At 43.0% G+C, this 121896-nt stretch overlaps 1 protein-coding gene and 1 non-coding gene across 2 annotated transcripts; one reads left to right on the forward strand and one right to left on the reverse strand.

The window, feature by feature from the left end:
- The first annotated feature begins 8687 nt into the window (after nt 1-8687).
- LOC126481382 (trypsin-1-like) lies at nt 8688-121643 on the forward strand. The gene is made up of 7 exons (XM_050105096.1): nt 8688-8865; nt 68744-68858; nt 82078-82240; nt 92650-92858; nt 105200-105399; nt 113534-113591; nt 120456-121643. Exons 1-7 carry the CDS (start codon nt 8761-8763, stop codon nt 120578-120580), a joined length of 975 nt encoding a protein of 324 aa, XP_049961053.1. The 5' UTR covers nt 8688-8760; the 3' UTR covers nt 120581-121643.
- Trnat-ugu (transfer RNA threonine (anticodon UGU)) lies at nt 19012-19085 on the reverse strand. The gene has a single exon. It is a non-coding gene; the product is annotated as a tRNA-Thr (tRNA).
- Nucleotides 121644-121896: the final 253 nt, after the last annotated feature.

Here is a 121896-nt window from a genome sequence, read left to right on the forward strand (position 1 = left end):
GTAGTGCTGTGAAACGTTTCTAGCAAAGAGCAGATTCGAAACAAGGATATCTCAACAATGTCTTCATTTCTGAGGTGGATGTTCATCATCAAAAGGAAAGTCGCATACTGTGTATGTGCGAAATTTGCAATCACATTTGTCGGGAGAGAACATCTTACCTAGAATGATAGCAAAATTAGTAACTGCAAACACTACATTTAGGAACAACGTACACTAATGAACTTAAACACTCCATCGGTTAATAACATCTTTTTACGTTCTAAAAAGACTTTCTAGAAACCAACATACAGGACCTCATCCCAATAAAAATAGCCAAATATTTGCATGTATGTTTATATTCCGAAAGCAGCCAAATGAAGTACGGAAATATAAATGTTTGATTATGAAGTGTGGTATCTATGAACATCGACGTACTCAACTGGCAGATAAAAACATGAAGTTTAAGTTGACGTTACGATGAAGCCAGAGGGAAAATTCGCTTATGGTGGCCTAAAATTTTGCTTATTAGCTGGCATATTATCCCACAGAGACATCAGGAAAATCCTCCAATTCAGAAGTACAGATTTCAATAAAGGCCCTAGTACCAAATGAGGATCTAGCAATGCGCAAGAATATTTTCCGTTAGCATTCAAGACGTTCGCACTCTGTAAACCCGAGACTTTCCCGCAGTATATCACACACACATATGGAAAACCCTCAGCAGCTGTGCATTCCAATTTCATACAAACTAAGAGTGTTTGATTACGTAATAAATATGTTTCTTAATATAAATTACTACAATATACTTAACTACCATCCCAACGCAAGTAATCATGGACCTGTCGATAAACTTCGCAGATTTATACGGTAATACCAGTTTTACTCAGCTATCTGGATCTTGTTCCTCGATACATGACCGTCGAATGTTGTGGGGAAGGGGGGATCCTTTTTTTATCAGTCGATCAGTTAAATTAAGAAAGCCACAAGATGGTGTAAATCAGTAAGGATCTCAACCGTTGTGCTTAAATTTAGGCTGTAGGCACGCCGTCGCGAACGGAGATGCATCTCTCGTGCGCTTGTTGTCCAGGCGCCACGTCACGTTACCCAGCCTTAACGCCATGAGGTCTTGACATCACGAGGGCCAAAAGCTGCAGGAACCGACTACTTCTTGCCGTCTCCATCCCCGCCGGTTAGCATCAAAGCCCAATACAGTACGCAGGGAAATACAACTAATCAAAGAAACTGTATCTAGAAAATAAAAAAAGATACGTATCAACTGCTTCTATGAGTCCACTCTCGGAGAAAATTAAAGCATTATTCAGATCTACAAATATACAGCTAACTTTCCCGACCACTAACAGCCTCGAACCGAAAACCACCCATCTACACTAGCACTATCATATAAAAAGTCTCATGTAACAGCTGCATAATTTCTACACGGGCTAGACAGGAAGAAACTTTCGCACAGAGTTTATGAACACATTCGAAATAGCGATAACAACCAATCAATTTTTTTTCTTCCAGCTGTTTGTATTGTCGTGGATAATGTAAAGCTTGCCGAGGAAACGTAAAGCATGTGTCAAGACTGACGTTTCACTATAATTTTAGAGGTTTAAGAAGCTACTGTTGCGCAGGAACCGCTACAGTCAGTCTCGTGTTTGTGTGTGATCTACCGTTAGCCTGTATCTCAAGTTTGTATGTTTCAGGAAACGGACTGCATTGTGTTCGGCCGGAATTCAGCAGCCCCAATGGTCGTTAAGAGATTTTCGGCATGTGTGGAATGTATGACGTAAACTTTCCTGTAATTTTGACAGACAAAATTGCCTTCCAGCCGACATGTTATTTGTAAGCTCCATCATTGTTTTACGGAATGGTTTTGTATTGTGTTGATCAAGCTTCACCTAATGTTCCTGCAGTTTTACGTTATGCGTTATGCTTCTTGTCTAAAAACTTGTTTTGGAACTCTATGGCAGGTAAGACTTTAGGAAACTGTTTTAAAGTTGTTGAGACATTGTATGAGTTTTTCTGAGTTTTGGCAAGATATAAGTGTTAAAGATATTGGCGAGTATCTCTGAACTGTACTGTTATATATTCTTAGAGTGATGTTAAGAACTTCTTGATTTGACATTTTTTCACTAACGATTTTCAGTTTTGAATAATGTAGAGATGTGTGTTAATTTTGATGAGTATTTGTATTTTGAATGAATAAACTATCCTATACCCGCGTTAAATGAAACTGATGCTATGTGCTAACCTTTGGTTATATCACTGTCTTAACGTCCGAGACAGCTTGCTTAGCTTCGGGTAGCGTGCTTAAATCAACTAACCACACGTCAGTGACGAGAAAACGACGAAATTCATCTAAGCTCCATTCCATATATTCCTTTGTCAACCTTCTTCACGCGCCAACAGTGCTGAGGAGCTCGTAAAGTCTGTCTGCCTCTTTGTTTGTTTGTAATTGATACAAATCTATAGTTTTCTTCTGGTCTTGATGAAATTTTTCAGACTTTATCTTCAAGAAAGAGGAAGATCATTGTCTGCATAAGATTTAGTAATTTCACTTGAAACATATATGTATGTAATATATAAAGAGGAAAAGTCATTACTCAAAATCTCTAAAAGGTCTTGTCCGATTTACTTCAGATTTTTACACGGTCCCCCTAATCAACATCTGGGCGGACATCAGCTATATTTTTTATTATACACAATACATAAATATATACATATAAAGTATATAATTGAGAAACGTCGTTACTAAACATCTCAAAAATACGTTATACATTACAGATACATTACTGTAATTTGCAACTTAATAAGGAAACAAATTGTAATCTATGGTGTAATTGTTATTACTGAACTTTTGGTTTGAAATTGGTCTATGTTTGTGAAAGTCAGATGCGGGAGCCTAGAACCCGATATTTATGAATGTCGCAGGTGAAGATGTATTCATTTGTCACATTCAGTTGACATCCAGTGACTCAAATATGCCTTTCTATTTAAAGCGATTACAGTTCCCCATGCGTCTAGCATTCGCTATGAGTATTAACAAGGCACAGGGCCAGTCACTTTGTGTGGTTGATATTTAATACACCGGGTAGCGCCAGGCACTGCACCTAGTTGTTCATATTCGACGCCTATAGGTCGGTTGATGGTATGGACACGGTTGCTGTCTGTCTGGATTAAGATAGCCCAGCAGTTGCTCCCGAAAGGCAGCGCACATCTTTATTCCAGTCTGCTTGAAGTAGCTACGAGCCATTATTTGCAGATAGCGGTCTTCAGCTGATGTTGCTGTCCGTGGGCGAAAATTACGAGGCAATTCCTCGATGTTTTATGTCTCACTATAGTGGCTAATGTTTCAGTGCCTCGGCGTGATTTACGGTAGGTAAGTTCCCGTGCTACCAAGTCTTCCGCAAAGTGACAATGCGTGAACGGCTTACACTTGAAAAAATCCTTGGCCATGTTGACAGACTGGATCGTATTCACAGGCTGCTTTGTACCTTTGACAATTGGAGACTCTGCTGAATGAGAAAGCCGGTTTATTTTTGGCCACTGCGCACAAGCTTATGCATCTGCTGATTTCCTTTGGTCAAAATAATATTGAGAAAGTGGTACGGCATCTATTAAAAAGTATGCAGATTGTTAGGGTGGTACAAAACCTTTTCCTGGTCAGTTTAGGATATGTTAATTATGTTGGTTGTTTACTAGGCTTAGAAGGAGAAACAGTGAAACGAAAACACCACCAGAAAAGACGGTAAGGCGGTATACTGTCTACCCTCGCCGTAATCACCAGCAGAAGTTGGTGTTATTCTAAGCACCAGCGTTGCTCTGCCACCACGCATTATCTGCCGTTCCCACCTTGACTAGAGAGGGGCCCACAGTTTTATTGTCAGGAGAATGATTCTTCAGGTGAATTCGTGGCATGCAAAACCCGCCACCGTAGCCGAGGTCGCTGACGCACGCATGTGCAGTAACGCACGGCTCGGAGGTAAGCCAGTTTCAATCCTGGTGGCCGATGGAACTTACAACACCAGTATTAGGCCGGTAAGGGCAGGAGAGGTGGTGGAGGTTGTGCATAATAACAACCAACACCAGTAACGCACAGTATTGCAAATAAAAGCAAAGTACACAAAAAGTTTTAAAGGTATGTCATAATACAGAAACTCTAAACGACAACCTAACATATAATTAAATAACTGTTTTTAATTAGCACTAATACGCACCAGCAGAAACAAAAGATTTTACTACAGTATCCATTCTTTTCTTTTGCACTGAGGTGACAAAAGTCATGGGACACCGATACGCCTGTATACAGATGGTGGTAGTACCGCATGCACAAGGTACAAAAGGGCAGGGCATTGGCGGAGCTGTCATTTTGACTTAGGTCATTGATGTGAAAAAGTTTCCTGCGTGATTATGAACTTCTTATGGGAATTAACAGACTTCGATGCGGAATGGTACTTGGCGCTACACGCTTGGGCATTCCATATCGGAAATCGTTGGGGAATTCAGTATTCGGAGATTTACAGTGTCAAGAGTGTGCCGAGAATACCAAATTTCAGGCTTTACCTCTCACCATGGACAACGCAGTGGCCGACGGCCTTCACTTAACGATCGAGAGCAGCGGCTTCTGCATAGATTTGTCAGTGCTAATGTAAGTAGGCTGTTTAGGTTTTTTTATTGGTAACGCCACTGAAAATCACTGGCTGTGCTGTGTGCAGTCTGTGGCTGCTTTGCATTGTTGTAATACTCGCCATTGTAGTGTTGGGCAGCGGCAGCTGGATGTGAACAGCGCGTAGCGTTGCGCAGTTCGAGGTGAGCCGCCAGCAGTGGTGGATGTGGGGAGAGAGATGGCGGAGTTTTGAAATTTGTCTGAACTGCTATATTTGTATATGATGATATCAAGGTAAATACATTGTTTGTTCTCTATTAATATCTTTCATTTGCTAACTATCCCTATCAGTAGTTAGTGCCTTCCATAGTTTGAATCTTTTATTTAGCTGGCAGTAGTGGCGCTCGCTGTATTGCAGTAGCTTGAGCAGCGAAGATTTTTGTGAGGTAAGTGATTTGTGAAAGGTATAGTTTAATGTTAGTCAGGGCCATTCTTTTGTAGGGAATTTTGAAAGTCAGATTGCGTTGTGCTAACAAAATATTGTGTGTCAGTTTAAGTACAGTCATGTATAATTGATCAAAGGGGACGTTTCACTAACAGACATGCAACACTAAGTGAAATAACCACAGAAATCAATGCGGGACGTACGACGAACGTACCCGTTAGGGCAGTGCGGCAAAATTTGACCCTAATGGGCCATGGGAGAAGACGAACGACGCGAGTGCGTTGGATAACAACACGACATCAGCTGCAGCACCTCTCCTTGGCTTGTGACCGTGTCACTTGCACCCAAGGTGACTGGAAGACCGTGGACTGGTCAGATGAGGCCCGATTTCAGTTGGTAAGAACTGATGGTAGGGTTCGAGTGTGGCACAGACATCACAAAACTACGGCTCAAGTTGTCAAGAAGGCACTGTGCAAGTTCGTGGTGGCTCAGTAACAGTGTGGGCTGTGTTCTCATGGAATGGACTGGGTTCTCTGTTTCAACTAAGCCGATCATTGACGGGAAATGGCTTTTTTCGGCTACTTCGAGACCATTTGCAGCCATTCATGGCCGTCACGTTCCCAAACAACGATGGAATTTTTATGGATGGCGATGAGCCATGTCACCGGGCCACAATTGTTCACGATTAGTTTAAAGAATATTCTGAACAGTCCCGCGAATGATTCGGCCACATACATCGCCGACATCAATTCCAACGAATATTTATGAGACGTAGTGGAAAGGTCAGTTCGTGCGCAAAATCCTGGACGGCTATAGAGACAGCATGGCTCAATATTTTTGGGGCGGGACTTCCAACGACTTGTTGAGACTACGCCACGTCGAGGCGCATACCGGGAAAAAGGAGGTCCGACACGATATTAGGAGGTATCACATGACTTTTCTCATCTCAGTGTATATCCTCTGAATGTCCACCAGTTATCCTTTTTGTACTACTGAAGATATTGGTTTCCATACGTACATAAACAAAAAGAAAAATAGCAGAAAATGTTCACACAAAAACAAAAAGTGCATAAGTAGTTGCTTGCTATGGTTTATGTACCTTATTATTTTATTCTGAAGGCTTAATGTCTAGTTTCTATTGGATGTGTGAGCGGTTGGTGCATCTTGCTTGAATACTACACTACTGGCCATTAAAATTGCTACACCAAGAAGAAATGCAGATGATAAACGGGTATTCATTGTACAAATATATTATACTAGTACTGACATGTGATTACACTTTCACGCAATTTGGGTGCATAGATCCTGAGAAATCAGTACCCAGAACAACCACCGCTGGCCGTAATAACGGCCCTGATACACCTGGGCATTGAGTCAAACAGAGCCTGGATGGCGTGTACAGGTACAGCTGCCCATGCAACTTCAACACGATACCACAGTTCAACAAGAGTAGTGTCTCGCGTATTGTGACGAGCCAGTTGCTCGGCCACCATTGACCAGACGTTTTCAATTGGTGAGAGATCTGGAGAGTGTGCTGGCCAGGGCAGCAGTCGGATATTTTCTGTATCCAGAAAGGTCCATACAGGACCTGCAACATGCGGTTGTGCATTATCCTGCTGAAATGTAGGGTTTCGCAGGAATCGAATGAAGGGTAGAGCCACGGGTCGTAACACATCTGAAATGTAGCGTCCACTGTTCAAAGTGCCGTCAATGCTAACAAGAGGTGACCGAGACGTGTAACCAATGGCACCCCATACCATCACGCAGGGTGATACGCCAGTATGTCGATGACGAAAACACGCCTCCAATGAGCGTTCACCGCGATGTCGCCAAACACTAATGCGACCATCATGTTGCTGCAAACAGAACCTGGATTCATCCGAAAAAATGATGTTTTGCTACTCTTGCATCCAGGTTCGTCGTTGAGTACACCATCACAGGCGCTCCTGTCCGTGAAGCAGCGTCAAGGGTAACCACAGCCACGGTCTCCGAGCTGATAATCCATCCTGCTGCAAACGTCGTCGAACTGTTCGTGCAAATGCTTGTTGTCTTGCAAACGTCCCCATCTGTTGACTCAGGGATCGAGACGTGGCTGCACGATCCGTTACGGCCATGCGGATAAGATGCCTGTCATCTCGACTGCTAGTGAGACGAGGCTGTTGGGATCCAGCACGGCGTTCCGTATTACCCTCCTGAACCCACCGATTCAATATTCTGCTAACAGTCATTGGATCTGGACCAACGCGAGCAACAATGTCGCGATACGATAAACCGCAATCGCAATAGGCTACAATCCTACCTTTATCAAAGTCGCAAACGTGACGTTACACATTTCTCTCCCTTACTCGAGGCATCACGAAAACGTTTCACCAGGCAACGCCGGTCAACTGCTGTTTGTGCATGAGAAATCGGTGGGAAAGTTTCCTCATGTCAGCACTTTGTAGGTGTCACCACCGGCGCCAACCTTCTGTGAATGCTCTGAAAAGCTAATCATTTGCATATCACAGCATCTTCTTCCTATCGGATAAATTTCCCGTCTGTAGCACGTCATCTTCGTGGTGTAGCAATTTTAATGGCCAGTAGTGTATAAACAGCTTCTCTGCATCAGTTGACTGTGCATAGGAAGACTCAGAGATTTTTATGTATCTGGCACTGTTTAAGGTGTAATTGAATAACATGGGGCCAATAATGCGCATGATGGACAACGCATACCAATCACCAATACCGGTTTTATGTGAGACGTCTTATTATAATCTGATAGTGTGGCTATGGAGTTATGTAATATATTGCGGTCTTTAATGTGTTTATCCTCTGTGCACCTCACAGGTCTCATCTCTTTGACAATAATTAGTGTTTTCCAAAGGAAACACGCTTGATGCTATGAGTTCACGTCTCTCAACAATTAACAACATTTAACGCTTTAATGTTTGAATATCGGAATATGGTTGTTCAAAATGTTCAAATATGTTTGAAATCTTATGGAACTTAACTGCTAAGGGCATCAGTCCTTAAGCTTACACACTACTTAACCTAAATTATCCTAAGGACAAACACACACAACCATGCCCGAGGGAGGATTCGAACCTCCGCCGGGACCAGCCGCACGGAATACGGTCGTTCAAATGATTACTTTCACAATAAATGTGCAATAGTATCACTTACGTTGCCCCAGTCAAAATCACGCAATTGGCCTATTAGGTGCGCCAGTGAACTCCAACAGTGAATTTGGAAACGAAACTGAAGTACGAAAATGGTCGTGATTTAAATAAACAGCCTTCAGACTGGTGGCAGACATTATTCAACAGTATCCTTTAAAGTAACAGTGGCAGAGTTCAAGAGCATCCAATACGGAAAAAAATCGCAAAAATTTCCCGAATTTTTTCTTTCGCTGGCCTTTCGACTCGTGTGGTAAAGAGCATCGCTTGTTTCTTGTCGCTTCCCGCCTACGAGGAAGACGGTATGGCTGCGACATGGCAAGTAACGTGGCAGTTATGCAAGGATCAGATAGGTGTAGAAAGGCCGACCCGGCACGGCGGCGCGGTAGTGACCTCCTCCACGGCCGCGACCGAGAAGGTGCGGACGGCGCGCGGGGTGGGGGCGGGCGCCGGCAGCGGCAGGTTTCCCTCTCCGGCGGAGAAAGCGCTGGCCTCCAGCCGCGGAGCCTCCAGTCGCCCGACAGCCGCTCCGGCAACGGCCGACGACTCCAGCTCCAGCGACATGTAGCGAGATGCGACGCCGCGCACTACTGTTGCCGCTGCTGCTACTGCTGCTGCAGGCTCTCCCTGCCAGCTGCGCCACCGACCACCAACACCAGGACTCAGCTCCAGACAACGTGAGTATACCGGTGAACAGCTTCTGCCGCTGTCGTACAACATCGATCGTTATCACGGATACTGATCCCGTTTTTCCAAATTCCCTAGGAAGCAGCTGTCAATTACTACACTGTACGTATTATTGTTTATTGTTTTCCTTCTTCTGCTACTACTATTAGTGGAAATACCACCATCATCAAGCGCTCACAGTCGGCGAGACATCTCCGCTCGTGAGATTGAAAGATTGCGTATGTTAAACAAAAAAAAAAAAAAAAAAAAAACAATTTCCAATGGTCTGCTCTTATGTAAATGTACTTTTGAGAAAATCTGTATTCTGCAGTTGCTCACAGAAAACCAGTTTTAGGCAAGTGATCATCTTCAAGTCACGAATTACAATCACATCAGTTTAAAGAAAGGTTCCTGTCGTCAAATAGATTAACTACTTTTAGTTGCAGCATCTGTCACATAGAGGTGCATCGATTATCTCATACAATTTTCATCAATCACCATACGCAGAAACTGGCAGTCCATAGCAGTATTCAGCATACTGTCTGTGCAAAGCAGTCTCATGAATAAGGACTGAAAACAATTATGTACTTGACGCCATGGAACCTTCCTTTAACCTTGTATAATGTTAACCCGTGACTAGAAGATGACCTCTTGACGGAAAATTGTCATATGTAAATAAATATAAAGTACAGCACTTTATAGTGGTGCCAAAAAGCAGTTCTTTAAACATAGATACATCGAAGCTGAGCAGCACTTTGTCCGACATTTTTTCAGTGAGTAAACACTATCCTTAGCAGGACTGCAAAAATCTCGTATACTTGTCATTGGGCTCAAAAGGTTTCCAAGTCATATACTTCCTTAACTGTTGGTCGAGGGCAATCAGAAGGAGGCCAAATCTGTTCAATACCTCAACCAAAAGTATGTGGACACTTATTAGTCGACATTAATACAGAGCGTGTCCACTGTTCATCTTTATGGCTGCTTGAACTCTGCTGGGGAGACTTTTAATGAAGTGCTTCATTATGCGTCGAGTCTTCCTTAAGAGCAGAAACCAGAACAGGCAGTGCTGTTGAACGCTGGGATATGGAGACAATTCAACGTTCTAACTGACCCCAAAGCTGTTCTGTTGGATTTAGCTTGAGACTCTGTCTACGCTAGTCCATATCAGGAACGTTATTGTCCACAAACCATTGCCTCACAGATGCTGTTTCTTGACAAAGTGCGTTGTCACGCTGGTAAAACAATTATCGTCTCCGAGCTGTTCCCCTACTTTACGCAGTACACAATTCTGTAAAATGTGTTCATATCCTTCGACATTTAGCGTTTTCTTAAGGGCTATAAGAAGATAGCACACTAACCACGTATGACAGCCCTGTACTGTAACACCACCTCCCACATACTTCACTGTTTGTACTACACATAATGGTAGGTCACGCCGACGGGCTTTCGCCAAACCCAAACTCTTTCATCGGGTTGCCACTAGGTATAGCGGCATACATATCTCCAAATCACTCGTTGGTTGGTTGGGTGACTGGTTGATTTGGGGAGGGGACCAAACAGTGAGGACATTGGTCCCAGTGGGTTAGGGAAGGATGGGAAGGAAGTTGGCCATACCCTTTCAGATCACTCGTTTCCAATCCTCCACTGTCCAATAGTCTCGCTCTTCATACCACCTCCAGCGTCGCTTAGCATTGATTACAGAAATGTATGGTCACCAAATGTATCCCATTGTTTCAACTCCCTAGGCAAAGACACTATGATAGCTGGGCTGCTGGTAGTACTTTGCAACTCAGGAGTCATTTGTTCCGCTGATTTCATGTAATTTTATACAATCACCTTCCACAAAGCTCGACGCTTCTTGTCTGTCAGTGCATAAGGTCTCCTTAGTCACGGTAAAGCTGTGGTTATTGCTTCGTGGTTGTTCTTCCGCATTCCGTTTCACAGTCACACCATCAGCGCAGACTTGGCAAATTAGATTGGTTGAAATGATCCTGATGGATTTGTTACTCAGGTGGCATCAAACGACTAGTCCACATTCGAAGTCGCTGAGCTCTCCTGACGGATCCGTTCCGCTGTTAATGCTTTTCTACTGTTGGTACAAGTCTCCCCGCCCCCTTTTATGTTGGCGGTTTCGCCTCTCGTGGCATCCAGGGGTCAGTTCCGAATTACAAAGGGGTGCCCGGCCGGTGTGGCCGACCGGTTCTAGGCGCTACAGTCTGGAACCGTGCGGCCGCTACGGTCGCAGGTTCGAATCCTGCCTCAGGCATGGATGTGTGTGATGTCCTTAGGTTAGTCAGGTTTAAGTAGTTCTAAGTTCTAGGGGACTGATGACCTCAGAAGTTAAGTCTCATAGTGCTCAGAGCCATTTGAACCATTTGAACAAAGGGGTGTCCGAACACTTTTGATCAGATAGTGTAGGTCGAGCAGTCGGTATTTTAAATATGTCAGTTTTCCCGTAGCCAAAGCACCGTTGAGGAGAATCGTACTGTCCTGATAAAAGGTGACTTCTTTCTTTTTTTTTTTTTAATGTAAGCATTTTCCCAGGCTTGTTTTCAACAGTTTGACCCAAGGGATTTCTATAGCTGTTGTCAGGTACTGTTTTACAAGACAACCAATAGGAAGAAGCCCATTTTGCATTCCACAAACCATCAACCGTGATCTTTAATCTTCGCAGCAGTTGAATATTCTGCCTTTTTGGAATGAAGACCACAGTCTTCACCAACAGTTTAGACTGACAGCGTGAAATTATGGGCCCATGTCTCATTCACAGTAACAAATCGTTACATTTACCTTTGGCTAGGTGGCATCCCTATTTCTCATTGTTAATTCTTCTTGTTAAAAATGTATCGCACTCTTTTTACTGAGATCCCTATGACGTCAGGTATTTTATACAGCTTATGAGCCGAAAACCGTTATTATACCATCTGTAGTTGAAGTTTCGGGAAGTACTTCTTGTTTATCATCTCCAAGAGAAGTACAGCTGCAGTTACACAGCCCAGTCACATTAATGTGACCATCTCCTATGTTCGACGTAGACATGCAGTAACAGCTCACAGGCGGCAGGTCATCGCTCTAGCAGAGGAGGGTGTATAAAGCGTGTCGGGATGACGCAGACAACAGTGCAGTCGTTGTAGTGCGGAAATGAAATGATTTATCTGACGTCGAAAAGGGTATGAACATTGACTTTCAGGTCAAGGATGGTTGTAAACTGTGTCTTCTCAACGAGCGTTCAGCGAACCTCGCTGAGCCCGCCGCGGTGGTCTAGCGGTTCTAGGCGCTCAGTCCGGAACTGCGCGACTGCTACGGTCGCAGGTTCGAATCCTGCCTCGGGCATGGATGTGTGTGATGTAATTAGGTTAGTTAGTTTTAAGTAGTTCTAAGTTCTAGGGGACTGATGACCACAGATGTTAAGTCCCATAGTGCTCAGAGCCATTTTTTGAACCTCGCTGCGTATGGGCCTCCGCAGCATGCATCCATGCTGACTGCTATTCATCGGTGACGAAGACTGGAATTTGCACGCCAGTAACGCAACTGGTCGTCCATTGAGTGGTGACAGGTAGGCTTGGATGACGTTTTATGCTCTACCTGACAGACGGCCGTTGGTGTGTTTGAATGAAACATCTAAAACACTGTGCAAACAGGAGGGAACGTTTTCGTGAGTGATCTCATCATTCTGGAAGGCACAATGGATCAAGAATGCATATCTTCTTGAGGACCATGTTCACCCTAAGTGTTTTTCCTTTCCACGATGACGTCTATCAGCAGGACAATGCAACGGGTCACGCAGCTTGCTGTGTACTTGCGTGGTTCGTAGAGCACCAGGATTGGTTTACCGTACTGCTCTGGCCACCAGACATCCCAGAATTTAAAACCAATTGAGAATCTGGGAGACCACCTCGGCAGGGCAGTTCGCGCCATGGATCCTCAAACGCTGGCCACAGCACTTCCGTCGGCATGGCTCCACATCCCTACCAGTACCTATAGAATCTAGTTCACTCTATTCCTTCACGTCCTGCGCTACCAAAGGCGATTATTCTAGCTTTTGACGGTTGGTGGCGTTAATATGACTGTCCAGTGTATTAGAGAAATCTCTTCACGTCTAGTACAGTCCGCTAATTTCGGCTTCTACGTCTATCTTTTGCTTATCAATACACAAAGATTACTCAAAAGAGGAAAATTACAGCAGCGTACGTGCGAAAATGTATCGGTTGCAGAGGAAGAACTCAGTGAGTTCGGATACATTTGAATTTAGCCAATAAAGCATAGTGACATGATATTAACTGCTTATAAAACTTCACCAATATTTAATATTTTTCTGTTGGTGATATATCGTCTGAAGCAATTCATTATGCTGGGTGTTTCAAAGTCTCTGCGACAAACATCTATGGGTAATAGACCACGTCATGGAAAACAACTTTTGTTACAGTCAAAATGTTCGCTGACGGTTCCCAGCGACACTGGCTATCGTTTTGTTATTCCCCTGACAGGCGGCAGGACGTAGGCACTCTGCGACGTTTGTAAGCAACGTGTTTTTCCTGTCATCCAGTCATGTGAAATATCTTTCTCCGCTTAAGATACTCATTTTTATATATATATTTATTTATTTATTTAGTAAATCACTATCAGTTTACTGTAGTAGGTAGCGAGGAGCACACCCGGTTAGTAGACCCAGCTAGTTCGGTGAAATCTTGTCGCCCCAGGCTCTACGAATACTAAAGGATGACTTGCGTCGCTGGAAAGCGCCAGAGAACATTTTGTTTCAAACAAAAGTTGTTCCCCATGACATGGCCTTTCACCCCTTAATGTTTGTCGGAAACACTTTGAAACTCCCTGCATAGTGCACCACTTCCTCCATTTGCACAAAACACACAAAATGACAACTTTAAGAGAAATATATGAACAAGACTATTCGTCACAATTACTTAAGACCTCGCCATCTACACAACGTTAAACTGCACACTTCGTTCTGTTCTCAGATCAGTTTTTCCACTTGATATACGTTACTGAACCTGCCACCACAACCTAGGTCGCTCATCATCATCGTCATTATTCGTATAGCACACAAATGCAGTACATTTATAATATGTAAAACAAAAATAAATAGACTAAATATTAGTATCTAGGTTTCTAACCCATTCCAACACTGTGACATTGGCGTATATAAAATCATTCCACATGCCCTTATAGCATCGTAGGAAGCACTGCTCTCTTATATGTCTGACAGATTGTTTCAGCGCACCACGGTAACAATGCGGAGATTCCACAATACCCCATTTATAGAGTGAGTCAAAGCATCGAGCACGTTCCGTGCGAATTCTATTCAGTTTGACTCACAGTTTCCTGTCAAGCCCGACACCCACAGAATCAGAATTATATCTCTCGAACTATTTCAGTTCTCGGTCATTTCCGATGTACTGGCAGTTCTTGTTCCAGAGATCTCTTACTTTGGTGTTACTTGTAGTTAGCTGTTCAGCGTACAACAGCGGGGGGTGTCTCTAACGAAGCCTATTTCTTTGGGAGACGGGTATGTCGTGATGACTGGGTAGTTCATTATTCTCTTGTATATCGTGGTAATCTCTAAGCAGGGTTTCAGTCCTGCGAATGCATGGCGCGTAGATATTGCTTAGCAGGGGAAGCCAGTAGACAGGAGTTGGTGTGATTGTACCAGAAATCATAGGCATCGTGTTGTTGAACTGTGTATTGTGTCTCCATCGAAATCCTCCAGATCGTGCCACACAACCTCTCAATGATGCCGTTGCGAGTCTTTATCTTGGCTGTTGTGTTTCCCATATATACAGGATGTTACAAAAAGGTACGGCCAACCTTTCAGGAAACATTCCTCACACTCAAATAAAGAAAAGATGTTATGTGGACACGTGTCTGGAAACGCTTAATTTCCATGTTAGAGCTCATTTTAGTTTCTTCAGTATGTACTGTACTTCCTCGATTCACCGCCAGTTGGCCCAATTGAAGGAAGGTAATGTTGACTTCGGTGCTTGTGTTGACATGCGACTCATTGCTCTACAGTACTAGCATCAAGCACATCAGTACGTAGCATCGACAGGTTAGTGTTCATCACGAACGTGGTTTTGCAGTCAGTGCAATGTTTACAAATGCGGAGTTGGGAGATGCTCATTTGATGTATGTATTAGCACGGGGCAATAGCCGTGGCGCGGTACGTTTGTATCGAGACAGATTTCCAGAACGAAGGTGTCCCGACAGGACGACGTTCGAAGCAATTGATCGGCGTCTTAGGGAGCACGGAAAATTCCAGCCTATGACTCGCGACTGGGGAAGACCTAGAACGACGAGGACACCTACAATGAACGAGGCAATTCTTCGTGCAGTTGACGATAACCCTAGTGTCAGCGTCAGAGAAGTTGCTGCTATACAAGGTAACGTTGACCATGCCACTGTATGGAGAGTGCTACGGAAGAACCAGTTGTTTCCGTACCATATACAGCGTGTGCAGGCACTATCAACAGCTGATTCGCCTCCACGGGTACACTTCTGCGAATGGTTCATCCAACAATGTGTCAATCCTCATTTCAGTGCAAATGTTCTCTTTACGGATGAGGCTTCATTCCAACGTGATCAAATTGTAAATTTTTACAATCAACATGTGTGGGCTGACGAGAATCCGCACGCAATTGTGCAATCACGTCATCAACACAGATTTTCTGTGAACGTTTGGGCAGGCATTGTTGGTGATGTCTTGATTGGGCCCCATGTTCTTCCACCTACGCTCAATGGAGTACGTTATCATGATTTCGCACGGGATACTCTACCTGTGCTGCTCGAACATGTGCCTTTACAAGTACGACACAACATGTGATTCATGCACGATGGAGCTCCTGCACATTTCAGTCGAAGTGTTCGTACGCTTCTCAACAACAGATTCGGTGACCGATGGATTGGTAGAGGCGGACCAATTCCATGGCCTCCACGCTCTCCTGACCACAATCCTCTTGACTTGCATTTATGAGGGCATTTGAAAGCTCTTGTCTACGCAACCCCGGTACCAAATGTAGAGACTCTTCGTGCTTGTATTGTGGACGGCTGTGATACAATACGCCATTCTCCAAGGCTGCATCAGCGCATCAGGGATTCCATGCGACGGAGGGTGGATGCATGTATCCTCGTTAACGGAGGACATTTTGAACATTTCATGTAACAAAGTGTTTGAAGTCACGCTGGTACGTTCTGTTGCTGTGTGTTTCCATTCCATGATCGATGTGATTTGAAGAGAAGTAATAAAATGAGCTCTAACATGGAAAGTAACCGTTTCTGTACACATGTCCACATAACATATTTTCTTTCTTTGTGTGTGAGGAATGTTTCCTGAAAGTTTGGCCGTACCTTTATGTAACACCCTTATATTAAGGTCGAGTGTTATATCAAGATTCTTGGAGTACTTGTTGTGTCGGAGAATACTGCCATCAAACTGCACTTTGCCGAGGTCGTAACGCATGTCTGTGCGGTGACGATCGACTAGGAGGTAACGGATTTGAATCTAGGTGGTGGTTGGAATTTTCACTGCCAGTGTTTGGTCGGCTAGAAGAGGAGGATTCACAAAGGTACCACAAAGCATATGCACGGCCAGACAGTTTATCTGGCGTATACACAAATCTTACTTGTGAATCTGTTTGTCTATTATTCTAAATCGCATCAAAATCTCTGTAGTAATTTCTGAGACCAACTTTCACATACAGAAACAAAAATTAATTTAGTAATATGTACTGAGAGATAAGCAATATATTAATCGACAATAACAGTATACCATTGAGCCATTGGCGCTCAAAATTACTTCGTGTTGTTTCACGCCAAGAATTCATTATCTACCTCGTTAATGTTTCTGAAAATTCATTAGACGTTTTCGCTGCTATAACAAAGAAACACTATAAGGAGTACACGCCACGCTAAATTCACTTTATAAAAACTGACTGGCCCGAACGCACTACAAACAACAAGAATTATTTGAATATGTTGCAATCATAATTTTGAACTACGTTTCATCTTGGCATCCGGCTTGCTAGAACGTATCACAAAGGGAATTTTCCTCGTACTTCTGTCGAGTGATTTGCAATAAATTCGACATCCTCCGCGACCAGACGTTACGAGCCCAGCGAAAAACTTTTACCCACTCAACAACCCAAGATTTTGCAGTTGGTGATGGACGAGTCAAAAGTCTGCCACATGTAAGTCTGGTTAATCTTGCTTTCTGAAACTTCATCTATTAACACCAGCGGCTCACCCCGACCTCACATTGGTAGAACTAAGTGCCGGACGGGTATGATGAAAGTACAGCAGTGTGAGCAGTAATTTTCGTATGGCAAAAAAACTTGGTAAATATTATAATGCGTTAATGTGAACCGATTTACGCTGAAAAAAAAAAATCCGATTGTACCCTCTAGCTGCAAATCTGGCGCTGTGAATGGAAGAAAGACGTATAGAAATGTTCCCATATGCAAAGCATGAGGAACGGGTCGTGAGCAGAAAAGATAGGAAAAGTGAGAAAGGCACAATGCTGATTTTATTCTTACCCGCTACTTACACAATTTGTTCAATATGAACACCCGAAACGGCGGCGAGATGCTGTATTTGTAAAATGACTTGATCAACAATCTGCAATCTGAGAAACGTCTTCCTCTATACTGGCAGTGAGATCAGGTAGAGACAGAACATTTTCCTAGTAAACGCTTTCTTTTAGATATCCCCAAGAGTCAAAAGTCACACTGATTCACATTAGGTCATCTTGCTGTCGAAGCATCTGGAAAACCTATGTAAATAACACGGTCTTGCACAGCAGCTTTAACCAGATCTTTCACTGGGCGAGCGACATGAGGTGTTCTCCCGTATTGCAAGGAAAACATTGGTTTGCGCACAGTTGTGCTCTTCCAAAGCACCAATCACCTGCTGTACAAAGTGGTCTCGAAACATACAGACTTCACGGTACACCTTCCAGACTCTCTGGTTGCGCCGGCAGGGGTGGCCGAGCGGTTCTAGGCGCTACAGTCTGGAACCGCGCGACAGCTACGGTCGCAGGTTCGAATCCTGCCTCGGGCATGGATGTGTGTGATGTCCTTAGGTTAGTTAGGTTTAAGTAGTTCTAAGTTCTAGGGGACTGATGACCTCAGAAGTTAGGTCCCATAATGCTCAGAGCCATTTTGAACCCTCTGGTTGCGTTTTCTTCAAAGAAGAACGGACCGAGAGTAAAAGTGCTTTGGCATCCCGCCAAAAATGTTCAAATGGCTCCGAGCACTATGGGACTTAACTTCTGAGGTCATCAGTCCCTAGAACTTAGAACTACTTAAACCTAACTAACCTAAGGACATCACACACATTCATGCCCGAGGCAGGATCGAACCTGCGACCGTAGCGGTCGCGCGGTTCCAGACTGTAGCGCCTAGAACCGGTCGGCCACCCAGGCCGGCACCCGCCAAAAAGTCACATACGGCGATTAGAATGACAATGCCTAACTCGCCGTTTAACTGTACCTCATATTTCGCTTTTCTGTGAATTCGCGGCACCCTTTAGTGTAAATTGTGCCTCCTCACTCCACAGAACACTGCCCGATCACATATCATAAACTTCAATACGTACCAGAAACCGAAGAGCAATAATGCAGAATGTTGCTGCGGATAACGTGGTGTCAGTTGCTGCACCGTCTGGTTCTTGTTCGGGTACCAGTGGAAAATAAATCGAAAAACTTCCCGTACTATTGACCATGGGATGGACAATTCTCGTAACATGCGCAAGTCGTAACATACGCAGGCACTATGACAACCCGGAGCACGTGCTGTACGGTCAGTTACAGCAACTGCAACCTCTTCAGTAACTTCCAAAGGGAGAGGACCCGATCCTCTTACAGGCGCCACACCGAGATCACCTTTGTTTTCGAATTTCATTATCATCTGCTTTCATCGATTTAGTGACATCGGCCCTTTTCTCAGGCCTTTCAGTCGACGATACTATGTCAGTGCAGCACTGAAACCGCTGCCGGTCACATTAAACAGTTTCACTACAGCGCACGTCTCTCTTTTCAATAGCCATACTGTGCACTCACGTCACGGCTTGTCGAACAACGGCATGGATATATATACTAAGATAGTATCTGTTTTTTCGGACATACGTCAACGGGGACAGTTGAAAATGTGTGCCCCGACCGGGACTCGAACCCGGGATCTCCTGCTTACATGGCAGACGCTCTATCCATCTGAGCCACCGAGGACACAGAGCATAGCGCGACTGCAGGGATTTATCTCTGGCACGCCTCCCGCGAAACCCACATTCACAACGTATTGTCCCGCACTACATTCGTAGTGCCCCCGCCCATTATACTCATTACTCGCGGTGCGTTGCCGATTCCCGTAAGAGTTCGGGCACTGTTTGTGCTTTCGCACAGAAGAAGAAGATGGTCAAGTGGCCGGGGAGCCTTAATTATATACATACTAAGATGGTTCAAAAATGGTTCAAATGGCTCTGAGCACTATGGGACTGAACATCTGAGGTCATCAGTCCCCTAGAACTTACAACTACTTAAACCTAACTAACCTAAGGACATCACACACATCCATGCCCGAGGCAGGATTCGAACCTGCGACCGTAGCGGTCGCGCGGTTCCAGACTGAAGCGCCTAGAACCGCTCGACCACTTGGGCCGGCTACTAAGATGGTATCTGTTCTTTCGGACATGTGCCAGAGATAAATCCCTGCAGTCGCGCTATCCTCTGTGTCCTCGGTGGCTCAGATGGATTTCGGTCAGAGGGTTAGCTGCTCTCTGTAATAAAAAAATAAAAAATAAAAAAAACTGAGTACACGGAACAACAACCAACCTGAACGTGTGTCATCGGACGTCCGCCACGAACAAATTCAACGAACAGTATAGAACAAAATGAGATTAAAAAAAAAGAAGAAGAAGATGGATAGAGCGTCTGCCATTTAAGCAGGAGATCCCGGGGTCGAGTCCCGGTCGGGGCACACATTTTCATCTGTCCCCGTTGACGTATGTCAACGCCTGTAAGCAGCTAAGGGTGTTCATTTCATTGTATTAGCATGGATGTCATACTGTCGTACAAACGGTGTACAGCGCCACCAGATTTACACTTGGTGTCCAGAAGTGGAACAATTTTTCTTTCGGCGTAAATCGCTTTTGCATGAACGAAGTAGCATATCTCACAATTTTCTCAGCCAGATGCGTCAGTAGCTGCACTTTAATTATAGCCAATCAGTACTTATAGCCGTAAGATTTATTTATAATGCAAACAAACATTCCTCGTGAATTAGTCCGTCTAATAGAAAAACCTAACACTAACCTTCACATAAAGACACAAAAACGCGGCGGGGTATCAATTTAAAATATGCGGCGACCTGTGGTTCAAGCAGCGGAAAGTTGCGGTTAGCATCGCTGATTGGCGTGCTGCGGAGTTCAAACCTAAATCTCAGGCATAGGGCTTTGTAATGCGGGCAGCCACAGCCGTTAAACTTCATAATGAATGGAAGTAAAATGAACCTCAAGGTAGCTGTACTTGGTGTTTATTCCGACAACTGGTTTCGCTGCATTAAAGCAGCATCCTCAGGTGAAAACAGTGCCACATTAACGCACCACAGATGCCCCCGACGGTCATAGTCGAAAATCAAACCCCTGAAGAGGGGTAGTCGTCAAAATAGACACGACATCGGGGTGAATAGTGCGGTGGCAAACCTTTGGCAGTTGCAAGGGTGCTGAAATCGCTTTAGAAGTGATTTGAAACAGCCACTTAGTCCTATTTTGGAATTTCATTTAATACTACAACACAGTTTTCTTGGATGTCATTAACTGCGTCGAAGCGGTGTCCATTCATTGCCAACTTCACTTTGCGGAACCACTACAAATCGGCAAGGGCCAAATCCTGCGAATACGGCGGATGATCGTGGACTGTGATCCGTTTGTTGGCCAAAATCTCGCGCAAGGTCTTGGCTTTATGGGCGGGAGCTACCAGGAACCTGCCCATCGGTATTCCGGTCGAATTCGATGAATTCTCGCTTACAAGCCACCAGAATTTACTGTCTGCCCTTCTCATACAGACTCCCTGTGATCGACGAAAACTGTTAGCATTGACTTCACACTGTTCTTCTGCAAGCGGACTGGCTTTGGTTTCGGCTTCTGTGGACTCAACTGCCACTTTTTAAGAGGCTCGTACTGGAAACAGCATTCTCGTCGCCAGTTAATATCTATTTTGTGTAATCAGTATCAGTCTGGGCTCGTTGTAACAGGTCTTTGCAGTATTGGATCCTGCCCTGGTTTTCATCACCTGAAAGTGCGTGCAACACAAACCACGCACAGCCTTTCTTTTTACCCAAGTCCTCGGCCAGAATTGTGTGCACAATAGTTTTCCATATTCCTGACAGCTCTTCGAAGAGTCGTGCAGAAACACATGTATCTGATGTAATGATGTCGGCTATTTCTTGCACATTTTCGTCTGTGCGACTTGTTAGCGGCTTTGATGCTCGTAGCACGTCCTTAATGTCCTTCATCCCGTCATTAAATAGAGCATACCACCGAAAAACAGTTGAACAACTTAAACAGTCATAAGCATAAACACATTTCGTCATATCAGATGTTCCCTGGCGTGATTTGACTAACTTAACATGATGTTGCCTCGCTGCTCCACCACCACTTTCCAACGAGTACCAGACAGGTACTGCTACATTCTCAGTCAGGTTGCCGATCACCTTCTATACGGCTGTTCTTGAAACCCAAGGATCGCAATGCCGCAACTCTCCACGAGATAGCATTGGAGTTTGGAATTTCATACAACCAGTCCTAGCGGAGCTGGGACGCATTGCGTACATCCTCTCTACTTCGGTCCTCATCAGTTATTTTTGTTGCCCAAACAGCTAAACTCATCTACTACTTTTATTGTCTCATTTCCCGATCTCATTCTCTTCGCATTGCTGATTTAATTCGACTACATTCCATTGCCATTCATTTGTTAATATTCATCTCATATCCTCCTTTCAAGATATTATCCTGTCCGTTTAACTGCATTTCCAAATCGTTTGCCTTCTCAGACAGAATCGCAATGTCACAGACAAAACTAAGAGTTTTTATTTCCTCGCCCTGAACTTTAATTCATTCTCCAAATTTTCTTCTGGCTTCCTTTATTTCTCGCTCAAAAGTACAGATTGAATAACACCGGCGATAGGCTACAACTCTGTCTCACTACATTGTCAACTACCGCTTCCCTTCATTCTCAACCATCGCTTCCCTTCGAGTCCCATAACTGCTCTCTGGTTTCTCTACAAGTTGTACACTACTGGCCATTAAAATTCCTACACCACGAAGATGACATGCTACAGACGCGAAATTTAACCGACAGGAAGAAGATACTGTGATATGCAAATGATTAGCTTTCCAGAGCATTCACACAAGGTTGGCGCCGGTGGTGACACCTACAACGTACTGACATGAGGAAAGTTTCCAACCGATTTCTCATACACAAACAGCATTTGACCGGCGATGCCTGTTGAAACATTGTTGTGATGCCTCCTGTAAGGAGGAGAAATGCGTACCATTACGTTTCCGACTTTGATAAAGGTCGGATTGTAGCCTATCGCGATTGCGGTTTATTGTATGGCGACATTGCTGCTCGCGTTCGTCGAGATCCAATTTCTCTTAGCAGAATATGGAATCGGTAGGTTCAGAAGGGTAATACGGAACGCCGTGCTGGATCCCAACGGCCTCGTATCACTAGCAGTCGACATGACAGGCATCTTATCCGCATGCTGTAACGGATCGTGCAGCCATGTCTCGATCCCCGAGTCAACAGATGGGGACGTTTGCAAGACAACAACCATCTGCACGAACAGTTCGACGACGTTTGCAGCAGCATGGACTATCAGCTCGGAGACCATGGCTGCGGTTACTCTTGACGCTGCATCACAGACAGGAGCGCCTGCGATGGTGTACTCAACGACGAACATGGGTGCACGAATGGCAAAACGTCATTTTTTCGGATGAATCTAGGTTCTGTTTACAGTATCATGATGGTCGCATCCGTCTTTGGCGACATCGCGGTGAGCTCACATTGGAAGCGTGTATTCGTCATCGCCATACTGGCGTATCACCCGGCGTGATGGTATGGGGTGCCATCGGTTACACGTCTCGGTCACCTCTTGTTCGCATTGACGGCACTTTGAACAGTGGACGTTACATTTCAAATGTGTTACGACCCTTCATTCGATCCCTGCGAAACCCTACATTTCAGGAGGATAATGCACGACCGCATGTTGCAGGTCCTGAACGGGCCTTTCTGGATACAGAAAATGTTGGACTGCTGCCCTGGCCAGCACATTCTCCAGATCTCTCACCAACTGAAAACGTCTGGTCAATGGTGGGAGAGCAACTGGCTCGTCACAATGCGCCAGTAACTACTCTTGATGAACTGTGGTATCGTGTTGAAGCTGCATGGACAGCTGTACCTGTACACGCCATCCAAGCTCTGTTTGACTCAATGCCCTGGCGTATCAAGGCCATTATTACGGCCAGAGGTGGTTGTTCTGGGTACTGATTTCTCTGTATCTATGCACCCAAATTGCGTGAAAATGTAATCACATGTGAGTTCTAGTACAATATATTTGTCAATGAATACCCGTTTATCATCTGCATTTCTTCTTGGTGTAGCAATTTTAATGGCCAGTAGTGTATACAACCTTTCGCTCCCTGTATTTTACCGCTGCAGTCTTTAAAATGTATTCCAGGCAGCGTTGACAAAACCTTTATCTAAGTCCACAACTTAGCTTTGCCTTTCTTTAATCTAGCTTATTATATAAGTCGTAGGGTCAGAACAGCCTCTTGTGTTCCAAAATGTATCCTGGAACCAAACTTATCTCCCCCAATGTCGGTTTCTAGCAGTTTTTCAGTTCTTCTGTAACGATTTCGTGTCAATATTTTGCAAATATGAAAGTTCTGTAATATTCGCACCTATCGGCACCTGCTTTTTTCTGATCTTTAGTTACTACAATCTTCTTGAAGTCTGAAGGTATTTCCCCTTCCTCGTGTAGATTTCACACTGGGTGGAATAGTTTTGTCATGGCTGGGTCTCCCAAAGCTATCACCAGCTCTGGGGGAATGTCGTCGACTCCTGGGCCTTGTTTGGGATTAGGATTTACAGTGCTCTGTCAAATTCTTCTCGCAGTATAATGTATCCCATCTCATCATCTACTTCCGCTTCCCCATTCTGCAATTCTGCCTTGAAATTAATGTCCCTTGCGCAGCCCCTCTATACATTCCTTCCACCTTTCAGCATTCTCTTTCATGTTTAGTGCTGAAAGAAAATGTTATTTCCTATTAACTTGACTGTCTGCATACTGCCTTTGAAAGTCCTTGGAAGAAACCCTTCATTCAGAGACATTGTCGATTGCCACTCGATACCGAGTATCCCTTCTTCTTCTGTATTTTCGTGTGAAAATTGTTGATGTTGGTGAATCTGACAGTTTAAGAAACAAATCAGGCACAATCTTGCACCCACAGATTTTACACCTAACTTTACGTGGGGGTAGTGTTTGGATTTGCTCCATATTCCGCATTCGCCGAGCTTCAGCTTCCTATCTTTTAAGATGCTAAGGACGAAGGTATCAATACTGCTTATTCGTGTTGTCTCAGGATTACCCCGACTTGTCATCCATATTTAGACTTTTCATAAATTTCCTGAATCTTTTTAAGGCGAAAACCGGGGATGGTTTCATTAAACGGACATTGATGATTTCCTTCCCAAAAGCTTCTGCAACCGACTGCGTTTCGTTTGCATCTCACCGGGTCACCTTCATTTTAGTGCTTTATTGAGAAGGGCCTACCGAGAGTAGTGTCCAAAGCAAGTGGAGGAAACAAGGTTTCTGTTTTCCACTTCTCTTTCAGATGTGCAATGTTCCGAAGAAATACTTTCATCGAAGGATAAGTGATTTACCTCCTACGGTGGCGATTTTGTATTCTTAAAGAGGGGTTCATGGAGAGGTTGTACGACACTGTTTTTCTGAAAGTTCATAGTCAGGCCAAATTGCTTGTGAACACTCTTGAAACAGTTGACTGCAGTTTTTCACGTATTTGGGCTGCAGAATCATTGAAATCATCTCTGTTATCTGTACGAGTTTGACCGATCTATTTAAGTGAAGTCTAGCTAGTTTAAGAAGTCTTCTGTCAGCACATTATTTAATTTCAACATTAACGTTGTTTGTAGATTATGTCTCTTATAGCATGGCCAATAAAAATGGGGCCGTGAACGGGGGTATGAGTACGCAGTCTGTATGAGACCTAACTCTTGACCAGAATATTCTCGGAGATGTCTATTTGATTCGGAATTTGACCAATAATACTGCAAGGAGTTCTTATATCAGTCTTACAAAATACGCAGGGCACACAATAAGCCTACAAACCATCCCTGTCTCATCTCTAAGTACGATGGCAAAGGCCTTTTCTAGATCATATTGCACTAAGAAGAGAGGCTTGCGTTATCGTTAACATTTCTATTACATGACACTTTGTGTGTAGGCCATCCACAGTCTAAATATTCCGTTTCGAATAAAAAAGGATCGCTGTGACTGCTAAAAATTTTTATTCAAGGACAAGAACGGTTTCACATACTATATATGCATTATCAGGTGTTTGTTGTTATTCCATAGAAGCAATCTGCTTAAAAGAGGAAATAGTGCTTTCTCCGGTTTTAAACAGATCGCTTCTCTGAACTGACTACAGGTAGCTGACAATGCAAATATAGTTCACGAAACCGGTCGTGTATTTGAATAAAGACTTTTGTAGTCGCAGGGGTCCTTCTTATTCAACATTTTGGTGCAGTTGTCTGGCACAGACTATCATGCCAATGGTAACTCTGGAGTAGCGGAAGCCACGGTGAGAGGCAGGGAATAGATTTTAGAAACTATTCCGAAACCTGTTTAGCAAAATTCTTGCAAAGATATTTCCCGTTATGGAGAGCAAATTTATATTCACAAATGTTCAAATAGTGAATCACTACCTATGTCTCTCTTTTCTTTGTCTATGTTGTGATATCTTTGAGCGAGAACAAATCCCACCTCTGGTTTAAGGGATGTACAAAGTTTCGTATATTATAATTTCCCCTGCGTTTCTGTCTTACAATAATGATGAACTATGAATAATTAGGATACCTGTCGCAACGAATAGATACGGAATCAGAGTTGGTGTTTGACTTCTGTAACTGAGCACTGAACACTGTTTACTAGGCACTGATTGCCAGTTTAACGAACAGAGAGAACATTGGTCATTACCTGCACATTTCCAGGGTGTACTCGTGCTCAATCGAGGAAAAGTACGTTTTTAATTTTGGTGTACGTGCCTTTAGATTGTCCTCCATTTTTAGTTTATGACATGAGCGACTGTGGGTATCCATTGTGCTGGCAATGGGTTACCCATATAAAGGTATACGTTACCACGTTTTCGGTCCACAGGAGTCATCGATGGGTGACGTAATGGGAGCAAACAGTAAACATTTCCAGTTTTGTCAACAGTGAAGTCGCTGTCCATTGTTTTGAATGGATTTCTTCTAAGAATTTTGAGTCTGTCGTTTTGCAGTTTCGCTTAACCAAAGTTTTACTGGATATGGCACTAATAGTCTATGAAGGTGGAATGGCAAAGCTTCTCAAAATTATGAATCACACGAGGGCACATTGTCTTAGGAGCAAATAAGCTTCCAGTTGGGAATGAAACGTGAGGCTTTTCATTTCTGCCACTCCTACTAGAAACAAAAACGCAAAACTGAAAGTCAGAACTGTATGGCGTGGCTTTACTTTCACTTTTGACCCCATTCACTACTTTCCCTGCGAAACGTGCTTATGCCTAGATTGTCAAACGATTAAGATCGATTATTTGCTCGTGTGTTGTAACTTGTCAATCCCATTTGTATCTATATCAACATAATATGTAAAGATACAAATACTAAAGTAACTGTAACAAGAGGATGAAAAGACACGAAGTGTGAAATAGACGCAGTGTGATGCAAATTAGAAACACGTGACTGTTTTCCGTTCGGTCAAGCTCTCACCTTGTCGGTTGCTTTCTTGACGTTGCTATTCACCAAGGCACTCGTTCCTGTTGACACTTGTGAAGAACGTATAGAATGAAAGCAACAGTAGTTTCTCTCAAGCTACCAATTCTCCCGACAGATCTAAAAATAGGCAAATATTTTCTCTTTATAAACAATATTTATTTCTCAGTTCAGAGTTTCTAACTTGGAATGTTCAGAGCATTTATATCTTCACTGAGATTTCTTTGTTGTGTTGTGGTCTGTTTCCAGTTATGGCAGAAGGTGGAAGACGCACAAGATCACGATGTAAAAACTAAGATGAAAAAATCCTTCACTTGTGCACATTAAATACAGTCACATTGCCGAGATTATTCTTGTGAACAATATTCAAATAGACTTGAACAGGTGCTGTACGCTCTCCTCGTTTTCTAAGATGATAGATGATGGACTTATCTGCTTAAAATTGGTTCACAACACTTTTTTATTAATGGAAAAAATGGAAATAAGCGTATGGAAACGTTGGCCGGGAGGCCGCTATTCGAGGAAGTTCGTTCGCCAAGTGCAAGTCGTATTTCATTCGACACCACATTGGGCGACTTGCGCGCCGCCGATGAGGATGAAATGATGATGAGGACAACACAACACCCACTCCCCAAGCGGAGAAAATTTCCAAGCTGGCCGAGAATCGAACCCGGGCCCGATTGCAAGCACGTTACCAGCGAGCTAAGCATTTTACTTTCTTAGGGGTATGATGTAGGTGTCCTCTATGATCAGTCTATGTCTCACCGGCTGAGGCTGCCTACTCTGCATTTCGAAAACAATTTTATCATTAACATATACAAGCTGCGTTTTATTGGATTAATTTGTGCCAAACAAGAAACACTTGTTAGATTAACGGTAGTACTAGTATCGTTGGTACGCAAAGAAACATAAATGAATGCGTGTGACAGCAATCACAGCTATGAGTAATCACCTTGGGTGTTAACAAACCATTTCAGCTGTATTTAATCCTTTATTTTTACATCACTGCGGGCTTCGTGGCACAAAAAACCAAACTTGACATTAGAAATTTTGAAAGCAAAGTTCCTCATTAACTTAATCTTATTGCGTCACTGACTTTACAACGGAAACGGGGTAGTGCTTATACATGAACAAAGATGACACGTAACTCTAAAATATCAGAACTAATTTGTTTAGAACTATTTTTACTGCCTTATCGGTACTTGAAAAGCATCTCTTATCCAGTATCATAGCTGAGAAAATTTCCGTTTCAGATTTTAAAGTATTCTTCCACCGTTTCTTGATAGAAGAAGTCCATCTTTATAAATATTGTCTTTGACCAACAGTATTAATTTATTTTGTAAACAAGTTTCGGCTTACAAGTCCATAATCAGACTTTAAAGTACGATGATGCCTTTGTAAGTTTGGATCCGCTAAACAAGATAAATTAAAACTTCGTGTTAGATTAAATCTGTGTGTTGTATGTGGATCCGAAACAGCGACCTTCGCCTTTCGCTGGCAAATGCTCTGACGACTGAGCTCTCCAAGTGTGACTCTCGAACCGCCCTCACAGCTTTACTTCCGCCAGTACCTCATCTCCTGCCTTCCATGGTTCAAATGGCTCTGAGCACTACGGGACTTAACATCTGAGGTCATCAGTCCCCTAGAACTTAAAACTACTTAAACCTAACCAATCTAAGGACATCACACACATCCATGCCCGAGGCAGGTTTCGAACCTGCGACCGTAGTTGTCGCGCAGTTCCAGACTGAAGCGCCTAGAACCGCTCGGCCACACCGGCCGGCTCCTGCCTTCCATACTTCGCAGAAGTTCTGCATACCCAGCGGGACTAGTCCTCCTGGAAGAAAGCATACTGCGGAGACTTGGCTTAGCCACAGCCTGCCGGGAAGTTTCAGATCAGCACGCACTCCGCTGCAAAGCGAAAATTCGTTCTGGAAAATAAGTTAACACACACAACATTGTGAGGTGCAAATGGCTCTGAGCACTATGGGACTTAACTTCTGAGGTCATCAGTCCCCTAGAACTTAGAACTACTTAAACCTAACTAACCTAAGGACATCACACACATCCATGCCCGAGGCAGGATTCGAACCTGCGACCGAAGCGGTCGCGCGGTGCCAGGCTGTAGCGCCTAGAACCGCTCGGCCACTCGAGCCGGCCTCACACACAACATTGTGCTTGTCATTTATAAGCGGTATTTTTTATTATGAACTGTAGTACATCTGGAATAGAAAAATGTTTGCCCCTATCCAACAGCAACGGAGTTTACCAGTCTGTTAAATATTCTGTGAGGCTGACGTGATGATTTTTAACTTCAAGATTCATTTCTATTAGCGACAGATATTTGTCTTTGGCCAGTAATTATTTCGTCTGAAACTATAAGAGTACAAACAATACCTTGTCTCAACAGAACTGAAACGTGTCGTTTATTATTCACAATTCAATTTTCACCTCGTTTCTTCTCTAAGAATCCCGTAGAGAATCTTACTATCACACGAATTAAATGAGAGTATCTGATAGCCTCACATTTTCGGCGTCGGGAAGCGCAAACAGAGCCCCATACTGAAACGCGGGCTTGGATGTGCAGTCGGCCCCCTGAAACAGAAAGTAAACACGTGCCCGCTAGTTTCACCGAGTCCAGCCCTCGACTCCTAAAAAGCAATCACAGCCGCGTAACGCAACTTTCTCCGCACGCGACGGCCGTCCCTGCGACCGCAAGTGGGTCAGGGAACGAGTCCGAGCCCACTCTTTTCCTTTTACCTCCGTCAACACTTTTCGTCAGCTTACACCAGGTTTTTCTATTTTGATCCTCCATCAAACTCAGAGCGCGTGGTAGGACCTGTTATGTGTTACTGTCACATTCCTGGTCTAAATGACTACAGACACTTCAGTATGCAATCTTTGTGAAATTACTTGTTACTTGCTAAACATCTAACCACAGATTTGTGTCGCATTATTATATCAATAAATTAGTCATTTTTTCGCCTTGATAAGAAAGTTGACGGAACGAAATTCCATTACTGTATTTGATTACTGCGAGTGTCAATACAACATGGACCATTAGGTGCAATATGCTTGCACAGACTAAAAAATTAAAGCAACATACAGGGTGCTTCATAATAGGAATTTTACTCCGTAACTTACAAAATAATAAGTGCAAGGAATATTTATTTAGATAAGTGAGTGTAAGAAGCTACACTCTTTTGTAGATTTATGAACATAGTTTTCTCAGTTATTTTCCAGAGAGCTCCAACAGCGAACTATATCTTTCTAATATTATCTTCCTATCATGTAGCTGATGTATTTAAAGCAATAGATAACAAATAAATTTAAACCCAGTTTTAAGTACAGAGATAGAAACGTTCAAAGTTTTAGTGCTGCATGGAACATGCCGTACATAGCTCTCTGTGTTCAGACGGATGTTATGGTGGCGGAATGTTCTTTTAAGTGAGGTGTTCAAACGAGTGATTTTCATGACTTCACATCTTAATGTGCCTTATGAACGACGTGTGGGCCATATGAAAATATCTCTGGTGTCAAACTTTCTTAATGCGCCGTTTGCAGTTATGATCGTTTAGATCGTAGAGTGAATCCTTACGCTGCAGTAACCAAGGCAGTTAGGAATGCTCAACTGAACGACCTTCGGTCCGCAATGGATATTTGTGTTGTTGTTGTGGTCTTCAGACCTGAGACTGGTTTGATGCAGCTCTCCATGCTACTCTATCCTATGCAAGCTTCTTCATCTCCCAGTACCTACTGCAGCCTACATCCTTCTGAATCTGCTTAGTGTATTCATCTCTTGGTCTCCCTCTACGATTTTTACCCTCCACGCTGCCCTCCAATGCTAAATTTGTGATACCTTGATGCCTCAAAACATGTCCTACCAACCGATCCCTTCTTCTAGTCAAGTTGTGCCACAAACTTCTCTTCTCCCCAATCCTATTCAATACCTCCTCATTAGTTACGTGATCTACCCACCTTATCTTCAGCATTCTTCTGTAGCACCACATTTCGAAAGCTTCTATTCTCTTCTTGTCCAAACTAGTTATCGTCCATGTTTCACTTCCATACATGGCTACACTCCATACAAATACTTTCAGAAACGACTTCCTGACACTTAAATCTATACTCGATGTTAACAAATTTCTCTTCTTGAGAAACGCTTTCCTTGCCATTGCCAGTCTACATTTTATATCCTCTCTACTTCGACCATCATCAGTTATTTTACTCCCTAAATAGCAAAACTTCTTTACTACTTTAAGTGTCTCATTTCCTAATCTAATTCCCTCAGCATCACCCGACTTAATTCGACTACATTTCATTATCCTCGTTTTGCTTTTGTTGATGTTCATCTTATATCCCCCTTTCAAGACACTGTCCATTCCGTTCAACTGCTCTTCCAAGACCTTTGCTGTATCTGACAGAATTACAATGTCATCGGCGAACCTCAAAGTTTTTACTTCTTGTCCATGAATTTTAATACCTACTCCGAATTTTTCTTTTGTTTCCTTTACTGCTTGCTCAATATACAGATTGAATAACATCGGGGAGAGGCTACAACCCTGTCTCACTCCTTTCCCAACGACTGCTTCCCTTTCATGCCCCACGACTCTTATAACTGTCATCTGGTTTCTGTACAAATTGTAAATAGCCTTTCGCTCCCTGCATTTTACCCCTGCCACCTTCAGAATTTGAAAGAGAGTATTCCAGTTAACATTGTCAAAAGCTTTCTGTAAGGCTACAAATGCTAGAAACGTAGGTTTGCCTTTTCTTAATCTTTCTTCTAAGATAAGTCGTAAGGTCAGTATTGCCTCACGTGTTCCAACATTTCTACGGAATCCAAACTGATCTTCCCCGAGGTCGGCCTCTACCAGTTTTTCCATTCGTCTGTAAAAAATTCGCGTTAGTATTTTGCAGCTGTGACTTATTAAACTGATAGTTCGGTAATTTTCACATCTGTCAATACCTGCTTTCTTTGGGATTGGAATTATTATATTCTTCTTGAAGTCTGAGGGTATTTCGCCTGTCTCATACATCGTGCTCACCAGATGGTAGAGTTTTGTCATGACTGGCTCTCCCGAGGCCATCAGTAGTTCTAATGGAATGGTGTCTACTCCCGGGGCCTTGTTTCGACTCAGGTCTTTCAGTGCTCTGTCAAACTCTTCACGCAGTATCTTATCTCCCATTTCGTCTTCATCTACATCCTCTTCCATTTCCATAACATTGTCCTCAAGTACATCGCCCTTGTATAAACCCTCTATATACTCCTTCCACCTTTCTGCCTTCCCTTCTTTGCTTAGAACTGGGTTGCCATCTAAGCTCTTGATATTCATACAAGTGGTTCTCTTCTCTCCAAAGGTCTCTTTAATTTTCCTGTAGGCAGTATCTATCTTACCCCTAGTGAGACAAGCCTCTACATCCTTACATTTGTCCTCTAGCCATCCCTGCTTAGCCATTTTGCACTTCCTGTCGATGTCATTTTTGAGACGTTTGTATTCCATTTTGCCTGCTTCATTTACTGCATTTTTATATTTTCTCCTTTCATCAATTAAATTCAATATTTCTTCTGTTACCCAAGGATTTCTATTAGCCCTCTTCTTTTTACCTACTTGATCGTCTGCTGCCTTCACTACTTCATCCCCCAGAGCTACCCATTCTTCTTCTACTGTATTTCTTTCCCCCATTCCTGTCAATTGTTCCCTTATGCTCTCCCTGAAACTCTCTACAACCTCTGGTTCTTTCAGTTTATCCAGGTCCCATCTCCTTAAATTCCCACCTTTTTGCAGTTTCTTCAGTTTCAATCTGCAGTTCATAAACAATAGATTGTGGTCAGAATCCACATCTGCCCCAGGAAATGTTTTACAATTTAAAACCTGGTTCCTAAATCTCTGTCTTACCATTATATAATCTATCCGATACCTTTTAGTATCCCCAGGATTCTTCCAGGTATACAACCTTCTTTTATGATTCTTGAACCAAGTGTTAGCTATGATTAAGTTATGCTCTGTGCAAAATTCTACAAGGCGGCTTCCTCTTTCATTTCTTCCCCCCAATCCATATTCACCTACTATGTTTCCTTCTCTCCCTTTTCCTACTGACGAATTCCAGTCACCCATGACTATTAAATTTTCGTCTCCCTTCACTACCTGAATAATTTCTTTTATCTCGTCATACATTTCATCTATTTCTTCATCATCTGAAGAGCTAGTTGGCTTATAAACTTGTACTACTGTCGTAGGCATGGGCTTTGTGTCTATCTTGGCCACAATAATGCGTTCACTATGCTGTTTGTAGTAGCTAACACGCACTCCTGTTTTTTTATTCATTATTAAACCTACTCCTGCATTACCCCTATTTGATTTTGTATTTATAACCCTGTAATCACCTGACCAAAAGTCTTGTTCCTCCTGCCACCGAACTTCACTAATTCCCACTATATCTAACTTTAACCTATCCATTTCCCTTTTTAAATTTTCTAACCTACCTGCCCGATTAAGGGATCTGACATTCCACGCTCCGATCCGTAGAACGCCAGTTTTCTTTCTCCTGATAACGACGTCCTCCTGAGTAGTCCCCGCCCGGAGATCCGAACGGGGGACTTTTTTACCTCCGGAATATTTTACCCAAGAGGACGCCATCATCATTTAATCATACAGTAAAGCTGCATGTCCTCGGGAAAAATTACGGCTGTAGTTTCCCCTTGCTTTCAGCCGTTCGCAGTACCAGCATAGCAAGGCCGTTTTGGTTAATGTTACAAGGCCAGATCGGTCAATCATCCAGACTGTTGCCCCTGCAACTACTGAAAAGGCTGCAGTCCCTCTTCAGGAACCACATGTTTGTCTGGCCTCTCAACAGATACCCCTCCGTTGTGGTTGCACCTACGGTACGGCCATCTGTATCGCTGAGGCACGCAAGCCTCCCCACCAACGGCAAGGTCCATGGTTCATGGGGGGCATGGATACTTATATGGAATAAATATGGTATACACGTGAATGAGTTTGTTGACATATTGCTGATGCTCGATGACTGCCGACACGGTGCTAATGAAGCAGCCATGGCCTATGCCACAATATGTCATGGTCATAGAGCTCCAACAGCCATTACGTTCTTACGTGCTGAACAACAGCTTCGATGTCAGATTAGAAGTCTCTGTATGTCCATCTTTTTAGAGATGGTTGCGGGACCCGGCTGTTCGACACAGGATGTCGGCAGACGATGGTTGAAGTGATCTCTATAGCAAAAATCTACTAATAACTGTAAACTGGCCCCTGTTTTAATCACAACAGAGATAGAATCTTTCTACACGTCGGCCAGCGGCCTGAAGATGGCGCAGTAAAGCGCAGAAACTGGTTGCCAAATAAGATAATGTTTAAAACTAGACGACTGAAAGGTGTTTCTTTTGTCGTCCTGTCAGGTTAGAATGTTGCTGCAGTCACTGGTATGAGCCTTATATTCATGTAGCATGTAATACACGGTCACCAGTTTCACCAGTACCAAGGGTCTCTGACAAATGAACTGCAATGCATCGATTTCAATAAATTGAAGAGTTACTTTCTAGGAATAAACCGTGATTACTTTCATTCTGGACGCCTTTCAAAGTGTTTGTCCCCTGAAGAACTCATGTTAACTAACCATGGTGTTGTATATCACCATATTGATAACTGGACTACAAAAAATTCTAGGTGGGTACGTCATATCAATCATCAATGGATGTGATCCATTAATGTGTCGTAAGCAATCCCTTGAGACGAGACTATCGGTACATATTACTTCGCCGGTACACTTACAAGTAACATACGAAGTTACATTTGTTGACAACCGAAGTGCTCTCGTCGGGAAAGTTGGTCTAGACATTAGAGACCGTATGTTTATGCTAGACGATCGTCACATAGCCCATTCTGCGCGTGGGTGGTACAAGAACTGAGCAACAGATTTCCCAGAAGATGGTTAGGTCGCCTTGGCCCTCAGAAATGGCCCGCACAGTCGCCCAATTTTAGTACCTGTAGATTTCGTTTTGCGGTTCTCTCTAAAACAAATCGTGTTTACGTCATCGAACCCACAAGTCCAAATAGCGCATAGAAGGAGCTTGTTCCGTGACTCCAGCATCAGCAGCAGACTGTTTAGGAGCAGCACTGAGTCGTGTACTGAAGAAAATGAGCTTTCGTTTGAATTCCCCACTTAAATGAATATCCAGCCAACATAACATCCATCCGAATCCAGCCAGTTCATTGCGCCTGTTGCATTCACCCTCAGACTTTGAATTTCTGTAGCGCTCTGACTAAAATTGGTAGAAATTTGATTTCATTTAATTTCTATACGGTTGGCTTAAATATGTCAGCTACATGATAGAATAAATCTCCTGTTTAACAGATTATAGCTCCTTGCTGTAATTCTCTAGAATATAGCAACATAAACTATGTCCATATCTTCGCAGAAAGATATTAACAAAGGAAATAAATTTTCTCGGTGAGTCCGGGATCATTGCGAATATTTTTTGAATAAAACCGCCTAGATCACTTTTTTCTTGTTGTTTTTTCATTCCCCTCACTCCATATAGGCGGAGCTTGGGCTACCAGCAGCTTAACATTCTACGACTCAGACAAGAGCTTTTGAAAATGTAAACAACCGCGAACCAAATACAAGGGCTATTCGGAAAGTAAGTTCACAAAATGGAAACCACTGTGAAAATTCTCTGAAGCTTTTCACAGATGTGTTGGGCAGTGTCTCTAGTATGCCTGTCGAACGCGTTAATTCGTTCTTTTCAGTTATGGGTGTACAGTGAGCACGTAAAGATGCCAAGGAAATAGCATCTCCCAGCAAGTATGAGGGCCCGGTGAGAGATTTCCCCTGATGTCATGCGGTCCACATAACGTAACTGTCACGCATTTCCTTCTTCATGACAGTTCTCGGTCGCTCTCTGCAAGGGCAATGAGGCTGCTCCAGCAGCGTTTTCAATGGGAAGTGTTTGATCACCTGCAATACAACCTGTAATTGGGTCCCCCTGAACTTCGTCTCTGCTTACATGAACTGCTGGTTATGAAGACAGCGTTTTGTCAGAGACAGCGAGCTATACGTAAGCGTAGAAAATTGGTGGAAAGCACAGGCGACTGCCTTCTATGACGAGGATGTTGGAAAACTACGACAAACGTCTAAGTAAGTGTGATGACTATGTAGAGAAATGGTTGGAAGGTGTAGTTAAATGTTGCAAATAAAATATTTTTGAGTTTTACAGTGATTTCTATTTCGGGACCGATCGGAACTTACTTTACGAATAGCCTTCGTATTAAAAGATGAAAAGTATGCAGATGGTCTAGATCGCTTTATATATGTGTGTTTTTATAATGTCGTTTCGGCTATTGCTGTCATCAGACATATAATTAAGATTAAAGGAACAACAGGATTTTGTTATATATCATCAGGTTAGAAAAGATTAAATATTTTAAAAAGTTCACTTACGGAAACATAAAACTTCTAAAATAAGTGCTTGAGCGGCGACCGATCTGCTTTGAGAAGCAAGTTACTGGTTCTTCCGCAAGATGGAGCTGCCTTCCAATAATATTTTAACTTTATACCCAGATTTATTTATTTTTTGTAATCTGAATTCCAAGTCTGAATATTTTAGTTCATTTTTAACTAAGTTTTACGGTTTTTATGAAACGGACACGTGTAATTATGAGATGTAATACGACTTTTATAATCACAACGTCATGTTAAGGCAATATGTGTTTAATATATAAATTACTTGGCTGTTGCATCGCTATCGTTCACTCACATAACTCCCTAAAGCCATGCTGCCCCTGCTGGAGGCATCATCCGCTCCATTACCGCTGTTCTTCAAAAGGTTCATCCACCTTTCAAAAAAAAAAACTCTTCTTAGCAGATGGGTTAAGTGATCAGAACAGAACTTCAAGCTCTACAGTATCTATCCTTTACTCGTATTACACAAACACATCTACATTAAAACAGAGAAAAGAATCTTTATCAGACAATTTGTACTAGTGAAACGAGCGCAAGTGGAAGTTTAGTCTTCGGTTCAGATCAGGTAGTTAGCTATAGCTACAAGAACGGTGGATAACAAACAAATTTACAAGTGCAGTTCAACAAATGAGAACCTACTGATTGCAGTGACACTTACGGGTACGAATAATTAACTTCAGCCAGACGCTCACACTGATACAACATGTATGTTCAAGGGCTACCGCGCAATTGAGCAACGACTATTCACTTCACGGTTACACTTGAAATTAACTTTCCAGTTAAAAAAATATTTAAAAAATCGGCAACGGTGTCAAAAAATTAAAACCAAACGCACCAACTGACTTCCAATAACATAATATTTTTATCCAAGACAGAACAAGTAATAGTTCAAATTAGAATCAGGCTCGAACCCCAATCAAAAAGTATAACACAGCCGGATAAGATTCTTACTAAAATATACTTCCTTTCTAGACGGTTTGATAAAAATAACAGGGATACAATCAAAAGCAGGACGCCACAATGAGCTTAGTAAAACTAAGGAAATTTGCCTCGTCTGCATGCTAACCCGTCTTACAACCAACCCACAATCGTTGTAAATCATCCACAATACACAAGAGGCAAATGCCACAGACGCTCATAGGCGTAAGATCAAATCAGTTCCATGAGCGTAGCTACCGGTAAACTCTTGTTAGCAAGTGTGGTAAGTAAAGTAAAGAGTGCAGCACACCGTAGCACAGAATAAGATGCTCATCAAACCAATCCGTATGTCACCGCCGCTTCTCGCTATCTGTGTATGCACGGGAGAAAAATGCAGGGTCGAAGGAAAGACGTATTGCGATTTCCCATCAACGGCAGTTTGACAGTGCAGACAACCTGTTCAGAACGGGGCTCGATTCTGGTGTTTTCTTGCAGCCTTCCAAACACACTCACCCGACACTGTTCGCTGCCTGATGGCCATCTTCCGTTTAATGGTCAGCAAGAACGTGCCGACTCTCAGGGGCTGAGGTGAAGTATCATACCACCTGCGCCCATTCACGAGGGTCGCTGTGCAGAATGTTGCTTGGCAACTGGTCGAGAGGTTCTATCATTCTTTCAATCACATCTTGAAAGTGTGCAAGGCTCAACTCGGACCCCTCCCCCCTCTCCTAAACGTCAAACTCTAGAGGGGAGGAGGGGGAAGGGATCGAGTGAGTGAATCAGCCTAATTGTTCTTGGCTGGCCTCAACATCATCAACACAAGATAATCATCCCAGTTTAACTTGAGTAATATACTGAGGTGACAAAAGTCTTGAGTTACCTCCTCTTTTTGTCCGGGGTAGTGCAGAAACTCGACGTGGCATGGACTCAAATAGTCATTGTAAGCCCCTGCATAAATTTATAGCCTCTATAGCCGTCCACAATTGCGAAAATGTTGGAAGCAGGATTTTGTGCAAAAACTTACCTCTTGATTATGTCCCATGATTGTTCGATGGGATTTATGTCGGGCGATCTAAGTGACCAAATCATTCGCTCTAATTGTCCACAATGTTCTTCAAATCAATCGTCAACAATTATGGCCCAGTGATATGGCACATTGTCATCCATTATAATTCCATCGTTATTTGGGGCCATGAAGTCAATGAAAGTTTGCAAATGGTCTCCAAGTAGCTTAACATTACAATTTCTAGTCAACGATCTGTGCAGTTGGACCACAGGACTCAGTCTCTTCCTTGTAAACATAGCCCACCGCTTTATGGAGCAACCACCAGCTTGCACAGTCACTTGTTGACAACTTGGGTCCATAACTTCGTCGGGTCTGCACCACACTCTAACCCTTCTATCAGCATTTACCAACTGAAATTGGGACTCATCTCACCAGGCCACGGTTTTCCAGCCGTCTACAGTCCAACCGAGATGGTCACGTGCCCAGGAGAGGTGCTGCAGGCGATGTTGCGCTGTTAGCAAAGGCACTCACGTCAGTCGTTTGCTGCAATAGCCCATTAACGTCAAATTCCGCAGCATTGTCCTAACGGATACATTCGATGTACGTCCCACATTTCAGCCGATATTTTATCTTTGACAAATCTAAGCAAACGCCGCTATGACGTTCATTAAGTGAAGGCCGTCGGCCGCTGTGTTGTCCGTGCTGAAAGGTACTGTCTGAAATTTGGTATTCTTGGCACACTCTTGACGTTGTGGACCTCGGAATACAGAATTCTCGAATTGGAATGCCCATGCGTCTTGCTCCAACTACCATTCCGCGATCAAATTCTGTTAATTCCCATAGAGCAGCCGTAATCACGTTGAGAAGCTTTTCACATGACTCACTTGATACAAATGACAGTTCCGCCAGTGCACTGCCCTTTTATATCTTGTGTAAGTGATGCCATCTGTATATGTGCATATTGCTATCCCGTGACTTTGTCACCATAACGGATGCATTCTGTGGATATTACCGGTAGCTACAATCTTCATTTGGAGATTTACCGTGGTGGACATCTTTAGAATTTCACATCGACCAACGAAATGCGGCAAACGTTTGGCAGGAATTTGGCCCAAAAATTCTTAACAAAAACTGTATCTCCAAGCCATAACAAGGTAGGCGGCCTATGTAGTTCTACCTGCGATCCTCTCACCTGTGTGAGAAACCGAATGTTATTAATCACCCTGATCCAGTTCCTCATAATTTATTTATTTTTTGAGTCATCAGTCTCTTGACTTGTTTGACGTGGCCCGCCATGAATTCCTTTCCTTACTCTTCATCTCAGAGTAGCACTTGCAACCTACGTCCTCAATTATCTGCTGGATGTATTCCAATCTCTGTCTTCCTCTGCAATTATTACCCTCTACTGCTCCCTCCAATACTATGGAAGTTATTTCATGATATCTTAGCAAATGTTCTATGATCCTGCCTCTTATTCTTCTCACTGTTTTCCATACGTTCCTTTCCACGCCGATTTTGCCTGTTCCGGTTTTCCCACAGCCCATGTTTCACTACCATACAATGCTGCGCTCCAAAAGTTCATCCACAGAAACCTTTTTCTTCAAATTAAGGCTTACGTTTGATACTAACAGATTCCTCTTGGCCAGCAACGCCGTTTTTGCCAGTGCTAGTTTGATTTTTATGTCCTCCTTGCTCCGTCTGTCATGGGTTATTTCGCTGCCTAGGTAGCAGAATGTATTCATCTAATTCGTGAGCAACAGTCTTGATGTTAGTTCCTCACTAACCTCATTTTTGCTACTTCTCATTGCTTTCCTCTTTCTTCAACATACTCTCAGCCCCTACCTGTACACATTAGACTGTTCATTCCATTCAACAGATCCTGTAATTCTTCATTTTCACTAAGGATAGGAATGTCATCAGCGAATCTTATCATCGCCGGCCGAAGTGGCCGAGCGGTTCTAGGCATTTCAGTCTGGAACCGCGCGACCGCTACCGTCGCAGGTTCGAATCCTGCCTCGGGCATGGATGTGTGTAATGTCCTTAGGTAGTTCTGAGAGCTGTCAAGGCTAAAACATTGGCTGAAATAAGTGTGAGACGTACGAGGGCAGTTCAATAAGTAATGCAACACTTTTTTTTCTGAAACAGGGGTTGTTTTATTCAGCATTGAAATACACCAGGTTATTCCCCAATCTTTTAGCTACACAACACTATTTTTCAACGTAATCTCCATTCAATGCTACGGCCTTACACCACCTTGAAATGAGGGCCTGTATGCCTGCACGGTACCATTCCACTGGTCGATGTCGGAGCCAACGTCGTACTGCATCAATAACTTCATCATCCGCGTAGTGCCTCCCACGGATTGCGTCCTTCATTGGGCCAAACATATGGAAATCCGACGGTGCGAGATCGGGGCTGTAGGGTGCATGAGGAAGAACAGTCCACTGAAGTTTTGTGAGCTCCTCTCGGGTGCGAAGACTTGTGTGAGGTCTTGCGTTGTCATGAAGAAGGAGAAGTTCGTTCAGATTTTTGTGCCTACGAACACGCTGAAGTCGTTTCTTCAATTTCTGAAGAGTAGCACAATACACTTCAGAGTTGATCGTTTGACCATGGGGAAGGACATCGAACAGAATAACCCCTTCAGCGTCCCAGAAGACTGTAACCATGACTTTACTGGCTGAGGGTATGGCTTTAAACTTTTTCTTGGTAGGGGAGTAGGTGTGGCGCCACTCCATTGATTGCCGTTTTGTTTCAGGTTCGAAGTGATGAACCCATGTTTCATCGCCTGTAACAATCTTTGACAAGAAATTGTCACCCTCAGCCACATGACGAGCAAGCAATTCCGCACAGATGGTTCTCCTTTGCTCTTTATGGTGTTCGGTTAGACAACGAGGGACCCAGCGGGAACAAACCTTTGAATATCCCAACTGGTGAACAATTGTGACAGCACTACCAACAGAGATGTCAAGTTGAGCACTGAGTTGTTTGATGGTGATCTGTCGATCATCTCGAACTGTGTTCGCACGCTCCGCCATTGCAGGAGTCACAGCTGTGCACGGCCGGACCGCACGCGGGAGATCAGACAGTCTTGCTTGACCTTCCGGCGATGATGACACACACTTTGCCCAACGACTCACCGTGCTTTTGTCCACTGCCAGATCACCGTAGACATTCTGCAAGCGCCTATGAATATCTGAGATGCCCTGGTTTTCCGCCAAAAGAAACTCGATCACTGCCCGTTGTTTGCAACGCACATCCGTTACAGACGCCATTTTAACAGCTCCGTACAGCGCTGCCACCTGTCGGAAGTCAATGAAACTATACGAGACGAAGCGGGAATGTTTGAAAATATTCCACAAGAAATTTTCGGTTTTTTCAACCAAAATTGGCCGAGAAAAAAAATGTGTTGCATTACTTATTGAACTGCCCTCGTACACCGAATGTATCTGTTAGGACGATGACCTTAATGGCCTATTGCAGCAAACGATTTCAGTTGGTAAATGCTGATAGTAGGGTTCGAGTGTGGCGCAGACCCGACGAAATTATGAACCCAAGTTGTCAACAAGTGACTGTGCAAGCTGGAGGTTGTTCTAAGTTCTAGGGGCTGATGACCTCAGATGTTAAGTCCCATAGTGCTCAGAGTCATTTGAAAGAATGTGACTGTAGGCTTTCCCGGCGTAAACTGTTGTTGAAGGTTTCTCGGGTCTCCAGCCGGGTTGTAGCCTTTATATCGCGCGACGTTTCGGGAAGTGTCATACTACCCATCTTCTGGCGAAGAAGATGGGTAGTCTGACACTTCCTGAAACGTCGCGAGATATCAACGCTGCCACCCGGCTGGAGACCCGAGAAACCTTCATCAAAAGAAGGAATATTTTAGGTACTGAGTAGACTTTCTTGCGAACGAGAACATCCTATGTTATGTTTACATATTAATTTTTACATTAAGATGAAAACAGCTGTCACCCATAATTATTAATGTTATTTATTCCTAATGAAACAGCTACAGTGGCTGGACGCTGTGGTTTTCTTTTTCTAGAGAATATGCCTGTATTTTCACACAGCCATTGTCTTGCCATGCCATTTCTCAACAAAAACAAATTTATATAAATATTTGTTCTTCACATTGAGGAGGCTGCATTTACTCTGAATTTTTTTCTCAAAATTTTAAAGGAGTGATAAAAATGAGATTAAGTAATTACGGAAGCCATGGCCCTGTATTTTGGGGAGCACTCCTGGAAGGCAGTGGACAGATGAATTGAAACGCACGAGCCACCCCAGGAATTCTCCCATAGCTGCACACAGCTCTTTCTCGGCAACTCCAAATGGACATCCAACTACTTCACATGCATTGTGTCACATAGCTCCCAAGCGTATGAGGTTGCTAGGCGTTTTCATATACTATTCGATCTGTTTTGTTATTCTAGAAAATATTTGCCAGTTTTTTTATTCATTTAAAAATAAAAAGTTCAGAAGTGTTGTAATTACATGCTTTGGAGATCGTTATATACTGCATAACTTACGATTAAGATTTCCCTTGTTCCCTATTCAGACATCGTGCTTAAGGCGCTAGTATATTCCATACTGTAAGCACCCAGTGTTTCTTTCCGCTCTGAAATCATCGCGCATCACATTGCAGACCGTGTTACAATATGAATGAGGGCAAAAATTTACGATACTACCGGACTTATTTTATTTCCTTATTAACTTGTTCATACATTTGCTGAGTTCTTCTGCTTGCCATTTACGTTCCAGTTCTCAGGCGTTTTGGGACTTGAAATTGGTGTAATCTCCACTGTACCTAAACTAACTCCACATATCAGCATTTTTGTTCTCTTTATTTCCTTCATGACACTGCCGGAAGACGTGAATTTAGAATAGAGGTAGAGTAATACTATCATGCTTCAAAGGAGAGAACTTTCGAAATAACTCACGGCCTCTACCACTAACGACTGTATTAACAAGACTTTGTGGAAGATTTCTTTCATCAACAACAATTCATTTTACTTTACTTCAAATTACTATTTCCTCTTCACTAAGTGAATCCACAACCGCCTGCGCATCAGATAATATATAAAGTGACTCGTCAGTCACTGAGACTTTTTCCGTGGTTCGAACGCCAGTCGGGGGAGTTTCTGTATCAATGTCAACTTTTGCGCCGCGTGTGATGAGCATTTAAATACGGTTCAAAAAACAGAATAATGTTCTGCCCGTCCATTACATAGTAGGTGGCTGTGACTAGAATCTCAAATCAGGTGTTCTTGTCAAGAACCGAAATGTCAACTCTTAGACTGTTACTCTTGTACACTGTTGCAAGGAGACTTCAAAAAGAAAGTTACACATTGTTATGTCAGACCAAGTAAACTTTATTGAATGTTTCGTTACACTTCAAAATGACGCAAATCCATGACACAATTTTTCACAAGTCTCTGTAAACAACCTTCTGAACCTTCTACCAGTCATTCAGTTCCTCAATATTAGGAGTCCGCTCGGTGGTCACGGAATCATTCGATAACTGCTGTGTGAACATCCACACAGTTAGAGACTATTCCCCATCCCCACACGTTCTTCCGCGATTGCATGCAATTTACTCTCTGTTGTCGATGTAGATGGCTTCCCTTTCTGATCAGTATCACTAATGTCTGTGCGGCCATGGTCAAATTGTTGGCATTATTTCACTACGGATGGGCACGACACTGCATTTGGTCCATACACAGCCCGAATTTGACGGTGAGTCCATGTGGAATTTGGAGCTTTGCTCACAAGAAAAATGGTGTTCCTCGTAATTCCACTCAAGAGTACGTTTCCAGGTGTCGCTGTGATGTACGTGTTGTAGCAGCGGCAGAACTGTATAAACAGGAAACGAGCAACTCGTACTCTCTGCTGACAATGGGCCACCCTTTTTTGCACAATGGTCTTAGCGTGGGACGACACGTGTGACATAACTTTCTCAATGTCCTACATGCAACGCAAGGGAGCCACGGTGACCCGTTTCATCCTCACGTTCATCAGACTGACAGTCACTCCAGAGGACAGCGGTTTTACTCAAATCGATCAATATTTGTTTGACTTACTGGATCTTGCGAAGACAACCTCTTGACAGTCACAGATGAACAGCCCAACGTGTTTGCTCCCAATGACGTCACCGCACAGAGATTTTCTGAGAGATTATTTCTTGCCTATCTGGTGGGCGACTGTAACTTTCACGTCCAGTAAACTGTCTGCCATCATCACACTGTCGTGTGACCCGGAATTGTTGCATTATACATTTAGGCCTACATTTACATTTTACGGCAGAGCGGTGTGTTGGTCCCACGCCCTCCATATCCGCATCGAATGACGCGAGTCAGTTATGGATGGCACGGCAGTCGGTCGTTACCGTTGGGCCTTCCGAGGCACATTCGGACATACATACGTGGTCCCCAAGCCACCGTATGGTGCTCGGTGGAGGGTATCATGCAATACTACGAGATATTTCCTTTCCTGTTCCACTCGCAAATAGAGCGAGGGAAGAAATACGGTGTTTGTTTGTTTGTGTGTGTGTGTGTGTGTGTGTGTGTGTGTGTGTGTGTGTGTGTGTGTGTGTGTGTGTGTGTGTGTGTGTGCCTTCCCACGAGACCTAAGCTCTCTAGTGTTCATGGTCCTTACGCGAAATATTCATTAGCGGCAGTAGAATCGTTCTCAATAGTGGTCCTTGAAAAGAACGTCGCCTTTCCTCCAGTGATTTCCATTAAGTTCCCGAAGCATCTCCGCCGCACTTGCTTGTTGTTCGAATCCAGTAGCCCACCTCTAAATTGCTTCTGTATATTCATTTAATCTGATCTAGTGCGGACTCGATTAGTACTCAACAGTGATCCGCACTAGTGTCTCGTACCTGTTTACAAATGAATTATACTTTCCTAAAATTCACAACTTGCAGATGACGGCACTATACTTTCCTTAAATTCACGACTTGCACATGACGGGACCCTGCATGCTCAATAGCCACAGTCGAGGCTTCATTCGGATAAGGCCGCCAGTAGACATACCGAGTGCACATTGGGTTTCTTTCCGGCCCTGAACGCTATCTGCCTAAGGGGCTCCATAACGCACCTAAGGTAGGAGCTTTCAACAACTATTAAACTCATCCCCCGTGTGCCTGCTCGAACCCTGCTGAAGGAGCGGCCACGTGTCCTCTCACAGGTTGAATGGGCGAGGCCAGACTGCCAGTTTCCACAATGGCCCACCAACTCGAGCGACGCGAACGTGTTACTATCTGCCACTCATCCTTCTGTGAGGATGGTTCCACCGCCTCGAGTACACTTTGAGATGCCTCGGCAGCAGAGCCTGTGGACGAAACAAGCGACATCTGAGGTGTCTCACGCGACGTGCCAGATCCTCCGTCACCGCTACACCCCGAGGAAGAAGGCTAAAGACGACTGCCCGTAGCATATTCAGCTGTTCGAAAACTTCGGCCAGTTCCTACTGCGTCCGCACACAGCTTGCAAACGTCCCGCCCATACCAGTACTAACTTAAGAACTGGCTAAGAAAGAGCAGACAGAAACCTAGATACATAACTTGCTAACCTCCTGACGTGTCACCAGTGGAGGTTGATGCCTTATGAGCTGTGAAGCTGGCTGTTCAGCAAAAATGAAAACTTCACTACAGACTGTCTGACAACGCTTTACGATTACAGAAATGTGAGTATAAACCTCTTAAACAGAGAAAAAAACATGCACAAAATTTATGAACTACACTAGTAACAAACAAAGACGAAGCTAAATCGTAACTTGCCTTTCAGAGGTGTATACCAGACATAGTAGGAGCCAGACTGACCCTTACTAGGCTCAAAACGAACGACCCCTGACTCTTAAAGCCAGACTACCGACTGACTGAATTTACACGTCGTTACAAAACTCGGGAGTAAACCACTTAAATAGAGGAAAAACGCACACGATGTTTAAATCTATAATACCTGGAAAACACAGAAGAAGCTAAATAAGTAGCTTGCCCTTTTCAGGTGTGTACCATACGGCAGTGGAGTAGGTGAGACGGCAGCTATCTTCCCATCGTGACACCTGTTCATAATACAATTGCTTATAAATGGCATACCCTAAACAACGTCCGAACACGCTTCGGAAGGCCCAACGGTAACGGCCGACCGCCGTTTCAACCACAACCGACTGGCGTCGTTCGATGTGGATATAGAGAGGGGTGGGACCAGCACATGGCTCTGCCGATCATTATCAGTTTTAGTGACCTGTAACCGGTACTACTTGGTCAAGCAGTTCCTCAATGGGCATCACGAGGATGAGGGTATCCAGGTAGTTCAAAAGCCATGGGGCGCGGATGGTCATCCATACTAGTGCCAGCAGCGCACAATGATCTGACAGGCCGTTGACATAAACATTACGCTGACACAATAAACCTCTACCTCGGACGGTGACCCCAATCCTGATCTTAAAAATGTTCAAATGTGTGTAAAATCTTATGGGACTTGACTGCTAAGGTCATCAGTCCCTAAGCTTACACACTACTTAACCTAAATTTATCCTAAGGACAAACACACACACACCCATGCCCGAGGAAGGATTCGAACCTCCGCCGGGACTAGCCGCACAGCCCATGACTGCAGCGCCTTAGACCGCTCAGCTAATCCCGCGCGGCCCTGATGTTACTTTTGCGGCAAGAGCACTGCCAAGAGAGCTGCTCGTGAACTCAGTGACATCGAAATCAAAGCTTCAGTTTGCGACTACGTATCACTCACACTTCTAAAGTCCGTAGACACACTTCTGATCTTGCTGGACTAGCAGTTCCGTCGGAGCAGTGCTGTGCCACAGGTAAGGACATATGCCGCAGATCAGAATGTGTATAACGACGCTTCTGTCGCAGACGCCTGCTGAGGCAGCTAATTCTATTTGTGGAAATTAATCTTTCCCAAAATATGCTGTCACTGGACACTATATTCCGATTTCCGTTCAACCGCTCACCAACTTATTCTTGTAACAAGAAGAGCCACTTCTGCAGTTTTTTTGCGACAGCTTGAGAGGAGGAAAGCGTGAGAGAGGTATTGAGCTGAAGTGAAGCCTCGAATCGGAGGCAGATGTTTTTCATCTCGGGAGAAAATGGTTACTCCTAATTTAGGACGACCATCACAGTCATTAACCCACTTGTTGCGGAATGTTGAAAGCGTCCCTCTAGTCGTAAACAGGCGATCCAGGACGGGTACCAAGAGAAAACAATCAGCAGCTTGAGAAATGACATCTGAAGTAAACTCCAAACATTTTCTGCAGATTCATGTTTTTCGCATTCTTCACGTGGCACAGGACACATATGGACAAAATTGATGTTTCCAGTTGACGCTTGAAGAAATTTGAAAGCTTAATTAACGGTCGATTTGAATGGCACTGAATATTTTCATCGTCAAAAGCGTCAGTATCTCGAGGTTTTATATACTTCATGATTTATTTTAATATTGAAAATTATTACACGTAATTGGTAGCACTGTGATATTTTCTCATTACAATTTTATTCCAGGGCATAGGTTCGAATACCTTATGTAATTATTTTTAGTGGTTTGGGTGGTGGAGACGTTATTGACTGGAAGAATATATGTTTTCTTCCGATTATCGTCATGTGTCGCCTGGAAACTGTTTTCATCTACTCGTATAATGCGATTAACAGAGCTTTCTTAATATTAGGTACTCATTGGACGAACAGACAAAAGCGTTATAGATGTTGCTGAAACAAGTACATTCGTAATGCTCAGGAGGTAATTGATATCCGGTACTTAGCAGAGAATTCGGCAGACACTGTCTTCAAATCCTCGCTCTGTTCAGTCATAGAGGTGTACCCGTGGCTTACCTGAAGTACTTGGAGTGAATGTGCGGATGACTTCTTTTAGAATAACATTCTTATCACATCTCACACAATGAGAGAGTAACATCGTCATTATACTCAAGTTTTCCTTTCATCACTTTTTTCAGTTCTTTCTGCTTGCTGTACTCCACATAACGTTCAATGGTTCTTCCAGCTGGATATCTTATGGTTCGAATTTTTCTGAGGCGTAAGTTACCTGTAAAGAATGTATGCTTCATCTTCTGCGCTTTCGAGGGGTATGTTTAAGTTAATAAAGAGTTTCAAGAATGAAATATATTTAATGCATTAGAGGCTCTTCGTCTCTTGCGTTTTATTGAATTTTAAAGTTCTGAGCTTTTTTTCTTTTCTATCGGCTGTTTCACCTCCGTGGGATTATACAGCTTTGTTGTCTGTATATTATGAGAGTGCAAAATCCAAAAACTATTCTTCAGTCATTGTAAGAATGATTACGAAGATCGTTTTCAGTAAACGTTCATAAAGCTGTAATGGTTCAAATGGCTCTGAGCACTATGGCACTTAACATCTGAGGTCATCAGTCCCCTAGAACTACTTAAACCTAACTAACGTAAGGACATCACACACATCCATGCCCGAGGCGGAATTCGAAGCTACGACCGTAGCGGTCGCGCGGTTCCAGACTGAAGCGCCTAGAACCGCTCGGCAACACCGGTCGGCTCATAAAGCTCGATATCCTGGTCAGTTCGTCAGGAGCAACTCTCCAAGTACTTTAGTTTCTGTGAACAGTGGTTGTACTACTGAATTATGACTATTTAAAACTATGCAGGCTTATGTGTTCAGCAAAAAGAAAATAAAAAATGGCCAACTAATTTGTAACGAGGTGCTGACTATAATCTCTCACTACAGTTCGTGAGGTTGCTAAAACATAACATTCAGTTTGATAACGTAGTTGTGGCTCGTACGTAGACGAGATAACGGATGTTATGCACGATGAAGTTGCGCAACTGATTAATGTGGGGAGGATGACAGATTATTTCTAAATTGAATCTGGACAAAGGCAACGACGATAAAAGTCTTGAGTAAGTGCCATCTTCATTAGCGAATAACTGACGGAAATATTAAATTTTCCAGTAGATTGCGATACCGAAAATTAGTCAAGAGCTCCTCTGTAGGCGTCATACTACGTAGACGTGTCCCACAACAGACAACTCCCGTTATCTACAGTACGAAGACACTATTAACCCTCAGCGCAGTGCAGATGACGGCAAAGACACATACACTCACACATTAAATGAAGGAAATAAAGAGCTTATCTACAGTACGAAGACACTATTAACCCTCAGCGCAGTGCAGATGACGGCAAAGACACATACACTCACACATTAAATGAAGGAAATAAAGAGCACTCTAAGTGAACGACCATCCACTTGGTAAGTCTCTTGCACAAAATTAACTGTCACTGATGAGCAGCGTGTGAGATAATGGTCTTCTACTGTTATGTCCCGTACGTTAGAATAATGGCGCATTTTCATCACAGATATTTAACTACGAGAACTAGTGTTCAACTGTCTGGTCAGTTACATACATTGCTACGTCATTAGATAATCACTATTCGCCGAAATCATCGCTAGCTTTCATTGGCAACCTGTTACCAAGCTTCTTTAACGATCCCAAACTTCGTTACCTCATACTGACGATTCCCACAGAACCTCGGCTAAAGCAGCAGAACGTGAATAAAGTCGCTTGCGAGATCAAATGGTTCAAATGGCTCTGAGCACTATGGGACTTAACATCTGAGGTCATCAGTCCCCTAGAACTTAGAACTACTTAAACCTAACTAACCTAAGGACATGACACACACATCCATGACCGAGGCAGGATTCGAACCTACGGGGGGCATGGATGTGTGTGTCATGTCCTTAGGTTAGTTAGGTTTAAGGAGTTCTAAGTCTAGGGGACTGATGACCTCGGATGTTAAGTCCCATAGTGCTTAGAGCCATTTTGAACCTAGTGACGAGGTATTGGGTTAAGATGTTTACCACTGATTCGCGGCCTTTGCAATATGCATTCGTACAGTTGACGTAATACGGTTAACATAATTTAGTGATCACACAGTGTAGTTACTGTAAGACTTTAGTTACGTTAATAAGTCTCTGCGGACATTTCACCTCCTTCATTATTGCGTACAAACGAATCAAACGGTCTCTTTGTGACGATGGATGGAATAACATTTTACGGTGATCAGTAACTTAGTCTGTGAGACGGGTGGAAGATAACAGTCTACATCTACAGCCATGAGTCATGTATGGTTCGCAGGATGAACGATTGCTGGTATGCCTCTGTGTGAGCTCGAATCTCTCTAATGTTATCTTCATAGTCTGTTCTCGAGATGTACGTAGGAGGAAGCAATACATTGGTTCACTCTTCTAGCAAACGTATTCTCTAGTAATTTTAACAGAATCACATTGTGGCGCAGGACGCCTCTTCTGCAGCGTCTGCCGTTGGATTAATTTTAATTACCAACAGCCTCAGTTGCACCTTTTACCTATAATTTATCTGCTGTTGGTTATTAAAATTAAAATTAATATTTATACAGTTGCTGACAGGGCCGCGAAATGTTGGAAATATTCTGCCCTTAGAGCTGACTAAATAAATCTGTAACGAAACGTGTTGCTCTTCTTTGGATCTTCCCTATTTCCTTTATCAGTTCTGTCTGGTGTCGATCCCAGACTGACGAGCAGTATTCAAGTGGTGAAACAAGTGCTTCGTAAACTGCTTCCTTTGATAATGAATTACATTTCCTGAGGATTTTTCCACGAATGTCACTCTGATACCTGTCTTATCAGCGATTAATTTTATGAGTTCGTTCGATTTCAAATCGCTCCACACGCATATTCCTAGATATTTTATGGATTTAACTGCTTCCACGGACTGTTCTGCGATCGTATCCTCGTACAATGCAGGGTCTTTCTGTGTATGTATTCGCAATATGTTACATGTATTTACAATCATAGCAGTGGATACATTTAAAAAAGTGGTGTAGTCTTATCTTTTGCTTTACAGCGTTATTTCCACTCTTTATAAATTCAAGGGAAGAGCCAGTATTGGTCGACGCCTGATATCAACAATAAATCCGACATGATTCGTAGGTCCACAGGTACGACAGGCAGATCACAAATTGAGTAATACAAAATAAATAGGAAAATGTCCTCTAGCAAGGAAAAAGAAATAAAACGAAGACTGACTATACCGAACGTTGACGGAAATGTCTGAAAGAAACAACATTACTCCATTTATACGCTCACCTAACATTAGTCTGCTGACCTTCGTTCACCGTAATAGTGCTACGTGAAACATGAGACGTGAACGCATACCTCGATTTCATATCATGTAAATTATTATGATATGAAAGTCGTGACAATTTGTTGCTATTACGGATCTTAGACCAGTTGCACGACACATATACTTTTCCAGCTTTTAAACAAATTCCTTACAAACGATGTGCAGGGTGAAACTTCCTGGCAGATTAAAACTGTGTACCGGATCGAGTCTCGAACTCGGGACCTTTGCCTTTCGCAGGCAAGTGCTCTACCAACTGAGCTACCCAAGCACGGTTCACGCGCAGTCCTCACAGCTTTAATTCCGACAGCACCTCGTCTCCTACCTTCCAGACTTCACAGAAGCTCTCCTGCGAACCTTGCAGAACTAGCACTCCTGGAAGAAAGGATATTGCGGAGACATGGGTTAGCCACAGCCTGGGGGTTGTTTCTAGAATGAAAAGAAAGCACTTGCCCGCGAAAGGCAAGGGTACCGAGTTCGAGTCTCGGTCCGGCGCACAGTTTTAATCTGCCAGGAAGTTCCATATCAGCGCACACTCCGCTGTAGAGTGCAAATTTCATTGTAAATGTCTAGGGTGTCACAAAAGTCTTTCCCCGATTACAGACATGCATAAAGTAGGAAATATGACACACAGACACATATCTGTTATCTTGAAGCGCAGGAAACGTATTCAAGTTTCTATGTATGCGTGCGCGCGCGCACACACACACACACACACACACACACACACACACACACACAAAAAATTAATAAAATTCGATGTGTGCTCCTTTCGTTGCAGGTGATATTCCAATTCCATCCAAGTGTTGGTTCATATTTCGTGAGGGATAGGTGTTATGACGTCTGTAGTTCTTCGAGCCGTAATGCTACGATGCCATTCAGTGGTGTTTGGTGAACCTGATCCTTGACACAACCCCAAAGGAAGAAATCCAGTGGAGTTGCGTTGCGTGATCGCGGAAGCCACTTGATGGGACCACCACGCCCGATCCATCTTCCACGAAATTTTGTCCAAATACGCACGACCAACTAAATCGCCAATGAGGTGGCACGCAATCTTGCTGGAAAATTAAGTCCGGAATGTCTTGAATCCACAACAAATAACTACAGCGTATCACGATACTTATTGCCCTGATTTCTTCACTGAAGAAAAAATGACGTATGAATTTGTCGTGCACAAGACCGCACCACACGTTCAGCGTAGGTCAGTCTCTGACCGTCTCAAACGCAGCGTGGGGATTCTGGAACTCCAAGATCCTACCATTGTGTCTGCTGGCAACCCCGTTGAAATGAAATGTGGCCTCATCTGAGACAGGGACACGTCTCAGATAATCGTCATCTTCCTAAGTCTCAGCCACCATAGCAAAAGCAAAGTCGTAACGAGCACTGTAATCCGTTGGACTTTGTACGCCCGGAAAAGAAATGTTTATGCAGAGTACGTTGCATTGATGTCTTCGGAATCTGCAACTATCGCGAGACTCTGCAGACTGATTTTTTGGGATTTCTCGCGAACGCATCTCTCACTGTTCGAATTGTCTGCGTAATAGGTCCAAGCCTACCTGTTCTAGGGAGATCACAGACGATCAGTGTTTCCTTAAACTTCACATTCAACATCTTGTTGCTTTTAACATCTTGTGGCGGTCTCTGGTATCTCACCTGGAATTTTCTCTCGAGTGCTTTTGATGACCTTGTCTCGGGATACCAGACGACACATTGGCCTTCATCTGGTTTGAGTACACGTTATTTGGCGATGGTGTCACTGGGTGCTGTAACAAAGCAAAAGCAAGTACGTACTGCACAAAAACTTTAATATGTAACATGCAATTCACGAGTATTTGTCTATCTCATGCTTTATGCATGTCTGTAATCACGGAAAGACTTTTGGGACATCCTATACTACCCTGAGCTTCAATTTGAATGTTACGTTAAAGTATATGATATGTTTTATATATATGAATGTCCGAAAGAATAGATACCATCTTCATATATAGTTAAGTCTCAACGACCATTTGACCTTCTTCTGTGCGGATGCACAAACATTGTCCGAACTCTTACGGGAATTGACAAAAAGCCGCGAGTAATGAGTATAATGGGCAGGGGCACTATGAATATAGTGCTGTACAGTAAGTTGCGAATGTGGGTCGCACGGGAGTCGTGCCAGAGATAGTCCCTGCAGTCGCACTAACCTATGTGTCCTCGGTGGCTCAGAAACGCCGGCACGGTAGCTCAGCGTGTTCGGTCAGAGAGCTGCTTGGCCCCTGTAATGAAAAACTGAGTGGAAGGATCAACAAACGACCTTGACCGGATGTCATGTGACGTCCGCACCAACCGAATACAACGATCAACTACGAAAAAAAAAAAAAAAAAAAGATGGATAGAGAGTCTGCCACGTAAGCAGGAGATTGCGGGTTCGAGCGCCGCTCGGGGCACACATTTTTCAACTGTTCCCGTTGACTTATATCAACGCCTGTATGCAGCTAGGGGTATTCATTCCATAGTAATGATATGTTTTAGTATCGTTATAAGAATCCTATATATCTGTGGAACGGAAAAGTTTTGGTGACGATGGTATTTGGGAGGTGCGAAGGCAGTAGCGAACATCTGACCTCCTTCCTAGAATCGAAACTTGGATCAGCGCCGAGGGAAGGATAAAGTCAGCATTAAAACGGTCGAAAGCATGGTGATTATCTCGATTGCAACCATGCTCTTGATGCAGTGCCTTCGTTATATTTGTGAGGGACCTGTCTGAGAGAAGGTAGAGCCAGTCTTCAGACAGATGACCCCACACGGTGTCCAGTGTCGAGGTGACAGCCTCGGGCGCGGCCAAGGTCGCTCAGCTGGTGGCCAGTGCGGCGTCCGGCAGCTTCCGTAACGTAGGTCGGCAGCAACAGGCAGAAGTAGGTTTCGCTTTCTCCGCACTGCAGGAGGCGCTGGCCGCACGCAGGACTGACTTTTTCATCTGGACAACTGCTGCCGTCTCCCTGCGAAGCTTCATCGGAAGCTACACTGAGGGAAAAATCGCAACACCAAAAAAATTAATGTAGAGTAATGAAATATCGGAAATACATTTGTCTGTGTAACATACTTCACTGATTAACATTCCAAGATAAGCCGTTGCAAATGTGAAATGCTGCTACATTAATAACGTATGTATCCGCCAGAATGTTGAATGCGAGCATGCTTTGTGTTGACCAGTTCCCGGATGTCAGTTTGTGGGATCTACATCTACATCTACATGGATACTCTGCAAATCACATTTAAGTGCCTGGCAGAGGGTTCATCGAACGACTTTCACGATTCTCTATTATTCCAATCTCGTATAGCGCGCGGAAAGAATGAACACCTCTATCTTTCCGTAGGATCTCTGATTTCCCTTATTTTATCGTGGTGATCGTTCCTCCCTATGTAGGTCGGTGTCAACAAAATATTTTCGCATTCGGAGGAGAAAGTTGGTGATTGGAATTTCATGTGAAGATTCCGTCGCCACGAAAAATGCCTTTCTTTTAATGATGTCCAGCCCAAATCCAGTATCATTTCTGTGCCACTCTCTCCCATATTTCGCGATAATACAAAACGTGCTGCCTTCCTTTGAACTTTTTCGATGTACTCCGTCAGTCCTACCTGGTTAGGATCCCACACGGCGCAGCAATATTCTAAAAGAGGACGGACAAGCGTAGTGTAGGCAGGCTCCTTAGTAGGTCTGTTAAATTTTCTAAGTGTCCTTCCAATAAAATGCAGTCTTTGGTTAGCATTCCCCACAACATTTTCTATGTGTTCCTTCCAATTTAAGTTGTTCGTAATTGTAATACCTAGGTATTTAGTTGAATTTACGGCTTTTAGATTAGACTGATTTATCGTGTAAGCGAAGTTCAACGAGTTCCTTTTAGCACTCATGTGGATGACCTCACACTTTTTGTCATTTAGGGTCAACTACCACTTTTTCGCACCATTCATATATCTTTTCTAAATCGTTTTGCAATTTGTTTTGGTCTTCTGATGACTCTATTAGTCGATAAACGACACCGTCACCTGCAAACATGCCTGCTGCACTTGATCAGTGGATGACACTGCAGTTGTCGTCCGATTATGTCCCTTATGTGCTCGATTGGAGAAAGATCTGGTGATCGAGCAGGCCAAGGCAACATGTTGACACCCTGTAGAGCTTATTGCATTACAACAGCGGTATGTAGGCGAGCGTTATCCTGTTGGAAAACATCCCCCGCAATGCTTTTCATGAACGGCAACTCAACAGGTCGAATCGCCAGACTGACGTACAAATTTGCAGCCAGGGTGCGTGCCATAACCATGAGACTGCTCTTGCTCTCATACAAAGTCACAGCCCAGATTATAACTCCAGGTGTATAGCACGAAGACAGATTGCGTGCCGGCCCTCAATTGGCCTCCTAACCAGCAAACGATCATCACTGGCACCGAGGAAAAACCAGTTTTCATCAGAAAACACATCTGACCTTCATCCTTCCCTCCAATGAGCTCCATCTCGACGCAACTGAAGTCGGAAATGGCGATGGTTTGGAGTCAGTGGAATGCGCGCTACAGGGCGTTTGGCTCGGAGCTGTGCTTTAAGTAACTGATTTGTAACAGTTCGTTGCGTCACTTTGGTGGCAACTGCTGCTCTAACTGCTGCAACAGATGCAGTACGATGCGCCACAGCCATACGCCGAACACGATGATCTTCCCTGTCAGTAGTGCTACGTGGCCGTTCGGAGACCGGTCTTCTTGAGCCCGTACATTCTCTTAATCACCGCTGCCAAGAATTATGAACAGTGGCTACATTTCTGCCAAGTCTTTCTGCAGGATCGCAGAAGGAACATGCAGCTCCTCGTTATCCCATTACATGACCTCGTTCAAACTCAGTGACGTGTTGATAACGGCGTCTTTGTCGCCCTAGAAGCATTCTTGACTAACGTCAGCTCATCACATCCAATGTCAAAGGTAACTAACGGTCACGACCGCTACAGCGCATATTTAAATCAACTCTGATTTTCGTGCTCTTAGTGGCTCTGCTAGTGTCACTCTTAGGTGAATGGCGCGAAATTTTAATAACCATTATCTTTCAGTGGTAGAAACACGCCTACCAACTTTCGATTATGTCGCACCACTCCTTGGTGTTACGATTTTTTTCCGTCACTGTACTCCTCAGGGGAAGACAATGTCAGGACAGACGGCGAACCGTAGAAGCATAATCCATACAGATCAACGAATTTACTACGTACAATCAGTGATTGTCGTTACTAGTCTCTGAGTAAACGGCTGAGACCTTTTGGATATTGGGGAGGGTACTACACCCTCATGGCAGATGGAGCTTCATTTATAATAACTCTGCTAAACCGAACATTGGAGGTGGAGTACAACATCTTTCACAAGAAAATATTGATATTTTAAAGCATAAAAATTGGATTAAATCGTAGTTCTTATTATGATTTATAATATAAGGGACGATCAAAAAGTTTCCGTTCGACGACTGTACAGTCCACAATCGATATGCCAATCAGGCAAAATAGTCGTGAGCATTGAGGCATCTTCCCACAGACGCACCAGGTTGAAGATAGCCGTTTGGTAAATCATTATGTCCTGCTGCATGAAAGAGTCCGTAATTGCCTGCTGCAAATCCTCGTCCAACAGGCACCGTCGACCTCTAAAGGCCATTTCTTAAGGGACTGAAGGGGTGATGATCGCTTGGGGAATATCAGAACTTCTGGGATACATTTGCCATACTTCGGACGTTTGTTGTCATGAAGCAGCAGCACGACTTGTCGCAGCTTTCGACAGACATGCTGCCACATACGCATTCTTCCTTCTCCGATGGCTGTTTTGCCGGTGTTTGCACTTCGGCGACCAAGAAAGCAATAACCACACGTGGATCCTGTTTGGACGCATCTAGTAATAACGTCACCATAGTTCACGTTCCGTCTTTACCGCACACATCTCGGAAAGACACGAATGCCACTCTGATCCCCGACCTACGGTACATATCGGTGCTTACATACCCAGATCGAAGTCGTGCTATGTTATATATATGCTGGAGCAACGCCCTCAAACGGGAACTTCTTGATCGAAGCTTATAACTTGTATGGCTCATACAAATAAAATCAGAGAAAGTACCGACATAGCTCTAGGGACTCCAAAAAATTACTTTTCTTTAATGTAAATGTACTGTTTCATGGAGTCCAACCTAAAATATTGGTAAAACCGTTAAATTACTTTTATTACATTTCTGATCAGTTTTCTCCATGGAACTGAAAATTCTATGGAAGTTTTCTTCACTTTTTTTGTTGTCTGTCTTTTATGAACTTTCTTCCTATTAAAGCTGTTTAATCCAAGCTTTACATATTTAAAGCGAACCGGTTCGTAGAGCGAATATCAACAACTACGTTCCTTAAGTCTTCTTGTGCGCGCGCGCGTGTGTGTATGTGTGTGTGTGTGTGTGTGTGTGTGCGCGCGCGCGTGTGCGCGTTTTATGATGATTGTTCATGCCTTCATCGTTTAACGTTATTAAGCGAATTAAATACGTTTATTTTCCACTACCGCGCGGGATTAGCCGAGCGGTTTAAGGCGCTGAAGTCATGGATTGTGTGGCTGGTCCCGGCGGAGGTTCGAGTCCTCCCTCGGGCATGGCTGTATGTGTTTGTCCTTAGGATAATTTAGGTTAAGTATTATGTAAGCTTAGGGACTGATGACTTTAGCAGTTAAGACCCATAATATTACACACACACATTTGAACTTTTTTTCCACTCACTAAAAAATTACTTGATTTTAAAAACTGAAAAAGAAGTTCTCCAGGAACTTAATCAGTTTGACGAGAATTATTGAAAACATACTAAACACAACTGAAATCGATATAACGCGGTTACGGAGATGTTTACCGCATTCTTATCCCGGTCAGAGACAACATGTTGACATGTCCTGACGTTCGTAAACAAGTAAAATTACTGATAAGTAACTTACGAGCATGCGTGCGTGTGCCGGATATGTAAGCGGAAATGGTAAAACGTTTGAGTGTGCATGACATGGAAAACCCTCCCAGGAACCACGGACCCGTGGGTGTGCTCCACTCTCTTTCGCTTTCCCAACTGTGTATCCGTGTCAGAACTCGATCTGTCGCCTTGACTCAGCGGAACATACCGACGCCAGGCTTATCTGATAGATTTTCCAGATGGATCAGTGTAACCACCTAGGTTTAAATACAAAAGCACTCTCCAATGATGAATCCAGAGGCTGTGTGTCTTTAAAAAAAAGAAGGAACACGCAGTTAAATAGATTTTACATGCAAACTAGGAAATGAAAATCTTATGTGAGTAGGACGCTAGCCAGAAAAATATTGACACTTGGCTTCGCCCTATGATAGTTTGGACACAAAAGAACGAGACATGCACTGTAATCTTGTGTACCTGTCATCTGTGTTTAAATAGTGACGGTAGCCTTAGAAGTATATCTTAATTGAGCCCACGTAAGTAAACATTAGTTACTTCCATTGTCCACAATGTTTTTACGTGTTGTTTTCCTCTAAGATTTACAGAAGCCTCGCCATTTTTACTAACGAACTCATCTTAAACAACTGTCCACCACCACTCAGTTAAGCGCACAAGTTGAACGTTCAGTGTATGGATACTCTTCAAAGTCGAACATCAGTGGTGCACTAACACTCTGACGAAGATTTTTTTCAGTAATATGACCAATTGCGCATATATATCATAAGATTTCGCTTGAAACAACTATATTAATAATTTTTATTGGTATACGTATTTGGTATTTATAGAGAAAGGCAGTTTCTTTTGTAAGTGTTTCCCGTAGCTTGGAAAACTTTTTGCATTTATAATGTTTACATAATAATAAAAACTTATTATTATAAATTACAATGATAAATACAGAAATCTCTCCACAACAGAAAAGGAATATCAATATTCATTTTTACAATTCTGTTGCCTGTGTGTGTGTGTGTGTGTGTGTGTGTGTGTGTGTGTGTGTGTGTGTGTGTGTGCGCGCGCGCGTGTTCTTCTGTGAAACCTGTTTGCTGGCTGAATTAGAACGAAAACACTGACAGATCTTGAGCAAAATATTGAGCCAAAATAATGAGAAAGTCATCTTTACAAAAAATAAATGAACTGTATTAGAAAACAGAAGAAAATGTAGATAATGAGATGTGATAAAAGGGCATGGGGATCCGAGAGTGGAAGCCACTGAGCCTATAGAAGCAAGAAACAGTTAACAATCTTTATTTCACACAATACTTAGCCTTTACACGCCAGTAATAAGTACACTTGATAATTGATAGCCGCAATAATATACAGGGTGAACATTAATAAAACCGACAAACTGCAGGTACGGATTCCTGACTGTAAATGGAGGAGAAAAGGTCCCTTGAACATGTGTCCTGAAATGGACGGTGTGTGTGCAACAACAAATCGATCCGGAACTGAGTACTGAGCTGCATCGCATCCATGTCACAAATGATGTTCAGAGTGGCCTACACAGGATGTAATGCACGCGATCACATGTCGCATCATGGACTGCCGCACTCTATCGCTTACACCATGTTGGCGGACCACTTGCCTGGAGGTTGTATCAGGGTTCGTCTCAATGTACTTCGGAACCCTGTCCTCCAAATCTGGCGTACGCACAGCGCACAGTCCGCCGCCTTCCTGCAACTTCGTTTGTCTGAAAAGACCCATGATCACATAAGCGCCCAAGAAGGCCTTGAAATATAGGTTGACTCTTACATGGAAGACAACAGCAACCGGCCACTTTTTACAAAGCTATTTATTTATTTAAATAGCGCCGTTACCGGTTTTGAACCGACGACAGGTTCATCTCCAGACGGCTGGTTCAAGTTAAGATACATTTTACATTAATTTTCGCTTTTTGTTTTCCCACCTGATCAAATTTCCTTGAGGTGGTGGTGCCGATGAAAAATCCGCGCCATTACGTTCCAGTGCAGACTGCTTGTGATCTTGCAGCAGCGAAAACTGTATGTTGCACTTTTTTATGTATATGTATGCACGTAATACAAAGCATCACTCACACACTAAGAAGTTTCACCACATGGAGGTGTGTATACAAAGATTGCGATATTACAACCATCTTTGTATACATACCTCAATGTGGTGAAACTTCTTAGTGTGTGAGTGATGCTTTGTATTACGTGCATACATATACATAAAAAAAAGTGCAACATACAGTTTTCGCTGCTGCAAGATCACAAGCAGTCTGCACTGGAACGTAATGGCGCGGATTTTTCATCGGCACCACCACCCCAAGGAAATTTGATCTGTTGGGAAAACAAAAGGCGAAAGTTAATGTAAAATGTATCTTAACGTAAACCAGCCGTCTGGAGATAACAGCGCTATTTACATAAATAAATAGCATTGTAAAAAGTGGCTGGTTGCTGGTATCTTCTATGTATGAGTCAATCTATATTTTTTACACAGGCACGGGCTCAGAATGTCAGTTTTCGACAAAGTAGCGTAGGGCTTGAAATGTTGTGTGATGTGGATGATGTCTGTGAGGGTCTTTGTTTTGGTATAGCCGTGTTGGCTCTGGGCTGTTTCCATCTGCTTGGCAACACACAGACATCATCTCGGCTTCTTCTCGACGTGAATACTGCACAATTCTGCTGCTCACAGTACACTGCGTCAATCATACAGTCAGAGGAACTGTCATTCGTCAGCGGCAACGAAGCATTTTCGGACACAAGTTCATAGGACTTATTTCTTTCATTTCCAGCAAGGAACCCATCCCTGCAGCTTTTCTGTTTTATTAATGTTCATCCTGTCACATACATAATAAATGAGTGATCATCAATAATCTGGTTTACATTTAATGAAACTGTGTAAACCAAAGTATTTTAAACCAATATTCTATCCAGGTTTTATTTTAAAGCAAGAGCCCAACTTAAAAAAGCTGCTTAACTAAAAAAGCATTTCTTACGAAAATTCCAAACCTTAAAAGAAATACTTTTACAAAAGCACAAGAAGAGATCAGAAAAATTATAAAAATATCAGAAGCAAAGGCGTCACTGCTAAATCAGTTAGCATTTACCTCTTACCAAGTGGAACCCATTTCAACAGTCTCAGAAACCACATAAACAATAACGACTAAAATATCAGAAGCAAAGGCGTCACTGCTAAATCAGTTAGCATTTACCTCTTACCAAGTGGAACCCATTTCAACATTCTCAGAAACCACATAAACAATAACGACTATACATCGGCCGACCAACAGGCAGGCACGACCGCGATCCAGGCAACCCCACCTCATGTTTCCACAAGGCGTTAACTAAACACACAGCCAGTAATGTCTGCAAACAGAGCGCGTCACAGTAGGAAAATACAACTTTCTAAAACAGAGAAAATCAATCAGTGCTCTTTGAGAAAGTACTGACGACAGCAGCACATTACCGGAAACACTATACAAAACGTGAGGCAAGGTAGTACATAATTTACGACGTGCAATTTAAAAGCACGATCAAAAAAAAAAAGTTATTCGGTGCACCAATAAGAAAGACTGCACAGATTAGCCAACGACAATTCTTTGCCTTTTTTTAAAAAAGCTTGAGCACGAATTGAAAAGAAATTAATTAACACACCCAAAGATTCCTGCAAAGTTTAAGTTTTATCACGCCATTAGCTAGATAAATCAACACAGTTATTCCGTATCCCGATGAGAAGTGCTGCATCATTAATTTGCTAAGAGAACGACACTAGTGAACGGACATCAGAAGTCAGGAGCCAGGACTCAGAAGTCAGGAGTCAGAATAATATATCAGCCGCAGTGATTTCTAACCCTTGTTCAGCACAATGTTAGCTTTAGGCAAGGGCAGAGGGTGCAGACCCTTTAGCACGACGTACAACCATCACACGTAATCAGTAACGGGCTAACACAATGTCAAAGATTGCGGAGCGCAAGATATCAGAAAGATATTCACAGTTTTCTGCGCTGGTGTCCTCGTTTGTAGCAGCCCTCTCCACGACGCGCATGCGCTGTCCCTTTGCTTTCCTCACCAGCGCCCGACACGCCCTCTTGTCCCGGAACCAGGAACTCAACGCCGCGTAGAGTCGCCGGCTCACGGTCCGTGCTTTCCAACGTCGACGTTGAGTGTGCTGATTTCAAAGTGCTGCTGAACCTCAGAAACAATGCTACTTGTGCACACGGTACGTGTGCCTCAACGTGGTATATGCGACAGCAGCGCTCTCCAGCGGCAGCTGTAGGATTTATCTGGACCACAAATCACAGTGTTTACGAAATGGACGTATGTAAAATTCCTATGTTTGCTTTTTTAAAACGCACGTTTCCTCCATTGTCCTTATGGTAGTCATGTTGTTCTGCCTGTAGTACACAAAAAACCGCACAAACAAGTTATGAAGTGAAAAAGGAAAGTACCATGTCCAGCCATAAAGACAAAGGCTTATAAAAGTTCCATTACAAATAGTGCGATATAAATTTACAATAATTGTCGACATACGACAAAAATTATTTCATCATTGTCATTATTTAGTAAAAATTGACCACTGTTCCAATTCAGTAGCAGAATTTTCATGGCATGTGAAATATAAAACTTAAAACAACAAAGTGCAAAATATGTTACTGCAAGTAGCGCAAGCTGTCTTGTAGATTAAGCCAATCAAACAAATTCACTCCCCAAAAAGAGCGTACTTCTATTTACGTAACATCGAATGTAATAGAATGTAAATTTAAAAACCAATACGAAAGTATCAAAACCCATCATAAAACGCGAATTCTAGTTAAATTTATTTTGATCCAGTGAGGCACGAACCAGCAACACATTACGTACTATGTTACACCTCTACAACGCTACTCATTACCAAGCGTGAATGACTTAAGACAATATTTTGAATCTTACCCTTTCTTGAAAGTTTTAATTGTAGATATGTCATTAAATGGCATTTAATTATAACACACTGTACCAAGAACAATGCGTTTTCGATAGATTCTCACTATGCCGTTGCCTTGAAACGGCATACTTCATAAGACGCAATCTGCAACAGTTCGTTAACAGCCAATATAACATTTTCAGCCATGTTGGTGGAACATAGCATACAATTACAACGGGTTTTCGAGATAGCCTCAATTTTCTGGTGCTTAGAAACGAAATATATACATATCGACTTCAACGGAATGCCAATACGGCGTGTTGCCGCTCTGTACCGGAGAGACATAGCAGAAATAAAGGAGGAAGATTGTATTTGAAATCACGTAGATATCAAGGTCATTAGACAAGAACTCGGATTTTGTCAAGGATGGAGAAGAAAATCGGCCGTGCCCTTTCAAAGGAACAATCCTGGCATTTGCATGGAGTGATTTAGGAGAATACGGAAATTCTAAATCTGGATGGCTGGACACGGGTTTGAACCGTCTTCTCCCGAATGAGAGTCCAGTGTGCTAACCACTGCACTACCCGCTCGGTGAAATGGTCATGACGTTTGGTTTGTGGTGCGTTCAACTGCGCAGTCATCAGCGTCCGTACACAGTCCCAATTTTTCACAGTCAAATTTTTTACACAGTCCACTCTAGTCACTCTCAAATGGTTCAAATGGCTCTGAGCACTATGGGACTTAACTTCTAAGGTCATCAGTCCCCTAGAACTTAGAACTAATTAAACCTAACTAACCTAAGGACATCACACACATCCATACCCGAGGCAGGATTCGAACTCTCAGAATTATGATGATTAAATGATGAGGACAACACAAAGACCCACTCCTCTGGCAGCGAAAATCCCCCAACCGGATTTCATGTTGTTTCTTGTCCGGTACGAAAGAGACAATAATAGATATACAACAACAAAAAATTAGCAGTAGATTTAAAGTTGTCAGGGATATAATAAATCGATGCCCCATTGATCGAAACCATGTTTTGGCTATCTAACCTTACTGCAGGAATCGATGAAGGATGATCCCTACGTGTGCAGGATGGCGAAATGTGGGGTGTGGTGGTGAGCACCATTTGGTCGCCCGGAGGCTGTCCCATTAGTGGTTTATACATTCATCGCCCCTCGTTTTAGGACTGAGTCATCTTCGTGTCAGCGGCGACTGCATCGGCAAGTACACGGAATTGGGAGCCATAGGGTAACAGGCGTTGCCAATTTCGCTGCGATGCGCAACACCAGGTTACCAGGGCGCACTCGTGGACGTTCAAGGTAACGCCCTAGTAAGCTCCCAGGAAATGTGCACGGGACGGTGGTGGTCATGCAGTGTTATGTCGCCGCCACTTCACCAGTCGAGGCCATAGACACTGGGTACACTCACAGATGCAATTCGGAGGAGGAGCAGGACCTAGTGTGCCTACCCAAAACAAATATAGTTCGACAACATGCCAAACAACATTAATTTGGCCCCAAGTGAGCAAGTGGTAGAAAGTTCCAAGTCTTCACGTCAGTGGAGGAGGAGGCGGCAGCTCACAACGACTAAGTCCAGCAGGGCATACTAGATGCTCTCTCGAAGGTGATAGTCATCAGGTGAATGATAGGCGTAGTGTCACAGGTTTCTTTTGATAGGAACAGGCTCATTGCACCTGAACAGCAGAAGGATCAGAAGCCCAAGGATTAGTAGCAATGGAAGCAATGGCACTATCCTCTGGTGAAGGTGACTGAATGCGGCCTGGTTTTCGGAGCCCATCAACACTCTTCACCATACTTCAGTGCAACACTTTTCGTTTCAGGCATTCAGCTTATTACTTCCTGCAGCATCAGTGTACTAAAAGTTGTTCTTGCATATCATTTACGGGTTGTTACTCCATGATGTATGGTTGACAGAATGACTTTATGCTCCCTTCTGTTTGACATACTGCACAATTGGCGACTCAGTCAGCTCGAATTAGTGATTTGTAGCAATGGTCTTCGCTGTGTGCCATCCTGTTTGCAGTATCAGCTTTCCTGCCTGTGTGACGTTCTGATGCAAACATTTTTCGCAAACCTGCCTTGGTTCACCATTGACCATGGAGGGACTTCAAAAATTTTATATTTACCCATGATATCTTTCTGGGTTGCAACAATACGCTGCCATGTGATTTTTCATACTTGAAAAGTTTTATTTCGCTTATTTCTCAAATGTTTGTTTTGGTTCATATGTAAGCATATGTTTATAATAAACCACATGAGTTAAGCAGTAACGTGGGACGGACTCCTCGCTCCATACAATTAATATTCAAGTATTAGATGATTCAAGATGAGTAGTGACGATGGACGTTGCACCCTCAGAACTTAAGAAATGAATTTAATTTTTCATTTAACTACTCAAACACTATATAATTAACCATGGCTGCATTATAATAAGCTTTAAATGGCTGGTAATATACGCTACTGAGCACAAAACGTTGTGGCGACATTACCTACTGATGTTTTACTGAAAATGACAAATCGGTTTCTGCGATCAGCCTGAATCAGCTGTTATATCTTTCTTAAGATGTAAGCTGTTCTTTGTGAGACAAACATGTAGACCAAAATTTACATTACACATAGTATAATGAACGCCCTTACTTACAGTCCATATATTACGAAGCAAAATTATTATGCAATAACTATCTCACAGTTTGAACAACGCTAAAATTTGTAGTAAGAGCAAATGCGTTACATTTGCAGATACATACTACTTATCTTGCAAAGTTGGCCTCAGTGTAAGGGCTGCTTTCTTTGTTCCTCTATAACCTGTTGAAAAGATTTTGTCCAGGGACGTTTAAATGACGAGTCGATGGAATATTATGCTGCTTTCATTCATGTTCTTCTTTTATCTGCGTTTCCCTGAAACACAGTTTATCACCACATATTTGACACATTTCAAATAGACAGTGTGGAACATGCTTGAGCTGCACAAAGAACATATTCGATCAGAGAACAACACGTACCAAACTCAGTAGATGACAAACCCACTCTAACGCGCTTGCGGCAATTTCTAGAACAGGACAAGGTCCAAATTAGTATTAATATCACTGTCTTAATTGAAATTGTTTTTTGGATTTAATTTAAGCCTTGTTTTCTGAAAATAATGATTTAAGTGAAGACTGATAGGCTTAATGTTTAATAACAAAAGTTGCAAGTTTTGACGATATGAAAAATAATAGCGTTCTGTTATTTTATAATATCGATTTCACTATCAAAAGTAAAATTGCAAAAATTATAAATGGAGATATAAATTTTGTTTACATGAAAACAAGCACAACGATGTTACGTTTACTATAAATTTGTTTTTTGATCATTTCAGTTGACAGTTTTGATTAATAATTTCCACGGTACAAGGTCGATATTATGAAATGGATCGAGGTGAATGATGAAAGTATCTCATCAGCAAAACAGTCCCTTGATAATGAGATATGTTCAGAGATGTCTTAAGAAGAGAACTATATAATTTAAGTGAGAAAATTATCCGAAATCTGGCCACAGTTTATATGAAATCGAACTTTTCGGTTAACGTGCGAAAGTTTCGAGAATGTAAGGTTCCTTACAATAGACAGATGGTGTAGAGGTAATTCCCTCTTACATTTGAGTAATTTACGGTGTGGTAACAGGTCTTCCACATTGGTAGATAAAATAATAATCTATGACATGACTAAACTTTCAAATCTGAATTAAAACTCGAGTTTGCGAAGATAATCATCTTCACAACATGAAGAATCAAAACACCTTCAGCCATCTAAATTTCCAGCTGTTATTTTATTCGTGCAGCCAGTTTCAGCGCTACTTTACTCCATCTTCAGGTGCCCTGGTTAACGTGTAGGAAGAGCCCCACTTCTGGTCCAATCGAAACAGAGGCTAGCTTTCAGTGGCTGGTATCCGTAGATTTCTTCTTATCACAGCGATTACTTCGTATATCACTTACCGTCTGGCTCATCACTATTTTGTTTGGACCAGAGGCGGGATTCTTCCTAACTGTCGGTGAGGAGGCCTGAATATGGCGCAATGTAGCGCTGAAACTGCTTCCTCAACTAAAATACCAACTGGTAATTTAGACGGGGTAGGTGTTTAGATTTGACATTTTATACTGAATAGCCAAGGTTCTGCAACCATCTGTATAAAAATGAAGTGAAGTGTGGCATTGATGGCTGGGAGGCCCCATTCGGGGAAGTTCGGCTGCCGAGTTGCACGTCTTATGTCAGGTGATGCCGCATTGGGCGACTTACAGGTCGGTGATGATGAGAGGAAGATGAAGACAACACAACGCCCAGCCCACGAGCGGAGAAAATCTCTAGCCTGGCCAGGAGTCGAACCCGGGCCCGCTGCATGGTAGGCGAACACTTTTTTTTTCCTCCTCATTTTGTTCGCTTTTGTTCGTTGCATCTGCTCGGGGCGGACGTCGTAAGACATCCGTTTAAGTTCGTTGTTGATCGATTAACTCAGTTTTTTTATTACAGAGGGCAACTAACCCTCTGACCGAAATACTCAGCTAAGCAGGTGGCCACCCTCTGCATAAAGATGGACCTACAGGTAATTATCATCTTCGTGAGGAGGTGACTGACCGCTGGGTGCAAAGTTAGCCTCCGACATAGTGCCATCCACCCTTGTATTTGATTGAGTGAAGCAGCTTGGTGTTCCATCTTATATTGGCGGAGTGTCGTCATATGTAGCGCGGGATTCGCATGTGGAAAGGCGAGAAATCCCCACTGAACCACTATTCAGGGGTGATAGGGGAAATGAGATCACCTATACCTGAAGAATGACATTTTTGTTGCTTTATTTCCTTGAAGACGTTCTAGTTCTCGCCTCCTGGTAGGCCTGGAGGTGACAATCTCGGTGGTGCCTGGATACGAGCACTTGAAAGTCTTCAAAGAAATAAAACCTTTCGATCTCCATTTACTTTCCACCCCTCAAATCACGACCTGGTGGGGAGCTTTCTGCCTCGTTGTGGATTTGGAAACCCATCAGGTGGTGTTACACCACTAATTGAAGTTGGGACTACCAAGCGATTTCACCTGACCTGTGACAAGCTTGTACTCCGATATAAGGGAAACAAGCTTTACTTCTGGCAAAGAGTCATAACCTGAGATGAAGATATTGAGTTTTAACTTAGAACTCACGTGATCTGAACACCGGAAAAATTGTATACACGGATAGCACCGCAAAAACTTTCCATGTCATCTTTGGGATGATTTAGTGCGTTTCATGTGTAGCTGCTGGAAATGGGAATAATACCACGAACGAGAAGCAGTGGCTAACATAAGACGTCCATGACGATGAAGTACTTCCCCTCTGAGCTTTTTGAACGAAGTTGCTGTCCTTGATCGGTGAGCCTGCTTAAGCAAGATTATCTGTTGCAGGCCATTGAAGGAGGAGCCGGCGGCCGGGTGCTGTTCAACCAGCTGCTGTCGCTGTTCGGCCTGGGCGGGTCCGACTCTGACGATGAGGAGGCTCTACTGCGGAACTGCTCCTGCCGTGAGTACTCCTCGGTCCTCCATACAGAGGCCTCTAGGGAACAGCTCAGCCACTACTCCTTGACTGCAAACTAATCATTCAGAAATCACAAAAGTGTGGAGGACTAGTTGCAAGGCTAACCACTTTTCATTTACCATATGAGGCATTGAGAACTATAAGTGCCCAAAGCATAGACAAAGTTTTCAGAAAAATAGATGTTTATGAAAATCAGTTGTGTGGGCATACCACCAGTCTCTCAGGTATGACTTCTGTTTTATTACCATAGTCTCAACATCCTATATTTATATAAATAACAACGTAATCTCCGAAAGTTCTTAAATGACTGCCTTGAAATTTTGACACAATGTTGAATTCTGATGTGGGTGTGTTTTTAGATGCCTCATTCTTTAATTCATGTGTATTTTCAATAAATACATAAAAATATATATGTAATATATAAACGAAAAATATAGTTGATAAAAATCTAAAAATATACCTTTCCAATTTACCTCAACTTTTACTCGTTACTGTAATAAACGTTTAGACACACACAGACTATATACTTATTAATATGTAAATTATATATAAAATATACAATAGAGAAACGTTGTTAGCAAAATGGAACGTTCTATTTACGGCTTATTGGTTTATGGTTAGAACACCACTACAGAATCTGAATTTGCAGTAACAGTAAACAAGGGTCAAGGTCAGAGAGAGGTGGGGAAGAGGAGATGGAAGGAGGGGTGGGAGGAAATGGACAGAGGGGGCATGAGAAGAAGGGAGAATGGGGGGGAGAAGATGGACAGAGAGAGGGGGCGTGAGGAGGAGGAGGAAGAGGAGGAGGAGGAGAGAGAGAGAGAGAGAGAGAGAGAGAGAGAGAGAGAGAGAGAGAGAGGGGGGGGGGGGTGAGGAGAAGATGGACAGAGAGAGAGAGGGGGGATGAGGTGACCGTCAAAGAGAGGGAGAAGGCGCTGGAGATGGACAAAGAAAGGGGGAGGAGGAAATGGACAGAGACAGGGGGAGACAAGGAGATTAGGACATATATCCATATTAGAAACGAATGCTCTTTTTTTTTCTTTTCCATTTAAGCAGACTGAGGCACAGCAAAGCGTGGCCCAGTGCAGCTAACTGTCTACAAAAAAATAATGAAATCACTTTATGAAATTTTAATTATTATGTGGGATTATTATTATTAATGTTAACTGACAAAATTTTCATACATAGGCTCTGGCAATAATGTCTTTTTTACTATTGTACAGTTTTTAATTAATGTGAAGCTGGAATCAGAACGTAAATTTGAGGAACTAAATGTACCACACACATTCAGCTATGACTTCTCCCACACTTCATGGTCCTCGTTAAAATCGTTTTCATTAAGCACACTCTCTGGCTTGAGTTTCAGATCAAACGGTCTGTTCACTTCAGGTTTGAAATCTGGTAGTTTTGTTAAATCTATGTGTTTCAAGTTTGATCTCGAAGCTTTGTTAAGTGTTTGTGTTTCAGGGTTGATATTTGCCTTTTTCCTACGTACTTGTGTACTAGATTTCGAAAGACGTATACAAACTGTGGAGGTATAACGAACTGTGGTCTTCCTCCAAGTGCTTAGAGATAATGGTGGCCTCCCACAACTCCGATGAAGAATATGTTATCTTAGACAACAGTTCATGGCAACCCGTTGAACACTTCATCATTGTAAAATTTCTGAAATCTTCATCGTTCGCATGAACATCAACTTTCGGTTTCGTATCGATGTCGGTAACACCCTTAAGAGCTCTTAAATCCTCAGCATCTATTTTACAGACCGGAAAGCTGAAACCATGGTGCGTAGGGCTAAGGTCGGATACTGCTTCAAGGGCTTCCAGCTTTTATGAAGAAATGGGCAACAGTGCAACGAGTGACCGTTCCTACAGCAATGAAAATTTGTGCTTTGGGCTGCTGCGGATGTGAATATCACAGAAATGGGAGAGAAAGCTTTTGTAAATGTTCATATATACAGTGTAGCAATACACCACTAATGAAGCTGGTTCACCCTAAGGTCAACAGATGCCATGAGCGTTCATACATGCAACAGTCTCGCAATCGACGACGGTGTGCTTTAGGCCCTTATGAGTCTCAGCGCCTCAAGTTGCAGACGCTTGAGTAGCACAAAAACTAATTACCTCAAAATTCAGCACTGCACGTCAAGATATAGCTTCGGAGAGTTTGCCTTGAAGGCATACTAGACATACGTATTAACAAACTGCCTTTTGCTCTAAGATTTTTTTATTAATATGACTGACATATTAAGGCATCAGGTAACCCCTAATTAACACCCCAAAAATAGTAGGGTGGAAGGAACCAAGCCTTGGAAACTAAAAATTTTAATAGCTGCTCAGCATCTTTGGCCGTGGAATGAGACGGGGAATGTCAGACCGGCTGCACCTGTGTCAGATATATTACAATAGTATGGCTTTTGCTCATTATAGTGTCATATAACTGTATAAGGAAGAAGATGAGAAGTCACTGTATGAGACATTTCAAAAAGCCGGTCGTGGAGCCTTAACTTCAAATAACCAGCTTGGTACCTGAATCTCTCGGTACTTTATCGACCATCAATATGCTCTCCATGAGTTCAGCTGCGTAATGGTTTTGCACAATAATTTCAAAACGAGGGGGTTGTAGAAGTAATGACTTCGTATTATATTAAAAGCCTTAAAGCGTTTTAAATAAAGTAATATTAACGTTCTACATCCGTAATCTTCATGCCTACGTATTTATTTCTCAACATAATGACCCTAGCGAGGAACACATTTCTGCCAACTAGAGGCCAGTTTGTTGATACCGTCAGTGCAGAATTGTTCATTGTTGACAGAGTCACAACATCACCTCTGATTGCATCGCTTCATCACTATCAAAGCGAAGTCCTCGAAGGTGTTTTTTCAGTTTTTAAAACAGTTGAAAATGAGATTCGATCAAGTCGGGACTGTATGGAGGATAATCGATGACAGTGAACGCAACACGTCAAATTGATGCAAATGTTGCAGCGGTCGTATGTGGTCTGGAATTCTCAAGCTGACCGAGAGGGTTCTCCATGTGTGCACGAACTCTTAAAATTCGTGCTTTCAGTTTTCTGAGGATGCCTCAAGCACCGACGTAGTTACGTGGCACACCGCTACGTTACGCCCTACAATTCGGTGCCCTCTAGCGCCAGAGGGTTGTAACTTACGCCAGTGAAGCAGGAAAGTCGACTGAGTGATATGCATGACATTTAATACCTCAACCGATATTGAGAACAGATCAAACACTCGGATGTATTACTTTACAGCACGTCCTCGTAAGATGGGAGGGCGGCGTTTTCTAAGCTATGAAAATACACAGTAAGTCCAGGGAGCCCAATTTATTCTCTCTCATGACCATATAAGGGAGAAAGAAATTTAAACGGTATGAACAATGGGACAAAACGGTGAGAAAAATTAACTATTGAGAGACACAAATGGAAATTACTCAATTACACTCAAAACAACCTCGAGTGTGCCGTACGCATCTGAGAGAACATAGGAAAAACGAGGTCTCTAAAAATCCTGCTCAAAGCACCCTTTCGCGATGGAACAGAAACAAGTGATACGTAGTATATCGTAATATTAATCGATTATGCCAGGTGTTGACTGTTCAGATGGATCACTGTATGAGCAGCTTTACCAAGAAAATGGTGGACAACGATCCACATGGATAAGTTCAATCGGAAGTTAAAAAGTTAAAAGACAAACGTCATCGTGGTACGACAAACAATCATGCGTCCCCACAAAACCCCTCACGAACATACCAGCATGAAGTTCAATTCATGGCCTCACTCATTTCTGGATCTCCGTCAATCTCTGAGCACCAATGAAGAGATACCTTCACTGCCCTCGAAATGACGTCGGCGGCGAAGCAGAAATAGCAGTGAGGGGTGCGAAGCTCTACTGCACTGTCACGAACAAGGATACTTTACATACAAAACTACTTTTTTCTTAAACCGAAATACATCAACAGCCGTGAAATAGTCAGTAGAGCACCTTGAGATTAGCTTCTACAGAAAGGTCAGAACAACTCTGAAAAGCTTGTAAGGCTGTTGGAGACTAGTTTGTGCTGAGAAATGACTTAAGAAAAAAATTCGATATATTGTTCCGTTTCTGAATTATAGCAATGACGCTATCCACCCAGGCCGTTGAGCGCGAAAAATTCAAGCGGCCCGCCAGATACAATTAGTGTCCGTTGTTCTCATAGCGTAGATGATAACGCACTAGACTGCCCGGCCTCGATCCTTACTGCCGTCCCATGTCCAATTTTTATGTCGCTCTCTTGTTTGGTTATAGGAAACCAAACGAAGACGACGTTTTTTGACAATGTTTCCGGCGGGCTGCTCGAATTTGCGCGTTCAGTGGCACTTCAAATCTAATTAACTTGGAAACGGCGCAACGTATCGAATTTTTTTCCTAGCAGTTATTTATCAGAATAATCTACTCTGCAATATTCTTACAAGCTTTTCGGACTGTTTTTGATCACCCTGCCTGTACAAAATCCTTTTCGTGCATAGACATTGAGACCATGGTTTCCAGAGCGGTGGGACTCAACCACAGCATCTGTTTTATCGTGTAGTATCATTATTTGGTCAAGTGTTTGAATGGAACGCAAACAAGACTTCTTCGAAAATACATAAACGATTTTTGTCTCAATTTTCACAGTGAAATTAAGGTTGAGAAATGGATGAATGTGGTGTCAAATTAATCAGAGTAAATATGTCCTGGAAAACACCCTTGGCTGTAGGAAAGTGACTAGACCTAAAGCCAGGCTGGTAATATTTGGCACCATCCCATTGAGAAGGATCTCTGGCTGGTCATCACTTACAGGCTTAACAAAAGCCACGCCAGCCCCGATCCTCAGCACAAAGAAAAATGGTTCTAATGCCCACAATGGCGAACAGGACGAGCGCAAGGGCACTAACAAGACCAGTGCTCAGGGACAGTTAGGAAATGTCATGTTACAGATATTCCACTTTCTGGGAGAGATATTGGCCAACTAAGCATTTAGAAGGAGCATTATCAAAATCCCACAAATGCTTGAAGGCTCGATGGCTCTTCTACTAGAGTCACTGTCTTCAAAACGGCGAGGGGGGGGGGGGGGGACACGGTTCCAGAGAACGGAGGGGGGACAGGGCGGAGGAGGTGCACTGGAGTAATGAAAAGAATGGTCGGCTCTCATTGAAATTTTTATGTTTAGTATTATTTGAGTAAAAGACTTCCCGTGCACTAATATTGGTAGTATCAGGTCATTTCCATGAATCAAGTTACGAAGCTCCCTCGTTGATAATTAGCAGGAATGCTGAGAAGTCGAGAGTAAAATCACCAGCATAGTTAGCTACCTACCAAACATTTAACAACTATTAATGACAATAAACTGATGGATAATGTAACCGCCACTTTCTTGCAACGCTGGCTGCAAGAAAACATGGCTGATCTCAAGCAGTGTGACTGTCCACTCGATTTCATCGAGGCTTCCGGAGTCAATTCAAAGGCATTACATGAGTTAGCTAGAAGTTAAATTGAAGTGCGTGTTCAGTCGAAATAGTTAATCGGATTTAAAGTAAATTGACACAAGTTCCGCCATTACCATTACTAATTGGGTGATTTACAGTGGTAACAAGAGATCTCATAGAAGTGATTCACCGAATGTCTCGTCTGCTATGGAAGTCAGCAGTTCTAGTAAGGGAAAATATTCGAATTTGATCAAAATAGGCCTTCCTTCGTCGTCATCAGCAACGTTAGTTCTAAACTTATAAACAATGTGCGTAAATATCAAGTTGATTATCTGACATTAGGCTTTACTTTCATTTTTTTGAATAATGAGGAACGACCGAATTGTGTTTTTGTTTGGAGATTTTATCCAACGATAAACTGCAGTCTATAAAGCTATAGAAACACATGCAGACCAAATATCCAGGCTATGTAAGGAAAGGCATAGAAGTTTTTAAGTGTGATAAGCAACATCTAAAAGGAAGTGCCACATTCCTCAAAAAAACAGATATGAGTTACTATAATTGCAAAATCAGAAACACCACACATTATTGCTGACAAATTACTCTTTCCTTCAGCTGTCAAAATGTGCGAACTCATCCATGGAGAAAGGTTTAGCGAGAATCTGAAGTCGATATCACTCTCAGAAGATACCGAGGCTCCCCGCATTGATGGGACAGCCTCTCACATGTAAAGTTAATTGCTACCACGTCTTCGTGAAAGCCTAAAATTCGCCCTGCAACTTGATGACAGTCCTGATATCGGAAATCTTTCCTAGCTTATTGTTTTTGTATGCAGCTGTTATGAAAATAAAATGCACAAAGACTCACCGTTTTTCAAATCGGTGGAAAAGAGGACCACAGGCAAACTTATTTTCTTCCTTGTGAATTCCTTTTTCGCTGAGAACAATCTGTGATGGATAAATTGTGTTGGTATATGTCGCGATGCGATGGCAGCACTTATTGGAATTTAAAAGGGGTTCATGGCAAGAGGATGTCCTGTTTCTCCTTCTGTAAAATCCACACAGTGCATGATATACAGGAGGGCATTGGTATCCAAAGAAGTATAACCAGAAGTCAATAATGTGCTGAACGATGCTGTCAGTATTGTAAATTTTATGAAAGCACTACCTAATGACTAGGATTTCGGGAAGGAAGATTTGAGATTGGGGTACCTCAATGGAAGGAATAGGGTTGCCACATAACTGCTTCAGCGTTCATCATCTTTAATACATAGCTTGTCTTTCTTCAAGTCGAACGCGTTTTAAAAACAATCAACAGTAAAACTGATTGAACAGACTTAAGTAAAATGAATGTTAAATAGCTGCCACTAATTGTGAACCCACTGTCACCCCATAGACAGAAAAGGTACAGAATTAAAAAAATATAATAGTTACTGAATAGTTAGCTACAGTTAACCGAAATTCCCTGATCAGATTTTAAGACAATGATTTTCAAATAGCTTTTATTAACTATAAACCCACTATCATTCAGTAGAGAGCAAAATACAGAATAAAAAAAAACAATCAACAGTCACTGAATAAGCAGCTACAGTTAGACAAGATATAGTGATCAGATTTTAAGCACATGATCTTTAAATAGCTGCAACTGATTATGAACCCACTGTCATTCAGTAGACAGCAAATTACAAATTTTAAAAACAATTAACAGTCACTGAACAGGCAGCTACAGTTAGCCAAAACTCACTAATCACTTTCCAACCAAATGAGTTTTAAACAGCTGCTATTAATTATGAGTAATGGTTGCGTAAGCCTCACCGGGAAGGGGCGGGGGGGAAGGGGAACAGCGAGACTAAGTCATACACGGAAGTTACTTAACTTGGGCAGGATGGCTGCCGTCCGTCCACTCCTTAAGCCTACAAGAGATCAGACTGCCTACATTCTCTCGTGCACCATTCAGAACTCCACCCCCCACCCCCACCCAGACCCACGGCCGACTCGCTCTGCAAACCACACATCACACACTCACTGCCCAAAAGCCTGTTTCGCGGCTTTTGTACGCCGCCGGCGTACCTCCAAAGTTATCCACACAAAGATCTTCAACAAGGGCCCAAATCGATAGAAGGCCGAACCCGACTGTTGCAACGGCGACCGGAACGGTCTCGGGGTTGAAGTGACGGAAAGCACGGCAGCACCCGCGGAGTGGGCAGCGAACAACAACAACAGGAGAGGACGGACACGACCAACGGAGGACCTTAAGACACAACTAGAACAGACAACAGAGTACGAACCAAAACAAGACAACCACGTCCACTCGTACACAGAACAAGTAAGTAAATAAGCTGTCTAAGGCGAAGCGATGTGTCCAGAAACTTACGCGAGGTTAGACTGGCTGGCTGAGCTTTTTTTTCTTTATTGTTATTTTCACACCTGATACAGGTAGGCCGGCAGCGGCATACTACACCGCTCTTCGGCTACAGATATGACTAATGATACAAAAGGAGACAATCGAAAAACAGACATGGTGGATATACAAACGTAGACATACAAAATTAAAACACATGGAGCCGTTCACGGGCGCAGTGTCCAAAATAAAAACGTTCAGAAACGTGGACACGCACAGAGATGACAGAGACGACACACGCGAACGATGGAACACAAACGATGAAACACTGTAACACGAACACGACGGCACACACAAACACTAGGCGATGATCTCCAGCGCGCGAAAGTTCACTATACGTGTATGAGTCCGGGGTCCTGCCAAAAGGGGGAAAAGGAGGGCTGGAGGGAGAGGGGAGGAGAGGGTGTAGATGCCAGTGCCAGAGGAGATGGGAGGGGGGGGGAGGAAAGAAGGTAGGGGGGTTGGGGAGGACCGGGAGAGAGGAGGGATGGAGAAAAGGAGGAGGGAGAGAAGGGAGAGAGGGTGCCCTTGGGAAAAAACACAGGAGGTGAATGGGGCTGGCTGAGCGAGAGGCAGGCGCTCAAGTATTGCGGGCGCCGCTGTTGGCCGCTGGAATCACATGTTCCACTGTGGCGCCCTCACACTAAATGCGCGCCAGGAGGCGTGCGCCACCACAGCTTATGGCACGATGGTGCAGACACCATGACGTCTGGCGGGGATTCAAATTCCGCGGCGCGCGTTACCAGACCGACGGCTCACGACCTTTAAACAGTAGGCTATTTTCCATTGTTTGTGATGACATGGGTTCCACTCAGGATTCGCTTCTATTGCACACGGAACTACGTTGGTTGCCTCATTTCATTGTGGAGCTGAAGGATGAACCTCGTCTTTTCCTACTGAACAGCAGTCCTACATTCTCGGCTCTGTTTCTGGACGAAAAAAGGCAACAGATATTGTGCTACTTGACCAACATTTTATGAGAAACTGAATGCTCTTAACGTATCATTTCAACGTCTTAATGATATCTTTCTAAACGAGAATGGGCTTTTGTCTTAAGACAAAACTTGAAGCTTTGAAAACCCAGATGGAGAAGATAGCTGCGAAATGTTTTCATTTCTGACTGATTTCATGAAAGAAAATTAGTTAGATGAAGTTAAAAGTAATAGAATTTTGTAGTATATCTTGGAGATCCTCACCAACAATGCGAGGATGAATTTCCAGAACTTTCATCTCTGTATATGATCCACAACCCGTTCGATACGATCGTAACAGACCACTTATGAACAGTAGAACATGAAGAACTAATAGAACCCCAAGTGATGATACACTTCGGAATGTGTCTCAGTCCAACAACACATTACCATGACTAATAATTGAGTAAAGGTTCTGTAGTAGAGCGTGTTTGGAGTGCACATTTCTATTACTGTCTTACTTCAGTAACAGAGCTCTGGCAGAGCATGCTAGGAGCACACATTCCCATTACTGTCCTACTAGGGTAACGGTCCTCTATTAGATCATGCTAGGAGTTCACATTTCCCTGTGTCTTCTACCGGAGTGACAGACATCTACGAGTATAAGACCACACTGGGAGCGCATATTTCCATGACTCTCCTATTAAGTAACAGTTCTCTAGTACTAGCCCCACGGTAGTGATGACTCCTAGCATGCTCTGACGCATCCATCAGCCTAGAAGTAATTATATTTTATAGTCAATCGAATATGATTTAGCCCTTTAACAATTTATGTGAATGTTTGACTGAAAACTTATGGTGCCTAATGACGGAATGTACCAGAGGACTTGAGCGAAAACCTTTCAGTATTTCATATTTCAATAGTTGATACAAAGTAAAACTTGCCCGAAATTATAGTTTACAGAGCGGATAAATTTCTTTCTTTTTAACCTTAATGTGGCATGTAAATAGATTTGGTTCAAACAGTTTTGAGTATGTTACCGGGTAACTGCATAAGCGGTAACTACCACAAGTATAGACATCACTTTTTTGGACGACAAAAGAGTACTGTGTACTTTGATTTAATTGCTGCAACTTGTTTACCTAATTCATTGAGTTTTCTTAGTTGAAAATATAGTGCTATGGTGTATTGTTTGTAACTTTTAAACGTAAGTAATGAAAATTAAGCTAGACATCACCACGAAACGATTCCAAAAATGAGCTTCACAAACGTATCATTAAATTTATTTCTTCATCAGAAACACATTCAGTCTACACAGGCTTGCTGTGTCCTGAACTATCATGCTCACAAACTGATCTCGTTAGGCAGAAAATACATTATATTCGTAAGTGAGAAGTTACACCCCATTTCTCAAGTAATTACGAGTAGACTTCATCAGTTCTTAGGGCTTTGTTTATCTCATATTCTGACGCGATTTCCTTGTACCGTCGATTCAAAGAAGGAAATTTAAATACAGTACTCTGCTAGTTCATTTGTCTTTAGTACAGGAAAACGGTCTCTATTCAAACCTCAGAATTTTAAGCATCATCGTTTCATAAAAAAGAGATGCCGTGCCTTTGAGGAAAAAAATCTTTAAAAGAGAAGCTGTGAGGTTTACAAATTTGGCTCTTAGTCTCAACCTTCGTGAATTTCATAGCAAGTGCACTAACCAAATATCCGATGGACATTATAGTGGAAGTGTTCACAATCGAAGATATGTGACTATTGGTAGCTTCTATCTGCTGGAAGCGTAATTCTCTATGTAGAGGAATTTTGAAGCTGTTTCGGTTAAAAATTCCTCTTAAAGAAAACTTGGCACTTACTATAGAACAAATGCAGAATTAGTTCCGTTATATTATTTGTGGTACAAAAGTCATCACTTTGCCTGAGGCACAAAAAATTCGACATTGGAGAAAACAGTTCTAAACGCAGTAGAATAGAATCGATTTCACTAATCGGAGAAGCTGACTGAGAAACCAAAACGAATGTCATGAATTAAAAGGTTTGGTAATTACAAAAACAAATTCTAAAAATGAAATAAGGGTACTTTTTCACAATGAAGGCATGGATAAATAAGTTTAGCATTTAGGCATAAAACGATTATACTGTTAGTTCGTAGTCATTTCCATTAGATACAGTATCCTTCAGCATGTTGGGGAAAAAATAGGAAAACTGAAAAATACATACCATGGTATTTCATATATGTATGTAAAACTATTGCTACGTTATAGGTAGAGTTAAAAAAAAATTGCTAGTGTAAGAATGATCAGTATGCCAAGTCGTGTGTTTCTCGTGGGCAACGGGATACATATTTACCACCAACTGTATTTGTTTACTGCATTCACAGGAATACATCATACCATCTCTGTACGCTGCTGGCAACTAGTAGTATTTGTGGCACCACCTGTAGTTCCTGTTTGTTGCGAAGTATAGCTTTTAGGTGTTGCTAAATGTCTATTTTGTCTTTCATTGGTCGCGGGAAGTATACATACCATCAAATAACGTTGTTTTGAGGGCCGGTTCTTAGTATGGTTACCATCGAAGCAATTTTTCCACGAGACGAGAGATGTACAATTACTTCAAGAGTGATATTTCTTTATGTGGACTGTGGTATGCAAACTTAGAACTATTTAAATGTTTCACTACGCTCATGGGATTATGTGTTACAACCTGTGGATGATCCTGACATTTTGTGGTAGCACGGTGTACTAGGTATGTAAAACTGCTTCTCTCTCTCGTGAGGTCACTGCTGTTGTCAGTTGTGAAGGTGAAACACATTGCTTCGTTTCTACAATACTTACTGCTGTACTGTGACTTGATACGTATTAATATACTTATGGGAGCGAGCGGAAATCGCAAAATTTTCAAATCCGACGCTGCGAGTGTTTTACGTCATCAAGAGAATTTCGAAACTTGTGTAACGGCAAGACAAAACAGCTCACAAAAGGGCAGTGGGAATAATACTTACCACCATATTTTTGGTCCGAAAACATAAAAAAAATATCAAAAATTTAATAAAGTCAGTTGAACACAATCCTAATACGGTCTAAAAAAATTAATTTGCTTGATTAGCTACAAGAAAAAACAAATGCACCAGCAAAAGGATTAATTAAGCGTTTAACAACGGAGGGATCACTTGATTTTACTGATACTACTTAATTTTTAGAATTTCGTGCCTAAGTCGGTAGGAACAGGACCCTTATGGAATCGCTTTGTTGTCCGTCTGTCCGACTGTTAAAACCAATTTTCTCAAACACGGGTAGATTATCAAGTTGAAACTGATGTCACATTATAGGATTACGGTTTCTTAGCGGTGGTAAAAACTGAAGCTTCTAAGTCAATGCAATCAAAAGATACGGCCATTTATGTCACATATTTTGATACTCGAAAACTAACACATCAAAACCTGTAGAGTACTTCCCGTTGACCTAGAACCATGATATTTGGCAAAGAGCAGGGTTTCACAGTAAAACTAAAGAAAAAAATCCGGAAATTGTGACTTTGCAATTATATCACACGAAAAAAAAATTTTGTCATTTGCTATCCAACTGTATATGTCTCTTTGACAGTCTATTTTAGGGCCCTTTTCCTCAGGAATGGATAGACGCATAAATCCGAAATTCATACTAAGGTTACATTCCACTTTTGAAGTGATTCTACACCTCTTGTCTTGTGGAAAAATTACTTTGGTGGTAACCATACTAACAACTGGCCTTCAAAACAACGTTGTTTGATGGCCTTTATACTAAGGTGTAAAAATATTAAGCTTGTAAGACAATGCAATCAAAAGATACAGTCTTCTGTCACATTTTGATATCTGCAAACTCACTCATTGAAACTTGTAAGGTACATACTGTTTACTTAGAATAATGACATTCTGCAAGAAATAGTGCAAGTAAAGGAAAACATCAGAAAATTGTTTATTTTGAGTTATATGACACTCGTAATCCGACTTGAAACTTAAAATTAAAACATTCCCGGGACCGGTATCTTGCCTACTGGCAAAAATCGTCGATATTCTGGACTTCTGGGGTGGATGAAGTATCTATACACATAAGTTTGTCAGCAACCCTCAGAGAGCGAGTCCTACTCGTACCTGGCCAACTTCTTTTTTTTTTTGTTAGAAGAACTAAGTAGTAACAGTTGTTAGCTCTGCTTGTGTAGCGTCTTCCATACCTACGTTATTAGAGGTAAAACTGTTCGCAGTCACAAATGACGTTAGCAGTGAACGCAGCTTGGCCTGGTACCTGCTTGACGGCCTCACCTGTGGGCCATGAGATGTGAAGCAGTGGTTTGCTGTGACGCGTCCTCACCGCCTGGCCAACGCCTGGCTACAAAGGCCTGTCGCCTGGTGCTGCTACTGTACAGTACAAGCAAGTGTGCCGGCTGTTGCAGAGTGCGGTGTGGCCAACCACGAGGTTCGCATCGTAGGGGGCCGGCCGACGGGCGTGAACCGCTACCCGTGGGTGGCGCGTCTCGTGTACGACGGCCGGTTCCAATGCGGCGCCTCGCTGCTCAACGGCGACTACGTGCTCACCGCCGCACACTGCGTCCGCAGGTATGCTGCACACTACACTCCATGCCATACTTCACCAGCTCACTATCGGACTGCCTGGTTAACCAAATGTGGCTTCGTCTTCTGCGAAGAGCGCTACTTCATTTCATTCCTGTACTCCGTATAACGCCATGAATTTATTCGATATTATTCTAACATTCTGCGTGGTGTCTGTTTGTTCTATATCGTGTCTCCCTACCACTTTCGCGCAACGACGCTCTGAGCGTGTTTTTTAGGGAATTGACTAGTTTGAACCTGGGACCTGTTGCTGGTAAGGAGACGCCAGACCACACATGACATGTAGAATTCAGAAGAGTTCAGTGAGACTAGCGATGATATAACCAAATACTTAATGATTTCAGCGTCAGCTCCACTGCACTCCCTGTAAAAGAATCTTAACACTAACTAAATTTAGTGGAAGGGGTTCAAAGCTTTCCTATTTTTAGTTAGCTGGTAAAATAACGCCGAAAATGCAGTTAACTTTACCTTTGGCAATTTTATTCTACTCACAAAACATTGTTTATAAATTGCACTATTGATAGAAGGAAATGTTTTAATACAGGATGGTAAAAACCAACTGCGTTCAACAAAAATGTGAACGAATATTCCCTGAATGGGTTTCCAAGTTCTACAATGGATCGAAGGATGACCTATGCCATATCACATCCATAATCTAGGTTTCAAAAAAATGGTTCAAATGGCTATGAGCACTATGGGACTTAACATCTGTGGTCATCAGTCCCCTAGAACTTAGAACTACTTAAACCTAACTAACCGAAGGACATCACACGCATCCATGCCTGAGGCAGGATTCGAACCTGCGACCGTAGCAGTCTCGCAGTTCTGGACTGAGCGCCTAGAACCGCTAGACCACCGCGGCCGGCTATCTAGGTTTAAATTAAGTTTCACAAGAGAGAAAACTATCAAAATGGTCTACAGTGACCCTCAATTATCTTTAATTACTTATCTAACTTGTCGTAAATTACAGTGGCTGATGTGGCTTCTCAATAACTATATAACAGAAAAATCATGGCGTTTCAGATTTTCACTTAAATTGGCAAATGTGAACACCATGAGCTTTAATTGACGATCGACACTAGTATTACGCAAAAAGGGGGTGTAACAGATGAGACTTCTGCAGTTCTGAGTGAAGCTTCATGCGCTGTTATGCGGCATCGCGTGCGTTCATTTCCTTGTCGGTGTTCGTCAGGGGGCGGCGGACAGCACAGCTCCGCTCACCTCGCCGTCTCGGAAACAACTCTCTCCTAACTTCTCCTTACTACAATTTACCGAAGTTGGTTTAAGAAAAAACTATCTGGCTGTGTTTTCATCTGACCAATCAGGGTCTCAATGTTAACCTTAAGCTCTGCCTACAAAAATTCTGTCTATCCAATGAGAAACGTTATACTTTTCACGGTGGGGCAATGTTTTTTAAAGTTTGCAACGTAACAGAGACGCGAAAAAGTCTCACGCTAAAAAAAGTCGTACGCTAAAACTTGCGGGTGGTGTGGTCCTAGCAGTTAGCTGGCGACATGGGTGTCCGTCCGCCCTTATCGTAGGGCCATCCAGCTTAACACGGTTCTGCTCTCGGCTTCTGTTCTCGTTTCTCCCCTCGGAACTGCGTCTGTCTCATGGTGGGAAGGTATGACATGCATTTAGGCATTCTTGTGTTAGTCTGTGGTATTCCATTTGCTCACTCGTTACTCGTATTACTTTGGTTAATTTAATGTCACGATTTATTCGGAGCTATGTGACATACTACTGGATTTGCTTACCATGTCAGGATTTTCATGGAAGGTGTTGGATTTGCCTGACACCTTACATTATTACCCCGTATAGTATTCAAGCCGGACAACCAAATACACTCCTGGAAATGGAAAAAAGAACACATTGACACTGGTGTGTCAGACCCACCATACTTGCTCCGGACACTGCGAGAGGGCTGTACAAGCAATGATCACCGCACGGCACAGCGGACACACCAGGAACCGCGGTGTTGGCCGTCGAATGGCGCTAGCTGCGCAGCATTTGTGCACCGCCGCCGTCAGTGTCAGCCAGTTTGCCGTGGCATACGGAGCTCCATCGCAGTCTTTAACACTGGTAGCATGCCGCGACAGCGTGGACGTGAACCGTATGTGCAGTTGACGGACTTTGAGCGAGGGCGTATAGTGGGCATGCGGGAGGCCGGGTGGACGTACCGCCGAATTGCTCAACACGTGGGGCGTGAGGTCTCCACAGTACATCGATGTTGTCGCCAGTGGTTGGCGGAAGGTGCACGTGCCCGTCGACCTGGGACCGGACCGCAGCGACGCACGGATGCACGCCAAGACCGTAGGATCCTACGCAGTGCCGTAGGGGACCGCACCGCCACTTCCCAGCAAATTAGGGACACTGTTGCTCCTGGGGTATCGGCGAGGACCATTCGCAACCGTCTCCATGAAGCTGGGCTACGGTCCCGCACACCGTTAGGCCGTCTTCCGCTCACGCCCCAACATCGTGCAGCCCGCCTCCAGTGGTGTCGCGACAGGCGTGAATGGAGGGACGAATGGAGACGTGTCGTCTTCAGCGATGAGAGTCGCTTCTGCCTTGGTGCCAATGATGGTCGTATGCGTGTTTGGCGCCGTGCAGGTGAGCGCCACAATCAGGACTGCATACGACCGAGGCACACAGGGCCAACACCCGGCATCATGGTGTGGGGAGCGATCTCCTACACTGGCCGTACACCACTGGTGATCGTCGAGGGGACACTGAATAGTGCACGGTACATCCAAACCGTCATCGAACCCATCGTTCTACCATTCCTAGACCGGCAAGGGAACTTGCTGTTCCAACAGGACAATGCACGTCCGCATGTATCCCGTGCCACCCAACGTGCTCTAGAAGGTGTAAGTCAACTACCCTGGCCAGCAAGATCTCCGGATCTGTTCCCCATTGAGCATGTTTGGGACTGGATGAAGCGTCGTCTCACGCGGTCTGCACGTCCAGCACGAACGCTGGTCCAACTGAGGCGCCAGGTGGAAATGGCATGGCAAGCCGTTCCACAGGACTACATCCAGCATCTCTACGATCGTCTCCATGGGAGAATAGCAGCCTGCATTGCTGCGAAAGGTGGATATACACTGTACTAGTGCCGACATTGTGCATGCTCTGTTGCCTGTGTCTATGTGCCTGTGGTTCTGTCAGTGTGATCATGTGATGTATCTGACCCCAGGAATGTGTCAATAAAGTTTCCCCTTCCTGGGACAATGAATTCACGGTGTTCTTATTTCAATTTCCAGGAGTGTATATCTACTGAACTGCTGTGTACACACACAAGATTTGGGCAAGTAACAGAACACGCAGAAAGTTTCCGTAAGAGCGTTCAACAATGTAACAGGACATAGAGAATGCTCCACTGAACAATTTGACTTAGGGAACCTGTGACCAGAGAAGACAACTGAAGGAGATGAGGAAGTAATCTTGTCTACCGCTTTGTCTAGCTTTACTGTTTTCCAGCTTATTTACAACTAACATGCGTACAAGTGCTGTTTATTTACATGTACATTCTTGATTTTCTGCAAGGAAAGAAGGACGAGCCTGAGTACCAGGAAGTCATCATGCAGGTTTTCTTTGATTTACTTGTCCATAAGGCGGCTATGTTGTATCGTCTTTACAATCAATGTCCCCTGACAGAACGTGCTATGAATCAACAACAGACGCATTCTTTACTCAGTGCTATTCAGAGATGTACAGTACAATAGGATGGAGCAGTACCGGTACGTTATTCTTTAATAACAAACCTGACGTTAATCTTTAATTAATTTGACTGAAGTTACGTAATTCATACTTAAACTTTTTCTTGACAACAATAAAATTTTGCAAAATTTTACGTTGATGGTTCTTGGGATGGATTATAATCAGTAATGGCCGGCCGCTGGTGGCCGAGCGGTTCTAGGCGCTTCAGTCTGGAACCGCGCGACCGCTACGGTAGCAGGTTCGAATCCTGCCTCGGGCATGGATGTGTGTGATGTCCTTAGGTTAGTTAGGTTTAAGTAGTTCTAAGTTCTAGGGGACTGATGACCTGAGATGTTAAGTCCCATAGTGCTCAGAGCCAATGTTTTAATCAGTAATGCAATATTGCTGGCAAAAATTAATTATATTCTGAATGAAATGATTTTACAAATGTTCAAATGGGACTTACTTTTTACAATAATCTTACAACTAGCATTGCGCAAACGTATCTTCAGTAGCCTTGAGTTTCTCAAAACAATAAGTCAATAATATTAGTTCCTCTTACGATAATAGTTAGCTGATGTCTCTGTACATCCGTTTATAATCTCTCGTAAATCATAACTGGTGGCTTGCAGGCACACCGCTCCTCTCAACCTCTCGCTTCAGACCTGCTACCGACTCGCTTCACATCTCGTTTACGACTGACTTCCTATGAACGCTAAAGTGCGGTCTCTCTTGCCAACAATTCTTTCTGGTGCAGACAATCCCTGCTACCATTACAAAATGTATCAATGCGCAGTCCTTCCCGCTCTTTTCTTAAAATGTATCCATACGCGGTCTCTCCCGCCCTTTTTTAAAATTATATCAATGTGCGGTCTCTCCTGCCAACAATACTTTGGTGCAGACATTCCCTGCTACCACAATTATTTCCAACATCAGTATTAATTATTCCTACTTAATCCTATTAATAAAATATAAACATCTTTCATAAATTGTGGTTTGACAATATACAATAGAAATATGCACGTCATACAGCCTGATCTGGATCATCGTGATTATTTCCAACGGGGATATCTAAAGTCACTTGTGTATGAAGCCCCAGTGGATACGGAGATGGAATTAGATGGCAGAATTGTAGCTGCCTGGATACGATCCGAAACACACCAGGGATATTTGTCAGGGTGTGCCAGAAACCTGTTCGGCGATGTCATGCTTGCTTTGAGGCTGATGGCCGTCAGTTTCACCACAGTTTGTAAGGTACAATGCAAAGGGTGCGTTCATTGTGTCAATAATGGTATTTGCAATTAACTTATGTAAATAAAAAATGTACACAGAATGTGATTTTATTCCTATTATCTCTTTAAGCTGGCTTCTTTGAACCCAGGTTCCCTACTGAAATTGTTCAGTGGAGCATCCTCTGTGTCCTGTTAAATTTTTGCACCCTCTTACGAAACACGAAGTATTTTCTATTTAGTTAAAGGCTATAACTGTTTTACACAGCTTTTTTATTTAATGAGATAATAAGGGACCAATGGTTTTTATTACGGAAATTGCTTCTTTTTCATTTTTTCATGGCGTTTGAGAGGCCTCGAAAGAACAGCATACTGATAAACGATTGTAGTCTATATTACTAAGCCACTATCCCAAAACACGGAACCGGTTGCAGGTTGCATATCTTAAGGCTTCCAGTGGAAAGGCCTCGAATATGGGTGTGTCTGTTGTCCTTCGCGTAAGTTAGATTAAGTAATGTGTAAGCCTAGGGACCGATCACCTCAGCAGTTTGGTCCCATGGGAACTTAACACAAATTTCCAATATCCAATGGCAAGGAAAATTCCATTTTCAATATTTCCCGTAATTATTAACAGAATTTAAAAATTTAAATTGCTGTCATTATCTACCCATGAATAGGTATACTGTTATGTTAAAGGTTTTCTAACAAACAGTACTGGTTGGTGTACCACCAACCAGTAATATACGATGAAGAAACAGTCAGTCTTGGTTGCAGGACTGTATTTATTACTTATTTACCAAAGACGCGTTTCGCCTGATACGGGTTTCTTCAGATTGGCTGAATAATAGATAGCATCCCAGGTACCTAACACTACCTAACATTCAGCCAATCTGAAGATATCTTAATCAGGCGAAATGCGTTATTAGTAAATAAGTAATAAATACACCCCTGTAACCAAGAAAGTTTCTTCTTCTTAACTTATAACTTAAAACAGTAAGACAAATATTAGAGTTATGAAGTGTGTGTTTGTCTTGAGGCAGCGCAAGTGACGGCGCACAAATTTCCAGATTACACTGATGAGCCAAAACATTAAGACCACCTGCTTAATAGCTAGTTTGTCCGTCTTTGGAACAAAACACATCACTGATTCTGCGTATCAGGCATTCGACAGTTTGCTGGATGGTTTATGGAGGTATGTGGCATTAGATGTCTACGCACAGATCATGTAATTCGCATAAATTACAGGCCACTGATTTGCGTGGCGGAGATGGTGGCCAATAGTGACCCAGATGAGTTCCTTAGGGTTCACATCAGGCGAATTTGGTCGCCGAGACATCAACGCGACTTCACTATAACGCTCCTCAAACCACTGTAGCACCATTCTGGCTCAGAGACATGGACATTTATACTTCTGAAAGATGATATCACTATCGGGGAAGACATCAGGCATGAAGGGACACAGGTGGTTCGCAGCTGTCAGTGTGTCTTCATTACTACCACGGGTCCCATGCAAGCATAGTCGAATGTCTCCCACAGCATAATACTGCTTTCACCAGCCTGCGTCAGTGGCGCGCTGCACGTTTCGAGCCGCCGTTCACCCCGATGGCGGCGTTTGTGGAGACGACCATTGACCTACTGTAGCAAAAATATGATTCAGCCGAAAAGCCAACAAGTTCCCACTGACCGATCGACGATCAATGTTCCCGTGCCCACTGCAGTCGTAATTGACAATGTCGTTGGATCAGCAAGTGAACACGTACTGTATATGTGATCTGCTGCGGAGCTCCATGTTCAACAATGCACGATGAACGGTCTGCTCCGAAGCACTTGTGCGTGAAACAGCATTGTGCCCTTTCAGCAGAGATGCCACAGATCACCGTCCATCCTACATTACAGAGGACACAAGCCTCTGAACCCCACGTGGACGTCCAACCAATTAGCACGTAGTGGTAGTTTTACTGTCCTTCTACCTCTTTCCGTATGTGCCCACAACACTAGCACGTGAGCATTAGACCAGCTTCGCCGTTTTCGAGATATCCGTTCACAGGCTCTGCGTAATAATAATCTATCCTTTGTCAAAATCGCTTATATCAATGGATTTCTCCGTTTGCAGCCCATATCTTCGCTATGGTAATATCATGTCCGTGTCCGCTCGCTTGTATGCTTTTGTCACCGTGTCACGTGCCCACAACGCCACCAGGCGGCATCCACGTCACGTTGGGCATTGGTTATAATATTTTGGCTGATCAGTGTATATTCATCCAGTATTTGGGACTGAGAGCACTTTAGCGACTTCCAACAAATTTTTAAGTAATTTCAAACCTTTTCCGAACTTTTGTGGCTTATATGCTTAACATTAAATATGTAACTATTAACTAATTTGTGAAATAATCACATGTCTCAAGCTGTTTTATACCAGGGAGTTCGTTTCTTTAAAGAATCGTGGGGTTTAATGAAGTTTCACTGAGAGAGATGACATCGACATATACATCGACACTCCGCAAGCCACATTAGCTGTGTGACAGAGGGCACAACTGTCATTTACCCTTTTCCTGTTTCAGTGCCGGCCGAAGTGGCCGTGCGGTTCTAGGCGCTGCAGTCTGGAAACGCAATACCGCTACGGTCGCAGGTTCGAATCCTGCCTCGGGCATGGATGTGTGTGGTGTCCTTAGGTTAGTTAGGTTTAAGTAGTTCTAAGTTCTAGGGGACTAATGACCTCAGAAGTTGAGTCCCATAGTGCTCAGAACCATTTGAACCAACCTGTTTCAGTCACGAGTGGTTTGCGTGGTAAACGACTCATCGTAAGCCTTTGTGCTGCCTCATATCTCTCTAAATTTACCTTGAAACACTTCAGTTACTATGTGGGGAGGAACTAATCATCATGTTGCTGTTTGTTTCTATTAATGAGTCAATACAAATGTCGTTAGATGCCTGAGCATCAATAAAGAAATATACCCTATGTCCTTTACGCTGATCGGAAGCTATGTGTTATTTAAAAGAGGATTTGCACTACAGAATTATCAAAAGAAAACAATGTCCCTCACATACAAGTTATAAAGTCTCCCTTTATTACTAGGCTAATTACTGTTTAGCTCACCAGGGCCTTTATACTGAAATGTTTCCCCACACCACCTAATATTGTCTTTCTATGTGTGTGAGTAACTGTATGTTCACTGTTGTGGGTAAATACATACAGCGTACACAGGGCGGTGTGTGAAACTGATAGCGATTACACGCTTCCGCTGTTGTAGAAATCTGCTCCAGATGCTGAAGATACCGTGTTGAGCTGAAAGTGGTAACCAAAGTACGGAGAAATATTCTTCGAGGCTCTGTTGCATAGCAATCAGATTGCTTTCAGTTCTGATTAATGTCCAGTTACTATTGTGGATTTGAATGATCCATGAAGTGACTTCTTTTCCGAAGAAAACATCGAACTATTTCACTAGAACTGAACACTCCCGTCGGAACTGTTCTCAGCTGGTGTTTATTAGTAAATCACAATAGCAGTATATCGCTGGGTGTATAATAAGACGTACCTTCTTGAAATGAACAATATTTTATTGTTCTATTAACTGATTTCCTTCCATATGCACTTATATTTTACAATGTGAATCAAAAACTCTCAATGGCGTCGATTTTTTACATCACAAGAATGGCTCTCCTCTCCTTAAAAATTACTCTTAACAAGAACAAAAAACTCTATATCCTAAGAATAATTATGTGAGCGCTGACCGCCACAGAGTAATAAACAATATCTTTGTCTCTCTCGCACTGTCACAGCAAGTTACGCTGCATGATACATCATAAAGTGTGGCTGATGGCACTGGCTAATCTATATTAAAATAACATGGCATTAATTAACTACCGAAATGACATCAAGACGAATTAGATTACTACACATTTATTTTATGAAGATTTACACACATGGGAAAAACTAACAAGAAAAAATGTAGCAAGAAATACGTAAAGTATTAAATTATCTCAGTTACTAGTTGGAGAGCGACGGGCAGAACTTTTGGAGTCGGAGGCGGACAGCAGCTTTCCGGTCCTCAGATAGATGGAGAGCAGTTGGTGTTCGGCTGTGGTCTTATCACATTTGAATACATTGACATTTTTCTTTTCTTTTGTTTCAAAGTAAGAATATTTAATAACTATTTCAGATGAATGAACATGAGACGCTTTGATCATACTGTTTTTAATATCTACTCTTCTTTTGAAACCCAAATTATTTCCTTCCATTAAAATGTTCAAATGTGTGTGAATTCCTAAGGGACCAAGCTGCTGAGGTCATCGGTCCCTAGACTTACACACTACTTAAACTAATTTAAATTAACTTATGCCAAGAACAACACACACACCCATGCCCGAGGGAGAACTCGAACCTCCGGCAATCCGGCCGCGCGACAGGGCGCCACTAACCGTGTGGCCTCCTTCCATTACTAAGATGTTTTACTGATATAACCTAAAGCTTACATGCTCCTTGCTTACCACACAAACTAAATAGAAGAGACCTTGACTCACGATACCTAAAACTACAGAACCTCTTGGGACAAAGACCATGCGCCATTTAATAATGAATGTATCAAACGTTCTCTCCATGATTTGGCACTTGCAACAAGCCTAGGATGATCCAACAAAGTGCCGAGAACATATAGTACAGAAAACACCTTACACACACACACACACACACACACACACACACACACACACACACACACACACAACACACACACAAACACACACACACACACACACACACACACACACATGCACGCACGCACGCACACACACACACACACACACACAAAGTGTTTTCACACATTCGTCGAATGTGTTCTCTAGGAGCTTGCAAACTGTTTTCTTTGGTTTCCTTCTTTCGTGAGAGGAACATGTGTTTAGATTTGTTGTTTCAAACCAACGTCACGAACGAAGTCTTGGCCATTGTCAACGTGCAAAAGACGTTAAAGCTTAATAATGTAGTCTGCTACATAACAGTGCCAGCAAATTATGTTTGCACCAAAGCTGTTCGATAAAAGTTGCTAGGGTTAATCGCGCTCGTGCTTGTGCGAAAGAAAATACAAAGTAGTTAACAGAAAGGGGCAATGTGTCACCAGGAGAAACAGTGATCTTGTTTTATAATTTAACTCAGTTTTGAGGACGCCCAACAGCAGATTCCAGTAATGAGTATCATCCTCTCTACATGTAAATATGAGGATGGGCCAGTGCGGCCGAAACCAAACATTAAAACAAAAATATGTGCTTTGTGCACGAAAGATTAGAATTTAGTTATTTTCCGACAGTATCATAGAATATTCAGTAAGATAGAAATATTTACTGTCAAGACTAGTTACTCATGTTTAATTTTTGTTTCAAAATTCGTAAAACCTTGTTCTTGATGACAGTCACGTAATGAATGTTTGCTAGGACGTGGTTACAGAGATTTATTTGTTGGTGTCACATATTCTGCAGACTGAAGCGCTCGAAGATCCGGATCTTCCTGGGTGACCACGACCAGACGTCGACGACGGACACGCCGGCCATTATGCGCGCGGTCTCCTCGGTGATCCGACACCGCAACTTCGACCTCAACACATACAACCACGACATCGCGTTGCTGCGCCTGCGCAAACCCGTCGACTTCAGCAAGCGCATCCGGCCCGTCTGTCTGCCGCCCAAAGGTGAGATTCGGCGCAGAGAAGGTACAAGCAATTGTTTACACTCATAATTCATGCAACCTGAGACGGGTAATAGCCTTAAACCTCAGAGTCAACTACGAATTCAAAACTCAACAGCAGAAAATGGCTACCTCTGAATTGTTTGATCGTATCCAGCTAAGATTACAGAACGAAATATTAGTAACTCTCTTAAAAGGATAAACTGGTCGCTTTTGAACGGAGAACTGGTAACAAGCGTTCACCGAGCGAGGTGGCGCAGTGGTTAGCACACTGGACTGGCATTCGGGCTCAAACGACGGTTCAAACGCGCGATCGGCCATCCCGATTTAGTTTTTCTGTGATTTCCCTAAATCGCTTAAGGCAAATGCTGGGACGGTTCCTTTGAAAGGGCACGGCCGATTTCCTCCCCATCCTTCCCTTATTCGATGTGAGCGATGACCTCGCTGTTTGGTTCACATGGCCATTCATTGCTTACGTAAGTCATGGGAGTGAAGTGTGTACACTATTTGATCAAAGTACGGGAAAATTCGTATGTAGCACTGAACTGGACATTAGATATCACGTGAGGCGAACCTGGCAGTACTAAAGGAAGCCAGGAATATTGTGCTGTCAGTAGGGAATCAGTAACGGCAGAAGGGGTTAGTCAGGAGAGTTTAATGACTTCGAGCGTGGACTAGTCATTGATTTTCACCTGAGTAACAAATGCATCAGGAACATTTCAACCAGCGTAATGCTGTTGTGATTATGAAGTGGAAACGCGAAGAAATAAGCACGGCTAAACCAAGACTAGGCATATACTGACGAACAGGGATGATCTAGAACTGTGGAGAGTGTTTGTAAAAATTCGCATGAAATCAGTGGAACGAGTCATTGGTGAATTCCAAATGCTACCAGCAGTCCAGCTAGCAGAATCACTTTACGTAGGTCGTTAAAATGGTCAATCAGCTCCTCATGAGCCACACATACCTCTGTAGGCAATGCTACACGCCGTTTGATGTGATGTAAAAAGCGACCCTACTGAACAGTGGATGTCTCGAAATGAGGGATTTAGAGAGATCAATCACGCTGTACCATGTGCCAATCCGATGGAAAGATTTGGGTTTGCCGGATGCTACAGTATATGGCTGTTTCTCGTAGTTGTATTCTGGTCCCAATACTTCGTTTAAGAAAACTCTAAATGTGTAGGGATATGAACGCATTTTATAGTGTTCTGTGCTGCCGAAAGAAGTGGAACAGTTCGGAGACTATGGTCCTATCAGCATGACAATTCATAAATCAGTTTCACGTGGAGACGTGAAAAAGAATGGACAAAGGGAGTATCTGGACGTGCCCATGACCGCACTGGCAGTTTAATTGCCCTACTTACTCGTGTATCAACATTTACTGTGAAATTTGTCTGTAACGAATGGTGTACCACTCGCAGCCATGTAGCACGACGTAAGAACAGTGATCGTCAGACATCCGAACCAATGTGAATCAGAGAGGGGGTCACGCCTAATCACTGACAACCTGTTTGAACGCCTACAGGAACTGCTGCCGTCGGAGAATGCGTTCCCACCTCAGCCACTTTCCGAGTGACAATTACGAAGGGATCAGCATGTTACTGACGTTTGAAGTTTACCTCGAAAAATGCCAGAGCTCACAGCGGCACACAGAGTCGCACTCTTCAACGGGCGAAAATACACAGATACTGGACAGTAGGTGATTACAGGCGTGCAGCGTGTTACGACGAATCACTGTTTTGCCTCTTCTCGTATGATGTGTTACTATCTTGACGGACTCTCAGGCACCCTATCGCACATCGATTGGCCTACTAGATCGCCTGATCTCAGTTTCACAGGAAATGTCGGATAGTCTTTGGGACAGTGAGTGACACGTTGCAATCAACATTCCCACAGTTTCATAGCTCCAGGGGATCTCATCATCAGTGAGCGTCTTCAGGTAGATATGGCATCCCTGAAGAATCTTATAGCCAATGGCCTTGCTGTAGTGGTAATACCGGTTCCCATAACGTAAACGAAGTTAAGCGCTGTACCGCTTGGCTAGCACTTGGATGCGTGACCAGTCGGGTTTGCCGACTACTGTTGGCAAGTGGGGTGCACTCAGCCCTCGTGAGGCCAATTGAGGAGCTACCAGACTGAGAAGTAGCGACTCCGGTTACGAAAACTGACAATGGCCTGGAGAGCAGTGTGCATATTAGCATCCAGTGACGCCTATGGGGTGAGGATGACACGGGGGGCGGGAGGTACCTTCAAGGCCTGTTCGGTCGGAGATAGGAGTATCTTACGGAATCGCTCCTTTCCTAACTGTCGCCGTTTGAAGTTTAGAGGCGCTATTGCACGGTAAAAAACTGTTGTCAACTGAAGGTGACCAATTTTTGTCTGGTGTCCTTTTTTTAACTTACTGAGTAAACATCTGTGTAAAGTTCCAAGTTCCTCAAATCCAGACGTATAGGTCTCGCTCTGATACGTGTTTTGTCTTTTAAACAATTCTTAGGCGCTTTTTTTCGTTTCCTTCTGTATGTGACATATATCACTTTAGATGCCAAATGCGGCCAGCCGCGGTGGCCGAGCGGTTCTAGGCGCTACAGTCTGGAACCGCGCGACCGCTACGGTCGCAGGTTCGAATCCTGCCTCGGGCATGGATCTGTGTGATGTCCTTAGGTTAGTTAGGTTTAAGTAGTTCTAAGTTCTAGGGGACTGATGACCTCAGAAGTTAAGTCCCACAGTGCTCAGAGCCATTTGAACCATTTTTGCCAAATGCGTGGAAAATACACTCCTGGAAATGGAAAAAAGAACACATTGACACCGGTGTGTCAGACCCACCATACTTGCTCCGGTCACTGCGAGAGGGCTGTACAAGCAATGATCACACGCACGGCACAGCGGACACACCAGGAACCGCGGTGTTGGCCGTCGAATGGCGCTAGCTGCGCAGCATTTGTGCACCGCCGCCGTCAGTGTCAGCCAGTTTGCCGTGGCATACGGAGCTCCATCGCAGTCTTTAACACTGGTAGCATGCCGCGACAGCGTGGACGTGAACCGTATGTGCAGTTGACGGACTTTGAGCGAGGGCGTATAGTGGGCATGCGGGAGGCCGGGTGGACGTACCGCCGAATTGCTCAACACGTGGGGCGTGAGGTCTCCACAGTACATCGATGTTGTCGCCAGTGGTCGGCGGAATGTGCACGTGCCCGTCGACCTGGGACCGGACCGCAGCGACGCACGGATGCACGCCAAGACCGTAGGATCCTACGCAGTGCCGTAGGGGACCGCACCGCCACTTCCCAGCAAATTAGGGACACTGTTGCTCCTGGGGTATCGGCGAGGACCATTCGCAACCGTCTCCATGAAGCTGGGCTACGGTCCCGCACACCGTTAGGCCGTCTTCCGCTCACGCTCCAACATCGTGCAGCCCGCCTCCAGTGGTGTAGCGACAGGCGTGAATGGAGGGACGAATGGAGACGTGTCGTCTTCAGCGATGAGAGTCGCTTCTGCCTTGGTGCCAATGATGTTCGTATGCGTGTTTGGCGCCGTGCTGGTGAGCGCCACAATCAGGACTGCATACGACCGAGGCACACAGGGCCAACACCCGGCATCATGGTGTGGGGAGCGATCTCCTACACTGGCCGTACACCACTGGTGATCGTCGAGGGGACACTGAATAGTGCCCGGTACATCCAAACCGTCATCGAACCCATCGTTCTACCATTCCTAGACCGGCAAGGGAACTTGCTGTTCCAACAGGACAATGCACGTCCGCATGTATCCCGTGCCACCCAACGTGCTCTAGACGGTGTAAGTCAACTACCCTGGCCAGCAAGATCTCCGGATCTGTCCCCCATTGAGCATGTTTGGGACTGGATGAAGCGTCGTCTCACGCGGTCTGCACGTCCAGCACGAACGCTGGTCCAACTGAGGCGCCAGGTGGAAATGGCATGGCAAGCCGTTCCACAGGACTACATCCAGCATCTCTACGATCGTCTCCATGGGAGAATAGCAGCCTGCATTGCTGCGAAAGGTGGATATACACTGTACTAGTGCCGACATTGTGCATGCTCTGTTGCCTGTGTCTATGTGCCTGTGGTTCTGTCAGTGTGATCGTGTGATGTATCTGACCCCAGGAAAGTGTCAATAAAGTTTCCCCTTCCTGGGACAATGAATTCACGGTGTTCTTATTTCAATTTCCAGGAGTGTATTTTTTATGCGACATACTTACAGAGTCACTTATGTGCTGACATTTCGTAAACTTGTAGCAGTTTCGCATTTCCTTTCTCTTGAATCTCATTTTCATGGCACCATATTAAGAGCTTCCTCTGCTGTAGTCAACATTTCACAAATGAAAACCTGAAAAATCTGGGTGAAACTCGAAATAAACTGGCTGAAGAAAGTGACAACTGCAGCGTACTTACCACTCAGAGAACCCTTGGGAGAAAATGTTTCTGAGTGATGGACATAAGTACCTTTCTGTCTCCGTTCAGAGGCGGTTGAAGCGCAATAAACAGGAAAACATGTGAAAGTAGGAAACCTAGAGGCTGCGCGACATTATGCGGAGGACTAGCTCTCACTTCTGAATGGGCCGCCGACGACATTTGACCCTCGGCTGTTTGTGACGTTCGCTTTGGTGAACGCATTCTTGTACCATTCAAAGTTGCCCTAACATTTTGTCACTAGTTCTCAACTTTTGGTATTCTAACGAGATTGGCTTCAAAATATTCCTCATAACTAATATTAGGAATGTGATAGTAAATGTGAAATAAAGAGACAGTCGAGATACTTCATTTTGTCAGGATAGGCTAGTCCGCCTCCTTAGCTGAGTGGTTAGTGCGTGAGACTGCCATGCGGCATACCCAGGTTCGATTTCCGGCCGCGTCGGAGATTTTCTCCGCTAGGGGACTGGGTGTTGGGTTGTCCTCATTATCATTTCATCATCATCGACATGCCAGTCACCCAATTTGGCGTCAACTGAAAAGACTTCTAACGCGGCGGAAACCTTCCCCGGCTAGGGACTCCCGGCCATCAATGCCAACCACTCATTTCATTTTATTTCGAAAGTGGCTTACATGTTTGTTTAAGATCGTTGTTTAACTAATTTTTGCAGAGTCGAGAATCATTGGCATGAGTCAATCTTCCAACGTTCTATTAAGACGATACGATTTTTCAGAAATATGACACGAGACCATAGAGAAAAACGATTTAAATTCATTATTTAATTTACTAATTCGATTCTCAAATCAGTAGTTACTTTATTACTTTTTCAGCAGGTAATCTCAGTTTGAAGTATTAGGAGGAAATGGAGAATTCTGTTCAATATATCGAAATATTTACGACTAAAAAGCCTTACCTGAAACCAGCGTGTTCCAGTAGTTAGGAAATACTCCAGACTCCAGTACTGTATAGTACTATCCCCGTATGTTAGTAAACTAAATAAAAATCAAAAAGATACAAGATAAAAAAGTGAAAATATACAACTGCAAAAGCAATGATAAATGAAGGTGGAACAGTTCTAGAACCTTGCGTTCCCAAATGCATCACAAAATTTCACGCTGGTGACACTGACATGAAGTCATATCGAAAACGAAATACGCAAACTGTACTCATTTTTTGCAGAACATTTCCTAATCGCGCACAGATGTCCTGCTTTGCAATGGCTGCATTTAATTACGACAGTGCACTCGCGTTCTGGAAGAATGTCGTTAAAGTTCACAGCTGGGAGTTTTGATTTAGGCTTTTTGTGGTGTCCCTAGATCATTTCAGGTGACTGTCGGGAGGAGATATTAAAACCCTAAATATCCTGTACTAAGGTATTTCTACTGGTCATGCGCAGGAACTTTATAATACCACATTCGATTCGATAGTTTATGTCAAAAGCAGTTCCTAAAATTGTATCTATATTTTGTTAACCTCGTGGCATTAGTGTACATACTGACCGTTTCTGAAGGTATTGACTGATTTTTTATGTAATTTTAATCTTTTCTTTAACACAAAAGGTCTTAATTAGAACTCAAGATGAAATATGAAAATTATGCTATGTTTGCAGGGACGGATTTGAGTTTACAATCAGATTCAAACATTGGTTCCATTAATATAATCTTTAATGCAAATGCTCTCATTTACTAAACATGCGAAATTTAGGAATAATGTTATGCTTGCATGCACCAGCTTTAGCATCATTTCAAACACAGATATAAGCATTAAATTACAAATATTCCACACTGTTGTCATATGCACTGTACAAGAGCAATGTCATTTGTGCTCGGGCCAGTCTGTGTATTCTCAACTTGTAAGAAATTCTAAGTGCTGGGACTCCTTTTGAGGTGAGCTGGAAAGTAACTCAGAATAAGAAAAGTGTCTTGAGAAATATATTTTAATAAAATTATAGAGGCCTTCCCTAGCTACATTTTGTTCACATACGTTTAACTATTCGAACTACATTTCCTGGCCAGTGGTTACATACTTAACATTACTCATACATATTGATGAAATTTGTAATGTTTTTCTACACTTCAAATGGTACGCAGTTTTTAGTACTGCACTTGTTTCCTGTTTACTGCACTAACGCTGCTTATAAGAATAGTCATAAAGTTTAAATTATATCCTTGGGAACAAATCAAGCTCAAAACTGATGATGACATTATTCGTGAACTGTATATTCGCCGTTCGATACGACACTTTCCCGATGTTGAATGACCTGGCAGCTATCTCGGACATAGCAGTCTGCATTTTCGATGTTCAGCAACGTTCAGTCTCGAAAATCAACACATCGTCATTCTGAAAATGCCTGACAGTGTTTTTTTGTATTGTATGAGTGTGGAATGTCAGTTGAACAGTCAAATGCACACGTAAGATGCTATAGTGCGACATATGGCGACCACCTACAGTGAAGGGAAACTCCCCAGAACAACACGGGAATTTTGTGGAAATGACAACGTCGCACAACAGAAACACCTCATTGAATGACCCAATCAAGCATGAAAGTATGGGTACCACGTCACACATGGATATATTAATGGGAAGAGGTAACATCTATCTATAACAGAAAAGAGTGGTCGTTGTAAATATCAGGTTTATTACGGAAAAGCGTCAACATATTAATTACCCATTGAGATAAGCAAATGAACATTTAATAAACAGAAAAAGGCTACTAATTGTGAAATATAACCCTGGAAAAGGTGTGTAAGCATGATAAAAGCACAATTATGAGAATAATTTGCAGAAAGAATAGCTCGGAAAAATAAGTATGAAAGCTAGGAAGATCGTCAAAATGCATGATGGAAGCAACCAGCTGTGTGCAAAACGTTAAAATTGCGCAATTAGCTCCTGATGGGTGTTAAGTATCATTGTGTCGCTACCGAATAGGCGCCTGCAATGCCGACCTATTCTTACTACACACATACGGTTCTGTGTGACGATGCTTTGCTGAGTGTATTTATATGTTTTTACTACGCCATTGCAGCTTTATCACATTAGGACATGGTGTAGAACAGGTTCGCTTTACTTTATTTTATCTGTACATTCCCAGTTTGTATGAGAGTATATTGTGATATAAAATACTGGGTTGTTTTGATAGATAGACTGCCCAGCAGTTGTATATTTTTATATTGTAGATCTGAAGATGGTCATTACAGACTGAAACCGGTCATCGTCGAAGGACTCTATATTGTGATCAAAAACTGGAATAAAAAACATTTGACACACATACAGCATGAATGTGGAAGTCAGCAGCAGCGATGGCTAGGGATTCCGAGTCCAGCTCAGCCTCTATACTGAGTACTAAAAGAGACATCCTTCTATACGGCTGCAAGATTCGTCTCATCAGTCTCCCATCAGCAAGTCTTCCCCTTCAGTCCCCCAGCAGCAAGTGATTCTCTATCTTAACGCTTTGAAATTTAGCAGTTTCTCCCAGAGCAGGAACCTCGCCGGCCAATATCAGTAAGCACTGTGAATTTCTTCAGTAATAATTTTGTAAAAAGGCAGAAGAAACTCCTACTCCTGCGGATTTTGCTGTAAGTAACCAGCGTGAGGAGGAAGCCAGAAAATATTCCCCACTCCTTGATACCATTCTAAAACTGATAACAGAAAGGCTTTCACCTAGACATGCATGAGAAAGCGTGCACGCTACAGAAATAAACACTATGCACCAATAAGAAACCATGTCACAAAACTTTGAAACCAAGGTTCTTCCGTGGCACGCCTGCTGAGGCAAACGGCGGTTCTCACGCTGTTCCATCTCTGGAAGGCTGCACCTGGCTCAGAGTTTTATTTTTTCTAAAAGTATTCTTCCCTGTGTCCTGAACAATACTATTTTTTGGCAGACAGCTGTCCTCTTTACCACACGGAGTGCGGGAGTAGGCAAAGCGAATTCCGCTTTCGACAACATGTGCTGAAGCCAGACTCAGCCCTGAATACGGTTATGGCTTCTCCTGGTCCTTTTACGTAAACTTCTATGTCGGCCCAGCCAACATGGAAGCTTTCAACTCTACAAAAAAATAACAAGATCATCGCCATAATAACATAAAGGTAGAGAAGAAGCAATCAGCTGGGCAATCACTGGTGGCGCTGAATACTGTCTGCAGTTACGATGCAGCACGAAGGGTCGACTAGATTCAGGTGATTTTTTCCACCGTGTACAAACTCTAAGGACTGATCAATCAGAGTATACGGAACAAAAAAAAAAGTCCAACGAACCTATGTCCGGAAATGCGTGTTTTCCATGCTAGAGACTATTTATTCAATCATACATTGTTACAGACACTGCGGTCTAATAGGCGCTTATCACGCAGCTACAGTTACAGTATGTGCTGATAATGTTTTTCATGCGCCTCATCGCATGCTTGTACGCGCCATAGCATGTTCTGTGTCACACATTCACATCGGTGAGGCATGAATACGCTGCTCGTCTCCACATCTGAAATGGGCTCTGCATACACGATACTTTTGAGATGGCCCCATAATCAGAAATCACACGAATTGAGATTCTGTGAACGAGCAGGTCATGCAAATGGACCCTCTCGTGCAATAAATCGGTCAGGGAAGACATGATTGAGAGGCGTCCGGACGTGGCGAGGTGGGCTGCACCGCCATCATGTAGCAGCCATATAAACCTTCGAATCATCAATGGCACTTCTTCCAGCAGGGGAGACAGTAACCCGCAAGAAACGCTGATACTTCCGGTCTGTTAGACGGCTTAGAAGGAAGACTGGTCCCAAAATACTGTCGCCAATTATCCCGGCCCACATATTCCACCTGCACCGAAGCTGATGATTTGCTGTCACCATACCGTGTGGGTTCTGCATACTATCCCACAGATAACTTATGAAAGTTGAAGATACTACTCCACGTAATGGTGGCCTCATCTGTGAATAGGATGGACGACACAAATCCCGGAATCGTGGTTGCCTGGTGAAGAAGCCAGTGACAAAACGCTCCCGATGTGGAAAGTCTGTCGCTAGTAACCCCTGCACACGCTGTAAGTGATAAGGATGGTAACGATTGTCATGGAGAATGTTCCACATGTCGTCTGGCTTAGCCTGTTCTGCTGAGCCAACTGCCTGGTACTGACACAGCGGTCACCTTTCAAAGTGTTAATCACATTTTCCTCCAAGTCTGATGTCCGAACATTTCGGTTATATTCTTCAAGATTTTCTGCTTCTTTGAAAGAACCTGTCCCAAATAAAAGGCGAAACCACATTGCGAACATTGAATGCGGTGGTTGTTGTCGGCGGGCCGGCCGAAGTGGCCGTGCGGTTAAAGGCGCTGCAGTCTGGAACCGCAAGACCGCTACGGTCGCAGGTTCGAATCCTGCCTCGGGCATGGATGTTTGTGATGTCCTTAGGTTAGTTAGGTTTAACTAGTTCTAAGTTCTAGGGGACTAATGACCTCAGCAGTTGAGTCCCATAGTGCTCAGAGCCATTTGAACCATTTTTTTGTTGTCGGCGGCGATAGATATCCTGATACAACCTTACCGCCACTAGCCTTTCCGTACGTAAACATCATGTCGGCAAGCTCTCGATTCGAATACGGAACCACTGTGTACAACGCTCTAGCACATCCAATACAAGTTGAATCAGCAAGAGAAGTGAATCGGACAAACATCACCAATTACTATGACAGGAGAGGGTGAGGAACAGTACCACTCTCTAGAAGGAAAACACACATACTGTAAGTGTGGCTGCGTGGTACTGCCCGTATTATACCGCAGTCTCTGTAGCAAAGTATAATTGAATAAATGGTCTCTAGCATGGAAACCATGCAATTCCAGACATACGTTCTTAGACCTTTTTTGTTCCGTATCCCAGGCGGAGGTTCGAGTCCTCCTTCGGGCATGGGTGTGTGTGTTTGTCCTTAGGATAATTTAGGTTAAGTAGTGTGTAACCTTAGGGGCTGATGACCTTAGCAGTTAAGTCCCGTAAGATTTCACACACATTTGAACATTTTGTCCCGTATCCTCTCATCGATCAACCCCAAGAGTTTGTACACGGCGGACGAATTCACCCTGTATAATATCATGAAATATGTTTCGAGACAATTTTGGGGACAAGTTGCCACATAACACGAAGAATGGACAGGTAGTTACTGGATGGCATGTCAGGGGAAACAGGGTGTCAGCCAAAGCAGGAAGGTTCATAGAAACAGTATGAGTAACTGTGCCTTGTGCAGAATGAGCTGGGGCACTGTCATGAGGCGAAAATACCTCCTTTGGATAGCTGTCCACATTGTATCACCTTGATGGCCTCATTGGATATTTCAGTAGTATGCTCCTGAGGTAGTGTGCCCCTTATGGGCATAATCTGTTGGCATCAACCACGGCAGTCCCACAAACAACTCAGTATCAACCTGCCCGATGATGGTTGGGTGGTGAATGGTTGGTCATGAATCCACATGTTACCACTGCCTGTTTTGCTTCTTTGTCTTAGGGTCATAATGATACACCTAGCACTCGTTCACAGTGATTCAGCATCTGAAAAGTGATCTAGATTGAATATTTTTAGTAACATTTTTGGGAAAAAGAGATCTTGTATGCTATATAAAATTTGTGAAAAAGTAGTGTAGATCGTGATGGTTATTTTACTTAAAATGTATTTGTGCGCACAGGACAATAAATTTGGCTGATACTCGTCAGTGTTCTCGAGAGTTTGTAAGTGAATTCATTGAAATATATAGAAACCACCCATGTTTGTGGAAGATTAAAAGTAAAGAATATAGTGACCGAGACAAAAAGACAGCAGCATACAATGCTCTAATTGAAAAATTGCGGGCAGTTGACCTCTCGGAAAACAGGGAAACGGTAATAAAAAAATAATTTCGTTGCGAACTGGCGAAATTATTTGCGGATGGATGTCGAAACATATAATTATCTCTTAAAGCTTGTAACCCCTCGTTTTATGAGAAAAAATACCTGTATGAGAAGAGCAGTTTCTCCTCATGAACGGCTGGCGGTAACATTAAGATTCCTAGCTACATGAAGGAGCTACAAGGATTTGGAATTTTCGACTGCAATATCGAAACAAGCGTTGAGTGAAATGATACCCAACACATGTGAAGTTCTTTACGCTGTCCTGAAGGATGAGTTCATGAAGGCAAGTCAAGTAAAATGAGTCTGTCAGCGAACTGTTTACCGAAAAGAGTTATCCAAAGTTCAGAAATCTAGAAGATCAGGTGTATAGCAGCCAACGTTATGGTATTTTGATCTGCTTGGCTTTCTTAGTGATCAAGAAACCCCAAAACCAAGCAGGAGTACAACTGAAGATGAAATTGGAGTGTCAATGTGCGAGGAAATGGAACACGAGGTAATGTAAAATAAAACAGGTTCGCCCTGCAACTCTCGCAGTAAATTTACGTGAGTAAACTGCTTCCGCTTTAGCAGCCATTGTCTACACCATTTTGACCGCTTTCTCTATTTCCTGCGGTTGGTCTGAATGTTTTTTGCAACACAAGTTGCGAACACAGACCACAACAGTACTTCCTCCATTTCTATATTTCAAAATAACTGAATTAAATTTTTGACGTTTACGGGGAGCATAGTCGCTTGCCACTGACATTTCTTTTCTACACCGATAGATGGCAGGCGAGTATTAGATTGGGGTTTGTGTCGTGTGAACACACCACATTTGCAGCGATATTTTGCATGAACAAACATCTGCGCCGATGTCGACGCAGACAGATCGTTGCGTGTGGAACGGGCTTTAGTCTCCCTGTCTTATTGTTCCCTCTTGAGTTCGTGTACATTTTGTATATTACCCGCTTTTCCTATAGCTTATGCCCTGTATACGGGACGAGAAAGGTGAGAAACACATCTTCCCGGTGCGAAACACATCTCGTGCAGCCACTGACACGTGTCTACAGGCGGCGGCGACCCGGCGGGCCGGACGGGCACAGTGGTGGGCTGGGGGCGGACCGCAGAGGACGGCGCGCTGGCGTCGGTGGTGCAGGAGGCGCAGGTGCCCATCCTCAGCCTGCAGCAGTGCCGCGCCTCGCGCTACTCGGCCGGCAGGATCACCGACAACATGCTCTGTGCCGGCCAGGGCTCCAAGGACTCCTGCCAGGTAAACTACCCTCAACTCTTCTGCCACAAGTCTCCTGCCAGGTACACTATCCACAACACTTCTGCCACAAGTCTCCTGCCAGATACAATACCCACAACACTACCACCACAAGTCTCCTGCCACGTACACTACCCACAACACTTTTACTACACCGCATCGTCCTTATCGTGGTGACCCGTCAGGTTAGCCGAGAGCGCTAATGCGCTGCTTCCTGGACTCGGGTAGGTGCGCCGGCCCCGGATCGAATCCCCCGGCGTCTTAACGACTGTGGCCGGTGCGCCAGCCAACCTGGATGTGGTTTTTAGGCGGTTTTCCACGTCCCACTAGGTGAATACCGGGCTGGTCCCCACGTTCTGCCTCAGTTATACGGCTTGTAGACATCTGAACACATTTCCACTCTTCCATGGATTACACTGGACACAGACACTTGGGGTACCTAATTCTGTCCCGGGGGGGGGGGGGGGGTACGGAGTGGCAGCAGGAAGGGCATCCGGCCACCCCTTAAATTAAGCTTGCCAATTCCGATTACCCATACCGACCCTGCGTCATTGCGGGAAAAAAGGCACAAGCAAAAGAAAGAAAGAAAGATCGTTCTTATCGTGGTCTTCGCTCTGAATGGCATGTTCCGAGCAACTCACCAAATCTCTCTGTCTCTGCATAAGTACTGCAACCTACATCTGTGGTCAAGCTCTTTTCTGCCTCTACAAATTTTGTCCTTCATACTTCCCTCAGTTCCCAAATTAACTCATCATTGATGACTTAGAATGTGGCGCCAAAATTTCGTTTCTCCCCGATGCTAAACAGTACCTCTTCTTTAGTTATCTGATCTACCCATCTAATTTTCAGCACTGCTCTACAGTATCACACTTCATAAGCTTCTGTTCTGACCTCTTGCCTCTACTGTTTATCATCCATATTTCCCTTCTATGTAACACAGCGTGTCCCAAAAAGTATACACCCTATTTATGATTGTAACATTAATATTTAATAAGATACGGGGAAGTTTCAACATCTAGAATATTGCGAACAAATGTAGAAACCATCCATTTATCGAATATGTTCAAATTGTTGGCCACCGTGGTCCAGACATAGCTGATAACACTGACCAAATGAATCCAACATTGTACTTCACGTGCCCCTAGAGAAAAAAAATCAGTGGGGGCCAAATCTGGTGAGTGCAGAGGGTACTCGGAACAGCACCGTCGTTCTATCTATCTGTCTGGTAGATATTTGTCAAAGTAGACGCTTATATTTCAGCGTGGAGTAATCTAGGAATAACACTTTTCCGTTGAACGCGCTTCTTTTGGATCTTCGGTTCACAAGCTACTTGCTGCGCAGACCTTCTAGGAGATTGCTGGAACTTTTCGATGACTTCTCTCTTTCTTTTGAATGATCGTAGCCTTCCTGAATTGTTGTTGTTGGTATCCTGGACAGTTCCTCCGTCGCCAAACTTGTGATGCAGACGAGTAATTGTCAATCGTGTTGGTGCATCTCGCTGAAACATCATTCTGAATTGACTTTGCACTTCACTTACGTTCTCAGTCTTCCAGTTGTAATTCAGAATGAGCTCTCTTTGCTCAAGGTTCAGCCAGTCTGCAGCCATTTTTCAAGCCAGATTGAGTAATGTGAGTTGAAAACTTCGAGAGATGCTCGCTCGAATGGTATGTGTTCATTTTCTGTATGTTTTACTTTCTGGCAGTCGTCTTCTGAAACCCTGGGGAAACCTACGAATAACATTGTATTTATATTTGATGTTAACAAATTTATCTTTTTTCAGAATCGCTTTTCACGCTGTCAACATTCTGGAGTTTATTAGTTAACCCACCTTGAGTGTTAAGGTGCGATCTGTAATAATTATTTGAGAGAAGGTGAATTTCTTAGCCAAGATCTGTTGTAAACAACATTTAATGCCGATTGCTGGTTTCGATAAGCATGGTTACTGTGGTGTCACCACCAGACACCACACTTGCTAGGTGGTAGCTTTAAATCGGCCGCGGTCCATTAGTACATGTCGGACCCGCGTGTCGCCACTGTGTGATCGCAGACCGAGCGCCACCACAAGGCAGGTCTCGAGATACGGACTAGCACTCGCCCCAGTTGTACGGACGACATTGCTAGCGACTACACTGACGAAGCATCGCTCATTAGCCGAGCAGATAGTTAGAATAGCCTTCAGCTAAGTCCATGGCTACGACCTAGCAAGGCGCCATTAGCCTTACATAGCAATTGATAATTATCGTCTAAAGCATGTCTCAACAAGAACGATGTATACAACAAGGATGGATTAAAGTTAAGTATTACAAAAGCAACGTACTTTTCTTTATAGCATTAATTGAGCGTCCTGTTTCAGACTTCCCGATATTCTGCGTGAGCTTATAGCGTGAATATCGGCCCCCTCAAAATAACACTGTGTCGGCACTTCTGTCGACACATCAGTTATCATCTTTAGATCTCGATAAAAGGTTATTACAACTAGTATAGGAGACATGTAATAAACTTTTATCGTGATCTGGAGATCACCGTAAACCGGTAATCCACAATCAAGGTTGTTTATAAGCGACTAAGAAGTTCACCTTTTCTCAAATAGCTTATATTCATTCTCTTCAATATCAGTTCTTTTGCTGCCCAAATAGCAAAATTCATTTACTACTTTTAATGTCTCGTTTCCTAATCTAATTAACTTCCTAATCTAATTAATATTTCAAAAATATTAAGAAGCAACGGAAAGTGCTGAAATAGGTTTGAATGAAACAAATCTAATTAAACAGAGTTTTGCATAAGGTGGAATTTCTCTCCAGTTTCACAATGCCACCGAGAAATTGTTTTTATTCTCCATGAACCTTAATTGTCCCCTTTCTTTCTGCTAGTTGCTGCTTGATCTATGTACACAGTGAATAACATTTGTGATAGGTTACAATCATGCTTAACTCCCTTCTTATTTATTGCCGCCCTTTAGTGTCCGACTCTTACGGCACCAGACGGGTTTATATATAGGTTGCTTGTAGCTTTTCGCACCCATCATCGTATCCCTGGCAATTTTAGAAATTTAAAGAATGCATTTCAATCAACATTGCCAAAAGATTTTCCTGAGTCAATAAATGTGATAAATGCGGTTTTGTTTTATTCAAAAATCTTCTAAAATACATTGTAGAGTAAGTATTGTTTTATACGTTCCTACGTTTGTCTTGAACCCAAAGCGATTTTTCTCCACACGTGCTTCTAACATTCCTTTAGACCTCTCGTACATAATTAATGTTAATATTTTGCACCCATGACACAGAGAGAAAAGTTGTCATAATATCATGTTTTCTGGTGGTATCTGTTGCACATTGCTGTTATATACCGTACAACGCTATTCTGCACTCTGAACGCGTTATCCCAATATGATTACGTAACTCGTTACTGGAGGGAAATATGTAGATGTAGCAGAACTACAACGCTTTATTTGCAGGTGTATTTTTTCCAGTTAAGGTTGTGGTCAATCGGTAGTCCCAAAAACTGTACACTCTGTTCTCCTAGAAATAAACTGTTTGGATAGACTTTTCTCAAACAGCGTATGTCTCTATGATAAGTAATACATTTTACAATATTAATAAATTTTGTCAAAATTTAATGACAATGACGATCACTAAATTTGCAGTTCATAAAATTCTGTGATTTCCTTTGCTTCGACGCTCTACTGAACATCCAACTGACCTCCTCAAGGCCCCTACACGTTGTCCACCATCAAGATAAATTTATAATACTTTCTTTATTTCTGACATGGATATATAAAGTACAATACTATTATTCTTGCCCTCAAAGACAGGAGACACGAACATGCTAAGAAGAGTTTGGGGAAACATGTCGCACTGCTTACCTTACGTGCGCTCCTTTTATCTTATACGGAAGATCTTCCCAGTGGTTAAGAATCTTTCACAGTAACACATTACTCATTTGTGCACTTAGGTATGTGAAAATTTCAACACTCAGAATTGTCGAATAAATCCAAACTCTGGCTATAAGTGCAGCAGTGTAAACCAACAACCGATTGAGACTGCAGAGAAATGTCGCACATATAGAATCAGCTGTCCCTTCAATGAGTGCAAAAGTCAGTGTTGTGCAACGTTCATTTAATAAAGAACCGTTAAGCGGAGTGAAAACGTTGAAAGAAACGCTAGTTCCTATACTTCACCGATATCAGTTATTGCAACGTTACCGTAAGAGAGAGAGAGAGAGAGGGGGGGAGGGGGGGGGGAGGGAGATGGACTGGGTAGAAAGATCGATATCTGAAAGTATTATGTTTGGACAAGTTCCGTTTGAACTTTTTCTACAGTTATTTCGCGCTTGTCAGGTGCAACCGTGCTGGCTGAAGCCTACGTTCGTGAGCAGCGCACTGAACTGAATATTTTTCCATTTCTATGTCATTTACATTACTCACGTGCTCAAGCCATTTCCTCCTGTCTGAATCCTCTAGTATGCCGAAACAGCGCTTTCCTAGAGGTCTATCCTCTCCGCCGGCAATTCTAAGGATCCCTTCAGCTCCACCTCACTCATCTCTCCTCTCTCTAGTTGCTGCTTAACATAAACCTGACCAAAACCCTGGTAATAATTACAGGTAAACCAAATGCAGTTTTTGTCTCCATGACATCTTCCTAATCACATATGACCGCCGCACATAGTAAAGTACTCTGTCTAATTCACGACTGTACATTAACATGGAAACCCCACCTACTAACTATCCAACGAAAAGGCACAACTGATCAAAATTCCGAAGATTAAGACTGCATCCCTCCCCCATCCCCCATTCTTACAAATCCTTGATCTGTCCCATTCTGTGGTACGCTTCTGTAGCCTGTATATCGTCTTCACCACTCTTCAAATCCTTGAGCGCCAAGCGACCCGCTTGTTTTCCGCACACATTACTCATATCTGTACGAATCTTTTACCAACTCATCACTTTCCTCTTCCCCTTCACACAAACACTGAACACCTGTTTTATGCTGTGCATCCCGCATACTCCACTCCAAAACCCCATTTCTTCCCTTTTAATTTCGAATATTCGAATACAGTCACGCCTATAGTGGTACTTGCCACCAAACCTACATCTACACATTTCCTTACCCTCTCCCTATGCAATTTTAACAGACACACGCTGACAATGAAATCTGTCCTGGTATTTACCCTACTGACCAGATCGAAGCCCCAAATGTGCTCCCTCTTCTGTTCCTGCCCTCATCTACTCATATCCAAGCCTGTCGTCCATCGTAGTTATACCTATCCCAGATCCCATGTTTCCCAACCAATATCCCCCCACCCCGCCCCACATACCACATCCATTCCCAAATGCAAGCTGTGCTGCTCCATGCACACCGTGCACCTTACACTACCAGAATCACCCAATTTGTTCTCTCGCAAACTGCCCCCTCACATTGCATATCATTCCAGCTTTAGTGCAGCAAAGTGCTTCTTCAGTTTTAAGTTAAGTTTCATCAGTATGCACTAAACAGTTAATTAATTTTGAAAGCCATGGAATTTCATTACCTCTTCTACTGTTTTAAACTATTTATATTAATAAAAATGGTTCTGACTGAAATGCGCCGTGTCATACCTCTGCCAGCCAACGAAAAACAATAATGGACAAAAAGAAAGATGAATGACAAGTGTGATGGTTTGGCGTACTATAATGGTACAGAACTTCATCTCGACATATACGTATTGAGGACTATCTGAATAGCGCCTGGTACGTCATATTATTTTGGAGCTATACTTCTCCTAATGATTTTCTCCAGCATGCCATTGTGCGGTCCCTTATAGAGAAAAATATGGAAAACTTCAAGAACTGCCTTACAGGCCTGCACGTTATCCCGGGTTGTCTCTGACGCTGAGAGTACAGTCGTGGACAAAACGAGCGAGACCCCTCGCTTTTTCATTATGCTGATCTGCACAGCTTTAGAGTCTGCTACACAGTATAACAGGCAAGGCGACGAAGTGCTAACAACATACTATGCACTGGTGTGAAATTGAAAAACTATCCGAACTTTGCCAGGCTGTTTTCAATCATGTCTAAGACTATATTAATGCTGATTAGTGTGTTAAATACAACACGTGATTATAAGATATAAATGAAAGAAGAAAAGCTAATTAGTATGAACTGTACTAATAAAAATAAATTCAGCTTATCGAGATAACACAATAGTTTTAGTAAGACAAAGTACCCCAGATCGATACGAATTTGCAAAATATTATGCACATTCGACCGCGAAACGGTCTGTATCAATGTTCAGACCAGTCATACTGGATTACCGTTGCTGACCTACCATGAAACTGTGCAAATTTAGCAATGCGTGAATATTCTTAGCGAAATTCATTTGAAAATCAATTCAATTAGTGACAGAAACGGAAAAGTAGGCAGTAACAAGTATGAAATTCTACAAAATTTTCATATTGATATCCACAGGGCGCCAGTACAGAATGAAGGTAGCGCGAGAAGTTCTTAAAATTGCTTTATTGATAGTCTATCTGCCTCCATCGAGATTAGAACCGAAAACAAATCAGACATCCCTCGCAGTAGCAAACACTTTTCACTATGCTAACAGACAGCCCAGGCAAAAAAACCTCTATTATTACCCCAGACATGAATAAGCCGGCAATTTCGCAATGAAAATGGCAAAATGATCTGCAGTTTCTGTTGCACAGAGCTTCCTGGACTCAAAAACATGAATTTTCTACCATTATGTCACCGCTCATGTGACAGTCATTCGGGATGTTTATCGAAATACCAAATACTGCTATTAGCGAGTAAATTTAGTAGGATAATTCTGCACTACCCCAGGAAATAAACGGCGACATAGCTGCCAAACGTATTCTACAATGTTTTGAATTCTCCATTAGACTCGCCACAGCCAGGAAACGTTCATTAGCCGAAGTGTTTCTTAAGCAATGGGAATGATCACACTTCTAAAACGCGGTGGCATTAATACTAGGATCTGAATTACCACGTGTATAGGCAAATGGATTGTATTTGCTTTCCTGTAAACGTGATTTGGATCGAAAGCGTAGCTACGATTAATATGTTGATGTATCGACTTCAACTAGAACATTTCGAATAAAGAGTAGGGGGTTTTATTTATGCGGCCCTCATCTTCAGTAACTGTCGTAGCTATTTTCGTTGTTAGGATTTAGTCACCTAAATAGGTAAAAATGGAACCCTACTAGTTTCACTTTCTTGACCGTCTATGTGTCTACCCAACCCTTGAAACCCGTTTACCTCGAGTACTGGTAGACATTATAAACGGAAATGTATCGCACTTCCTGCGGTATACGGTCCCTTGGTGGTGTAAAAAAGTGAGTTTCTATGTGAATGCCATCTAAAGATACGGCTGTTTATGTAAGGAAAATTTACGCAACGGTAATCCAGTATGATTGGTCTGAACGTTGACACAGACCGTTTCGCGGCCGAATGCACATAATATTTTGCTAATTCGTAACGATCTCGGGTAATTTGTCTTACTAAAACAGTTATGTTATCTAGATAAGCTGAATTTATTTTTATTAGTACAGTTCATACTAATTAGAGTTTCTTCTTTCATTTATATCTTATATTTACGTGTTGTGTTAACACACTAATCAGCATTAATATAGTCTTAGTTAGACATGATTAAAAACAGTCTGACAAAGTTCGGATAGTTTCTCAATTTCACGCCTGTGCATAGTATGTTGGTAGCACTTCGTCGCCTTGCCTGTTATGCTGTTTAGTAGACTTCATAGCTGTGCGGATCAGCATAACGAAAAGGCAAGAGGTCTCGCTCGTTTTGTCCACAACTGTACATGCGTGAAACTCAAGTGGTTGGCATGTTGTTTGGCACGGTTCTCCAAAAACGTGTGTTGATCGTTAGTGAACTCGTACAGAAACTTCGTGGAAATGTATTGCAAAGAACATATTCAGAGACCTTTTCAAACCACGCATGACATAATTGTAGCTCGAGGGGATTCACACCTTACTGAATTCTCAAACTCAGGTCTCATATACTGTTGTGAGTGGACTGGTGTCTTATTCTTTGATAAGAGATTACATTTTACATTGTTCTCCAATTGCAGCGTATGCTAAAATAACTGTGAAGTGTGCACTGAACATGTTTACTTCTGTTGACAGGGGGACAGTGGAGGTCCGCTGCTAGTGACCAGAGCTGACGATCGTCATGAAATAGTTGGTAAGTGACAAAGCATATTTTGAGAGGGTAAATATCTACCGTAGCTGATACAGGCAAGACAACTGCAGTTCCTTAGCGGGTGCGAAATTTATAGTTAGTATTGAAACATATTTAACGTTTAGTATTGAAACATATTTAACGTTTGTTAACCCAAGGAGAAACATCACAGTGTTACTTAGATGCGTTGCAGGGTTTATAAAAATGAATAGAACTCAAGATGAACAACAATTACATTTTCTTTACGAGTACGGATACTTAACCTTGCGAAATTTGGCGAGAGAGGATTTTTGCAGAGGAGAACGTAAAATTACTGAAAATATGATTCTATAACAAGACATTTGCGAGATTTGTTTAGGGAGGACACGTTCCATAGTTGCACTTTGTTTTAATTCTATTTATTTATCTTTCATTGTGTGCTATAAATTTAGCTGTAGCAACCTCTGTCTCAAGCTATCGTCCCTTCCATCAGCTAAGCAGTCAGTCTGGGATCCGGCATCAGCATCGGTTATAGCCAAACAGATATTGTTTCTTCCTGCAGGAAGACTCTTTTCCTATCTCTGTGGCAAGTAGATTCAACTGAACCATAATACAGGAACATGGCACACTTCTCAGCGAGCAGCTAGTAGTCATTAAAGATGATGAGAGTGTACCGAGAGTGGTCTACTACAGCGTCTTCAACTTTATACGAATCCCCTTTTCAGTATTCTGAAGCACTCATGCTCGTATTGAAAGAAACTTGTAGTGACTATTGAACATTTGTGTTAGACAGCGGCTTGAGCCCTGATTCCCTGCTTATTGCGAACAGATGCATTGACCAATATGCTTCTGACCATCCCTGACCCAAACTTTCGTGTCACTGATGTTTCCACCTATCAATTTGTAATGCTACCATTTCATGTCACTGATTCTTCTATACTGCTGAACATTTTGAACAAATTAAGTGCGGCGGGGTCAGGGATTTTCTCTGCCTCGTGATGGCTGGGTGTTGTGTGATGTCCTTAGGTTAGTTAGGTTTAAGTAGTTCTAAGTTCTAGGGGACTGATGACCATCGATGTTAAGTCCCATAGTGCTCAGAGCCATTTGAACCATTTTCAACCAAATTAAGTGTTGCCGTTAGGAGTCCCCTCTGGCCTTATTTTGCTAGTAAACATTTGTATAAAAGACTCTCATAAAGGATTATCCGGATTTGCGGAAAGCTAGAGTCTACTGAAAACCTTGGCAATGGGGCAAAGCCTACACTGGTAAGCCACAGGCAGAGTGCATGAAAGGTGCTTGGAACATGATCACCACACTCGCCTTTCGCAGCCCAAGAATACAGCTATAGGTGGTGTTGTATCTTCGTAGGGCATTCTACGGCTTACTCTTCCATAACGAGATCGTTCTGGGCTTCAGTTATCATGGAAACTGTGAAAATACGTTTCGTAGAACATCTTATTTATCGAACTGGGTTAGTAAGTTGTGTTTCGGGGATGATTTTTTTAATATATTCGGAAAGAAAACAAATTACGCCTAATGACACGTTTTGCTACAGTTAGTTTCATGAAAACTGTTTGATAATAGTAATTTAAAACATGAGAATAGTTTACGATCTCACCAAAGAGATTTGTAAGAAAAACCGCATTGTTAAAGTGACCACTGCACATGCTTAACATAAAACGGAACGCATCTGCTCTAAGACTTATTACGTAATTACGTTAGAAAAAGGCGATACACAGGGTGTCCCACAAATGCTGCGACACTGCTATGTGATAAGCTGACCATATTTTCTACACTCAAATTCGGGACATTAACATATTTCCTAGGCCCAAATCCGGGACACATTAAAAATTTTGCAAAATAGGCTATTTTTATTTATTTATTTATTATATGAGAAGGTTTCAATTAAATGTAATAAATACAAAATATCAATTAAATTTGTTACAAAGAAAAGCACATTTACATTTTATTAATACCTTCTAAGATGAATGAGTGTGATCAGGGCAACTTTATTTATCAGTGCTGTGAATTTTCTTTATCAAGTCTGTATTTTTCAACAACACATGAAAAAACTCGACACAAGTTTCATCATAATTTATTCTACTTCCTAACATTGCTTTCATGGTTTCTTCAGCCAACTGTGTTTTGTCACTTGTCCATATATTGTTTATGTGGGAAAATACCCTTTCAGTAGCAGCATTAGTACCAGGAAGGCAGAAAAGAAACTCCACTAGCTTGAGTACATTTGAGAATGGCACATGATTCTGGCTGAATTGAGAAATCATCTCAAGCCGGCCGCGGTGGCCGTGCGGTTCTAGGCGCTCCAGTCCGGAGCCGCGCTGCTGCTACGGTCGCAGGTTCGAATCCTGCCTCGGGCATGGATGTGTGTGATGTCCTTAGGTTGGTTAGGTTTAAGTATTTCTAAGTTCTAGGGGACTGATGACCACAGCAGTTGAGTCCCATAGTGCTCAGAGCCCAGAAATCATCTCAACCCATCTTTGGCCTGGAACAGTGTTGTTAGCAGTCCATTCAATGATTTTCTCAGTGGTTACAAACTGTTTGACACTGACATACTCATCATACATTACATTTTCTGCAAACTGAACATATTGCACAGTTTCGCTAACTAGAGAAGAAGTTTTTTCAATGTCATCCCATACAGGTATTTGATTCAAGGTAACCCAGTTGTAGCAGTCTAAGTTCTGGAAACTTTTTTCAGTCCGCTTTTTTAAGTAGGATAGAGCAGTTTCATAGAAAAATAATACAGCACTATGAAAACTCTTTACCTCTCCTGGAAGCAGACCTACCTCTGTTTCAAGAGTTTCAAAAATTGCTTTAACTCTTGAGGGAAGGAACTGGTCTTCAATTTTGGACGGCAATGTAGTTTTCAAATTACTAATACAATCAGCCACTTCAAATATAGCGACTGTCTGTCCTTCAACTTTTTTAACTGCTTCATGAAATGATGAAGCCTGACTGTGAACAAAGTATAGCCATATTTCAGACAAAGAGTATTGAAAGAAGTTTTGAAGTAACAATGGACACTTATTTTCAGATTGGAAGTATGATTTTAGTGGTTTAAACATTTTTATGACTCGCTCAACAGCAGGCAACAGTGCTAACCATCTTGTTTGAGCATAACCCAAAATCATTGCAAAATCTGTTTCAACAAAGCTGCAAAAGTCCTTCAGAATTTCAAGTCTCACAGTGTATGATTTGAAATACAGAAATATTTTGGAAACTACCATTTCTGTATCTACAGGCAAAATATCAGTAGCTGCTCGAACAGTATTATGCAGTATATGAGCAGCACAACCAACCCCTATCAGTCTATGATCGAGATCCATTTGTAGTTTAGTAAAGACATTATTCTGACCTTTTCTTTCAGCACCTCCAAAATTGCAATTAGTGTTATCAGCACACAGTCCTACAACTTTTTCTTCTACGCTGTTTTTTTCTGAGGCAGTCTGTTAAAAAGCCACTCACAATAGTAGATGTTTCCCTAGGCTACGATTTTAATTATAATAATCTTACTTTTACACCAGTTTTATAATCAAAATATCTGACGACCGATAGAGGTGAAATTAATGTCTAATTCGGATCAAATTGGGTCATGATTGTTAATTTCGGGACAAACAGGTGTCCCGAATTACCTTCGAAAAAATTCGGGACAGACACACAAAAATCGGGACTGTCCCGAAAAAAACGGGACGGATAGGCACCTTATATGTGAGGCAGTGCACAACATAAGGTTTGAGAACTGTATAGCGACCTATGGCTGCAAACGTCGTCGTACGCCGCTAGGGGGTGCTGTACACGAGACTACTGGACGGGAACGTGAGGATTTCGGTACACAGACGATGAGCTTGCATATATACACTTTTGTATGCATTAGCTGAGTTCAATGGGCAAGTCGTTTGACGTATTAATCGACAACGTTTCCCAGGCAGACATCAACTGCACCAAGGTTTGTTTGCCAGTCTGCATCGAAATTTGTGTGATTATAGGTCATTAGGAAGTGGCAGGGATCGTGAGAGCACACCGCGATCAGCGCGTTCGGTCGTTAAGGAAGAAAGTGTGTTGGATGCCGTGGTGCCCAGTCCAAACACCAAGATACGTGCCATTATCTCAGATTTTAAATGTCTCGCTGCAGTGTGCAGTGCGTTTTCGTCGCCGAATCCTTACAAGCCTTTCATCTCCAAAGGGTATAGTGTTTACATCGTGATGACCATCCTGCACGTGTGCGTTTCGCACAGCGGTTTCTGCAACTAACTGGCCGAGTTGTGTATTTCCCAAGTTATGTGTTGTTCACTGATAAGGCAACATTCACTAGACATGGCGTAATCAATCATCACAACGAGAGGAGCGATGTTCTTGAGGACAATACTATGGAAATAGAAGGGGAGGTAGACGAAGATGAAATGGGAGATACTATACTGTGTGAAGAGTTTGACAGAGCACTGAAAGACCTAAGTCGAAACAAGGCCCAGGGAGTAAACAACATTTCATTAGAACTACTGACAGCCTTGGGAGAGACAGGCCTAACAAAACTCTACCATCTGGTGAGCAAGATGTATGAGACAGGCTAAATTTCCTCAGACTTCAAGAAGAACATAATAATTCCAATCCTAAAGAAAGCCGGTGTTGACAGATGTGAAAATTACCGAACTATCAGTTTAATAAGTCACAGCTGCAAAATACTAACACGAATTATTTACAGACGAATGGAAAAAGTAGTAGAAGCCGACCTCGAGGGAAGATCAGTTTGGATTCCGCAGAAATATTGGAACACGTGAGACAATGCTGACCCTATGACTTATCTTAGAAGCTAGATTAAGGAAAGGCAAACCTACGTTGCTAGCATTTGTAGACTTAGAGAAAGCTTTTGACAATGTTGACTGGAATACTCTCTTTCAAATTCTGAAGGTGGCAGAGGTAAAATACAGGGAGCGAAAAGCTATTTACAATTTGTACAGAAACCAGATGGTAGTTATATGAGTCGAGGGACATGAAAGGGAAGCAGTGGTTGGGAAGGGAGTGAGACAGGCTTGTAGCCTCTCCCCGATGTTATTCAATCTGTATATTGAGCAAGCAGTAAAGGAAACAAAAGAAAAATTTGGAGTAGGTATTAAAATCCATGGAGAATAAATAAAAACTTTAAGGTTTGCCGATGACATTGTAATTCTGTCAGAGACAGCAAAGGACTGGAAGAGCAGTTGAACGGAATGGATAGTGTCTTGAAAGGAGGATATAAGATGAACATCAACGAAAGCAAAACGAGGATAATGGAATGTAGTCGAATTAAGTCGGGTGATGCTGAGGGAATTAGATTAGGAAATGAGACACTTAAAGTAGTAAAGGAGTTTTGCTTTTTGGGGAGCAAAATAACAGATCCGTGTCGAAGTAGAGAGGATATAAAATGTACACTGGCAATGGCAAGGAAAGCCTTTCTGAAGAAGAGAAATTTAACATCGAATATAGATTTAAGTGTCAGGAAGTTGTTTCTGAAAGTATTTCTATGGAGTGTAGCCATGTATGGAAGTGAAACATAGACGTTAAATAGTTTGGACAAGAAGAGAATAGAAACTTTCGAAATGTGGTGCTACAGAAGAATGCTGAAGATTAGATGGGTAGATCACGTAACTAATGAGGAGATATTGAATAGAATTGGGGAGAAGAGGAGTTTGTGGCACAACTTGACAAGAAGAAGGGATCGGTTGGTAGGACATGTTCTGAGGCATCAAGGGATTACCAGTTTAGTGTTGGAGGGCAGAGTGGAGGGTAAAAATCGTAGAGGGAGACCAAGAGATGAATACACTAAGGAGATTCAGAAGGATGTAGGCTGCAGTAGGTACTGGGAGATGAAGAAGCTTGCACAGGATAGAGTAGCATGGAGAGCTGCATCAAACCAGTCTCAGAACTGAAGACCACAACAACAACAACATGTGTTGTTCACTGATAAGGCAACATTCACTAGACATGGCGTAATCAATCATCACAACGAGCATTTTCGACGACCAGAAAACCCCCGTGGTGTGCGACACCGAGCGGTACAACGTCACTTCACTTCACAGTTAAGTGTGGTCGGGTTTGGTCGCCAGCTACTTAGATCGGCCGTAATTTTTACTATCCCGATTGACCATCGCGATTTATCAGATCTCTCTGAAGCAGATTCTTCTCGGCAGTCTGAAGATGTTCCAGAAAATCTGAGGCGCAGCACGTGGCTCCAACATGATAGAGCGCCTGCTTATTTTGGACTGGCTGTTTCTAGACATGGGAACAGGTCATTCCCGCATCGGTGGATTGGGCGTTTTGGAAAGGTCACCTGGTCCATACGCTCACCGGATTTATTGAACCTAGAATTTTTTTGTGTGCAGAGCCCTGAAATCCCTCCTGTATCGCGATCCTGCGGAGTCTGATATGGATCTCGTCTCAAGAAGCGTTTGTGCAGCAACTACAATGGAAGAACTGTCGGTGTGTTCTAGCGTGTCTGGCAGTCAAGCTTCATCGGTGTCTGGCATTCATGGCGTCTGATGGGGCAAACTCCGAGCACCTGTTGTAACGTTAGAGCTATATTCATGTCGTACATGTACACCATGAGTACTCATTATATCCAATAAATGTTTCCAGTGAATCACTCTGTTCTTTCCTTTCCGATCTTCGACCTTTGTTGCCACTTACCCTTGACATTTGTGGCCATGGGTTGCTGTGCAATTCTCAATCCTTAAGATGTGCCCCACCTCCACTAGAAGTTAGTTGCAACATCTGGGACACCCTGAATATCCCAAATTATTTGATAATTAGTAAGACATTGAGAACATGATCCATGTAACATGACTATAACTATGTGAAGTGAAACTGTTTGCTGTGAGAGTGATTGTGTTGCAGGCGTGGTATCGTGGGGCTTGGGCTGCGGACGGCCTGGCTACCCGGGCGTGTACACGAGGGTGTCCCGCTACCTCGACTGGGTGCGCGGCAACATGAGGGACACCTGCGACTGCAACTACAGGTGACAGCGCCCGGTGGCTGCGCTGGTAACTAAAAAACAACCTGTCAACAAGGGCACCGGCGAGGGTCACCCGGGAAGGAGAGGGTGCAATCCTAGGAGACAACACACCATGCACAACGGACTTCGCTGTGATTTGTATCGGTGTCTTGGAGTAGAGGACTCGACACCCCCCACCAGTACAAGAACTTTGTCCGCAGCTCGCGGTCTAGTGACTAGCGTTGCTGCCTCTGGATAACGGGGTGTTGGGGATTTTTCTCTGCCCGGGGACTGGCTGTCTGTGTTGTCCTCATCATTTCATCACCATCATCATCTTTCGTGAAAGTGGCTAGATTGGACTGTGTAAAAATTGGACTGTGAAAATTGGGACTTTGTACGGGCGCTGAGGACCGCGCAGCTGAGCAGCCCACAAAGCAAAACATCATCAGTACAAAAACTTCTATAACCGTTCATTGAGATCACTCACTACGTACTGCTGACACGATGCTGACAGCTCGATGCCAAAGGAGCAAGACAGAATTTTGTCACTGCTGCTGTTATAGTCTCCAGTGTTGTCATCCAAAAACAGACTTTTGTCCTGTTGGATTGTTCTCGGACGTTCAGCATCAGAAAACACGTGAAAAAGGAAAACGAAGGAAGATTTTTATTCATATCGGAGAAACACTTTCTCGTTGTCAGTGAATTTAATTGTTTGTTGTTTAAGAGGCCACAAGGAACTTTTATTTTTTATTTTAAATAGAGAAACATGTTTCAGTACTCTTAATCAAAACAAGGCTGACCTCCCACTACGTATCAGGAAATCCATTGGTATAAAAGTGGGTTTCAGCCTTTGACTGTGACAACGGAATTCATCTTCCTTCCACAAGAAAAAATAATGCAATCTTAAGAAGAAAGTCTTATATTCCTCTTACTAATAAAAAAAACTGTCAAATTTCTGTGACACTTATTACAAAAATATCAATGCATTGTGCTTCCATCCAGCAAGTATATGTTTTCAATGGTGGAAAAGAAGCATCGACAGTTTTGTAACTCTCGTTTTATAAAACCAGAATAAAATTTCTGCATAACCACTTTTTTCTTTTTTACCTGGTATTAGAAAATCTGTGTGTCTCATATTAAACATAAGGCTAATAAAGCTGCAAAAACTCGCCTGTATCAATTTATCGCTTGACAACCGTCGATCTAAAGTAAGTTTTCCGTGGCTCCCATCATTCATATCATACGAATGCTGGGATGAGTCCTCCAACAAGATCACGGACAGTCCCCCCACACCCCTCTTCTCCAGTATCTGTCTAACAATAAACCGTGCTAGAGCTCCGATTC

The sequence above is a fragment of the Schistocerca serialis genome, chromosome 5 (assembly GCF_023864345.2).
Source record: "Schistocerca serialis cubense isolate TAMUIC-IGC-003099 chromosome 5, iqSchSeri2.2, whole genome shotgun sequence".
NCBI classification, from domain to species: Eukaryota; Metazoa; Arthropoda; class Insecta; order Orthoptera; family Acrididae; genus Schistocerca; species Schistocerca serialis.

Bases quoted from the DNA above. Each gene is read 5' to 3' on its own strand.
- LOC126481382 (XM_050105096.1), top strand. From the start codon at position 8,761: ATGCGACGCCGCGCACTACTGTTGCCGCTGCTGCTACTGCTGCTGCAG. The intron at 92,859-105,199 runs GTGAGATTCGGC...ACGTGTCTACAG, and splicing joins CGTCTGTCTGCCGCCCAAAG to GCGGCGGCGACCCGGCGGGC. The intron at 113,592-120,455 runs GTAAGTGACAAA...ATTGTGTTGCAG, and splicing joins CGATCGTCATGAAATAGTTG to GCGTGGTATCGTGGGGCTTG.